Below are 121,896 nucleotides of genomic sequence, written 5' to 3' on the forward strand. Positions count from 1 at the left end.
AGAAACACCAGCAGGGCTGAACAGTTTTCCTGCACTGCAAAGGAGCAGTTCCCAGTTCTGCCGTGAGATGCTACACTGCCCACCTCCAATGGATGCTTTGTCTGCCTGCATTCTGCAGTGACTCCAGCAGCTTCTCACAAAGTACCATGAGACTCCTGCTGCTGCACTTCCACCTCAGTGCTGACTTAGGGGAGAAGGATTCAGCCTTCAACTAAGTGAGAAGAGACTACCAGGCCTTGGCAGAATTCCAAATGGATCCAGGCTACTTTCACAGCACCACAGTACATTAGAGGTTGGAAGGGACCTCCAGAGATCATCGAGTCCAACCCCCCTGCCAAAGGAGGATCAGCCAGGGTAGTCTGCACAGGAATGCATCCAGGTGGGTCTTGAAAGTCTCCAGAGAAGGAGACTCCACCACCTCTTTGGGCAGCCTGCTCAGTGCTCCATCTCCCCTCACTGTAAAGAAGTTTCTCCTCATGTTGAGGTGAAACCTTCTATGTTCAACCTTGAATCTGTTGCTCCTTGTCTTATTATTGTGCACCACCGAAAAGAGCTTGGCTCCCTCCACTTGACACCCACTACTGAGCCACTCTGGGGGTAGGATGTGGGAGCAGATTTTGGGATGTCCTTGAGAAAAAAGTCTGTTCCACATCCTCAGATATTTATAGACATTGATGAGATCCCCTCTCAGCCTTCTCTTCTCAAGACTAAACAGCCCCAGGTCTCAGTGTCTCTTCACAGGGGAGGTACTCAGTTCTCCTAAGTGATCTACTTTAGGAAGGCTTTGTCTGACTGCTTCCATTGTAGTGTTAGCAGAGACTGGGGGCAGATGGTCCAGAAGACAGAAAAGATTTTACTGCAGTGTTATGTGGACATGAACAGGACAGAGTTGATGGCAGCAGCCCTCTCTCCTCTTTTGTTCTCACTGCAGCCTTTTGTAGCGTGGTGTCAGATGCGCTCACCACCTAACTGGGCTGTTTGTACCTGTCAGCTGCTGAATCTGACACACTGATGCAAACTACATCATCCCAGGAAACTGGAAATGGATTTGCAAGTTATTTTTCCCTCTTCTGGGTGTTTATGCCTGTCTCCTTAGGTTTAAAGTGTGTCTCATTTTAATCATAAGGAGCAGAAGTGGGGAATCAGGCAAAGAAGTAGGATGCAGTGTTTTCAGCTCACTGCTCTCCCCACAAATAGGCTATTTGAACAAACCTTGAGAAATACTTCCCATTTCATGCTAGAGGTGTGCTCTTGCAGTCAACTCCCCACACTTTACAAAGAAAAAGTGAGAAACCTCAGGCTACACTGGGAAAATATTCTTGGTGTTTGTAAAAGGAATGAGTCTGAAAATACAGATTGGAGGGGAGAAAAGAAAGTTGAAGAAGCATTGGGAGGCTAGAAAACATTCAAGGGCAAATGGTAGCAAGCCAGGGGAGGTTTAGGCTGGGTGCTAGGAAGAAGTTCATCCCAGAAAGAGCGATTGGCCATTGGAATGTGCTGCCCAGGGAGGTGGTGGAGGCACCATCACTGGAGGTGTTTAGGAAGAGCCTGGATGAGGCACTGGGTGCCATGGTTTAGTTGATCAGATGGTGTTGGGTGAGAGGTTGGACTCGATGATCTTGAAGGTCTTTTCCAACCTGGTTAATTCTATTCTATCCTAAGTTAATTTGCAAAGTGTGAAGGCCCTGCTTGCTGGGATGGTTTTGAAGGAAGCTACCTGCTTACACAAGACCTCAGGTGGTGACTCCCTACTCACACACCCTGCACTCATCTGAATAGCAGACAGCTGAGAAGCCCTACAAAGGAAGGCACAGCCAAGAGCCAGAGACCCTGCAGCACAGGAGTATTTTCCACTAATGATCTAACCTATAAAGCCAGGAGCTGTTCTAGGTGTCTCATCTTAACTGCTGTGCTTTGGAGAACCAGGGGAATTCAGCATACTGCTTTCAGGAAGAGTTTAAATGCTTCAGCCTCTGCATGTGAAGATTATTTATAGAGGTAAGTCCAAGGGATCTGTTTAGTCTGGGAGAAAATGGAAACCAATGAGCCACCAAACAGTGCCTGAGACATGATACCTGGGGAGAACAACTTCAAGGGAGTTAAAATAACAATACCTCAATAAGCAGCTGGGGAAAGGCTCTTTTCCAGGCCCCAAGTAGTTACACAACTGGCTTGCCAAGTCTGAGAGCCCAGAGATCAAAAAGAATCTGAATCTCAAAAGGACTCTTCTGGAACAAGAAAGGAAGGAGTGGGTTGTGAGCTGCCTGGGGATGAGAGAAAGAGCCTGAAAAAGGAAGGGAATGCAGCAGAGCCCAAAGATGGAGATAACTGTGGGCTGGAGCTTACTCCTGCACAGTGCTTATTTCAGCAGCAGATGGAAGTAAATCCTGGTGCACCTGGGCCTATGGAACTAGAAATATCTGACTCCCATAAGGATTTACACTCACACCCAGGCTTTGGGTAGTGTTTTCAGTGGAGAAGGGAGAGGGCAAACTCTAAAGCTGAATTTTGGAGATGAAATTCCCTCATGGTTTGGAATTCAGATTAGCTTACTGATTTATTTTGGGGGGGTACTAATACTTCCACTAACTTGCCAGACTATTTCTGTGTCCACACAGTGGAGAATTTTCTTGTTGGCTTCATTTAAAAGGATCTGTAAAGCACTAATACCTTTGGTCATCAAGTTGCTGCATGTTGGCTGAGCTGCAGTAATTGCTGGAGTTTCTCTCCATTAATGGCTAGTGGAAAAAAAAATCTTTGAGGGTTGCTTAAACCCTAAGTAAAAGAAAACACTGCACTGAAATTGTCTGCAAAGTAATCCTCTTCAGGCTGAACTCTCCTGTGTTTGAGCAGGATTGTGTCCAGAGAAGGGCAACGAGGCTGGGGAGAAGCCTCGAGCATAAGCCCTATGAGGAGAGGCTGAGGGAGCTGGGGTTGCTTAGCCTGGAGAAGAGGAGGCTCAGGGGAGACCTTATTGCTCTCTACAACTACCTGAAGGGAGGTTGTAGCCAGGAGGGGGTTGGTCTCTTCTCCCAGGCAAGCAGCAAGAGAACAAGACACAGTCTCAAGCTGCTCCAGGGGAAGTTTAGATTCGAGGTGAGGAGAAACTTCTTCCCAGAGAGAGTTGTTAGCCATTGGAATGTGCTGCCCAGGGAGGTGGTGGAGTCGCCATCCCTGGAGGTGCTCAAGAGGGGATTGGATGTGGCACTTGGTGCCATGGTTTAGTCATGAGGTCTGTGGTGACAAGTTGGACTTGGTGATCTTTGAGGTCTCTTCCAACCTTGGTGATTCTGTGATATTTCCCTTCCCTTTCCCCATACTCAGCCCTTTGGTAAATGAATTGTGACCTTCCACATGCAGCACTTCTCTGCAGTCAGCATCACATCTCTTAACTCCCCTGGCAGCTGCGTTCAAAAGCATTAAGGTTTTCTACTGACAACAAAAGCTGGTTGAGACAAGAGCATGTAAGCACAAGCATTGCCTGTGTGGGATGAGAGTTTATGTTTGGAATTACTCTTTTATCTCTGAAGCCTTCAAAACCTTAATAAATATTTTGGAAACTGATTCCCTGGCTGGGGTTTGTTTGGGATTTCTTTGAATCCCACCACAACTGCCTCCCACTCCATCCCCCAGCTTTGTCTTGTCTGTTTGCTATGGCTCATCAGTGGAGCTGCAGCCTCCCTGGAGCATGGATTGTCACTTTCTCCGTGCCTCAACGAGCTGGCCACTACATGCAACAAAAATACTCGCTATGAAATAGTAACAACAGCTCATCCAAGTGGAATTTGCTTAACTATGGAGTTATTGCTTCTGGGTTTGGGATTTCTTGTCCAGACAGTCAGGAAAATAGGAAGCTTTGTGAGAAGAAATCCCTCTACATGGTGAAAGCCATAGCTCAGAGATCATTCAGTAGTGTTGGTGCATGTGCAGCTGGAACACAAAGCCCTTGATATGCTTCTGTGGTGTGGCCAAATGATCACCACGTTGGACTGAATATGTGGTGGCTCTTGGAATGAAGGATTGCATTTTTATGGGTGCTTGAAATTCTCCCTGTGGACCTCAACAAGAATTCAGGCTGCTGAGCAGTTGCTAACAGGCCCTCTTGTTTGAGCTGAGTCCATTCCCTCCCTCCTCAACAAAACAAAGGTGTGCCAGTTGTGTTCCAGGCAGCTGTCTGCCCCAGGTTGGGTCAGCGTGGGCTCAGCTGTCCAGCTCCACCACGGATTCATGTTAGCACCAAGGACTGAGCAATGCAGCAGCTCAGTTTTCCTTCCATCTCTGAGCTGGGGTTGCTTAGCCTGGAGAAGAAGAGGCTCAGGGGAGACCTTTTTGCTTTCTACAACTACCTTGAAGGGAGGTTGTAGCCAGGTGGGGGTTGGTCTCTTCTGCCAGGCAACTAGCACCAGAACAAGAGGACACAGTCTCAAGTTGTGCCAGGGGAGGTTTAGGCTGGAGGTTAGGAAGAATTTCTTCACAGAAAGAGAGATTGGCCATTGGGATGTGCTGCCCAGGGAGGTGGTGGAGTCACCATCACTGGAGGTGTTCAAGAGGGGACTGGATGAGGCACTTGGTGCCATAGTTTAGTTGATTAGATGGTGTTGGGTGATAGGTTGGACTTGATGATCTCAAAGGTCTTTTCCAACCTGGTTAATTCTATTCTATTCTATTCTATTCTATTCTATTCTATTCTATTCTATTCTATTCTATTCTATTCTATTCTATTCTATTCTATTCTATTCTATTCTATTCTATTCTATTGAGAAGCAGCTCCATGTTTCCACTGAAGATAAAACTCTGCTGGCTCATACAGAGAAGATCATAAAGTCTATCAGAAAGACTGTGCCAAGAGGGTTTGTATTATCCTTGTTCATCTGCCTCTTCAAAATCGACAGCCACCTAAGCAACTGCCTGCATCTTGGTGAAGGGCCAACTATGTTCTCAGTCCAAGGCAGGGCAAAGGAAGGCTCAGGACTGCTCCCAAGAAGCTGCCAACACAAAGGAGTCCTTGACAGCTTCAGGAAACCCAGGGGAACGCCAGGTCTGAAACTGTCACAGATTTACAACTCCACAGCATCCTCGCTGGAAGAAACCTGTGGGCTTGGAAAAAATGAGTCTTGGAGGGTGACTTAAGGGGAAAAAAATCCATGAATACTTCTGGCTCTGCACAATAGTCTCAGAGGGCTGCCCAGGGAGGTGGTGGACTCACCATCCCTGGAGGTCTTCAAGAAGGGATTGGATATGGCACTTGAGGCCATGGTTTAGTTGTCAGGTGTTGTTAGGTAATAGGTTGGACTTGATGATCTCTGAGGTCTTTTCCAACCTGGTTGATTCTGTGAGAACCTCCTCTGGCACCCTGGCAGGTACAGTCAGTGAGTGGGCAGGACTGTAGAGTCAGTGGTGAATATAGTATTTTAACACTCATATGCCCTGAACTAGGCATAACCTTTCTCATCACTGTCCAAGAAGTCTTCTAGGTCTACGTAAGGAAGCAAAAAGCAATACCACTGCATTCAAGAGGTGTTTGTGTAGGGGTCACAAACATGGGCACATGGACTTCTGCAGCACCAGTAGATGTCAGTCCAGGGGTGTGAGATCTAGCAGCAGCATATCTGGTTTCAGGGAAGTTTCTTGTGCTCCACCAACAACGATCTTCAGGATTTCTGATGCATTTTTTGCTTTTGCTTCATCTACAGCTCCTGACACTTCCCCATGAATCCCTTTGCTATTTCTCTACTCTTACTCAGCATTCCAGGGCCAAGCATTTGGTTTGGTTTTCAAATGTAACAAGCTGTTGGAACTCACCACCAACAAAACCTTTTGGCTTGGGAACAAAAACCAACCAAACAAAAGATGTCAAATAAATACTGAAACGTTTTTAATGATCAAAAGCACTCAAGCATCTCTGATGTTATGGCACTGATGTCAGAGGACACAGTCTCAAGCTGTGCCAGGGGAGGTTTAGGCTGGATGTTAGGAAGAAGTTCTTCCCAGAAAGAGAGATTGGCCATTGGAATGTGCTGCCCAGGGTGGTGGTGGAGTCATCATCCCTGGAGGTGTTTAGGAAGAGACTGGATGGGGTGCTTAGTGCCATGGTTTAGTTGATTAGATGGTGTTGGGTGATAGGTTGGACTCGGTGATCTCAAAGGTCTCTTCCAACCTGGTCTAGTCTGGTCTAGTCTACTTGTATCTGGATAAAGGAGAGGAAGAAGTGCACAGGGGTTAAATATATCTGTGCCCTATTGTAGAATGACATAGAAGGGGGGGAGACAGAGATAAGGGTTAAGTAAATAGCCAAATAGATAAATTAGTGGGGATATGCTTAAATAGGTAGGATGGGTTATCCAGAACTTCCTAACAGCTTGCTGGAGGTATTTAAGACTCTCAATCCACTTGTAAATTTCATTCCCTACTTGACAGCAGGAACAATATATTGCCTGTTACCAGGAGACAGGACGTGAGGAGGGTGGGGAGGGTCTACTTTTATCTTTCTTTCCTAGTTCCTCACTGAGCAGAGCCCCATGGTATGTATGAAACATGATCTATGATTTTACTGCTGGGTGGAGGGAAGGCTGTCCTAGCTCCAATCAAATTGCAAAATGGTAAAAGTATCTTTTTACACAGCTATCTAAAACTACCACCACTCCCTGGTGAATATCAAGGGAAGAATGGATTTGCTCTGTCTGCTGACAGCCGTTCTCAAAGAAGGTGCTCCACAGGGAGAAATCACTTTTGTCCACTTACAGCACTGCGATAAGCTGGCTCTCTGGTTTTCCTCCAGTTCTAATGTGATCCACAGGATAGCAAGGAAACATCTCTTGCCCATGCATTTTGTCCTTCCAAGCAGGACAAGCACGCATTCCAAAGGCAATCTTGTGTCCTGAGTCAGTGAACCACCAACGCACTTTATTCCCTCTTGCACTTCTGTCTGCTGTGGGAAGTGACTTCAGCACCCACTGAGCTTCTGAGGGGATTTTCAGAAGGCATTTCTGCCGGGCAGATGTAATTCTGCTGGACTGAAGGAAATGCTTCTATGCTTGGTGCTGTGCCAAAGTTAAATTCATGCCTGGTAGATGCGTTCCTTATTTTTGCCAGAGGAGACGGCGACACAGCCGCAGCACTGCCTCCGTGCTCCCCGTGTCTGGGGGAGACAGGGTTAGCAAGCTGTTTGTCCCCCAGGAGCACACCAGTGCAAGGATTTCGTTTTGTGGATCCTAACCTCTCTTTCATTACAAGTATGAATTACTGACTAGTCAGAGATCTTTGTACTGGGGTCATATTTACCTATGCATCTTACACCTCTGATTTAACTCGTGCCAATCCTTTGCACTGGGGGGGGTGTTTGCCTCATGAGCTCAGATTTTATCATTCCCATCCAAATGATGGCTTCCCTTCTATGAACTGGGTCTGAGCCTTTCTGGGTGAATTGGGTTTGAGTCTTCCTGCAGATCCAGAGCTAAACTTGTTATTTATTGAGATGGCAGCACATGGTAATGCCTCCTCTTCAGGGAAAGTAGATGCTAATGAGCCTACTGAAAAATCTTTGTTGCTAATAAACTAATCTATATCTTATTTCTGACTTTACAGCAGCCTTTTACTCACAAATAGAATGGACTCAGAATGAAAAAAACTGTGATATTGTCCTGAGCAGAGCACTGCAGTTCACAGACATGCAGTTCCTTCATTGACTTCCAGGTGAGATTGGCAACTTGGTCCCCTCCCCCCCACCTCTGCTGCTTCTGCCTCTGTGATCTCGACTCTCTGTGAGACAAAGGTGGCTTGTATGAGTCAGACTTTCAAATCTTCCTAGCTGCAAGCAATGTTCTTAAGGGAAATGAAGGGTGCAAAAGGTAAGCCTTGATAGCTAGAAAACCTCAGTGCTGCACAGCCCCCAGCCAGATGTACCCTGGGTGCCAACAGGGTGGGAGCAGAGATGGGAAATGATTGAGAGATCTCAGTAGCTCGGTAAGGTTGGGATTGTTGATGCTTAGTTCAGTAACACTATGATTTTTAATGTTCTGCTCAGTTTCAGTGCTTTTTCCCCTTGCCTCATAAAGCACAAGCCTTGTACACCATCTAGAGTTGCCTTCTTGGTTATTTCAGTCATATGCAGCAGCACAATCTCATTGTACCATTCATTAATGCTCATTCTTTACAATGAGAGAGTCTTGCATCTGCATCCTTCTGTAAACCACTCACACTAATGAGCACTTGCTCATCAAGCAAGAAGTGCAGAATGTCATTTAACATGAGCATGAAGCACAGCAGGCACTCTAAGAAGTGCCAGGTGAAATTCTTGCCCTTGCAAACCTTTCTTCAGTGAAAGCAAGCTGGAATGGCAGCGCTTTTCACAGGCTGCTTTGGTCCCTGTTCATTGCTTCCTCTTTCTGTGGAAAGCTTTGCAAGTGACTGAGCACTGTGCTGACAGTAAGGAATGGATGTCACATTATCTGGGGGCAATTTGTTTTCCTCAGAACTCCTGGAGGAGCTGATCCTGCAGACCTACTCGTTCAGACGAGTGCTAGACTCGAAGCCTGGCTCTTCTGGCTGTTAACTCTGTTTCCATGCTGCTGCTGTCCAGAGGTGAGTGTGAAATTCTGGAGAGCCATTCTCCAGCCCATGATGCTGCACCTTGGCAATCCATCCATGAGTTTCATTTTTAAGGGAAACATTTCATGGCATGTGATCCTGTGAGCACTTGCATTAACCTGCTATAAAACTGCTCTAGCAAGTCTTCTTAGCTAGCCCCTTAAAATGACAAACCCAAGACATTGTCCTGGACCTGATTCTTCCTCTTCTGCAGTTAAACTCTGTGTTCAGAGTCAGATCCTTGATTCCAGGGGAGATTCATGTCCAGCTTCCACCCCTCCTGCAAAGTGAAAGCTGAAGCTGGGCATTCATTTACATCTGTATGACATCTGTGTCATTTAAATAACCTCCCGTGACCCTCCTGTGAATGTTGTTGCTCACATAATTGCAGACCAAAATGATCTTGCCCATAAACTGGCTGAATTTGGGTATAAATCCTTCTTGTTGGGTTGCAGGAGCTTGAAATGCAAGTTCCAGGCAGAGGGGATATAATGTGCAGGAAAAAATCGCTCTTGCCAGAGAAAAAGCAAGGAGAAAATAATGATTCACTGAGTTCTATTTAGCTTTGAATTTATAACAAACTGTCTAATCTCAGCTTCTGTAGCTTCTGTTAAAATATTAAATACCATTATATCAGCTACATCCCCTGTGACATTAAAGGAAATGGAAAGCTTAGGCACACATGAATTGCATTCCAAAATGTGGCATATAGATTAATAAGCCTAATTTAAAGAATCTCGGAGCAATTACATTTATGCCTTAATGAGAGCAACCGAAAGCTGTGCTGCACACTGTCAGACAAACAATTCCTCTAGTGGGCCTTGGGCTTTCTGGCACAGGAGCACTTCACCCTCTCAGTCTTGTCAGGCAGGCAGGATGTGGAATCCAGGAGATGGACGCAAAATACAGAAACGAAAGGAATTCCGGGACGCAAGTAGCCAGCATAGGCAGCAAGGCTTTCTCAGGAACAGAATGGACTTTCCCAGGGAAATGCAGTCATTTATTTCTCTTTAAGGAGAAGGCATTGAAAGGCCCAGAGAGGTTTCAAATCCACCACTAGCAGCCTAAGATGATAAATGTTCTTTTAATGATGCCTAGCTGCACTGCTGTTCTAATCACAGCGCACAGGGTTAGAACCGAAACCCTCAACATCTGCAAAGAAACAATTGCCACGAGATGAAAAAAAACAAACCCCCACCCATCCCAAATCAGAGGCAGATGAATAGAGCTGGTTTACTTTAAAAGCATTAACAAACTGTTACAAAACCCAGATTGGTCATAAGCCTTAAAATCGTTTCCATATGCATCTGCCAGGCTCTGTGGTACCTTCCTCATGCCGGCAAACAGACTAATGATTGCCACGGCTGCTCCCCACAGAGGACCGTGACAATTTGTGTGGTGTGCATTAAAAGCTCTTTGTGCTCTGCAGCAGAACCAGGCATCAATTTTGCAGAAGAATTTAGCTGCTCTTTCACAATCTGCTCTGGCAAAAAAAAAAAAAAAAGGAAATTGTGTGGCAGCTTAATATATATTTTAAACAGAGCCTCTTGCTGAGGGCAGGTGAATGATGCAGTGAAGACACTGCATTTGCATTTACTTTGGATTTACTCTGGAAGAAAATGCTCCAGCCACAGCCTCAGGATTTTATTGTCTTGCAGGTCATCATACTGAGAATTTCTGCAAAGCACTTAGCTGTTGCCTTAGGCCTGTCTGAGTGTTTGGGGTTTGGTGGGTGATTTTTTTGTGCAATTAGGCAGCTTGGAGGCACTTGGGGACCACAGGATAAGCAGAGCAGGCAGATGAACTTCTTGAAAAGAACAGGGATTTGATTGTTTGCTCTGCAACCTAATGGCACTAATGCAAAATGTCGATATTGTCAAGGATCCAGTGACATTATCAATGCTAAGCAGAGCTGTTTGCAAACCTAGAGCCCAAATATTCCTTTCTGGAAAAGTGGCCATCAAAATAAAACTGCAGCTTTCCAAGGGAACTCCACCGTCTCAAGGACTGCCACTATCACTCTCAGTCCCCTGGCTTTTAGGAGTAGATGATAAGGCAAAATGCATTTGAGTCCAGAAAGCTGTGATGACTTAGTTCTGTGCCATGAACTGAAAGCCTTTGATGCTGACTGCTGTGATTTATCCTATTTTGTCTTTTACACTAAAGTATTATTAAAATCTATTACTAGAATAGAATAGAATCATAGAATCAGTCAGGGTTGGAAGGGACCTCATCTAGTTCCAACCCCCCTGCCATAGGCAGGGACACCTCACACTAGATCAGGCTGGCCAGAGCCTCATCTCCAGCCTGGGCTTAAACACCTCCAGGGCTGGGGCCTCAACCACCTCCCTGGACAACCCATTCCAGGGCTTCACCACTCTCATGGTGAAGAACTTCCTCCCCACCTCCAGCTTCATTCCATTAGAATAGAATAGAATTAACCAGGTTGGCAGAGACCTTTGAGATCATTGAGTCCAACCTATCACCCAACACCACCTAATCAACTAAACCATGGCAGAGGAAGGATAGTAGATAAAACTAATTCATTTTTTTTTCTACTCTGCTTGAAATGAATGATTTTGATATTACTGAAATAAAATTAGTGAGGAAACAGAGCTTCTACATTGATTCCCAAATGCTTTTCAGCACAAACCCCAAACCCAAACAAACAACAACCCCATGTTCCAAGGGAGCACTTTGTTGAAGCTGCAGATTCTGGCTAAAAAAACCCCAAACCAACAAACCTATTTCATACAAATAATGTCAGCAGCTTCTGTCCTGGGGCTCATTCAGGCAATTTAATGAATACAAAAGCCAGCACTTCCTCCTCTCCTCCATCCCTCATAAGCAAGAAGGACCAGAAATGAATTTATTATCTTTTTTTTTTTTTTTAAGGGAAATTAACTGCAGAAGACACTAGACCTGTAGGATGTGTGGCATCAGGCCAAGTATTTGATGTTAGCTGTTAATTGGAAGGTGAATTTTCCCCCCCTTCTGCAGGCATGTGTGCCTGGAGAGTGGCAAAAGCAGGGCAGGTCTCTGCAGAAGCCCTTTCAAACCATCCTTAGCAATGGGCACACCCTGCTAGCAAGAGATCCTGGTGGAATAGAAGCAGAGTTCATTTATCTTAGACTTTCCCAGCCCCAAGTATTACCAGAAAGCCCAGGTGGCCAGGGAACACATTCCCATGCTCCCCTGCACAAAAAAGATTATGCTGATGAGCTTGCAGTGGATGTCAGACAATCCGAGAGCGAAGCTCCAGCCCCATGTGAGGTGGGGGCGAGGGGAAGCCGTGAATTTGCCCGGTATTATTTCTTCTGCCTGGCAGTGAAGACAGGAATAAATGAGCAGTTACACTGAGGAGTTCTCCTCTGGTTTAATCATGAGACATGCCCTGCAGCATCACACTTTAGAATGTGAAAACTGAATCAGACCATTAAATTGTGGGTACTTAAATCTCCCTTTGACTGTGGCGGAGTTTTGATTCCAAAGACAGAAACCCAGAAGATTTAGAGTTAATCTGTACCTAAAATTGAGGGGGGAGGGAATACAGTGTGAACTGCAGAAAAAGAAAGGAGGTTTTCAGCAATTCTTTTTTTTTGTTTTTCTTCTTCATTGCCATGATTCTGTCGTTAACAACAGCCCAGTGGAGTGGGGTTGGGCAAGTGTGGCTGTAAGTGGCTCAATGTGGCTTTGAATTCAGTCACTCACACGCTGCTAATCACACATCTTATGCCCATTTCTCTGTTGTTTTGAGCAGGAGAAGATGGAAGGATTTGCCTTCTTTGAGAGTATTTTAGCAGCAGGACTAATCTGATTCCATCTGATCTTAATAGGAGTTCACTTTGTCCAGTTCTGGGCCCCTCAATATAAAAAGGACTTCGAGACTCTTGAAGGTGTCCAGAGAAGGGCAACGAGGCTGGGGAAGGGGTCTGGAGCACAGCCCTGGGAGGAGAGGCTGAGGGAGCTGGGGTTGCTTAGCCTGCAGAAGAGGAGGCTCAGGGGAGACCTTATTGCTCTCTACAGCTACCTGAAGGGAGGTTGTAGCCAGGAAGGGGTTGGTCTCTTCTCCCAGGCAACCAGCACCAGAACAAGAGGACACAGTCTCAAGCTGTGCCAGGAGAAGTTTAGACTCGAGGTGAGGAGAAAGTTCTTCCCAGAGAGAGTTGTTAGCCATTGGAATGTGCTGCCCAGGGAAGTGGTGGAGTCCCCATCCCTGGAGGTGTTCAAGAGGGGAATGGATGTGGCACTTGGTGCCATGGTCTAGTAGTCATTAGGTCTCAGAAAGCCCCCTGTGGATGTGAAACTGTCAGGCACAGATGAGTTGAAGGCTGTAAAATACAGTTCAGTCTCTGAACGCTCAGGATACTTTGTGATAGATTTCCCTGCAGTTCTGTCCAGTTCAAAGCACATACTTAAGCATTGCTATTCCACAGCCCTTTTTTTTCTTATAAGCATTCATCTCAGTGTGCCTTGCAGTGCTATTTGCACTGTACCACTATCTGCTACCCCAAAAGATGCAGCTATGGAACAGGCATCTGTCTGCCAGCTCTGTCTCTCCGCTGTTTAGACACTCAGTCTCCTGTTTGAGGGGATCAATACAAGATCCAGCCCAGCTGGACAGAAATTAATTGATGTGACATTTCACAAGTAATTCAGAATAGTGAGCCAATTCTAAGAGGGGTTTTAATTATGCAGATGAAAGCTCCTACTGCATGATTCCCTTCAGCTGCAGTTTGCTGGGAGCTGTGAATACAGCAGAGGGAAGTGTAGCTCAGTCTTTGCCTTGTCTCTCCCCTCTCTTCTCAAGCACTGCAGAGTTAGTGGACGTTGTCAGAAACCAAATGCTTGGCCAGGTGGATTTTCACTCTGGTGAGCTGTTAGATATTGGCAACTAGTTTTCTACATTAGCAATGCACTTTTATATGTTAGCAAGCACAGGAGAAGAATTAGATTCTATTTGCTGTGATCTGGAAGGGTGGAGAAGAAAGACCAATTATCTGTGGCTATCCATCCAGCTATTAAAGTATTCAAGATGGTTCCTTCTTTGTTAATGCAAATGGAAAAAGCATAAAGCATATGGTGAGGGATGCTCCAGCACTTCTAAAGCACACTTTGGCTAAGGCAGAAATGAATTATGCTGCATTCCATAATTCAGGGATTAGGTTTCTGAACATAATTAAGCATGTACTGTCTGGTCTTTGAGACACAGGTGCCTGGGTTCAGTTTGTCTAGTTCAGAAATAAAATCAAGTAGGAAGCTACACCAAAAATATTGTGTGCAGGCTTTTAAATGAAAAGGTCTGCTGAGAATTTGCATAATATCTTACTTGTGAAATGTAAAACCTGTCATAAATCATAATTCAATTTATAAGGCAATCAAATGCTTCTGTTTCTCTTCTCTTTTATGGCTCCTGGAAATCGTTGCCTCGTGTGGCTGGAGAAAGAAGGGGCTAAAGAAAGCAGAGAAGGAGCACAACAGAATGGAGAGCAACTGTCAGGAGCACAACAGAATAAAGGGCAAATACCAGATGACCACTTCACACACAGAATCATCAAGGATGGAAGAGACTTCAAAGATCAACAAGTCCAACCCATCACCACAGACCTCATGACGAGACCATGGCACAAAGTGCCACATCCAGTCCCCCATGGAACACATCCAGGGATGGTGACTCCACCTCCTCCCTGGGCAGCACATTCCAATGGCAAACGACTCTCTCAGTGAAGAACTTTCTCCTCAACTCGAGTCTAAACTTTCCCTGGCACAGCTTGAGACTGTGTCCTCTTGTTCTGGTGCTGGTTGCCTGGGAGAAGAGACCAACCCCCACCTGGCTACAACCTCCCTTCAGGTAGTTGTAGACAGCAAGAAGGTCTCCCCTGAGCCTCCTCTTCTGCAGGCTAAGCAACCCCAGCTCCCTCAGCCTCTCCTCACAGGGCTGTGCTCAAGGCCCCTCCCCAGCCTCGTTGCCCTTCTCTGGACACATTCAAGAGTCTCCATGTCCTTCTTAAATTGAGGGGCCCAGAACTGGACACAGGACTCAAGGTGTGGCCTAACCAGGTTTGGCTTTTTAACAGCTGCTCTGTGCTCCACTGAAATAGCACAGCATGCTTCAGGTCCCTCACCATTTCTTATTTTCCTTAGGACACAGATTGCCCTTCTACATCTCATGTTCCCAGGTGGTTTGGTTGCAATTAATTCTGCTTTTCTGCCATTTTTAGTCTTTTTGCTGCTTATGATCCTCAGTAAATCCCTCTGATGAGATAAGGAAAACTCTGCAAAGAGGATAGGATGCTGTTTGTCAAACTTAGCAAATGCTCTTCCTAAATCCTCATTTCAAACAAGGCAAAAGCCTCCACCAAGTTGGCTGCAGGGTTTTCCTTAAATATATATATTGCTAAAGTAGGCTTTTCAAACTGCCTTGCCATAAATGCAAATGTGTCCTTGGCCTGCTGGTAGCTTTAGTGTAGATGAGAGCCCACCAAACTTCTGTGGATTACAGACAGATCAGTGATAGAAATGCTGTCAAAGTAGAAATCATGAACCAAGGCACAGAATACTTCTGTCAGACCTGTGGACGTCACATTACCTGAATCTGTACATCTTACTGCATTCACAGAGCAGATTGGGCAGCAGAAACCTGGTGGAACAGGGATTTGGGTTCCACCCTGAGCAGTGAGTGGAAAAAAGGCCCTTTCTCCATGCAAAGGTGAGCTCTGGTTTCACTGCTCATTTTTGTGAGGCTGACTCCCTTTCTACTCCAGCTAGTAGGGCAGAAACCACACAGTGGCAAAGCAGTTAAGCCCTCAGTTTGCATAGGTGATGCAATGGGCATGTTTGGGTCTGCCCAATTCAGCTCAGACCCTTCCTTTTGAAGGTGGAAAGGAATATGGATGTTCTGGATTAGCTACTGATTTGGAACTCCATCTCCATGCCTCCAACTCAACACACTCACTTTGTGCTTTAAAGTTACAATATCCAGATTAAAACACACCAGAAAGGCAGCCCTTCAAATGAACGAGCTTTGCTTTTATTCCAAAGTGAGAAACATGGCATTTGGAGAAGAGGAGGCTCAGGGGAGTCCTTATTGCTGTCTTCAACTACCTGAAGGGTGGTTGTAGCCAGGAGGGGCTTAGTCTCTTCTCTCAGGCAACCAGCACCAGAACAAGAGGACACAGTCTCAAGCTGCACCAGGGGAAATTTAGACTCGAGGTGAGGAGAAAGTTCTTCCCAGAGAGAGTTGTTAGCCATTGGAATGTGCTGCCCAGGGAGGTGGTGGAGTCACCATCCCTGGAGCTGTTCAAGAGGGGATTGGTTGCGGCACTCGGAGCCATGGTCTAGTAGTCATGAGGTTTTAGATGACAGGTTGGACTTGATGATCTTTGAGGTCTTTTCCACCCTTGTTGATTCTATGATTCTAAAGGCTTGACTCAGGTAGTTCTGATCTCCACAGCAGTTTGCTGCTTCAGGCCTCAATGCAAGTTTCCTGGAGCCACCTTTTGTTCATGCCGCGGTGTTTTGGTAAGTAGACCAACACTGCTTATAGCTTTTGGGGCTTTATGCAGTTGCTTCACAGAATGGTTTCAGGGATAGAATTGGGTGTGCACTGTGAAAACTGGTCTAGGGGAAGGTGCCCCTGCCCATAGCAGGGGGGTTGGAACTAGGTGATCTTCAAGGTTCCTTCCAAACTAAACCATTCTATGAATCTATGATCTATATTCCTATATATTCCCAGGACAAGGGGCAATGGACACAAACTGGAACACAGGAGGTTCCATGTCAACCTAAGGAAAAAAATCCTCACTTTGAGGGGGGACAGAGCACTGAAACAGGCTGCCCAGAGACATTGTAGGGTCTCTGTCTCTGGGTAGATTCCAAACCCACGTGGATATTGCAGTCCTGGGCAACTTGCTCAGGGTGAGCCTGCTTTAACAGGGGTGTTGGAGTAGATGATCTTTCAGAGGTCCCTTCTGTGGTTCTGCGATGCTCTGTGTGGTCAGTTCTGCCTGAAGTAACCACCAACAGCCTCTCTCAGCTTCATGGTGTCTATTGCTGGCAGTGCTTCTGCCAGTGAGTGATGTCAATATCTCAGAATAAAGGGAAATGTGCTTGGTAAACACTGCAAAGAGAATAAGCGCAGTGTTAAAGCGTTTGCACCAGCCATTCCCCTCTCAAGCCTGAGACTTAAGTTCCATTGTTCAGATTTCATTTGTTACTGCATGCTCCAATTGATACAAGCTCAGGAGAAGCTTGAAATGTCAGAGCTGAAGAGATGAAAGATGCCCTTGTGCTTGGTTCCTAGTCCACACTTTTACTAGCACAGTAAATACTTGTCTGGCCTTGGTTGTATGATCTCTGAGGTCTTTTCCAACCTTGTCGATTCTATGGTTCTATGGGTCTATATTTCTTAAGTCAATGGACTTCTGTCACAGGTATTTCACCTTTAAGAGGGTTTCTCTAATACTCAATGCCATTTTCCCTAAAGGAAAAGCACTGCAGAATTTAACAGCAGTAACTGCAGAGAACATCACAGAAATTACATTTCTATACCTCCAGGACTGAAAAGAGATTAACATAACTTCCACATTCTTACCAAGCTATTTTATTGCGTTTTACAGGAAGAACACCATTTTCTCTTAAATTGTATGGGCTAGTTTAAAGAACAAGGTTGTAATTTCCTTAATAAATGCTTTTAGGACCTTCCTATGATGGTTCATGTTCTAAATTTCCTCATTTTCTCTGTAGCTGATTGAGGCAGGTGTGGTCATCCAGACGTGACGAAACAAATTCAAGAGGGGCAGATCCAGGCACAGGGGTGGGTTAGGGGGTGCTTGAGTGCATTATATAGATCATACTCATTCCGAGCCATCCAAGACCTCTGGATGGATTGGCTGCAATACAGTAACTCAATTACAATGGAAGTACAGATTAAAGAACGTAGCTGAGAGGTCTTATTGAAGCAGGAGGATTTGTTATAGTGTCCTTGGGTTTGATTAAACTGGATTCAGTTGTCTGAGACCTCACTTAGCTTCTTCCTGGCCCCAGAAAAAAAGTTCTATTGCAGAATAGAATAGAATAGAATAGAACCAGTACCAGAACAAGAGGACAGAGTCTCAAGCTGCAGCAGGGGAGGTTTAGGCTGGATGTTAGGAAGAAGTTCTTCACAGAGAGATTGGCCATTGGAATGTGCTTCCCAGGGAGGTGGTGGAGTCACCATCACTGGAGGTGGTCAGGAAGAGAGTTGATGGGGTGCTTAGTGCCATGGTTTAGTTGATTAGATAGTGTTGGACAATAGTGGAGTCACCATCACTGGAGGTGTTTAGGGAGAGAGTTGATGGGGTGCTTGGTGCCATGGTTTAGTTGATTAGATAGTGTTGGATGATAGGTTGGACTCAAAGATCTCTTCCAACCTGGTCTATTCTATTCTATTCTATTCTATTCTATTCTATTCTATTCTATTCTATTCTATTCTATTCTATTCTATTCTATTCTATGCTGTCCCTGCTCTTGTGAGGAGCCCTGGTCCATAGGAATTAGGCCTCCAAGGTACACAGCTTGGCATGAACTCAGAGATAATGAATTCAGTAAACAGGTCGATTTTTGTGTGCTTTACCGTGCATGTGTTCTTCATGTGGCAGTCAAAGTGAAACCCAGAGCGTGCATCTCCACTGCTACTAGGAGATAACTTCCAAAGCAGTGATGGGTTCTCTCTTCAGTTACCAGTGGTACAGATCTCACCACAGATGCAAAAAGGCTCAGAAGGAGTTAGCATGGAATTAGTTTGCTACTGATAAACAGAAGAGTTCTGTTCATGTATGGATTGCCTCAAGGATTCTGAAAGACACTGCTAATACTGCCTATTAAGACAGAGAAGATGGCGAGCAGAGAAAAATCAATCTCAATTCTCAGTCTCCTCAAGAGAACAAAGAATTGCTGTGGAGCTGAACTGAGCAAGTCAACAAAGCTCACATCAGACAAAAAGGGAAGAGAAGATTGATTTGCATAATTATGTCTGAATCACAGTAGATTTGACAGAAAGTGTTCCATTCTAAGCCTCAAGGTCTTATTTAGGTGGAGCACAGTATCAGATCTACTGGCTGGACCGTGCTCTTTCTGGGCTAATCTGATGTCTTGTGGGATATGGCACAAAGGGACAGTGCAGATACTTTCAACACTTTCACTTGCTGACATTCAGTTGGGTTTTGGCTTGTTCCACACATCTGTCAGAAGCTGTGACAGTGCACTGTCAGCTTTCTCGAGGTTTGTGTCTTCTGCTTTCATCATAGGATCACAGAATGGCTCAGGTTGGAAGGGACCTCAGAGATCATCTGCTCCAACCTCCCCACCATGGGCAGGGACACCTCTCAACTAAGACTCAGCTGCTCAAGGCCTCATCCAGCCTGGCTTTCAACACCCCCAGGGAGGAGGCAGCCACAACCTCCCTGGGCAGCCTATTCCAGAGTCTCACCACCCTCCTACTGAAGAACTTCTTCCTCAACTCCTCTGACTCTGCTTCTGCCTCAGCTTCAGACCATTCCCCCTTGTCCTGTCTCTAGACACCCTCATGAAAATTCCCTCTGCAGCCTTCCTGTAGAATCCCTTCAGCTATTGTTAGGCAGCTCTAAGGTCTCCCTGGACTCTTCCCCTGGCTGAACAATCCCAGTTCCCTCAGCCTGTCCTCATAGCTGAGGTGTTTCAGCCCTTGGATCACCTCATATCTAAAACAGAAATTAAATAGGAAATAGATACAGCTTAACCCATGAACACTTGTAAATGCCTTCAGAGGATACTTCAGCTGTTCCTGCTGCTATAAATTATGGTTTTATAAGGTATTTTATTAAGATGATAGTGTTAGAGGTTTGGCCCTTTAACTTTTATGCATGTTTGTAACTCGACAGAGTGGAGGCTCCTGGAAAAGCTTCCATGAGCACTGCTGCTTGTGCAGCCTGAACCCAAGGCTCCATAGGAACCTAAAGGAATTGAGCTGAGCCCTGCTTCCTGCAGCAGGGTGAGCTGCTCTGAATGCTGCACTCCTCATGAAAGGTAAGAATCTATGAACAGTGTGATCAAGGTTTCCTTCAAATCACAACCACGTTTTATGTGAAGGGGGGGGGTGGGGGTGGAGCCTCATTTACATCACTGTTGATATTAACACAGTCTCCTGCTACTAGCAGCATAAATCCCTCCAGAATTAAGATTGCCAGCTGTGTGTCCAAAGCTCCACAGCACCGGGAGGCACCACAGCAGGAAAATGCTTAGAGAAACAGCTCAACATCTGATAGGCAAAAAGCACAATAAATCAGAGATAAAGTAAACTTTCTCCATAAGCAGCAGCATTTTAAATGCTGCTCTGATTAAACTCATCCACAGTAAAAGAGTAAACACAGCCTCCATGCTTTCCCCATCTTTCTGCCAATTTACATCTTAATGGCTAAAACTCTTTCAGGTTACTTATTCAGCAGAGCAAAGGATTGATTTGCAGCTTCTCATTTCGAGTGCTTCCATTAACTTCTGCAGGGCTGTTCAGGGCAACTGAGCACAGCCATGGCAAGACAATTAAAGATTAACAGGCCCTCACAGCATTCCAGGGGTGTGACAAAGCCATCACAAGTTCTCCTTTTTTCCCCAGTATCACACACAGAATACACATGGCTGCTGCAGTTATTAGATTGGAGGCTTTTCACAAATCTTGCAGTTTAATTCTGGGATACTGCAGTGTTTTGGGCTGTTGTTTTTTTTTTCCTTTCCCTTTGAGACCTGAGTTATGGAGATTAGGAGAAAATTCTCTGACTGAACACTCTGAAAATGTATTTTCAGGCCTTGTGTTTGCAATGGAAAGCCTTAAAAAGTGAGCTGAGTTAAAAAGGATCAGCGGCTCGGTGTCACTGCTTACGTTGGATGTGTGTGGTACAGCTCAGCTCTTAGAGGGGATACAATTCTTGCACTCATTCCAGTGCACAGGAGGACCTGCTTCTGAATTCTTGGATTCATTTTCTTTTATTAAAGAACTGCAGGAGTTATTAAACTTTCCTTTGCAATTCCAGGAAATTGGTATTATTAACAAAAGACTAAAATGTCTCTGTGTACCCATTAGAAGAACCGAGTCCTTCACCTGACTGTCAGACACACACTTTGTGTATTTGTGATGTGAAGATGACAGCCTGGCTCCTCTTTTCCCCCAGAAAGCTCTAGGGCTTGCTTTAAACCTGAGCAAACTGAACACCAGCCCCACATCAGCATTGCTTTGATACCAGGGAACCATAGGACCTGTACTCCTGAGCCCTGAGCGGAGAAAGCATTGAAAGTGTTCAGATTCATATGTTTTATCCCACTCCGGTGTCCCAGAGGGCAGCCATCTGTCATCACCTGGGGATGCCAGACAGCAAGAATGGCACCTAAGGGTTCTCCTCCTGCACACTCTCAACAGGACCCTCAGTTGCAGGGGTGGTGGGGAGAGTCCCAACACCACCCTTCAATTTCACGAGTGGCATCTCAGCCGCTCTCCCAGCAGTTTGAGGTGGTGATGGGCTGCACTCCAACCATCTCTGTTTAGCCTGGAGGAGACCCAGAGGAGATCTCATTAATGCTTGTAAATATCTAAAAGGTGAGGGTCAGGAAGATGGAGCCAGACTCTTCTCGGTGGTGTTCAGTGACAGGACAAGGAGCAATGGGAACAAACTGGAGCATGGGAGGTATAAATCTAAGGAAAAAGTTCTCCACTTTTAGGAGGGCAGAGCTGCCTGAGGAGGTTGTGGAGCCTCTGTCTCTGGAGGTATTAAACCCCCACCTGGATGTGCTCCTGGGTGATTTACTCTGGGTGATCCTGCTTTGGCAGGGAGTTGGACTAGATGTGACTTTCAGAGGTTCTTTCCAACCCCTGCCATTCTGTGGTTCCGTGATTCCTCCCCCCCAATTCACGAGCAGCACCCCAACCATATCCTTCCAGTTTTAAGGGCGGCAGGCAGCAATCCAACCACCTCGTCGCCGTTTCGGTGGCAGGCAGCACCCCAACCCTTCTCCCGCACCCCTCTCTCGGGCTTCCCTACGCTCTCCCTCAGGGCAGCGCGCACCCTCTGTGAGCCGGGCGCACTGGGGCCGCCGGTTCGAGTCCCGAGGGGGACGGCTGGTTCGGTACCGGAGCGAAGGGTACGTTCACCCCGGGACTCGCGGAGCCAGACACCGGGGGGTCCCGCCCGAGCGCCGGCGGCCGCGGACCCAGCGCACATGTGCGACCGCCCGGCACATGCTCACTGAGCGCGGCGCATGAGCAGACGCGGCGCGGGGGCCATCGGACATCTTGGGCCGCCCCACACAGAGCGGGGAGCGTAGCCGCCGGGCCCCGGGGCGGGAGCAGCCCGCCGCCCCCCGCACCTGCCCGCCTGCCCGCTCGCCCTGGCGCCGGCTGCCTTCCCTTCCCCCGCCTCCCCCGGGCTGCTGAGAGCATCCCTCCTCCCCTCTCGCATTTGTCTTAATTCTTCTCAGAGACAAGATGGCAACGCCGGCGGCGGTAAACCCTCCCGGTGAGTAGCTGCTGCTGCCGTCGCCCCCTGCGCTGCAGGGAGTCCGTCTCGCCCCACGTGGCGCCGCCGCACAACACGTCCCCCGCACCCCCGCCCAGGCACACACCCGCCGCCGGACACGGCGCGGGCCCCCGCAGCCGCTCAGCCCCGCGGTCCCGGGCTCGTCCCGCGGGTCGGCGGCGGCCGCTGGCTGCGAGCCGGAGCGGGCGCGACGCCGGCGGCGGGGAGAGCCGGGCCGCAGCGGGCGAGGAGCCGCCCGCCTTGGGACTGCGTCGAGCCGGAGAAGCGGGAGCCGCTGGGTTTCTTGGTGCTGCAGGAGTCCGGCTGCCGCATGTGGCTGCGGGGGGCCGCCGCTGGTGTCGGCACCGCAGGAGTGAACAGTTGTGCATAAGCATACGCGGGCAGACGGCTCAGACGAGAGGGGACGTGCTCCCCGGGCGGGAAGGGTGGCCGTGGGTTTCGGCTGCACCGTGCTTTTCCTCCTGTAAATTAACCAGGTTTATTGTCAGGAAGCAAAACCGGCTTGTGAAGCGTTGCTTGGAACCAAAACAAGGGGTCGAAACTGACCAAGGGCAGCGTGTGCAGGGTCTTTGCCCTGTGTTCATTTCCTTGCTGAAGGATGCAATAAATACTTTCTGTTAATGCCGCTTTTATGACGAGAAGAAACTTGGTAACGTTTCCTCTTGGCGTTGCTCCTGAGGGAAGCCATTCCCTCACCTTGTGTTACACGTCTGGGAGATGCAACATGGGTTTTGTTGAGTGTGTGATGGAGTGAGCTGGGTTTGGATGAAACGCCACAGCGTGTTGGCGATGTACTTGGATCCACTTTGTGTTGGATCAACAAGTATCTGACGCCAAAACCAAGTAAGGCAGTGAGTGTTGCACCGGGCTCGTTACTAAAGAACAGAGTTTTTGTCAAAGGTGGGCCCCAGTTTCACTACTTTTAATCCATGATCACGTTCTGTCGCCTTCTGTGGTGTTGAGTTCAGTTCTGACAGCTCAGGACTTGCCTGAATAATGCCAGCTGATGTTTAAAGGTCGTTCTTTAGATTAAATCCTGCTGCAGGTGGTTGTGTAGTTGTCCTAAAGTAAATATTGTGACATAAACAATTAATTTGGTTCAGTAAGTGTCAATAAAATAAGCAGGGCCAGATCTTTGCCAATCAGATTAAGTTTTAATACCAGAATCCTAGGCATTAAATGAAAATAAATATTTAATGGAGGATTATTAAATATTATTTAGCTTCCAGGGTACGATGCCACGCATGATAACAGAGAGTCTCATTGTGTGGTGAGCTGCTTGGCAGCCAAAGCAGGATATGAACAGCCTTCTTTGACTTGGGTTTGCCATTCTCCTGCCTGCTCCTCCAAGCTGTGCACTGGAGGAGCAGCCCCAACCACTTACAGGTCTCTGCTGGAACCTCTGAATTACAGTAGAGCCTGGTGGCCCTTTCGCCCTACCCATTTCCACTCTGTTTTCACCTGCCTGCAGCTGAAGCCGTAAAAAGCTGTGTGGTTGCCCCAGGTGTGGTGTGCATGCACCACGGAGCAGCCTCAGAGTTTGACAGTTGTTCTCCTGCGACCACTTTGTGTGTTCAGAGAGTGCTGTGGGATTATTGGAGAAACAAACGAATAGGAGGGGAACAGAGAGCCATGCGTGTTGGCTGTCTGCGTCTCCATTCAACATCTGACACCGCTCCTGCTGACCTGCAGTGTGGTCCTCAAACTCTCTGAAGAGCAGGCTACTGCTCCACGGGAAAGATGGGGATGTGTCTTGGTTTCCTGAAATGAACCAACATCTACATCTGCAAGGCTGAGGTTGCAGAGCATCGTTTCACTTCTTGTCTAGGCAGTTGGAGCAGACCTGAGCTGAAAGACAAACTTACTGGCTGTTAATGGTCCTCCCACAGTTGCTGTGCGTGAGCGTGGCTGCCAGACAAATGGGAGCTACACATGGGCTTATCAAAATGAGGAGGTTTGGAGGCAGGAGGAGATGAGAAGAGGCTTTGGATCTGTAGTGTAGTGCTGCGTTTGTTCTACCACGGAGAGCAGAAGACAGAGCGGCGTGGAATACCTTGACTTGTGCCTTGGGGCTTTTAAGTCATAATGTGTTGCTTTTATTATTTCTTTTGGATTAACTGCAAAGCAGTGCAGAGAAACAGCTAGCAGCTATGGCAAGAGGATTTTAATGCTGCTGTTTTCTCTTGGGGCCAAATCCTCAGCTGGAGTAATGTGAAAGTAGCTCTGTTAGTACTGGTGAAGCTGTGCTCCGTTACGCCAGTTGGCTTTCTGAGCCACAATGTTAGGGAAGCACAACAGAGAGATTAACTTGTTAAGCATCTTCAGTGATGATTAGGAATTACAATATGATTAAATTTTTATTAAGCAATTGTCTGGGGTTCTAATAACAGTTGATAATTTAGGCAGGACATTAACTTGCAGCTACCACAACACAAATACCTGTGGTTTTAGCCCTACTCCGGATAGCGGGATGGGGATTAGTGGAGACGGAGAAACTGGGGAGTCTTTCAGTGTGGCATCTCCTGCTACAGAACCATGCATTGCTCTACAGCCTCATTGTCTCTTTTGTGTTTGATGCAGAATTATCCATTTCCCCACTGATCTTTTTTTCTTTTAATGGAGAGTTTAAGTTATGAGGGCTCCTGGGAGTAGAAGCAAATTGCAGCCTGTTCTGGCTCCCAGGAGCTGCAGCATCAGGGACTGAACCGTGGTGTGGGTAAGGCCACTTCTGTGGGCTGTGTTGGATCTAAACTGATGGCTCTTTTTGGTGAAGGTGTTCATGCATAGCTGCAGGTAGGCATTGCCCTGACAAAACTGGGGGGCTCTGTGGGATAGTCTCCTTTCTTCCTGCGTGCTTCGCCCAGGGAAGGGGATCTGCTCAGAAGCACTTTGTTCGTTTGGCGTAATCTGGGTGACTAACTGAAGAGTGAAACACAATGCAGGTGTGTGGGAAGCTCATCTGCATTGGCACAAAGCATCAGAGTTAATTTATTTCCTCCTGAAATAAGATTGGCATATTAAATGGGACTTAAGAACAAAAAAGATGAACTTGTGGAGGTGTAACAAGCATTTCATAAATTACTGCTTGCAGTGGAGTAATTGAGTGCCTTGTCTGTTTTAAATGTATGTATTTTTGGAAGGCAAACTTGGCCATAACTGTTGCTACTTCAGGGTCAGATTTTGCTTGCATGCAGTACATGGTGTGCATCTGGTGCTAGCCAAGTTGGGATGAAAACATAAAGCTTCTAATGAATCCAACATGTCCTCTTTTTGAGATAGAATAGAATAGAATTAACCAGGTTGGAAAAGACCTTTGAGATCATCAAGTCCAACCCAACACCTAATCAACTAAACCATGGCCTCATCCAGTCTCTTCCTAAACACCTCCAGTGATGGTGACTCCACCACCTCCCTGGGCAGCACATTCCAATGCTGCTGGTCTTGGGTGGTGAGTTGCAGTCTGGCTCATTCTCATGGCTGGTCCCATGAGCAGGTGATGTGAGATGAACTGGTTGTGTCCATTCAGCTCTTCCTGGTGAGGTATCCCTAGATGGAAGGGCTGTCCCGGGTAGTACCCACAGGCGTGTTGCCACCTGCCACAAACTCATCAGCCAAGCCAGAAGAAAGCATGAGGTTTCAGAGTCTGCCTGGAGTTACACCAGAGGTCAAACCCTTAAGATGCATTTTTGGCTCTGCTTTAAGATTTGGTGAATCCTTACAATTGTACTCTTATATTTAATTGGGGGGGGGGGGGAGGGAGTAGAAAGTAGTAACTGAGTAGTAACTGTTCCTGTAATCACTGAAGCTCCTTTAATGTTTTCTTTTCAAGCAGAGAGCCCAAAGCCCAAATGTCTGGAGAATAACCTATCCCCAGAAGGGCATCTACTGAAGTGTTGAGGCAGAGGGAGGTGGTGAGCCATGAGAGGAAGGAGTTGCTGTGGCTCAAGGCACCGCAGCAGCTGATGGGATGCTTTTAACCTGGGGCTAATCCAAGACATAAAGAAGCCTTGAAGAAAAGTGACTGAATGATCTCACTTTACCTTCAGTTTGTAATGAGTTAACAGCAAATTTTATGTCATAGCCATGAAACTTCCCATGGCAGGGGGGTTGGAGCAGATGATCTCTGAGGTCATAGAATTGTCAGGGTTGGAAGGGACCTCAGGGATCATCTAGTTCCAACCCCCCTGCCATGGGCAGGGACACCTCACACTACAGCAGGTTGCTCACAGCCACATCCAGCCTGGCCTTAAAAACCTGCAGGGATGAGGCTTCCACCACCTCCCTGGGCAACCTGTGCCAGTGTCTCACCACCCTCATGGGGAAGAACTTCCTAACCTTCCAATCTGAGCCATGCTAGGATATGTCTTCCACCACAGAATAGTTATTAAAAAAATACATATTTATTGTAATATATTATTATATTTATTACAAATTTGCAGGTTAGTTCCAAATACATTCCCCCCCCTCCAACAGCATAGTGTTTCCACATGCCTCTTGATAGCAATGCAAACCAATCCAGATACTCCTGATTTCTGTAACACCAGAAGCTATTGCTGTTTCTCCTTTCCACTAAGAAAAAAATTGCTGCAGAGATTAGTTAGCAAAGTGGTTGGGGGGGTGGTAAGTAAAAAAATAGCCTTTTCTAAGAGTCAAAGGAAAATAAGACTGTTGATGTAGTGATTATTGTTATTAAGAGGACAGAAATGGGGCTGTCATTATGAAGATGTATGCAGAGATGATGCTTTAGTGGCTTGTAATGATCAGATATTTGTGTCATTTGGAGTAATTTTGAGGGGGGGGTCTGACAAGTACAACTTGGAGACTGCTTTAATTCAGTGCTACCTGCAGAAAGCACAGTGTTATTGAAATTTACAGTAGAAAAGGGAAGGAGGGAATCTTAAGAGGTGGGAATTGAGCTCCCAGGTCTTGTGGTAGATCTCTGGCAGATTTTTTCCAGTCTATCTATAGCAAAATGCCTTTGGGTGGCCAGCAGTGTTTGGAAGGAGATGAATCATCTCAGGCTGAGCTGTTCTGTCTGGCCAACACTGGAGTGCAGAGATGCTGTCTTGGCTGCAGACGTGTGCAGATACCAACCCAAGCTACACTATTCTTGACTTGATTGTGGGAGTGTGCTCAATATAGGTGCCCTGGGCTGTGTGGGACAGAAATCTGCAAAGATAGAGATGCTCCTTCACCCATTCTGTAAGAGAATTGGTGCAAAAACTTGGATTTGCTGGACGATACAGGCAAGAAAAAAACTGACATTTGAGGAGCCTTGAGTGGGTGTTTGCTGCACAAACAATCGGTGGAGTTTGTTTCCTGCCCACACTATTTCCTTTGTTCAGATGTAAAGCATTTCCTGTCACCCCACCTGGATCAATCATTCTGTCAAATGAAGAAAAAGGGAGATTTTTGTAAGGCTGCATTTGTACATTTTAGCTTCTGGTTATTATCCAGAGAAGATAGATGCAGGCTGCTGGCAAAGGAAAAAGCTTGGGGGGGAGGAAAAAAGACAATTCATCATTTTCCATTGTTTAAAATGAAAGTGCAGATGAACTGATTGAATAAACCCCTGTGGACCAAGCACCCAGGTTTTTGAATGTTTGTTGTCACAGGATGTCAGAGAAGTTGATGGAAATCCAGCCTTCAAAATCACACAGAATCACAGAACTGTCAGGGTTGGAAGGGACCTCAAAGATCATTCAGTTCCAACCCCCCTGCCTTAGGCAGGGACACCTCACACGAGATCAGGTTGCTCAGAGCCACATCCAGCCCGAGGAATGTTTCTGAACTTCCTGCTGCCTCTTGTTTCCTGTGTTGTCTTTTCTGTTTTACCTGGGTTTTTTTATTTCTCTCTTATGTTTTCAGTCCTGCTTTCCCCTTAGTAGAATGGAACAGAATTAGCCAGGTTGGAAAAGGCCTTTGATATCATCGAGTCCAACCTATCACCCAACACCATCTAATCAACTAAACCATGGCACCAAGCACTCCATCCAGTCTCTTCCTAAACACCTCCAGTGATGGTGACTTCACCACCTCCCTGGGCAGCACATTCCAATGGCCAATCTCTCTTTCTGGGAAGAACTTCCTAACATCCAGCCTAAACCTTCTCTGGCACAGCTTGAGACTGTGTCCTCTTGTTCTGGTGCTGGTTGCCTGGCAGAAGAGACCAACCCCCACCTGGCTACAACCTCCCTTCAAATGGTTGTAGAGAGCAAGAAGGTCTCCCCTGAGCCTCCTCTTCTGCAGGCTAAGCAACCCCAGCTCCCTCAGCCTCTCCTCATAGGGCTTGTGTTCCAAACCCCTCCCCAGCTTTGTTGCCCCTCTCTGGACACCTTCCAGCAACTCAACATCTTCCCTAAACTGAGAGGCCCAGAACTGGACACAGGACTCAAGGTGTGTCCTAACCAGTGCTGAGCACAGGGGCAGAACGGCCTCCCTGCTCCTGCTGGCCACACTGTTCCTGATACAGGTCAGGATGCCATTGGCCTTCTTGGCCACCTGGACACACTGTTGGCTCATGTTCAGCCTACTATCGATCAGTACCCCCAGGTCCCTTTCTACCTGTCTCCATCTTCCCTGCAGCTCCCATGTTTCAGCTGTGGTGCTGTGCTGACTTCTCGGTGCCTGTTCAAATGTAAATGAATCCTGGCGATGTACCGGGCTTCTAAATGCAGATTCCATTCTCTAGGTAGCATCTGAAGTCCCCCTTAAAGAAAAGTGGGACTTTTTCCCCCCCCCCTGTTCTAAGTAGCAACTGTGCTGCCTTCCGTGTAAGCCAGTGAGGCATCACCAGCTGGCTGAAGAGCCTCTGTTAGCTTGCATCCACCCCAGATGAATCTGTGTTGCTGTTTTGTTGGAGGCCAGCTCATAACATTCGTTTCAAATGTTTAGGTTTGAGCTGCTGCAGTTTTGCTCATCTAAATGTCAGCTGAATGTGACAAATAGAATCATACAAAATAATTACCATTTTCCCCCCCTCTAATCAAGCAAAAGGGGTGTTGGATTGTTTAATTACTGCCTTTGCCAGCATGCAGATGGGAAGGCTTTTCAGGTAAGTTGCTCAGACGAAGTGCCTGCGATGGATGGTAATTAACAACTGGCTCCTCATTGGTATGTTAATTGCCCTTCCGTTTGTCCCGGTGCTGGTCCTTGTTGAAAGGTTCAGTTGCACCGAGCTGGAGCTTCGCTTCCTGGCAAGCAGAGGCTCTGTCAGAACAGTTTGACTCTCAGATATATGCAAATATTTTATGGGGAGAGGCATGCCAGTAAATCACTGAGCTGCGACGAACAAAAACACTGCAGATTTGTATTCCTCAGAGGGAAAAGGCAAAGCCCTTTCAGTGCAACCTACAGGCCTGGGGTTGAGGAATGGTCTCTGGTGCTTTCCCAGTAACAATCCAGCAAACAATTGCAGGCAAGGAGGTGATTTCAGGGAGCTGTGTCCTGCTGTCTCTGTGGGCACCTGGCTGCTGTTCAGTGCCCTTGCATTGCGTGTGTTTTCAGAACTGGATTGCCTGTAATAGCTGGGTGAAAAAAACAGAGGGATCTGGAAATGCTTTTGAAACTCAGGGTGAAACTGAGTAGGAATGCAGGGAGAACTAAAGTAGCTTCTTATGAATAGATCCTGTCAGTAACCTCAGCTCTTACTTGGCTTGCAGCTCAGTTTTTATGAGAGTGCAGATTGTCTTCTGTTACTTGGATGGTGCTTTAGAATCAGAACCTTTTAGGCTGGAAAAGACTTGATGAGCAAAGCAATCACAAACTGTGTCCCCGGGGCAAGCAGAAAAGGTCCTGGAGCTCTTGTCTCCAGCTACCACCTTGCCACATGAGGCCAGATGTTAACCCTTAGCTGCCAAGTTTGCTCTCTGCAGAATGCATCCCCTGTCTCCAAACTGCAGTAAGCACAACCAGGCTGCAGCTGGTGTTCCCAAGTTGCTCGGTAATGTCCTGAAGAGGGGCAGGCTGGTAGAGCTACATGCCTGACCAGCATGCCAGCATGAGGCTGGTGTTTTCATTTGCTAAGCCCCTGTCATATGGAAAGTGGTTAATGGGTCCCAGTGCACAGTGACCCTCAGACTCTACAATCTCTCTGGGCAGCCTGTTCCAGTGCTTCATCACCCTCACCATGCAGAAGTGTCTTCTTGTGTGGAGGTGGAACCTCCTGTGTTCCAGGTGTACCTGTTGCTCCTTGTCCTGTCACTGGGCACCACCAAAAGGAGCCTGGCACCCTCATCCTGACACCCACCCCTCAGATACTTATTTCAGTCTGGAGAGGAGAAGGCTGCAGAGGGACTTTTCATGAGGGTGTCTAGAGAAAGGACAAGGAGGAATGGTTTGAAGCTGAGGCAGAGCAGGGTTAGACTGGAGCTGAGGAAGAAGTTCTTCAGTAGGAGGGTGGTGAGACTCTGGAATAGGCTGCCCAGGGAGGCTGTGGCTGCCTCCTGCCTGTGGGCGTTGGAGGCCAGGTTGGATTAAGCCTTGAGCAGGTGAGTCTAGTGGAGAGGACCTCCTGGCTGAGGGCTGCTTGGAGGTTACCATCCATGGTGCTGAAAGGGCTGGAGGCTCCACCGCCGCCGTACCACAGCCCAGCTATGCATTAAAGACTGCGGGGGGTCGCGGTGAGCTGCATCTCTGAGCGATGATCGTGAGCAGTTGAAGTGCTGAGGACTTGTTCTTTTCTCCTGCCTCGCTCGTCGTGGCAGTGATCTCCATCAAAGGCGACAGTGAACTGCTGCAATTAAGAATGTGTTAAATGAATGTAAGAGTTTTCTCCGAAGCCCACTTTTTGAAGCCTGAAGGGTCCAAAGTTTTGCAGTTCCTACACAAATCCTTAGGAGAAACAAACAACAAACCACAACTAAACCGAAATGAAACCATATAACATCTTTGCAGATTCTCTGCCACCATCTCTCTGCATTTGTGATTTAAGGTTGTTCCAAGTGAAGTGTTTGTTGCACAGATGAGGCTGAACTGGATTCTTGCTGAGAACAGAATGGCCTGGATCAGCTATGCTACAGGGAATGGCTATCCAGAAACAGCCCAAGAGAGAATCTTCCTCCCTTGTTCTTGATGAGCATTGTGAAGTACTTAGGGGTTTATGAGTTTTGGGGCTTCTTGTAGCTTATTCAGGCTTGAGACTTGGTTCTTGAATGATCACAACTGGTTTGTTTCTTCTGAATGTTTTATGAACTTGCTGTCCTCTGTGATGCCTTCCTGATAGAGAAGGGCAACAAAGCTGGGGAGGGGTTTGGAGCACCACCCCTATGTAGAGAGGCTGAGGAGCTGGGGTTGGTTAGCCTGGAGAAGAGGAGGCTCAGGGGAGACCTTCTTGCTCTCTACAACTACATGAAGGGAGGTTGTAGCCAGGAGGGGGTTGGTCTCTTCTGCCAGACAACCAGCACCAGAACAAGAGGACACAGTCTCAAGCTGTGCCAGGGGAGGTTTAGGCTGGATGTTAGGAAGACGTTCTTCATAGAAAGAGTTATTGGCCATTGGACTGTGCTGCCCAGGGAGGTGGTGGAGTCACCATCCCTGGAGGTGTTTAAGAAGAGACTGGATGGGGCACTTAGTGCCGTGGTTTAGTTGATTAGATGGTGTTGGGTGATAGGGTGGACTTGATGATCTCAAAGGCCTTTTCCAACCTGGTTAATTCTATTCTATTCTAAAAGCAGCTCATGCCAGTGTAGAAAAAGGAAGATCATAGAGGCCATAGCAGCTTTGATACAACAGCTGAGGTTGTGCCTTTCTAGGATGTAGTAGTCTTCTGGTTAAATGTATCTTGATATCCTTTCACTCTTCAAACAAGCTACCATCATGTATTTCCTGCCATTCGAGTCACTAAACTTAACCTTATTTTTTCATAGGCGTTGTCCTTCTGCTTCCCTTTGGTTCTGAACTGAAAATGGGTCTGAGGCTTATGATGGTCTCTAACATTTTAGTGACAGCTATCAGCCTGAATATCTTTTGCCCACCAAAGTTTTCCCTTTTACTTGTGGTTCTCCCTCCAGGTTCTGTGCATGCTTTACAAACGGGGGCCCAGGAAATGTCTTAAGTAATGCTTGAAGTTAGGCAGCTGTAGGATGGCACAGTGAAACAAAACCTGAGTGATGGGATGCAGTAGCTGAATGAGAGGATGGGTGGCTTGACTGGTTGGCATTTTGGTACAGCAGAGTCAGCTGGAGATGTCTGAGTGGGTGGAAAGAACATTAACATGAGCTTCATGCTGAATTGTGTTTTGCTCGAGGAAAACTATTCATTAGTCTCATAGCTGGCACATGCCTTTTCATTCCTTCTCTAAAGTGCTATCTGACTGCTTTGATCAAAAGGTTGATATGACATTAAGGAATTGGTTCTGCCTCATCTACTGATGATGTGCAAAAGCTGTCCTGCCCTTGGCAGAGTTGAAGAGAGACCCAGGCAGCATGCCAGCCCTCGCTGTGCTCTGGGAAGGGCATGCATGTGGTGAACGTTGGGGGTGCGCAGAGTCATGGCTCCATCTCGGAGCGTTAGCTGTGGAAGTTAATAATGTTCCCGAGTTCAGCTCCAGACTTTGCTGTGCCTCCACCTAAACCCCTTCATTGGTATTGGCTTTTCAAGATGGTCATAAGGACAAAAGGTTCTTAAATCATTGCTAAATATAGAATAACTGTGGTCATTCTGAGCAGGAGTTTCAGAGACCAATAAATTCTCAATGCACAGGAAAGTCCTTGGTGTTACAAGCTGCCTGCATCTGTGATTTTATTGCTGGCTGGCTATCTAGTGCTTGAGAACTGACCAGAGAAGGAGGTTGTCTTGCGGTACAGGCACTGGACAAGGCTGGAATTTACTGCAGGCCTCCTCCTCAGCCTCTGACAAGTAACATCCCCATGCCATAGTCAAGTCATCTGGGTCTTGGTTCTCTTTCTCTTCTCTCCAGTTTGCCTGTCCTGTGTGTAAGACTCTGTGTTCAGGGATGCTTTGTTCATCTGTGTCTGTTATAAAATGACTTATTTGTAGGAGAGTCTGCAGTGCCTATCCTGAAGCAAGCACAGAATATTATTTTTCATAGTGATACACTAAGTGACACTGCTCTAATGACAGACTTCTATTGCAACCACATTTATACTGAGCTGCTTCTCTCTTTGAGAGGAAGAGGAGGTAAAAGAGCAGAAGGAGCAGATATTGTTTGTTCCAGGCACATGAATAATGGCTAATTGGTGTTTTCTGCATGCAGTATGAGGTGTGATGTTGGAATAATGTGCTTTTAAGTGTGTTGGCAAAATATACAGAATGTTAGGGGTTGGAAGGGACTTCCAGAGATCATACAGTCTAACCCTGCTGCCAGAGCAGGATGACCCAGGGCAGGTCACACATGAACACATCCAGGAAGGGTTTGAATGTCTTCAGAGAAGGAGACTCCACAACCTCTCTGGGCAGCCTGCTCCAGGGCTCCAGCACCTTCACAGTAAAGAAGTTTCTCCTTAAGTGAAACCTCCTCTGCTCCAGATCACTGAGCAGAGCCTGTCCCCATCCTGCCAACACTGCCCTGCACATCTTTATCAACAGGAATGAGGGCACCCCCTCAGGCTCCTGAGCTCGAAGCTACAGAGCCCCAGCTCCCTCAGCCTGTCCTCAGCAGCTTTCTGGCTCTGTGCTGGACTCTCATGCAGTTTCCTGAGGCCCTTCTTGAGCTGAGGAGCCCAGGAGCACATGAGCATAGCTGGAGTGCTGGACTGCCAACAATCCACCTAGCTTTAAAGTCTTTATGTAGGCTTTCCAACTCACTTCTTGCTATCTTGACTTATGGTTGCTTTTATCACTTCATTTGCCTTAAAGTGTTTGAATTAAGACCGAGAGCAAAATATTCATGCTTCACACACGGGAGAAATGACCAAACTACACGAAATACACAGTTACAGAGAGTGAAAATTAGGTGATAGCTTTCAAGGGTTTGTTGTGTGAAAGAGTTTTAAAGGAGTTTGGGGTGGGGGGGAACGTTTGGTTAGGGTGTTAATTCAACCTGCTCTTCAGATCGAGGGACCAAGCCGTCCCTGGAAGTAAATACATTTCAGAAAGCAAATTGTGATTCTTCCTACTGCTGAAATGTGATGATGAAGTCTTTGCAGTGGATTCTTGGTGAGTGCATTTGGCTGCCATTTAGTTGTTTGCTTTGTTGCACGGAGTCCCTGCGGTAGCTGGAACCCGATGGCTAGGCTTGGCGTTCAGACTCATTTCTCTGTCCTTTGCACTTGTCTGTGCTGCTCTACAGTCAGCAAATATCCAAGCAAAAAAAAAAAACAACAAACCAAACTTAGGCTGGTCAATATTTACAGACAAACACTCAGCTTGTTTTTTTGACAAACATCCAGTTTGTTTGTAGTGAGAATTTGTCAGTATCCTTCGCTGCTTTAGTTCTGGTTTACCCACAGAGCTGTCTGTATACTTTTGGGGGCAAGCTGCTTGTAATGGGCGTTGAATGTGTTTGATATGAATACAGAGACATGGGGGAAAGGATCTTTTGTTGGTTTTTGTTTGCTTAGTAGTTCACTGGTAGGCTGTGCAGTGAGTTACTGTGTTTTGTAGTTGAGGGAAAAACAGGAGGGCATGGCCGGCAGAGCTGGAGACTTCTTCACAGCCTGGCAGAGCTTCCCTGGAAGCATCATTTTCTCCTTCTAAAACTGGTAATTTTAAGAAGTAAGACATTCAATGAGATAAAAGCTGCTGAGGAAGTAAATGAGTGAAGAAGTTAAGCAGAAAAATGTGAGCCAGAAGTTCACAGCATCACAGAATGGCTCAGGTTGGAAGGGACCTCAGAGGTCGTCTGCTCCAACCTCCCCGCCATGGGCAGGGACACCTCTCAGCTAGACTCAGCTGTTCAAGGCCTCATCCAGCCTGGCCTTCAACACTCCCAGGCAGGAGGCATCCACAGCCTCTCTGGGCAGCCTATTCCAGAGTCTCACCACCCTCCTATCAAAGAACTTCTTCCTCAGCTCCAGTTTAACCCTGCTCTCCCTCAGCTTCAGACCATTCCCCCTTGTCCTGTCTCTAGACACTGTCATGAAAATTCCCTCTGCAGCCTTCCTGTAGGATCCCTTCAAGGTGTTGGAAGGCAGCTCTAAGGTGCTGTTGGTGTCTTCTCTTCTCCAGGCTGACCAGCTCCATCTCCCTCAGCCTGTCCTCCCAGCAGAGGTGCTCCAGCCCTTGGATCTTCTTTGTGCCTTCCTGAAGGCTGGACTGGAATGCTTTATAAACTAGGGCTGGAGTTTGGAACGTGAATGGATTGAAGTCACGGATGACACCAGTAGCCTGTTCACTTGCACATCTGAGTCATGGCAAGTTTTTGGTCCTCCTTGCTGCTGTGGAAAGTGAGGAGGTTTGCTGGTGTCTCCCATCTCTAGAGAAAAGGGAAAAAAAAAGGAAGGAAATGTTAATCAGAGAAGCTTCTTTGACTTACTCAGAGTTCAGTAAGGAATAAAATGTGCTGAATATTAAATGTGCAAGGCTTAGGGTGGGTTTCTGAGATGGGGGTAAATGTGGTTTCTTTTTTCTCCCACAATTTTAGGCAAAACCCATCACATCAGAAACTGTGAGGAAGGGGAGAAGCACTGAAGCACACCCTGCTTTTTAGATGCTTTGGGGTGCAGAGCGATAACTCTTTCTAGGATATTCCCCATAAATATGCTTATTCTCATTAATAAATTGGGATGTGGAAACACCTGAAAGGCCAATTAATTATCATAACATCAAATAAGCATCATTTGCTTGTTGATCAAGCAGAACTGAAGTCATTAGTGCTATCAATAAGGTGGTGTTTGATGAAAACACTGGCATTCTGATTACCCAACAGTGCCCAAGGACACTGTAAATACACTGATAATTAAGTGCTGGGTAATGCAGGCTGCTGCCTGAATGAAATGTAGCATTAGGTGTTCAAGGGGAGATTGGACGTGGCACTTGGTGCCATGGTCTAGTCGTGAGGTCTGTTGGGACAGGTTGGACTTGATGATCCTTGGGGTCTCTTCCAACCTTAGTTATACTGTGATACTGTGATAACCATCCCCTTCTGAGGCACCCTCAAGTCTTTGTAATGAAGAAAAAAGGCACCTGAAGGACGTGAGCAAGTCCTTTTCAGTGAGTAAGTTAAATCAGAGTGCCCTGAGTTTTCCATCTTGGTGGCTGCACAGTGCTCTTCTGAGCTTGCCACAGCTGGTGGGGAGTCGGAAGTCTGCCTGTGGGGGGATGCATTGCAAAGGCCTCAGGTCTTTGTCCCTAGCTTTTGTCAATGGCTTGCAGGGCAGCTTGTGAGCCACCACTTCAGGTTGATGTGGTCTGATAGTCAGCACTGCCTCAGAAAAAGCAGGTTCTTGAAGGAGTGTAAAATCGGAGCAAGCATATGATGGTGCTTCCCCCGGGTGCCTTCCCACCCTCTAGCTGTGTGTGACTCATGCTTCATGAGCCAGGCAGGACATTTGTGTTTTGGAGCACTCGGTGGATTTCTTTTCCATGGCCATAGAAACTTCCAGTTTCCCATTGCAGGGAGTCTGGGGCTTTCAGCTGGGATGGGTCAGGAAGGCTTGGCAGAGGCAGTAATGGTGCAGGGAGATAAAAGAAGGTGAAAAAGGGGAAGGTTGTGTGACAGTTTGATAGCTGAAACAGTTTCACGTTGGCCTTGAGTAATGGACAGCCTTGGAGTGCCTTCAAAGAAGGGACAAGTGATGCACTGAGAGAAGGAATAGAGGTTTAGCTGTTCTGTAGTCATGAGGATGGCCAGCAAGGGACATGACATCGAGTAGGGCAGGAAATGAGGAATGGTTGGATGAGAAGGTTTCTCTTTCAATGTAGACAGAAGTCCAAGCTCAGCGGGTCTGAGCAGAGGCAGATGTGGCAGAACTTGGCCGTGGCTGGCAGCACAGTAAATGGGATGGCATGGTGCTGTGGGTTGTTTGTTAGACTTGCACTCAAACAAACTCAGGGTTACCCACTTGGCTGTTTGCTTTTCTACTGAGCAACAAATCTTAACCAAGCTCCTTTCACAGTTGGTGATGGTCTGGGTGGGCAGGGCCACGTGCAGGTGTTTCACCTAAATCAGTATCCCTGTGCCTGCCTTTGGTGTAGCTTTAGCTTATCTTGCAGCTTCCACTTTCCCTCCTGGTGGTGTACTGGGTGAAAGAAAGCGAGCCTTCTCTTTCCAAGAGGGGAGGAAAAGATGTCTTGCATGTGAATGTCTACCTGCATGCCAACCAAAACAAGCTAAATGAAAGAGGCTTGTGAAATGAAGAGTGGCCTGAGCTTGCTCTGTCTCTGAGAAAGCTGAAGGCAAGTCCTGACACTTCATTATTTGTGTGCTGTGTTTGTTTGCCCAGGCTGGGTGTGTGCTTCTGTGAGCCCATGAATGGCCTCGCTTTGGCCACCTCTGCCTAGCAGAGCAGCCCCGGGGAGGGTGTTTGCTGCTTCTGATGCGAAGTGAAAGTGATGGAAAATAATTTTGAATGTTACCTTCTGTCTCTTGCACACAACTTCTAATTCTGCAGTTATTTCTGGCAAGCACAAAATGTCAGAGCAGGAGGGAGGGAGGATCACCATTCATTTCAAATGGAAATGCTGCACATTTGGGGGAGCCTGATGGTTTGGCTGGTTTGGGTTTTGTAATTTGTTTAGTGTTTTTGCTGCAGGTCACTAATATCAGGCAAAATAACATCAATAGAACCAGGGCAAGTTAAGGCTGAAAATGGTCAGTGAAGAATTATGTTGTGTGAAGATGCCTGCAGAGCAGGCAGGGTCACATTCAGGCAGCAGGAATGATCTTGCTGCTCTCGACTCTGGTTTCCCTGTGACCTTTCAAGAAAGCTAAGGACCTGCCTCTCTTTTTTTCAATAGAGATTCCATCAATCCTGAATCAAGCCTTTCAAAGACAGGTTTTTCATCCTCTCTGCAAACTGGCCTCTTGCAGTAGCTGCCCTAGTTCCCAGCCCACCTGGCATGTGTGCTTGCCCACTTGTGGCTATTTATACCTGAGAGACTTGCCGAGTGGTGCGGGCTCAGGTTGTGTTTTCAAGGCAAGGTTAGTCCAGGTCCTTGGCTTTGCTTCTAGCCCACCTTGGGGTGCACTTCCAGGCTTTGTGTGTGAGAAGAGCTTTTCTTCTAGTGCCTCTGTCCATTGTAATTGTGGTGGAGACCTAGGCACTGTTCCTTTTGAGTTTAAACCCCTGCCTCTGCAGGAAGAAAGAGTGATCCAATTTTAGAAGCAGGGCAGACATTTAGCTAAGGGAGAGCAGGGTTAGACTGGAGCTTAGGAAGAAGGTATTCAGTGCAAGGGTGATAGGACTGGAACAGGCTGCCCAGGGAGGTTGTGGCTGGGGGTGTTGAAGGCCAGGTTGGATGAGGCCTTGAGCAGCTGGGACTAGCTGAGAGGTGTCCCTGCCCATGGTGGGGAGGTTGCCTTCCACCCTGAGACAGTCTGTGGTTAGGTTCAAGTGAGCATCTTCAGGTTCATTCTACAGTGCAGATCTGAGCCCTACTTTAATGTATTATTTAATTTTATTCTTTTCCAAAGCTATAGGCATGCTTTCAGCACAAGAGCCATTGAGGCTCCTTTTTCCTTTTCGGGGGGGGGGGGGGGGGGGGGGGATGTTAATCTTTCCTCCTTATTTTGAATTCTATCAGCCTCTTTTTTTTTTTTGGAGGGGGTGGGGATGGTCCTAGTTTGGCAGGGCTTGTCAGCAGTCTGATGTGTTGGCTTATTAGAGGGAGTACAAGAAACAGTTCATCTAAGCTAGAGGCTGAATAGGTTGAGAAGAGATAACAAGGAATTATGAATGAGAAGTGGAAGAATAGCCAGGGAAAAATGCATGGGCATATGTGAGGAGGTGAAGTGATGCTATGCTGTTGGTCAGGAAGGCAAGAGAAATGTAGCAGCAGCTACTCTTCCCCTTCTCTCCAGCCTAACCTCCAGGTAGCGAGGTGTGTGTCTTCTGTCTGTGCTTTTAAGTTAAATTGCGCTCTATGACAACCTCTACAGTAGGTGCAGAGTTGTGACTCCAGGTCTTCTGGATCGTGATAAATACCATTCTGAAGTCATTTAGTGGCATATAGATTGTTGGGCACTCAGGCAGAGAGCATGAATGTTGTCCACATCCTTTTCTTATGGCCTGAAGGCTATGGAAATTGTGGTGCCTCAACCACAGGGTAGATCTGGATGAACTGAATTACCAGACATGACTGGGTTGAGAAAGTCCATTAGCATGAAAACTGGAGATAAAGATAAGAAGCTCTGTTAAAATAGCATTCAAAGCCACTTAGGAGTAATGTAGGAAATGATTTCTGGTGTTACAGATTGGAAGACTTGACACTTCCACAGCTGGGGGTTTGAGTGCCTTGCTTTCTGGATGCTTCAGAGAACCCTGATTTTCAGTGCAAGGATCCATCTCACATTGTCCCTCAAGCTGACCATTAAAGTGAGTTTCCTTGAACTAGGCCAAAAGTCTTTGTCAAGGTCTACTTACAATTCTGTGTCTCCATGCCACCTTCTTATGCACATCTCCATGGTGCTGTTGAAGTGCAGGGTGTGCAGAGGGATACGATTTGTACTTGGATTCCAGCACTCCACAAACAGGTGGTGTGGACACAGCAGTGAAGTGTGGAGGCACCATAGAGGATTGCCCCAGTTTGGCTTCAAAACCTGCTCTCCCAGGCTACTACTGGGAGATTGCCCCAGTTTGGCTTCAAAACCTGCTCTCCCAGGCTACTACTGGGAGATTTCCCCAGTTTGGCTTCAAAACCTGCTCTCCCAGGCTACTACTGGGAGATTGCCCCAGTTTGGCTTCAAAATCTGTTCTCCCAGGCTACTACTGGGAGATTGCCCCAGTTTGGCTTCAAAACCTGCTCTCCCAGGCTACTACTGGGAGATTGCCCCAGTTTGGCTTCAAAATCTGCTCTCCCAGGCTACTACTGGGAGATTGCCCCAGTCTGGCTTCGAAACCTGCTCTCCCAGGCTACTACTGGGAGATTGCCCCAGTCTGGCTTCAAAACCTGCTCTCCCAGGCTACTACTGGGAGATTGCCCCAGTTTGGCTTCAAAATCTGCTCTCCCAGGCTACTACTGGGAGATTGCCCCAGTTTGGCTTCAAAATCTGCTCTCCCAAGCTACTGCTGGGAGATTGCCCCAGTCTGGCTTCGAAACCTGCTCTCCCAGGCTACTACTGGGAGATTGCCCCAGTTTGGCTTCAAAATCTGCTCTCCCAGGCTACTACTGGGAGATTGCCCCAGTTTAGCTTCAAAACCTGCTCTCCCAGGCTACTACTGGGAGATTGCCCCAGTTTGGCTTCAAAATCTGCTCTCCCAAGCTACTACTGGGAGATTGCCCCAGTTTGGCTTCAAAATCTGCTCTCCCAAGCTACTACTGGGAGATTTCCCCAGTCTGGCTTCGAAACCTGCTCTCCCAAGCTACTGCTGGGACATGTGGCAGATATCTCTTAGATCTGTTGCACTGCACAGACTTGGGGCATCTCCTCCAGAGTCACAGCAGAAAGGCAGTGAGCAAGGGAGCTTGGTTTGACCTCTAGACCACCAGTTGGGCCACTCTCTTAAATGGCTGGTCGCTGCCTCTGCTGAAGGGCCGGTCTCTCCCTGGGGGGGGAGCAGCTTCATCGCATCATCTGCCCTCCCTCCTTCATGTATCCTGAGCATAGAGCTGTGATGCAGATGGATGATAAAGCTCTGATTTTAATTTTCAAGAAGGAAGCATTTCTCACTGTATGCCCTGTTTCCCCCCCCTCTAGATTATGGGAAGGCACCTCCTCCCCCCCTTTCCTCCCTTCCCCCCCCACCCCCCAAAAAGAAATACTGAGCATTGTGGTGGTGGGAGTTTTGAATCAGACAGGCTTTATGTAAAAAGCCCCTCCCTACCTCAGGAGCCATTTCCAGAAGCTAAACAGTTAAAGTGGAAAATGTTAGTAATTTTGCTGCAAATAAATTGATCAGTATGCAAGACGCTTGTCACCGGCTGAATCATGGGCCACAGTTAAGGTAAACAGATCTGTGATGACATTTTCTGAGCAGAATACCAATGCTGCTACATTTCTTCCCAGAGGTTTCTGACACTTCTTATATGCAGAGAAAATTTCTCTCCCAAGAAGACCTTGCTCAGAGGCGAGCGAGCAGCAGCTCTGTGAGTGGCTTCCCTAAAGGTGGGATTCGTTACCTTCCGCGATTTATTTGTTAGCTTCGCTCTGGGAAGAGCGTGGAAAGGGATGGGGTTGCTCTGCCTCTGCTCCTGCTTTTTCCTTTGCCTGTCCTCCCTGTGCAGCAGATCTTTCTGGTGTGGAGTCTATTTATATAAAGTATCTAGCAGTGGAATGGAAGCAAACCAGGATGGCTAGCAGGAAGGATGGAGATGTTTTGTGTCGGCTGAGAGTGAGCTCTGGTTTGCGATGTCCGTAGTTAAGGTGTCAAAGCAGTGACCGAATGCACAGCTGCATTTTTAGGGTAGGTGTTTCTGTGAAATATTTCTGGCTACACGATGGTTTTGTGTTTTCATTGGCACAGTCTGAAGGCAAAGATATGATTTGGTTTATTCTTCAGTGCCTGTGTGCTCGGCAGAAAAAAAATCCACTCCGCGACTGACCGCGACCAAAATCTTCTTGCCGAGGCGCTTCTGACTCCCGCCTGACTTTGGGCTATGGAAAAATACAGGTTCCAGGGAAGTTTCTCTTGAAGAACGTTAAAAATCTCTGTGTCTGAGGCTGCTCCTTGGAGAGGGCACGTTTGTAATGCTGTGTGTAGCCTCAGAGCCACATTTACTTGGAGGTGATTGGCACCTCGGCCGCTCCGTGGATTAGCGGTTGGAAATCTGTCGCATTTGTATTGATAAAAGTGGAATCTCGTTCCTTTAATCAGATGCTGGTGTCTGACTTTAATCCCATTTATTACAGTAGGTATTGAAGGATTAAAGAGCCCTGTGGGGAGCATGCTCAGTGGTACCTGACATGAAATAGCAAACCTGGAATTGGGCATTAAAGTTACTGTTGAGGATTCAGAGTCCTCTGAGGTGGGTGGAAGCCTTTCTCCAGTAGGCTTTGGATTTAAACCTAGCCCTGGCTGGTGTGTGTGGGTCAGGGGAGAAGAGCCTGGGGATGCCTGAGGGGCTGAAGGTGGTGGGGTTATTAGGCCCTTTTGTATGGTGGACTTTCAGAGTCTTGTCATGCACAGCATCTGGTTGTGTTTCAGTGCTTCACAGCAAGATGTACAGCTGTGGTTTCTGGAGGGGAGCAGAGCAGGAAATGCCATCCCCGGTGCTGTGTGAGGATACCTGACCCGAGCTGTGCTTCCTAGGCAGGTGTCTCAACAGGTCATGAATTTGTCAGACACAAGGTTTCAGGCAGTGGCTGTGGGGTGGGGCTTTCAAGTTTGGGCTTAGGAGATGTGGCTTAATAATTCTGTGCCTAAAAAGAGAAGCCCAGGCTGGTTCTGGCATGCTGCACTGTCCAGGAGTCCTTGCTGTGGTTGTGGCTCTCGTGCACTCCTGAGGTATCCTTGTGCACCATTCAGCTTCCTTTGTGACGTGCACAGGAGCTGGTTTTTGTGCAGACCTGTACAGCAAAGTCTGAGATGAGCATGGAAGGTATTGGGAATAAATCCCTGTGCTTTATCCCTATGTCTTTCATGTACATTTGAAGATTGTCTTTTATTTCAAAAAGATCCCTGGATATTTTGAGCTTAACCTGCATGCAGCAGTGGAGGGAAGTGCAATATCCGACCTTGGCATGTTCAGCAGGGGAAAGAATTCTGGACAGAAATGGAGGGACTAATTCTGCTGCTTTTCCACGGAGCACTGACAGATTTGCCATGGATTAGTGTGGCTCCTCAGGGATCCTCAAGATGAACATGGGTATCAAGTGGCATGATCAGGCCTGTGCCAGGCATGACAGCAATAAGACAGGAGCTGGTATGTGCCACCTGACTGGAAGAACATCCCCTAAAGCTTGTGAGTGCTGTGTTTATCCTGATATCTGTGTTCCTTGGCAGATCTCTGGGGGACTTGCCAGCTTAGGAATTAAATACTGCAGGTGTTTTTTCAGCAGAAAAGTGATTTCTGTTTGACAGTAAGGAACTTCTTTGAAATCCTTTGTTGTTTCCACCCCCCCCCCCCCCCCCCCGAATGCTGGCTTGGTGGCTCTAGATCATTTTCCTGAGCAGTCAGCCTGCCCTTGTTTTACTTTCTGCACACTGTACCCTTAGGCTTGTGTTTTAATTTGCAGTGAAGTAAGCAGCACTTGCTTTATTTCTGTTGGCAGAAGGAAAGTCTCCTCTCAGAGGGTGCAATCTGGGAAAGGGAACAGCTTGTTTCCTGATGTTCATTGCTGCTGAAACACTTGTGTGAACATCAGTGTTAACATGTGTCTGGACAGGGCTGCAGAGGAGCCTGCAAACTAAGATTGTTGACCCAGCCTGCCTTTTTCTGTCATTATTGATGGATTTATTAAATACATCTAGGACCCACTTGACCCCTCCTCCTGCAGTGCTGGGCTTTCATACCAGTTTATGCCACAGCAGAACAGCTCTGCTGGCTTTGAAAGGGCTGCCCTGACCTTGCTGTAAGGGCACAATTGCAGGCTGCCCTTCTCAGTTTGCTTTTGATTGGGTTTTTGGGTTTTGTTGCTTGGGGCCAGTATCAGATGGACACCACTTCTTTTCTGTTTGGTTTTGGTTTATTTTTTTAATGATAGTAGGCTCCCTGGATTACCTCTACCACAGTGTTCCTGGCTGAAATTCCAGTCTCTGGGTGTCTTTTCCCCCCACACCCCGGCTCTCATTTTCTTCCCGGAGCACACACAGACAGATCACTTCCCAGGTGCCTAGTCAGAGAAGCTGTTGATCCATCAGGTTTTATTCCTGGCTCTGCCTTCCCAGGCTGGCCCTCATTTTTGGAGATGTTTCTGCTTTTCTGCTCAGTCCTTTGTTACCAGCATGGAAGTACCACTGAAGATATGGCTCTGTTAGATGCTTGTGGATGGTAGAGGTGGAGGTAATTTGAGAAGCAGCTCAGATCCACTGCTTCTTCTCCCCAGAAGCTCCTGCAGCAGGGAGCTGCTCTGTTTGTGAGTAGCTTTGACAGCCACAATCTACTGCTTGTATTTCTGCCTGACCATCCAGCTTTGATAAAACATCCAACACCCATTCTAGAGATTCAAGATGCCTACACAGTGACTCCTCAGCTAATAAGCTGAAAGAAAGAGGATCTGTTTGTTGCAGGAGGCTTGCTTTCAGGTCATTTTGGGCACTGGTATAACTGAGCCTGTGGGTTGGGTATTCATAGAATGGTTTGGGTTGTAAGGCACCTTAAAGATCATCCAGTTCCAGCCCCTCTAGCATGGGCAGGGACATCTCTCACTAGACCAGGTTGCTCAAAGCCTCATCCAGCCTGGCTTTAAAAGCTTCAGTGACAACCTGTTCCAGTGTCTCACCACCCTCACAGTAAGATTCATTAACCTTTGGAGTTTGTCATATGTTTTATAAAAAAAACCCAGAGTTTTTCATTACTGCCTGAAACCTGCTAACCACTCTTGCCTCTCAGGTCTTCTTACCTTAAAGGCTGAACTAAGAGCAGAAACCAAAATCATTCTGTCCAGCCACAGCCAGCTAAACTGGACATCAGATCAAAAACTATCTGTCTAGAGCAAGGAACCTACAGAAAGAGGTTTACTCAACCTATTTTGAATGCACCTCTAAGCATGGGATGCAAAGCAGTGCAGGGATGGTGCTCTGTTTCTCATTTAGTGATCTATGAAGTTAACCTTAAATAGCCACCTTTGGTTCCTAGACTTGAGAGCAGATCAGCCCAGCCCTTAGCCTGTTTTTCCATCATCTTTGCTTTAGGTGGAGGAAAAGGAGCCTACAGGAATGTCTTACCAGGATTACAAATGTAGCATTGGTCTTACCCTTAAAAGACTGCTCAGAGTTGATCTGAAATTGTTTTGCAGTCACTGCTTGAAAAACAAATAAATGTGGTGCTCTGTGCTGAGCTGTGCTGCTGAGGGACTGGGCCAGTTTCCAGGGGGATTTATCAGCTTGACCACCTGCTTCAATAAATGAGTGAGCAGAGCATTTCAAAGTGACCTTTGGTTCTGTCTCCGAAATGTGAGCTGGAATGGTCCAGGTGAAGGGCTGGCATTAGACCCTTGAAGGTGCTTGTTCTGGCACTAGTGGTTGAGCAGTTGTTTGGCTGCTCGTGCTTGGTTTGCATGGAAATTAGCCAACAGGCATTAATTCAGGGTTTCCACCTAGCAAGCAGCTTTAGACACAGCAGGGCTTCCGTGTGGTGGTGTAGGCAGAGGTCTCCCTGTTTGTCCTTGCACACTTTGTTGAAAAATCTTGGATTGCTCTGTTGCTTTTCAGTTGAAAAAAGGAGTTAATAAAAGCAAATGTACTAGAAGAAATTAGTGGAGCCAGTGAACAGATAAAATGTTATTGCTTGAAATGCATAATGTTGCATAATGGGTTTATGTAAAGCGTGGCAGAGCTGAAGTGTTCTCCAGACACTGTGAAAAACATGGATTCCTCTTTCCATAATTGAAGTGATTTTTATACTTCTCTGTTGGGGGGGGGGGGGGGGAAGAAATAGCAGGATCTTGTTAACAGATTTGCTTTCCATTAGTAAATATAATTTGTTGGAACTCCACAGGCTCTGCCAAGTCTTTGGGAAAAAAAAAATAGTTGGAAGCAGGATCCATTTTCTGTTGAGATAATTGCATGTTGTGACTGTAGGTTTTACCTCCAGAGTGAGGAAAGCAGATCTGCATTTAAAAAGAAGTTTTAATTGCTTGCATCGTTGACAAGAGTAGCACAGAGGCAGAACATGCTTAATCCATGGGATGGAAGAAGAAGGGATAAAACATCATGTCCCACTTTTCTCTTTTGAAGGGTAATGAGCTGTTTTTAACAGGTTGTAAAAGTCCTTGCCAGCAGCAATCTGAAAACTGTTGCACAAGGTGTGCTCTTGCTGAGCCTCAGATCAAAGTTTTGAGGTTTGGTGATCCCATTAACCTGTGGCTATACCCAGAGGACTGGCAGGGGGATGAATATCAGCCTGGATTTCATGCTGGGTTCTGCTCTGCAAGCCCCCCCACAGAAATAGCAGAGCTCCAAGGCTTCCTTTAAGTTCAGTCTGGCCACAGAATGGTTTGGGTTGGAAGGGACCTCTAAAGGTCATCCAGTCCAAACCCCTGCAGTCAGCAGGGACATCCTTCACTAGAGCAGGTTGCTCAGAGCCTTTTCCAGCTTGACCTTGAATATCTCCAGGGATGGGGTCTCAACTAACTCCCTGAGCAACCAGTTCCAGTGTTCCACCAGCCTTTTGGTGCAGAACTTGTCCCTAATATCCAATCTAAATCTGCTCTGCTCTCATTTCAAACCACTGCCCCTCGCCCTGTTACTGCAGGCCTTTGCAAACAGTCCCTCTGCAGCCTTCTTGTAGCCCCCTTCAGGTACTGGAAGCCACTGTTTGGTCTCCCTGGAGCCTTCTCTTTTCCGGGCTGAACAGCCCCAGCTCCCTCAGCCTGTCCTTGTAGAAGAGATGCTCCAGATCTCTGATCATCCTCATGGCCTCCTCTGGACTTGTTCCATCAGGTCCATGTCCTTCCTGTGTTGAGGGTTCCAGAGCTGGCCACAGCACTGCCGGTGAGGTCTCAGCAGCGCAGAGGGACAGCATCCCCTTTCTCCATCTCTGGCCACGCTGCTTTGGATGCAGTCCAGGCTGCCACTGGCACTCTGGGCTGCAAGTGCCCACTGCTGGCTCATGTCCAGCTTCCCCCCAACCAGAACTCCCAAGTCCTTTTCTGCAGGGCTGCTTTCTGTCACCTCATCCCCCAGCCTGGATTAATGAGTATTGTTCTGACCCGTGTGCAGGACTCTGCACATGGTCTCATTGAACCTCATGAAGTCCTTTGAATGCCATCAGAATAGAAACAATAAGCCCCAGTGTCCCTGCTCTAAACTGTTCACCTCACTGGCCAGCTGGGAAGTTTCTGGATTTTGTTTTTCTTGGTACCATGATCCACAGCTTCATTTGTCTTGGGATGTCGGCTCTGCATTGTGCTGTAGGGCAGTTTAACTGCTGTCAAAGGTTGTTATCCTTCTGACAGTGCCTCTGAGCAGTGAAATTAGAACCATTAGGTGAACTGAGATACAGAAGTACCTAGCTGTGATTCTCCTGAGGCATTGTGATGGCTGTTGACAGAACTGGGCTTCTTGTGGGGGAGCTGGGAGCCTGCTGCTCTTTGGTAGGAGAGCTTTACTTGTCCTCAGAAATAAACCCCGACACATTCTCTGCTTGGTTTGGAAAGGGCCTTCCTCTGCTGTTGGCATCACAGGTTTTTCCTTGAAGGCAATGGATTAAAGGATTTCTTTCCCCCCTTTCCCTAACTCTGCATTACAGAGATGGCATCAGATATTCCTGGCTCGGTGGCCTTGCCGGTGGCACCCATGGCAAGCGGACAAGTGAGAATGGCAGGATCCATGCCTTCCAGAGGAGGAAAGCGCCGCTCTGGGTGAGCCTCTTCTCTTTTTATCAGCTCTGATGCTGGAAATGGTACTGAAAACCTGCAAATGTCCCTGTCTCTGTGCGTGTTTATGATGTAATAGTTGTGTATGTGAACTCCACACTGATGTTCTGGTTTTCTCCTCAGTCTCTCTGCTCTTCCTGCAAGATCAAACTGCTGCTAAGTGTTTTGTTCTTTCTTGTGCTTCAAAAGACTTCCAGGTTTGGCAAAACCATCCAGAAGCAGAGCCTGGATCCCATGGCTGTTGTACATGTAATGAGTGCTTACTGCCTACAGCTGTTTAACCTCAAAAGAATTAGTCATGTGTATAAAGGTAGTGAGCTGTATTCTTGCTTGCACATGCAGGCTTACGCAGCTTCATCTGAAGTTTGGAAGCTCTCAAACAGAGGCTTTTTGTTACAGATGTTTTCCTTGCAGTCCTGGGTACAGCCACAGCACAAGAAGGCACTCTTCAGAGACCATAGTCTCACTGGGAATGCAGCATAGTCTGCCTTTAGGAGGAAGCACTCTGCTCTAGCTTCAGGGCTCTGCTAAAGAGGAGAATCTCTTTTATCCAGCCCCAGAGCTTGGAGTGGCGTAGGGAGAATTTTTCCACGTCAGGTTGCCCTGTGGCAGCTCATACTAACCCTCTGTTAGAAGATGAGTGTAGCAAGAGCTGCAGAAGGGCAGGAAACAACTCTCTAGTATTATCAAGCCCTCCTGTTTTGATCAAAGGTTGATCACAAGCAACAGTCTTTGGGTGATGCTTTGTCAGAGATGTCTGACCCGAGAGTGCCTGCAGAAGAAGCTGATTAATCTTACATTTAGCTCTAAACATGGCAGTGGTGGGGCTTAATGGGATTGAGAGCACGAGCAGATTCTCCACTGAGGAGGCCTTAAGGAGAAAACCTTTCTTGTGAGCGCAGCTGTAGGGATTGGTCACCGAGGTGCGTTACCAGTTTTAGGTGTCTGCTCGAGCAAGAGTGCTGGAGTCTCAATCCTGAAATGAATTAACAAGGGAGAAGGTGGACCTTGCCTTGCACATGGAGGGTTCAGGATGGTCATTCTGATGGATGTTCCTTTGGACAGGACAGTTTGGAGATGTACCTACTGAGCGTGCTTCATGTGCTGAGCTGTGACACTGCTCTGAGAAACTCCTGAGGTGGGACGGGAGGCCTGTGTTTGGCTTTGAAACTGCTCTGTGTCAAAACCTGCACTCAGCAGAGGAAACAAAGTGTTGCTGTCTCTCCAGTGCTGCTCAGCATACAGAAGGGCTTGTGCTCTGGAGCTGCAGGAGCAGTTGATCTCTCTCTCGATTCCAAACCGTGTCAACTGCCAATGCCAGGGTGCCAATTCCTGTTACCAAGGCTTGATGCCGCTGGCACCGAGATCTTCTGATGACATGAAATACTGACTTGATGCGAGTTGAAAGCTGTGCTTTAGCTGTTGCATTTTTAACTGTCATCATCTATTTGTGAGAAAGTGGAGTGGGGGGAGGGTGGGAGGAACCAAAAATCAAATGGTTCTAAATATTTAGGATGCGGATGCAGCGAGTATGGATTTGCTGTTACCCCCAGCTGGTGGTGGTTCATCTGTGCACTGTAAGCTCTGAACTGAGAGCCCTTCTGCAAGCCTCAGCTGAGGGTGCATTTTATGGTTTTTTTTCCCAGGGTGTGTGTATTCAGAGCTGGAAGGAAAGAATGCCTGCTGTGTCTAATTCCTCCTGGCTTCCCTTTGAACAAAGTTGCAGCTCACACTCGGTCCTTTCATTCCCGTCCTGGCGATACATCTTTGTACACCTCAATCCTAGGGCATTTCAGAAATGACTGCTTTGTGTCAAACATAAAGGAGTGGAGCTGGTGAACACAGTCATCTTTTTCCAGCTTCAGTTATCTCTGAAAATTGTTTCTTTTCTCATAATTGCTGAGGCAAGCTGGCAGAATAATTGGTGTGTGGACCTGAATGTAGATCAGCTTCAACTCATTGGCTATCCAGAAGGTGTTTCTGTGGTGCAGGCATTCAGCTTCATTGACAGCTTGGGAATGTGTTTTTCCTTTCCATAAATTATACCCAACATTTATAGGGGGTGTGGGGGGGAAGAGTGATAGGTAAGGAAATGCCCTGCAGTGGTCGGTGACTGCCTTAGATTGATGTCATTGCTGGGGCTTTATTTTAATGGGGGTTTTCTTCTGGCTTTACCATATCAGAGGCTGTGTGGGGCTTTTTCACCTTGCTAGGTTATCTGTAGTTGGGGAGGGAGGGTGGGTTGGTGGGGTTTTGGCTGGCTGGTTTGCAGGTGCATGGGTGTAACTCGGTTCAGCAGATAGTCAGGGCTTTTCTCTGACCCAGACCTGTGAGATACAGGGGGAAGAGACCTCAGCCCAGCAGCCTCCCTTCCCGGCTGTACCCCCTGGAGGCTGTGCTGAACACAAAGATGTGGTACAGACCCCATCTGCCTCCCAGCTGCTCCTGACCATTGCTGCCTGCCCCCTTTCCTGTGCTGTGCAATCGTGGCAAGCCACCTTCTGCCGCTGAGAGTTTCACCTCCGCATTCTGTTGCAATGTTCAAATCCTCTCTTATCCCTCAGCTCGGTTTTTTTACCTTGTGCAGGACCACCTTTGCTGGAAGCCTTTCTTTTAATTTATAGTTTGGTATGCAAAATGTTTCTAACTAAAAGTAAATAATTATAAAAGCTGCTTTGGTCACATTTTTTTTTTAATGGTACCCACACATCTTGGGAGGAAAACAGTTTAGTAAGGACCTCGTGCCTCAGGCCTCTTCCTGACTGACATGAGCAGGGTGTAAGGCAAACAAGATTTATGCTGTCTCTTCAAAAGAGAAGAGCAGAGAGCAGCTCTTTTTGAAAGTCTCCTTCTAATGAGAATTTTAAATGAAGATAAAAGATCCTCTTTCTGAAACTTCTGAGATGATGTCATCTGTTGCCATGGAGGCTGCTTCTGTTTTGTTAATGTGCAGTGTACTCTGTGTAACCAGCAGAGCTGATCTGCCAGGGGGTGAGGAATTTGCTGGAATATTATTTCTCTGTTCTGAAGGAGGTTACAGCGGTGCTGTCCTGCCTCTCACTCCACCTTGGGAGGTTACAGTGGTGCTGTCCTGCCTTTCACTCCACCTTGGGAGGTTACAGTGGTGCTGTCCTGCCTCTCACTCCACCTTGGGAGGTTACAGTGGGGCTGTCCTGCCTCTCACTCCACCTTGGGAGGTTACAGTGGTGCTGTCCTGCCTTTCACTCCACCTTGGGAGGTTACAGCGGGGCTGTCCTGCCCTTCACTCCACCTTGGGAGGTTACAGTGGGGCTGTCCTGCCTTTCACTCCACCTTGGGAGGTTACAGTGGTGCTGTCCTGCCTCTCACTCCACCTTGGGAGGTTACAGTGAGGCTGTCCTGCCTTTCACTCCACCTTGCCAGGTTGCAGTGGGGCTGTCCTGCCTTTCACTCCACCTTGGGAGGTTACAGTGGGGCTGTCCTGCCCTTCACTCCACCTTGCCAGGTTGCAGTGGTGCTGTCCTGCCTCTCACTCCACCTTGTAAACACAACCAGACGTGGTGGTTCTGGCAGGACACTGGAACCAATGACTGTACCTGAGAGGTGGAGGTTTAGTTTAGGGTTTGAAAGGGTTGGGGTTTTTCACTTTTACACAGTAAACATGAAATTAGGAAATGTGTTTATGAGCAAAGATGGGACAGAGAGACATTTGCTGTTGCATTTTGGAAGTGTTGCCACACAGGAAGCTCCTTCTGGTGGCTCCTGTAGAAGTGAACCTTTCCAGCCTTTCTGTGTTTGGAGTGAAGAAAGAGCTTCCTGCTTTTTGTGGCTCGCTGGAGGAGCCTGACTGAAGGGCTGGGCTGTGGCCCAAGGAAGAGCTCATCTCTTCCGCTGACCTGACAAGATGATGTGGAACATAACCCAGGTAAGCCAGGTGCACAGTAGGCCCACAGCTCATTTTAGCACTGCCCACAGGGGTGCCACAGAGTAGCTGCCATCTGCGGAGTGGCTGATGAAGTTGTGTGAAAGGGCTGCTAGTGCAGGGTAAGAGTAAAGAGTAAAGGTACAATCGGTAGTGGTGACATGATTAATCCTCTTGGCAGGGAGGCTGGGGCTTTATTCCACTCTACCTCTAGCATGCTTTCTTTAGACTGGAGCCTGGCCTTTGCTGTGTGTACAGCTTTTGGAACAATGTTTTCTTTAGCCTTGATTTCAGCTCTCTAACATAAGAGTTCCCCCTGGTTTCTGCAGACTTCTCTCAGGACTAAGAGGTGCTGCTTCTGATCATCCCACATGAGCTGCTGGCTGGTTCCTGTGGTTTGTTAATTCTAACTGCAGATTTCTGTGCAGAAGAATGGGGAAATTTAAAAATTATTATTATTATTATTAGTTTTTACTTGATTTTGAAAACCCCTTTGTGTTCTTTCTATTCCTGATGAGCTGCTTTTTGGGGGGGGGTGGGTCTAGAGGATACGAGCATGAATGGAATCCACAGTTGTTAACACCTCCAGGCAAAACGGAAATCAAACAAGGCTGAGAACCCACCGCCTTGAACGTTCATGTCGCCATTGGCAGTGTCCTGATTGCTGATTTGGAACTCTTGCTTTTTGCAGAATGGACTTTGATGATGAAGATGGGGAGGGACCCAGCAAATTTTCAAGGTGAGCATTTACAAAGGGCTGGGCAAATCCCTGGCTTCTTTCAGTGGAGAAAGACGACAGCTGTCTCACTACTGACGTTTTCGAGTCAAGCCGAACGTGACCGAAGAACTTGCCAACAGCTTGACCTAAATTCTAGTTAACTGGTTCTATCAGCTCCCTCCTGGCAGGAGCCTGTCTAATGTAGTTACTGGCTCACAAAGCTGGCAAGTACCTGTGTCATCATCTCGCTGGAGTCCTGTCAGAGGAGAAGATTTGTGATTTGTAGCTTATCATTTCAACTGCTGCAGGTGAACTTTGGGTGGACGCTGCTGAAGTTGTCTTTCTGCCACTGGAAATGAGCTTCATTTTGAATTTATTTCAGATGGTAACTGCTTGTTAAGACAATGGGTCAAGATCCTAGGGGTGTGGATTGTTTTTTCTAAGATGAGAGCTCCTTGTGTGCTGTTAAGGTGTAACTGAGGAGTCAAAATTGCCAAAAGAAATGTTAATTAAAGTGGGATTTCCTAGGCTAGAAATAAAAACAAGCATTACAGCATCACTGCCATATATTTTTTTTTCACTTTTCCTTTTCTCCTGGTCACAATTTGCATTTTCTCATTAGAAGCCAAGCAGCTGCAGGTGAGGGATAGCTATTTTGAGGCCTCCAGATAACTGCTGATTATCCATATTGTGGCTACAGCTCTGTAGCAGCAGCCATGTTCAAACACAGCTGTCACCACAGGGTTTTAACAAGGTCTTCCCTGGTCAGTCTGAAAGATAAAAGTGTGCTGAAGATGTGTCCTGACACCATACCATAGCCTGCTGGGCAGCACCAGCAGCACCCCCGTTCAGCTGATGTGCTTTGCAAGAGGATATTGCTGGCCCTGGTGTTAAACTCCATGACCTGAGGGCTAGTCCCTGGAGCTGATTTGTGATGAATGCAGCCTGCTTTGTGCCTGTGTGAAGGTCAGGGGTTTCAGGCACACTGGTGCATCTGCATTGGTCCATTGGTCTGTCTCCATCCCTGCTTCAGCCTTTCAGAGTCTGATGGTGGGGAGAGTCAGTAGTTCTTTTGAGAGGCATGCTGTGCTTGTGCTCAGCTGGTTTTAGATGTCAGATCAAAATCTGATATTTAAACCTTAAATGCTGTGAAGATCCAGCTTGTTCCGCTTGTAGAGAGTACAGAACAGTGCAGAAAGGCAGGGCCAGGGTCAGACATTCACTTCTAGCTCTGCTCTCCTTTTAGAACTTCTCCCTTCTCCAGACTGTTCCCATGACTGATTCCTAGCTTGTCTCAGTCAAAATTATTTGGTTATCAGAGAACTGTTGTTTAAATGTTGAAGCTAACCCAGCTGGCTTTGACTGAAGTGCCTGAAGAAGCATCAGCTGGGTGACTGGAAGGGAGAAAGCAGTAGCTGAAGGCACTAACACCTTCAGCCCATCCACCCAGAGAAGGATGAGTAGGTGAGCCCCAAGCTAGTGGGAGCACAGGAGGTAGTGGTGTTAGTATGGTACTCCATGTGAGCTAACACAACACACCTTGCTTCTCAGGGGCTTCCAGGCCAGCTCAGGTATCTGCATGGCATTTCACTGTCACATGGAGGCATATGCATGCACTTCTCCCATAACAGCATGTGGCCATTTCTTGTTTGATCTGTCTTTTTGCTTAAAATTTTGGGGGCCCAGTCTGCTCTCTGGGCAGAGTCAAGTAGGATAAAGTGGCATATTCAGTTCTATTTTTGAGGGTGCCTAAGAAGAAAGACATAAAGGCCAAGTCTTGCTTAAGCTTTGCCTGCAGTGTTTGAGTCTCAATGAGGAAGGAAGGAAGGAGACTCCACAACCTCTCTGGGCAGCCTGCTCCAGGGCTCTGTCGCCCTCACCGTACAGAAGTGTCTCCTCATGATGAGGTGGAACCTCCTGTGTTCCAGCTTGTACCCATTGTCCCTTGTCCTGTCCCTGGGCACCACTGAAAAGAGCCTGGCACCTTCATCCTGACACCCACCCCTCAGATATTGATAGACACTGATCAGATCCCCTCTCAGCCTTCTCTTCTCCAGACTACACAGCCTCAGGGCTCTGAGTCTCTCTTCACAGCAGAGATGTCCCAGTTCCCGCTGTCATCATCGTAGCCTCTGCTGGAACTCTCTTAGCAGCTCAGATGATCAGTGTGTTTTTAGGAAAGGGAAAGGAGAAGCAGCAGCATGTCTTTTTGGTTTAGTTAAATGTTCCATTGCTGCCTCTCTCTGGCACAGAGCTTCAGAACCAGTGAAGCTTTAATCCTACAGGGCAAAATTCCCACTGATCTGGATTTCCTCCATGAAGCTGCTGCCAATACACCACAGATACCTGTTTGGGCATCTAACTTCTGCTGTTTGGGTAGGACTGAGGCAGCTGTTTACTTCTAGGGCTTTAAGCCAGTTTTAATTTCATTTCTATTTACCCAGCAGTAAGCTTTTGCCAGGCTTCCCAGCAGACAGTGCAGTGTCTGTACCTCCCAGAGCTGTTCTCTGGAGGCCTCCTTGCATAATGCCCTGCACTCCATGCCTGTCCCTGCCCTCCTGTCTTATCTGCAGACCATCAGTGCCCTCTGCTGAGTGGAGAGCGTTGTGGTTGCAGCCTGGAAAAGATCCAGCTCCTCCAATGAATATTTCATGGGCTGGGTGGTGTTTCTGTAGCGGTGCTGGTTGTTCAGTTTCCCAGGCAGTGAGTGTGTCCCCGAGTGTCTGCAGAAACCCTCTGAAATGTGGCTCCAGCCTGTTCAGATACACAAACGAAGCTTTTGGATGGGCATGGCTTGCAGCTGTCATCAGGATCTACCTTTGCTTTGCTTTGCTGTTCTCATGCCCTCATTCCTCTTGCTGTTATTTGTAACAGTTGGCAGTTGTGAAGCTCTCTGCTTTCTGCTGTGTGTGGGCTCTCCCCCGCCCCGCGGAACCCTCGTGGATTTATTTGCTGTCTTTTGTTCCTAGGTATGATGGTGATCAAATCTCTGGTGATAAGGAAAAGTTTGCAAGGTAGGCGTGTTCTCTAGAGCTCTGCTGCTGAGACAAAAGAGAGGGATGGTCGTGGCCACAAACACCAGCACCTGAACCTTAGCTTAGAGAGCTGGCTGGTTTGTTTCTAGGTGGAATGATGGTCACAGTACTGCTGACACGGAGAGGATGGCCAGGTAGGAAAAAGGAGAAGCAAATGTGGTTTGACCTGGGTTTTGTCTTCTGTGATGCCATTCTGGCAGATCAGAAGTCGGGAGGCTGATCCAAAAAAAATGGTTGAAATCCAAAATACTGCCCCTTGATCTGAGTGTGTTTGGATCAGCTCCCACAGTCTCCCCAAATTTAATGTCCCTCCAAGCTTTCCATATCAAAAAGTTAGGAATTACAGGCTTAGGACATGATTCTGTGTACATGGTGATGAATCCTGGGGGGCGTCCTGGGCAGACACCTCTGGAGGAGGAGCACATCGAGGGTTTAAACTTGAGCTAGCTTCAGGAAAATGTCAAGACTTTGGTTGCTTCAGCATGTCCATGGCCAGCTGATCACTGCTGAAAAGTTACAGTGTGGTAGTCAGAATGAAATGGACAGGATCCTGGATCTTCTTCTCTTTCTTCTCAGGAAGCTTTGCACTCTCTGTTGTTTACTCTTTATAATTGTTGCTTTCAGTTTTCTTCTGGAGTTTTAAAATCCTTGAGTTGCAGACAGTGTCCTGTGTTTAGAACTCAAGTGTATGGGATAGCTGTGTTCTTTGTTTCTCCCTTGATCACCAGAACTCAGAGCAAGCTTTCATCATGTAGAAGTGCATTCTTCTTCCCCCTGTCCATGTCTGCCTGTGTGTGCTGCTATGTATAGATGTGCTGTGGTGTCCACATGCACTGTCACACCAGCTGCCCGGCTCCTGTGTGTGTGCACAGCCCAGCTGCCACAGGCAGACCACACAGAGGCTGCTTGGCTGCTGTGTGAAATGGAAGCTTCACTGGTATACTGTAACACATAGCTGAGGAGATGGTGACCTTAACCAAGGGACTGACTGATTCACTGGGTGACCATGGGGCACTCATGCAGCCACCCCTAGCTGGATTTTGAGCCTGTCAGGTAGGAAACACAGGGGTCAGCAGCAATAAGAGCTCAGCATGTAGCCCTGACAAGTGGTGTTTGTGGGGCCTGTGCCTCTCACATGTAACACATCTGTGTGCAGGGGCAGGATGCATACTGGAAAGCAGGGCAAGCCCAGGCTTTCCTCTGTTGCAGGGGGCTGCATATTACCACTTGGATTCTTTCTTGCCTTTTGAGTAGAGGCTCCATTATTGAAAGCAGCCAAAAAGTGTGCCCAGCCTAGTGCCCTGCCTAGTTTCTGCTTTCCTGATCAGTCTTCGTACCAGCCAGCTCCCATGCATGTTGCAGTTGCTTTTAATGTTGTGTTGTCATACCAGTCAGTGCTGGGGAACTCTCCAAGGGATCACTTTTCACATCTTGTTGGATCAGCCAGCGATCCCACAAGGCAGTGCCATGCACAGCTCACTGAAATCAGTGGAAGATGCTGCTCTGACATCTGAAGCATCACCTACCTGTCGTGTACTGGTATTTAGCTGCCACCTGACAGGTACAGTATGGGAAATAGAAGTGTTGGCTAGGTGCTGCAGTGGGCTAGGTCCATTTGGACCACTGCAGATGTATATATTGGTGTTATTCGTTAATGCATGGCAAAACTGAACTCCCAGGTCTCCAGTTCTGAGAGATTTTTGGTGGCTGTGTGTTTTGAGGCTCCTCAGACTTGCCACCTCAGTCATGTGTTGGCTATAAAGCATGAGGAGGTTAGAGCTCAGTCCAAGGTGGGGCAGCATCAAGCACTGTCAGTGTTATTTCCCTGCTGTGCTGGATTGTTCTGAAACACAAATCCTGACCTGTCTGACAAGCTGGATGTTTATTTGCTGTCTTTTGTACTACTTTTATTTATTTACTGGTTGTTTGGGGTTTTTTGTATGTACTGTCACGCCGTATCTGGTCTCAGTCTTGCAGGCTGACCCTGCTGGCATGTAGTGGCTCCCTCCAGGGATGCAGGATGTTCCACACAGCATCACAGGACTGGAGATCAGTGTTACTGAGTAGGGTTTTTTGTAAGTCAGTGCTGACACTTAGTGCAGCCCTGGCCCAGGTGTCAGCCCTGGGGCAAGGACTCAAACCTGAAATGCGTCACACCAAATGTGAGCATCTGGTGAACTGCAGCTGTCAGTTCCTCGCATCCTTCTACTTCATTTTGCATCCTTAAACCGAAGGAGGCTAAGCTGGCTGAGAGATAAAGGCCACAAGGCTGTAGGTAGAGATGTGAGTTCTTTGCACAGCTGTGGGCAAATGACATTTATCCTTCTGTGGCCTGGCTTTCCTGCCTTACGAACCGAGGGACAGTGGCACTGAGCTTCACGAAGAACTCGGCTCTCCAGGGCCGAAAAGCAGCCAAGCGAGCGCAGAGCGTTAGGGATTCGTTGCCCTGGGGCTGGAATCCTTCCACTGATTTCTCTCTGCTTCTTCTCTGTCGATCTGGTGTTTCTTGCACCTGCTCAGGGAGAACCACAGTGAGATTGAGCGGCGCCGGCGGAACAAGATGACGCAGTACATCACCGAGCTGTCCGACATGGTGCCCACCTGCAGCGCCCTGGCCCGCAAGCCGGACAAGCTGACCATCCTGCGCATGGCTGTCTCACACATGAAGTCCATGAGGGGCACCGGCAACAAATCCACTGATGGAGCCTACAAGCCTTCCTTTCTCACAGAACAGGTGGGGTTGGGGCTTTGGTTTGGGTATTTTTTTACAGAGCTCTGCCCAATGGGGTTGTGGAGTCTCCCTCGCTGGAGGTATTCAAGACCCGCCTGAATGAGTTCCTGCGTGACCTGGTGTAGGTGCTGCTCTGGCAGGGAGGGGTTAGAATGGAATGGGAATAGGAATGGAATGGGAATAGAACTAACCAGGTTGGAAAAGACCTTCAAGATCATCGAGTCCAACCTATCACCCAACACCATCTAATCAACTAAACCATGGCACCAGGTGCCCCATTCAGGCTCTTCCTAAATACCTCCAGTGATGGTGACTCCACCACCTACCTGGGCAGCACATCCCAATGGTCAATCTCTGTCTGGGAGGAACTTCTTCCTAAAATTCAGCCTAATCCACCACTGCTGTGGCTTGAGACAGTGTCCTCTTGTTCTGGTGCTGGTTGCCTGGGAGAAGAGACCAACCCCCACCTGGCTACAACCTCCCTTCAGGTAGTTGTAGAGAGCAATAAGGTCTCCCCTGAGCTTCCTCTTCTGCAGGCTAAGCAACCCCAGCTCCCTCAGCCTCTCCTCATAGGGCTGTGCTCCAAACCCCTCACAAACTAGACTAGATGATCTCTTGAGGTCCCTTCCAGCCCCTGACATTCTGTGGTTCTGTTTCTCTGTGGGTTTTCAGTTGGACTTGATGATCTTGGAGGTCTCTTCCAACCTGGTTGATGCTGTGATGATTCTGTAAAAGATGTGAGGGAATGCTGAGAGGAGCAGGAACTCTCAGCTTGATCCCTTGCTGTTGTGGAGTAGCTGTGGTAGAAGCCATGCATCCGAAGCGTGAATGCAGACAGTTCATTTTGTGACTCTTTGAACCTGATCTTAACCATTAGACAAATCTTCTCTGAAGAGCAAAATGGGTGTTGCAATCTATGAGGGCTGTCTGAAAAGCATGCTCATCACTGCTGCCTCTCATCACTGCAAAGGAATTCTCACCTCTAGAACTGGGTTCTTCCCATCCTAATAAAGATTCTCTAAAATAGGTGAAAATTAACCTGGAGAGACCTGCCTCTCCCTCCTGGGATTAGAGGAAGGTTAAAAACATTGTTTAGCCCTAATGTCTAAGTTCACAGCAGCTGAACTGGGCAGGGATGAATCCCATCTGCACTGGCTGAGGTACTCCCACGGTTAGGTTTTGGATGGAAGAAGGAAGATGCACCCAGTGCTTGAAGCAGGCCTGTGTCTAACTGAGGGCCCTGGAAATGCCTTCCACCTTCGTTGTTTTTGAAGTCCTGTGGGTGTAGTGTGCATGCTTGTGGTCTGCATGATTTAAGCACTTGCAGATGGAAGTGATGGCCAGAGGCAGTACTTGTTAGAAACAGCAGCTTCTGCTGACCTCTCTGTTCACATCTCCACTTACTCTGTTTTCCTTCCAGTGTGTTTCTGGAAGGACTGTGGCATGCAGCTAGTTGGCTCGTCACATCTCGTGTCAACATGGGGGTGCCAGGCTCTTTTCAGTGGTGCCCAGTGATAGGGCAAGGAACAGCAGGCACAAGCTGGAACACAGGAGGTTCCACCTCAACATGAGAAGACATGAGTCCATTTGAGAGGCATCCCTGCCCCACGGTGGGCAGGTTGGAGGAGATGATCTCTGAGATCCCTTCCAACCTAAGCTAGTCTATGATTCCAGTCCCCAGATGGGGGTGGAGGGTCTCAGTGCTGCATATTAAAGGCAGATGTGTGGATGTCTCAGGATGGTGAGCAAGGCAAAGAGAGGAGTAAGAAAGGCCAAAGACAGGGGTATTCCAGACCCTTTGGATCTCTGAGGCTTCATAGCCACAGGCTGGAAAAAGAAAGCAAGAAGTGATGCATCCTCCTTGTACAGTGACCTGAGCCTCCAGATGGCGGGGGGGAGGGATATGGACATTCCTGTCCTTGTTCCCATTACACTTTCTGTTCTTTATCCAGTGACTGTTTCATCTGGAAACAGCTCATTGCAGGGGGGTGAGAGCAAAACAAAGCCCAGAAGAACTTGTTGGTTTCTTTCCAATTAAATTATTCAGGACATTTAATTAAGAGACAAGTTTGCTGTCTGAGTTTTGGCTGTTCATTTCCTCTGTTTGTGCTCTGAAATAACTTTGTGTTTTTAATGTTAGATGCTTATCACACAATATGCTGTGAGTTTGGGTTAGTTAATTTTCCTGAAGTGCATGGAGATTACCAGATGAAAAGCAGGAAAGGAAAACAAAGTGCTGTTTGTTATTAAGATCAATGATTTATGGCTTGCTGCAAGTTTGGTTGTGTCATTACATCCATACTGCAGTGAACATCCCCTGCCTGGGCTGTGGTGGTGCATCCACACCAGTGTGAACATCTCTGCCTGGGCTGTGGTGGTGTGTCCACACCAGTGTGAACATCTCTGCCTGGGCTGTGGTGGTGTGTCCACACCAGTGTGAACATCCCTGCCTGGGCTGTGGTGGTGCATCCACACCAGTGTGAACATCACCTGCCTGGGCTGTGGTGGTGCATCCACACCAGTGTGAACATCACCTGCCTGGGCTGTGGTGGTGCATCCACACCAGTGTGAACATCACCTGCCTGGGCTGTGGTGGTGCATCCACACCAGTGTGAACATCACCTGCCTGGACTGTGGTGGTGTGTCCACACTGAACATCCCTGCCTGGGCTGTGAGCAGCTACACAGATCACAAGCAAACACCATTTTTTTGGCAGTGACAGAGGTGCTATTTAATTCCCTGCCCTTGCTGACATTCTGCTAAACCCCTTTCTTTGGCAGGAGCTGAAACACCTGATCCTGGAGGCTGCGGACGGGTTCCTGTTCGTGGTGGCGGCCGAGACGGGCAGGGTGATCTACGTGTCGGACTCGGTGACTCCGGTGCTGAACCAGCCGCAGTCGGAGTGGTTTGGCAGCACCCTGTACGAGCAGGTTCACCCTGACGACGTGGAGAAGCTGAGGGAGCAGCTCTGCACCTCTGAGAACTCCATGACAGGTCAGATGCGTCTGCTGTCTGCTTCTTGTGTCTGCCAGATCCCTGCAGGCTTCTCCTGACGTTCAGAACGCCTGCTTTAAAAGCCTGGAGGCAGGGAAGTTCGGCAGGGCTCAACTGCATTTCCTTGCATTATTTCCTTTTGCTTCCTATTTGTTTGACTTCAGCTCAACCACCCTCCAGGTAGTTGTGTACTGCAACTTCTGGCCTGGGTAGGTTTGGAATCTGGATTGTTTTCTGGCTTGGTCTGGAAACCTGCAGTGTGTTTTCCTTTCCTCTTCAATGAACTTGTGACTTCTTTACAGCTCTGTGTTTCTTTCGGGCAGTGTTTATTTTGAAGGCAGAAGTCATGCTTTAGACTTTTCCATCTTCAGAAAAGTTCCTTGTGGTTTGCTAACAGGAATCCTGGGGGGGAAAAAATCCAGCCTTTGGCAGCTGAAAATCAGTGGATTTGAAATGGGAAGCTTTCTCCTGCAGCACTGGTGTTGGTTAGGTGCAAGCTGGCTACCTATTGTTTTGCACATGAAACTGAACCATCCTCCTCTGATGTTTACAGATACCTGTACTCAAGACAGCCCATAGGAAACTGCCCTTGTCTTGAACAGCACCCCTGGGTGTTAGAGATGCAAGAATTAGCTAAATCCTGGCTTAACTCAAACTTGGAAAGGAGGGAGGTGTTCAAGAGGGGATTGGATGTGGCACTTGGTGCCATGGTCTAGTCATGAGGTCGGTGGTGACAGGTTGGACTCGATGATCCTTGAGGTCTCGTCCAACCTTGGTGATACTGTGAGCTCAGCTTCTTACTCTTCCACATATTATGTTTATAGTTAAAGGGAGGGAAAAAAACAAGCTAGGGGAAAATATTTCAACCCTCTGATCAGTGCAGCAGCCACAACAGTTCTCCTTGCTTCAGCCATTCACAGTTCTGACCTGGTGTGCTGGAGGTTTTGGTGTGTTTCATAACTCAGAGGACAGCGAACCAGTTCTGAGTGAACCTGCATACTGTTTACAGCTCCCATGCCCAAACAGTGCCAAATTCTTGATTTCCTGTGGCTTGGATGTGATGTGGTTTTGGCAGAGCTCTCATCTATTCAAACTGGAAACTCGGAGCAAAATTCTGTGGTGAAAATCCAGATGGATGGAAACCAAGTGAACCGTGAGGGGAACCTAGCGGAGCAAAACAGCTGAGTTTCATACCACGGGGCTTGCAGCAAGGCACAGCCTCTGGTTTTGTTCTGTAGCCTGTCAGACATTGCCAGGTAGGGCCCACCTTCCTCCAGGCCAGCAGTTACTGCAGAGCCCCAGTGAACCCTCATGTTTTGGCTTCCAGGTGTGCTCAGCTATGGGGCCTGACCTGCTCAAACAAGAGCAGAGCAAGGCAAATGCAGAGCACTTCTGAAAACCCAGCTTGGGTTTTTTTCCACCATTAACTGTGTGCCTTTCTGTTCCACTGAGTTCATCTGTAGCCACTGGAAGGAGAAGTTCAAATAATAGCATTTATAGGGCTACAGCTTTTCCTTGCCTGAGTCTTTTGGAGTTGTCAGATTGACACGGCAGTCCTGTAAGCCTGCTGTGCACAGACAGCTGGACATTGGCCCAGCATGATGGAAACACCACCCTCTTTAGAGCCAGGGCAGCCTGCTCAGCTGCACTCCTTAAGGTGCAGAGGCTGGATGTGCAAAGATGGCTTATTAGGGACTGGAGAATGTGCATAGCTAGAGCTGTTGCAGCAGTGAGAACACTGGGTAATTCCTGACTGCATGGGGCACAGTGCTCATGTTTTCTTGTACCAAAGTTTTTGCTGGTTGCATGGGCAGTGCAGTGTTCTGGCCAGGTGAACATGTCACAAGCCATAAACACAATCATAGAATCCTAGAATGGCTCAGGTTGGAAGGGACCTCAGAGATCATCTGCTCCAACCTCCCCACCATGGGCAGGGACACCTCTCAACTAGACTCAGCTGCCCAAGGCCTTATTCAACCTGCTCAAGGCCTTCAACACCCCCAGGCACGAGGCAGCTGCAACCTCCCTGGGCAGCCTATTCCAGAGTCTCACCACCCTCCTACTGAAGAACTTCTTCAGCTCCAGTCTAACCCTGCTCTGCCTCAGCTTCAAACCATTCCCCCTTGTCCTGTCTCTAGGCACCCTCATGAAAAATCCCTCTGCAGCCTTCCTGTAGGATCCCTTCAGCTATTGGAAGGCAGCTCTAAGGTGCTCTTGGAGTCTTCTCTTCTCCAGGCTGACCAACCCCAGCTCCCTCAGCCTGTCCTCATAGCAGAGGTGTTCCAGCCCTTGGATCATCTTTGTGGCCTCCTCTGGATTTGTGCCACCAGCTCTGTGTCCTCCTTGTGCTGGGGGCACCAGAACTAGAGGCAGGATTGGAAGTGGGGTATCTCAATCATGAGTCTGTTTCTGACTTCAGGCATAGGAATATAGCTGAGTGTTTGTCATCCCTCATAAGGGCGTCAAAAAGCAGGTTTTTAAGGTGCAGTCCTGCTCTTTGAGTAGGTTTGTGTTAAAGATATTTTTGCTGAAGTATAACTATACTTAGTACAGCAGTAGTTTTCTCAGTCAGTGGAGCTTGTAGACAAACAGAAAGCTCTGGATTTGTTGGCTTTCCAGTGTTATGTTTCATGGAGAGCAAAGGCAATGCAGATCTTGAAAGAGATGCAAGCCACAAGCCAGCATTTGGTGCTTTTCTTGCTCAGAGTGAAGTTCAGGGCAGGTAGCAGGAAAATCCTCATCTTCTTGTTGAGCACAGGATCTGCTTGAGGGGAAAAACTGACTTGCAGTGAAAGTGTAATGGTGTGCTATGATTTTTAATTTTGCACTCTTCCTCATTTTCTCAACCCTGTAACCTTCTCCTCCAGCCCTTGAGCTGGGGAAGCAATGACAGTGTCCTGACAAAGGAGGGGTTTCACTTGCCTTGCATCAGATCAGAGCAATGTCCTTTAGTTGTATTTGTTTGCCCTCTTAGAAGCACCAGTCATTCGTACTGCATTGCTGAGGTTTCCCCAGCACCTCTTGGTAATCCTGCCACCCAGAGAAGCTGCTCCAGACCCTGGGGACTTGGGAGGCTGCCACTGGCAAGGGGTAGCAACAGAGAGCAAGCTGGTGGAGAAAGCAGGCTCCCGCTCGCACTTCTGCCCTGGGAATAAGCCTGGGACCGGGGCTGTGGTTGTGTGAGTGGCTTTTTGGCAGTCTCTCTGGCTTATGCAATCCTCACCTCATCTCACCCTCTCCTCCTTAGGCATTTTTGTGGTACTACCATGAGTCACATCAAGGGGACCCAGCTGAAAGCTAAGCTAAGCAGAAAATCCCTTGGTTTGCTGGAGACAGCTCTTTGGGCCACCTTATTGGAGGGTTGTTTCAACTCTTGTGTTAACACCAAGGAGAAGCAGGGAGTGAATAAATAAGGGTAAGGAGAGGACAGGGCTGCAGGAGCAGTGAAAGCATCTTGCCAAATTCAAGTGGCTGCTTAGCTATGGCCTAACCCATACAGTGTGTTTGGGGAGTTATTTGCTTGCTCTATTTTTAACTGTCAGGATATGAAGAAGGATGGGTTGTTTCTATTCCATTTTATATCCCTGGGGATTTTATTCCCTGGAAAGGGAACAATTGTCTGCTTTCTTGTACAGTAATTGCTAACACATTGTAGCAACAGGAAGGCTGAGCTGTGAAGTATATGTTTGGTGTGAAATGCTCTAGAAAAGACAGCAGCTGAAACTTGATGATAGCAACAAATAGTGCTCCCAAGAAATATTTACGTGTGTTATGGGCAGGATTAATCAGAGTGGGGCAGATATTCAGGGTAATGATTTATTTTCCCTCTTTTGTTCATGGAAATCTGCAGATGGGAAAACAAATCATTTCCAGTATGGATGAAGATTAGATCCCACAGTAGGAACCATTAGCAAAGATCTCTCAGCCCTTGGGATGAAGCAGTGAAACTTGGTGAATGTTGGGTTCAGAGCTGCAGTTGTGAAGGGCTGACTAACACACGGCTGGGTGGAATCCTGCTGTGAGCAAGAGCCTCTGAACAGCTGCAGACAGCAAATCTCTGATGGCACAGAGAACAAACAGAGCTTAGACTTCAGTGCACTGGAAACCAGCTTTAGAAGTCTACCTCTGCTAGACTTACTCGAAACAGGATGGAGCAAGTACCGTAGTAGACTCTGCTGCCATTAAAATACAGCATTCCAGAGCACTTTGCCAGGCTGATTCCTGCCAGTCTAATCCTCCATAAGCACTTCATGAAAGAGCAGAATGAAGACTAGAGGTACCTTTTATGGCTGCCTGGAAATAGTCCAAGTGATTCCATGATGTGTCTGAGATTAGGCTTGTCAGGGCTGTGAGGTGCCTGTTCCTGCAGCCAGCATCTCTAGTGGTGCAAATGGGAAACACCCAAGTGTGTTGTATTCAGTTCTGAGCTCCACGCAGCACAGCAGAGAGTAATCCAGCTGAAATAGCTTCCCTCTGCCTCTCTCGCTACAGCTGAGGCGAGGCAGGGAGAAGCCTGTGTAAACCCATCCATGGCACAAAGCCTCCCTAGGATGTTTAGGATCAAGAGGAGTCCTTGCAGACTGCTTTAGCTGAGTAGTTATGGAGAGCTGAAACTGTGGATCTGTGACTGCAAGAAAAATGACGAGAAGCAGAACCTCTGCAGCTTTCAATTTCAAGTGATTTTTAAAGTGACTGAGTCAATTTACTTGCTAGCTGAAAAAGATTAATTGAGGTTACTCCTGGACAGAACTTGTGTGCCAGGTTTATTCTTGGCATGCTCTTTTATTGCCATATTTTGTAAGTACAGATAAAAACAAGACCTTGATGGTGGAAATGGTGGCTGACCACCAGCAGCAAGTTGAGCTGCTAGGTACCTTTTTAGCAGGAAAGAGCATTGTGTGACAGTCCACTGTGCTTCATTGGTGGAAACACCACTTCATGTTACACAGAGATTTAGGTTGAGGAACCTGTCTCCCAGAGCCTTCAGGTAATACATTGTCTTGCAGTGGTGGTTGCAGCATAGGCAGTTTTCTGTCCAACTGCAAAGCTTTCTGTTACCAGACACAGCCACAGAACCCAGGTGCTGTAGATAAAGGTGGGGAAAACAGTGTTAAACTCACAAGAGGGCTCTGGGAAGGGAAGGGAAGGGAAGGGAAGCTTTGCACAGCACAGCAGTGGACAGCTGGGAGGTGCTCAGCAAATGGTGAATAGCCAGGTGAAGGAGAGGATTAGGAGGAACTTCTCCTGCCCTGATTTTCAGGAAAGGATCTGCTGTAGAGAGATTTCACTCTCTGAGCTGTCTTGCACTCCTCTGCTGATTTTTCAACTCTGATTTTTGCATGGTATTTCTTAGAGGAGAGGGAGTTCTTCTCTTACACACAGCCAGCCCCTGAATACAACTGTGCTTTTATTCATGGTTGCTGTTTTGAACTCTGACTTGAATGACTGATCCAGGAGAGATTCTAACTGATAAGGAGAAGAACTGAATGGTGGTGAACTTTGTGGAGTTAGGGTTATCAGTTGGACTTGATCCTGAAGGTCTTTTCCAGCCTGAATGTTTCTGTGATTCTGTGAGGCTCCTGTTTGGCCAAGTATGCAAAATTCTCTGAAGAAATGCAAAGAGTAACTTGAGGCATGAGCAGAAACTCAGTCCTGGCAAGTATAATTCTGATAGGCCTTAAATATCATCATTAGTGACAGTGAAACTTCTGTCTAATGGAAAGCATTCTGCACTGGGTTAGCACATCACAGAGCTTGTCCTTGTGCTCTCACAGATGGGCTCAGCCTATTTATTCTGCAAAAAAAAAATCCACTTTAGGTGTTGGTGTCCAAAACTGCATAACCGAGATGCATGGATGCTTTTCTTCCCAGAGCTGTTCACACTCCATGGAAATGAAAAAAAAAAACCCCAATCTCCTTTTGTTCAGAGGAGGGTGTCCTTGCTCAGCCAGCCCACAAAATGAGGAGCTGGAGTAAAGCTCCTCTGGGACTGTGTTCTGCAGCTTGTGGTTCTGAGGAGCTGCTGGGTGAGGGGTTTGTGCAGGGGAAAGGTGCTGTGCGTGTAAAGGGCTGGCTCAGCTGACAGCTCTTGATTTCTTTATTTTTGCTGCTGTCTGTGAACTCATTTGAGTACATGGAGCCTAAAGAACCAGCTGTTTCTGAAACGTGCCCAGCCCAACAGCTTAAGGAAGTCAGAGTACAGAGAATTAAAACCAGATCTCAGTATTTTGGATCTTAACATCTTAGCAGAGGGTGATTGACCAAGTAAGACTGCGAGCCCCTGGCCAGGTAGGGAATGAGCGCTGTACTTTTTTGTTTGTAGAGAGTTAATAGCTGCTTGTGCTTTTTATCTCGGGGTGAAACAGTGGGTCGTCACCAGCTGTTAGCACTGATGTCCATGAAACAAAGCTACCTGCAGGGTGAAGTCAGGCAGACATTCAGTAAACAGCACAGAGCAAAGCAGGCAGGATGGGAAGGAAAGTTTCCATGCACATGATGTGAGATGTCCTGAAAGCTTTTACTTCTCTGCAGGACTGTCTGAAACTTGACTCTAAGTATTTTGTGGGATTTTACACCCACCCACACACCCTTCTCTTTATTCCTTAGAAGGGTGGAGGCTGGAGGCAGCTTTGCCAGGATTCTGGCACCTGCAATGGCAAGGAGCAGAGACAGTTTTTACAGCAGAAGCTTCAGCACTGAGGTTGTCCCCTCTTTTTCAGGACATGGATTCATGAAACATGCTGCCATGTATAGAGTCTGTAGGAGTGGTGAACATAGCAGTTCAGGTTTCAGGCTGCTTTCACTGTAGAAAAAGCCAGTTTTGGCAAGGCAGCTTTTCCTGTTTTAAGTGTGAAATCTTGGAAGAGATTTTGGCTTGTTGCTGACAGCCACACAATCCCCATCTGATACCTAGGTTTGCAGCACTTTTGTGGTCCCACCAGCATTGCAGAGAGTAAGGAAGATGCTTCAGATGTAAAACTTTCCATGCACATCAGCTTGCTGCTGTGCCATTGTTCCAGAGGAAAAAAAAACCTGCCCACATTTTGTTCTCAGAGCAGGAAGGTCACAGTTCCCACCTCCGAACTTGGGGATTGCCAAGCATAGGAGTTTGTGGGGTTTCAGCTTTAGTCTGTTCAGATGGTGGGCTTTGTACATGCTGGGTGGAGGAAATGAATGTTCTGCTTCCCCAATCCCCTTTCTGTTTGCAAGCAAGTTAATTAGTGCAGTAGATGCTTAGGAATAGGGGACAAGGAAGCTGTGGCCTGTATGGCATCTACATCTTGGCTGTCCCACTAGGGTGTGCTTGGAAGTGATGCCCAAAGCCTCTGTGTGTCTTCAGCTTCTCTTCTGCCATTATTTGGTTTGATCAAGCACAGTTTGCCCACTCCATGTGACCAAAGAGCAAAGCTCAGTGGGTGAGGGAGAGCCGTCAGAGTTGTGAATGTGCTGGGCTCCCCAGGAGGAATTCAAGGGATGTTTTGAATATCCTCTGCATTAAATTACACATCTGTCACCCAGTGCTTCCTTTGCAAGTGAGCTGCCCTGCTTTGCAGTTGGGGTGAATGAAACAACTCCTTCATTCAGCTGTGGCTTGTGTGACCACGACTGTGGTACCCGTGATCTTGCAGGGTGTAACACAGAAGGTGGAATTTGACTTCTTGTGTTATGTGAGAAGGGGACTTCAAGGTCCACTGCTGCCCTTTGGCACACTTGACAATACCAGAGAAGTAAGAACTCCCCCAGTCTGCCCTCAGAAGCTAGGTACTTCAGCTGACCATATTTTTAATATGTGGTACATTTAATCTCTCAAACTTGTTCCAAGAGAACTCTGTTTTGCTTTGGTCTCTAGGGCTGTTTCCTGGGGGGGGGGGGAGGGGGGAACCCCTCCCAGATGTCAGGAGAAGCCAGCTATGTATGAAACAGTTCATAAAGAACTCCTACACAAACAGTGCCCCAGTGGTCTCCCTGCTGCTGAGACACTCCATTTGGGTGGAGAGTACTGGAAGGAAAAGCTGGTGATGATAAGCTGCCTTTTTTCAAGTGACTTTTGGAACCACAACGATGGTTTGAAGAGCTCAGTGCATGTTTTTACCAAAATAAGGAAGCAACTTTGGTGTAGCACTCATGCAGAGCTACAGGCTGGGGTCAGAGTGGCTGGAGAGCTGCCAAACAGAGAGGGACCTGGGGGTGCTGATTGACCGCCGCCTAAACATGAGCCAGCAGTGTGCCCAGGTGGCCAAGAAGGCCAATGGCATCCTGGCCTGCATTAGGAATACTGTGGCCAGCAGGAGCAGGGAAGTCATTGTGCCCCTGTACTCTGCATTGGTTAGGCCACACCTTGAGTCCTGTGTCCAGTTCTGGGCCCCTCAGTTTAAGAAGGACATTGAGACACTTGAAGGTGTCCAGAGAAGGGCAGCAAGGCTGGGGAGAGGCCTTGAGCACAAGTGATACGAGGAGAGGCTGAGGGAGCTGGGGTTGTTTAGCCTGGAGAAGAGGAGGCTCAGGGAAGACCTTGCTGTCTACAACTACCTGAAGGGAGGTTGTAGCCAGGGAGGGGTTGGTCTCTTCTCTCTAGCAACCAGCACCAGAACAAGAGGACACAGTCTCAAGCTGCGCCAGGGGAAGTTTAGGCTGGAGGTGAGGAGAAAGTTCTTCCTAGAGAGAGTCGTTCGTCATTGGGATGTGCTGCCCAGGGAGGTGGTGGAGTCACCATCCCTGGAGGTGTTCAAAAGGGGATTGGATGTGGCACTTGGTGCCATGGTCTAGTCATGAGACCTGTCTGTGGTGACAGGTTGGACTCAATGATCTTTGAGGTCTCTTCCAACCTTGGTGATACTGTGATACTACACCTGATCAGCATTAGGGAATGCTTTCAGGGTGAATGTTCAGCTGTTTGGGCATGCATGTGTGGGTGGGCTTTGTGGTTGTTGTTTCTCTTCAGTCTTCACCTTGAATTTCTCACTTGGAAGCTGCCATGTGCTTCTCTCTGTTATCACAGATGTTTGACTGGATCATTTTCAGGTGCTGGCTTTCAAGGGTTTGTTAAAATGTTCAATATTTATTCAACCTGCTCTGTTTTGTTAAACAGGATGAAATATATGGAGTTAGTGATCTATTCCCCCACCCCCCCTTAAGAAATGCTGGTGTTTCACAGGTACCTGACCAGCTTCTGTGGTTAACACTGTCCGTGAAGTGGTCTGGGCATGCCCCTTGCAGCCATTTGGCACTGGCCCTGCTTGCAGCCCTCTGCAAATCTCAGGTGCTTCACTGCTTCCATAGATGCTGGGAGGGTATAACATTAGCCTTAACTCCTACTTTTCCTTCAGCCTAATTTCAAAGTTGTGTTGTCCCAGTGAAGTTAACAGAACACACTAAAATACTCTATGACCATGTGATGAGTTGCAGCAACAGACAAGGGAGGCAGAGGGAGGAAGGGAATAATCAGCTTATTCTGTGTTGCTGTCACTTCTTTTTCTCTTCATTGAAGTTCTGTGACAGCACAGGCAGGACTTTGGTGTCTTAGGTCCTTCCCTGGCCTTCTGCCAGCTTGCTGAGCACCCTCTGGCTCCTCAGTGATAGTCTGCAGAGAGCTGCATGATGGGGAAAGCCCCCCACATGGCAGCACATGAGTGGAGTGGTAGCGTGGCCCCCTGGCAGCATGCAGCACTTTGATCCCTTCTGTTGCAGTGCCTTAGATCTGGGCTTAAGTCATCAAACATTCTTGTTTCTGTTTTCATAGTATGTGGACTTCTGCATCTAATTTGTCTTGAGTCTTCAAAAAGAGAATTGAAGCCCATAATGATGTTTGGTCCCACATCTCTTATTTTAACTGAACTAAAGGAGCAGCCTATAAAACAGCCACACAGCACCCCTGAGCCTTTTGTTCTCTTCCCTTCCTCATGTGTTTAATTCTGTCCCCAACAAACCATCTCACAAAGTCATCTTGCAGTCATTTATTTCATCTAATGGACTGTTCCATGGTGTGTCCACCAGCTCACATGGAACAAACCACAGCCCAATTCAGAGCCAGGTGACACTAGTGTTTGCTGATAAAGTATCTACCCCAGGTATTGGAGTTTGACAGTGAAGTCATACAGAATGCCAGGAGCTGAAGGCCTTTCAGCAGAGGGTTTTTAGCAAAGCTTCCTGCTGAGTGTTGAAGTGAAACAGGTTGATGATTTAGAAGCTACTTGCAACCTCTTTGTATTGGTTTAGTAGGCAGCTGTGGAAAAGCATAAATTGCACATTGCAAAATTATTTTGGCTAGCTGGCCTGTTGTGGGAATTTCTGCTGATGGGGCTTTGGAGTAACTCTTTCTGGGGTTTTCCATCCTTTCTAGTTACAAAAACTCTTTTGAGGAGGCCTTTGCATCTCAGATCATTGGCAGGCTGCAGTGTGATCATTTTCTCCAACTCAGGCTTTCCTTCAAATATACCTGATAATTTTAACAGCAGTGCTACTCCAGCTGCCCAGCTCACTGAAACCTGAACTTGGTGATGTTTGTTTATTTAGTGTCTGAGCTGGAAATAGGATAGGGTAGAATAGGGTAGAATAGAATAGGGTAGAATAGAATAGGGTAGAATAGAATAGAATAGAATAGAATAGAATAGGGTTGGAAAAGACCTTGAAGATCATCAAGTCCAGCCATTCTCTTAACTGCCCAGGCTGGTGCTAAACCATCTCCCTTAGCATTTTATCTCTGCAGCTTTGAAACACTTCCAGGGATAGGGATTCAGCCACTTCCCTGGGTAGCCTGGGCCAATCTTTGAGAAACCTTTCAATGAAGAATTTTCTTCTTATGTCCAACTTTAAACCTCCCCTGCTGCAACTTGAGGCCATTTCATCTTGTCCTGTCCCTTGGGAAAAAGAGACCAACCCCCACCTGGTTCTAACCTCCTTTCAAGGAGCAGCCACACACATGCCTAAAGCTGAAGCAACAGAGCCAAGCTCCCTTTGAATTTAAGTAGATTTAAGACAGACTGAAGTAGCCATAAGCAGAAGACCCTCACCTGTGGAGATCTGAATGTGACTGTCACAGCTTGCACAGACTTACAGCAAGGTGAAGCTGCTGATGCCAGAGATTGAATGGACAGTGCAAGGACAAAAGAAAAGAGAGGGAATTGGAGATGGAGACAGATGCTGTCATCCTTGTGTCAAGGGAGAGCTTACACCTCTGCATGGGCTTCTAGCAACTATTTTATTTAGTGTGCTGGACTTTTCCTGTGCATAAGATAACCATTGTTGGAGCTCAGAATGCATTTAGTCCCGAAGATGCTTTTGCTTCTTGTTGTTTTAGAACTTCGCTTCCCCACATGTGCTTTGAATTACTCGCGTGGGGTTTTGTGTCCATTTTTTCCAGGTCCATCAGCAGAGAGACTTGCATGTGATCTGTAACACTATCCCTTCAGATAGTCCCTTAAAATGAACTCCAAAAGCGAGGCTCAATAAGCCCACGCTGTTTCCTTTGTAATTGAATTCAAATGAGGCATATTTGCCCGGCGCTGCGGAGAACTGCATGATGCAGGCTGGTTAGTCAAACACGAAGTCAGGCACAGCAGAGACTTTTTGGCCTCTTGAGCTTTTATAGGAACAAGTTGTTTTAAGCAAACAGCTGTGTAATGGTGAGGGCTTTCTTGTTTTTCAATAGGAGGAGGGGTGAGAAAGCTTTTGAATTCTCCCTTTATGGGTCAGTGTCTGCAGTTGGTAGGAAGGGGACAGACAGATATTTAAAAATAGCCACATTTCAGATGCATTCCTTCTTTTTCATGGGGTGGGTTTTGGTTTTTTTGCTGTGCTGTTGCTTGGATCAACTTTTCATTCTATTGTAAGGATGTCATAACTTGACTCGAAGGCTCATACTACGCCTTTTGCAATTAGATGATGTAAACCTTAACATATTCAGAGAGGTTCAAATAGCCCCCCAGAGGAGAGTGAGCTTTGATGGTTTATATTTGTGAGTGGAACGTTCGCCCTCCTTACAGGGTAGGTAGTTTAGGAATTCTGTTTTTTCCCATGAGTGTGGAGGGAAAAATGAGCCCTGGAGAGCATGGCCTGGTTCTAAGGAGCATCCTGACAGTGGAGGATTGGATTCAAGTGGCGTTTCTCTTCCCTGTAGGCTAATTTGTTTCTAGTTCTCTAATCAAGAAGTTGTCACTGGATATAAAGAATGGTAAATCAGTCACCCAGCAGTTAGGTTTCTTTTGAAGCATAATCCTGTTAATTTCTTATTTCATAGAATCCTAGAATGGCTCAGGTTGGAAGAGACCTCAGAGATCATCTGCTCCTACCTCCCCACCCATGGGCAGGGACACCTCTCAACTAGATTCAGCTACTCAAGGCCTCATCCAGCCTGGCCTTCAACACCCCCAGGCAGGAGGCAGCCACAGCTTCCCTGGGCAGCCTGTTCCAGAGTCTCACCACCCTCATACTGAAGAACTTCTTCCTCAGCTCCAGTCTAACCCTGCTCTCCCTCAGCTTCATACCCTTCCCCCTTGTCCTGTCTCTGGACACCCTCATGAAAAGTCTCTTTGCAGCCTTCCTGTAGAACTTCTTTAGGTATTAGAAGGCAGCACTAAGATGCTGCTGGTGTCTTCTCTTCTGCAGGCTGACCAACCCCAGCTCCCTCAGCCTGTCCTCACAACAGAGGTGTTCCAGCCCTTGGATCATCTTTGTGACCTTCTCTGGACTCACTCCCACAGCTGGTCATGCCCCCTAAGCAGATTGTTGTCATGAGATTCTGATGGACTTTCTGAGAATCACTTGGATTGAATTACCGAGACTGTTTGTCTACAGCTGCAGTGTGTTGAGAACTCATCTTGTTTATATGGGCTTGGACCCTGTTCCTAGCTGTACCTCTGCTGCTGGCTGCCAGCAGGCAGGACAAATCATTCCTTTGGCCTTCAGCATCCTCATCTTTAAAGCAGAACTAGAGGTGTGGGCCTCCTCAGAAAGTTGCTTTAATCTCTGTCAATAAGGGCATGCTTGGAGCCAGTTGTATTTTGAGTAGGGATGTATTTGTTGCTCAGTGTACTAAGAGTGCTTTGGGATGTAGTGGTGGGGTGTGCAGTGGGGCAAGGGTTTGGTGCTGCTGCCTGCTGCTCACTACAGGAAGCAGAAGGGAGCAGCTGGTGAGAGCAAAGCAGTCTCAGAATGGTTGGGTGCTGGCATTGCCAGCTTTGGAGCAAGAGTTGCTGTGTCTCATCCCTGCCATCCCACAGCTTCTTGGTTGCTCTGTGTGCAGGGTAGGGACAGCTGGGGAGTCTTGTGTGGTCCCTGATTTTGTTCTGGCTGCCTGAGACTGACTGATTTCACAGTTGTGCTGTATTCTCAAGGGATGTTAGTGTCCCTGTGGCTTTGTTCTTCAGGAGAAGTTGGGCCAGAGCATAAAATCCTATATGGCAGAGGACAGCCATGTAAATGTTGGCTTGCTCTGTAGCCTCGTGGTCTGCCGTGGACAGGCCCCGTCCTCTGTACAGTCAGGGCAGCTGGGAAGCAAGGTTGGGAAGTGTGCATGGGGAGACCTTGTTCCAACCCACAGGACTACCTCCCTCGCAGGTCTGCCGACCTGCTGCATGAAAGACTTGATAGGATTGGCATTTTCATATCAGGAAGGATTTAGATTGCATCAGCAATCTCCACATGATCAGGAACCTGTCTCCCCCTGCCCTCCCCAGCATGTCCTGAGCTTCCCATAAGCCAGGCACTGAAGTTGTGGTTGTGGTCCATAAGGGTAAGGGACGACACCTTCCAGGCAGAACCCCGGGGCTCCTGCACCCACAGGGGAGGCCATCTGGAGAACAGACCCTTCCCCTGTGTGAATTCAGACTGTCTGGACCCTGCTAACAATGCAGCCACGACACTTCCTTTTGCACAGATCCCAAGCCTGAAAGGGAGAAGCCTGCTGCTGCCCCGAGCCCATCTGCTCCGCATCAGCCAGAGGCCTGGCAGCCGGCCCGGATGGCGCTGCCGCGTCGCAGGCGCCTGGGGAGTGCCACTGCCTGCACGCTGGGCTTGTTTGTGAGCCGAGGGGGGGGTGCCGAGTGAGTTAAGCATCACGAGTTGTTAGCAAATCTCTTCTGTAAAAACAACCTCATCAGGCTCCTCCTTTCTGGAGCTGTGCATTCTTCATGGCCTCTCGGTGGGTTTGAAAAGTTAGCAGCCAAGCCTGGAGGAGATACCTTGCTGCTGGCATGGCGGAGACCTGGGCTTCCAGGGCAGGGGCTGTGTGCTCTCAGTGTGTAGGTGATGGATGCATCTGTGCCTCTATGTCAGTAATAAACCCCAGAATGCTGAAGGAAGAGCTGTGTGACCAGGATTGATTTATTTCTAATGTGTGTATTGTTTCATTTTTACATTGAGAGCCGCTTCTGGTTTCTGTAAACACGAGTTCCTGGAAGGAGAGCCTTCAAATGTTGTGTTTGCATTTCAGTTCTGTTCCTTAATGTGTTCTTAGATCATCTGTCTTTTATTTTTCACATTGGGATCCACGGGGTGGATGTGTATTTATTAAACTTAATAGAGCTTAAAGCTCTTGCTGAGCTGCATTACACATGAGATGCAATTGTATCCCTTACAATTACAAGGATACAGACTTAAAAGGGGGTTTTATTTTTCTTTTAATTGCTAAATTAATGCAGAATAATTACTTTGGCATGCACCTATCACAAGTAATGTAATACAAATTGATCAAATGTGGGCTGCTTAATCTTCTTACTGAAGACATTTTGTTTCTGTATTCATAGTGCATCCATTGTTGTCTGTAGGAGCTGCACCAGCTGAGTACCTCAGTTGGTGTAAAGCTGGATGCTCAGCTGCAGCTGCTGCATTTGTGCAAACTGATGAATGAAAACTTAAGAGCTCCACTTTGTTTCGTGGAGCTTCATTGTTTATTCCTAACAGTAGCTTATACCTGGACAAACCCTTGTGGAGTCAGTGTCCAGCCGCCATTGCTGTGTTCATGCACATCTCTCATGTCCTCAGGCTGGCTTTTGACGCCTGGCTCATGAGTGATAAAGACTTCTCTGTGCTGCCCCTGCAGATGGTAAGAAATTGATTTGCAGTGTTGCACTTCTGTGTGATCAGCTGGCAGCTCATAGTTCTAGTTGAGAGCGTTCATCTTTAAGCTGATGCCTGCCACTGCCTTCTGAACGTGCTGTGTACTAACAGAGAACATCACCACAGAAGCAGTGTGTTCTCTGACCCTCCAGTTGGAGGGTCAACTTGCATTTGAGGCTGTGTCCGTAAGCATCAGTACCTTGACAATCCCTCTGGTTTAATTTTTAATGATTTCCTCTTGTTTTCCTGCATCCCTGTCTTGCCTTTTCCATTTCAACAGTAAGATAAAGCTGGGCTTAGTTTTCATAAGGATTTTTGGGTGCCGTAGGCCTGTGTCCTGTTTGTCTTCCCCGAGGTGCCTGTGGAGTATTTTTGATGAGCACAAAGTTGCCTTTTGTTGTCTTGTCCAAACCAAACTTAGTTTGTGGTTTAGTTTGTTTTGCCTGGAAAGAAATAGGTGGACAATCCGGTGGCTGAGAGGGATTATGAAATACATAACTTGTTCTTTGTAAGACAAGACGCTATCAGCTTCCAGCATGAAGCTTGCTGGGTTGCTGAAGATACTGAGGGCAAGGTGAGACTCCATATATTAATTCAGAATGTTTCCTTATCAGGCTGAAGATTCTGTGCCAGACAGCAGTCCAGCTACTGATAAAGTTAGAGGGAGATGGAAAATTGTGTCACAGACTTTGCCCGCAGTGGTTCTGTGCGCTTGAGGCCAGAACGGATTTCTTCGGGGGGTTGTAAACAGATAGCCTTTTGGTTCAGCAGAGGGATATTGCCATGCTGCAAACTGGCTGTAAATACCAGGTGATTGTTTTTACAGCCTGATGTTTCAATCTGCACTGCATTATTTCTTTTTTTGCAGAGGAATGCCCTCATGTAGCAACCCTTCTTTCTAATTCCACGTTGCAGGATGCCTAGGAACTGGAAGTCCAGCAGAGAAGACATTTGTGGTGGAATTAGGTGTTGAACTTCTGGAGGTTCAAATCAACCCCTCCAAAAATAAATTAATTAAAAAAGCCCCAAAAAGTAACAAAGAACAGACTGTGTTTGACTACCAGGCTCTAAACCTCAGCAAGCAGTGCTTGAAGATGTAGGAGCAAATTTTCTAACAGGCTGCTGCTATTGTGTAAAGATGGATTTGAGCCAAACTCACAGATTTGAAACCCCATGAGCTTCAGTAGGCCCAGGCCAGTCCTTGGCCACTGCAAGCACAGAAAAGGCATTTGAACAGTCCCAGTAGCAACTGGAGATGCAGAAGGGGAAGGTTCATGCATAGGCTGTTCACCATGTGCACACACAGGATCGTGTTGGTGCCAGTGGTTTGTCCCGTTGGTCACTCTGAGTAGGATTTTAGGGCATCTTTGAGAACACTGCAGCATAATAGGAAAGGAATGTTTCTGGAATGTGTCCTCACTGCTTGAATTGCTTACTAGCTGATATTTTTAGTGGGAAAAGCTTCTTATGGCTTCTCTCATTTTACCCAAGTAATGAAACTCTTGCACATTGTGCTCACCTCTGCGGTCCACCTGCTCAGGGGACAGCTCTTCCAGGTTTAAGCAGTACTGAGTGGGGACTGTGGTGGGTAGATTTCAGCAAATGATCCATGATACCCAGACCAGCTGGAGAGGTTCATGTGCTGGGTTTGATGAGCATTGTGCTTGGTTCTTTTCTTTCTCATTTGCAGCAGAGTAAACTCTGGTTTCAGAGCAGTGCAGCTGCTGTAAATGCTCATAAACCAGCAGTGCCAGGCAGCAGTGCTGTGGTGGAGGCACGCATCCTGCTCTTGCTAGGCTGAGAGCTGGGTCTGGAGCTAGGGAGGGGAGAAATTAAACAGCAAAATGAACACTGTGCAATAACCAGTTGGTGGAGGAGCTCCCAAGGGGTACAGCTGGTGGTTGTTAAAACTGCTCTTCTGAGGAAACTTAGAGGAAGGAATGAAAAAATGCACATGTGCACTCTTCAGTTAGCAGAAGCTGTCAGGTCATCCTGGAATACTTCTGATATACAGGAACATAATTGCCAGCTTTTACATCAAATATACTCTGTGTGTGTTTCCTTTGGAGAACTCTGAACGCACACTGATCACCAAGTGTAAAACATGCAGGAACAGAAGGAGATGTGAATGTTGGTTCCGAGACAGAGCTAGCATCAGAGCATGCCCCGGCTCCTTGAACTGAGCTGTCTGCATGACAGTTGCGGTTTCTGCCACTTTGCTTGACTGCAATGTGGGGCCTGCCAAGGTCCCTCACATGAGAGCTGCAGCCAGCTGTAGGTGATACTAAAGCAAGGAGAAGATGATTTTGCATTTGCATGTTGGCAGAAGTGGAGCAGGTTGGGTCCATCCCCTTCTCAGAGTCAGATGTGGAGTGGCAAGGTGCCTGGGGAAAAACAGCTCTGGGTTTTGTCTTGAGACCAGGTAACATTTGTGCTGTGACAGCTTGTCCCCACAATGAGAAGTCACAACAGGTTCTGAAGTGCAGCTCCAGCTTGTCCTGACTTCACCATTTTCCATCTCTCTGTGCTCATTTAGATTTACCTGGTAAAAATATAATGCTGTAAGTCTAGGTCTAGAAATTAAGATGATGTTGTTATTGCTTTCAGGAAGTTAGCACAAAACTAAAAGGAGATGGCATTGTGTCCAGGCTGCAATCCTTAGGCAGGAGAGCTCTCCAAATGGAGCTGCACTGGTGTCTCTGTGAGCCTGTGGGCAGACCCTTGGGACCATTGCCTCCTCCAAAGCTCAAAGTTGGTACTTACCTGTGCTGGCTTGGCCACTTTGGTTGCATACAGATCTCCAAGTGGGCTGTTTCCCAGTTCCCCCTCCCAGACACACTCTCCACACCTGGCAGCACCAATACTATGAACTGGAAAGCTTCGAGATCGGAGCCCTGCTGTGCTGTGCCTCAGGAGATCCCTCTTATCCCGGGGAGGGCACCGAGAGGCTGCTTTGAGACCAACTGAAAGCTTTGTCCTTAGTCTATTCAATTGTGATTTTTTCCCCACTTTGTAATGTAATTTGACCATAAACTTCTGCAAAAATGAGGCCCAAACTGCTGGCTCTTTATCAAAGCCTGCAGGACGTTGCTAGAGCTCTCCAAGGTTAACGCACGCTCAAGGAAGCTGTTGGAAGAAGCTGCGGAGAGAGCTTTGTTGTAATCTCTGTGTAGCAAAAGTTCCTCTGACTCAGACCTCCACGTTCCCCCCCTGCAGTGATTTTGTAAGGCAGGGCAATATTTAGACCAGGGTTTGTTATCTGGTACATATTTCTGTGACACAGCCAAATAAAAAAGCTAAATTTAAAATCAATGACTTTTGTTGTTGGGAGCTCAGGGCTTGCCAAAGGAACATGTGTCAGCGATTCTGGGCTCAGCTGCCACCTACTTGTGAAGTATTCTTGTTTTTTATAGCTGAGGATAAAAACTGAGACATTGCTATTAGCTCTTTTTTAGTTGCATTTACTGTCACTGGGCTTTGATGATCAGTGGCACTTCAAGAATTTGCATCTGAATGGGGAAAAAGTGCACAGAAAGTCTTCTTTTGTTTGTGTGACAAAGTTGTTGTGTCCAGAGAGGGAAAAATGTTTTTAATGGTTTGATTTGGCTTCTGCACCGTGGGGTCCTGCACACAGACTCTGTCTGTATTGGCTTCATTGTCTATTGCCTCGGTGTAGGAGTCAGTTTGCTTCCAGCCTAATGGTATTTTATGTCTCTAAGTTGCTTGGCTAATTGAAGGGATGGGCAAATGGACTGTGGCTTTCAGTGCAGAAAAGGAGACAGATGGACAGACAGGCTCCCTGGTGCAGGGAAGGGAGGTCTCTGAACATCAGATCCTGCCTGCATCACAGGGTCAGGGTAACTGAGCTAGGAAATCTGGTGCTGTCATTTTCCCCCCTCACACCTGAGTCATGCCCCTGGGCTAACATACAGCCCAGTGCTGGGAATGGAAGCATCTTCAGGAACTGCTCCCAGGCTTGCTGACTTCTGAGGTGTACCTTGGAGATAAATCAAGTGACACAGGCTGACCTCCTGTCAGCAAGGATGGCTTTCCTCTAGAAGTCCTTTTCTTGAGTATACCTTAAGGATAAAATGCCACTACCTAGTTCCTTATGTAACATACTACTCTTTAAATTGCTCCTCAGTGATTTTATTCCCACTCCTGGATGGAGGTAAGCTAAAATAATTAATGCTTGGCAGCAGCATTATTTCAGAACTTAATTTTTGGACAGAGACTTTTGAGGAAATGTGTTGAAGCAGAGTCAGAGCACTGTACACTTGGGTGCTTGTGTCATGGTAAAGGCTTAGGCTTGGCTGGTTTTAGTTATGGGAAGATCCTGTACCTGCCTCAAACTGCAGGCTCCTCATGGCCATGTGGCATCAGCACTGGTGGCTGTCATTTAATTGTCTGGCAGCTGTTCCACTGCATTTCTCTTGCCCACTGTCACTGCTGTGGCTCTATCCAGCCCTGAAGCATTATGGATCTGGGCCAGTGAGTCATTTCCAGTCTGTGTTACTGGTGTGCAAGGTTTTATAGTCATCTGTTAGCAACTGAGCTGAGCCAATGCAAAAGTCTACTCTTTTAGTTCTTCGGTGATAAACAGTACCCTGTGCCCTGCCATCACTGATCCCAGCCTGTGGTCATCACTGCCTTCTGTTTTGTCTCAGAAGAGACAAAATCTGTTACTGCCCTGCTACTTACTGGGATTTTTTTAGTGAAGTTTCCCCCCAGGTTACTGTAGGAGCATCAGCTTAGCACTCTCTCCATCTTGTCCTCTCTTGAGGTGACTTGGCTGCTGGCATCCCTTTCCAGTGCTGTGTCAGTGGGTCATGTTCTGAAGTTTGCAGTCAGCTTATGCTGATCAGCAGGGTCCAGCCATGGGCTGTGTATAGAGTCCTGTTGTGGTGGGTCAGATCATCTCACTGCTCTGGCTGAAAATTAGCTTTAAAAATATGCTGAGATACCAGTTTTTATCAACTCTGAAAGGGCTCCAGCACAGGTGCTGCAGTGACACAGCCCATGTCTCGTAATCAAGGAGAAAACCTTGGTGTTATCAATTCCTCATCACTGCTGCAGCCCAGGACATGCAAGGTGGTGTTCTGGTGAGAGTGTTCTGGATAGAGATGAGAGCACAGGGGAAGGGGAGAAGCTGTCAGGAGATGGTTCATGTTCCTTTATCCACAGTTCTGGTAGAGTGCAGTGAGCAGGTCCAGGCAAAAAGCTACATTTGCTGTCATTGTCTTCTCTGCCTCCAGACATTTGACCCTGCCTTGGAAGCTGGTCTTGGGCCAACTGAGAAAAGAGCTCTCAGTGCTGTGACTCAGAGTCAGCTTTGCTGCAGTCATTGGTTAAGCCAGCAGAGAACTGGTGTGGGACCAGGATCAAGAGAGTTTTGTTTGTATTTCCCCCCTTAAATGGTCTAATGGCATTTAGCTACGAACTTATTGTCCAGCAAGTGAATTAAATGCCTGCACTGAACATCAGTTGCTCTTCCTGGCTTTTCTAGGACGAATCCTGGATTTGAAGACTGGAACAGTAAAGAAAGAGGGGCAGCAGTCCTCCATGAGGATGTGCATGGGATCAAGGCGCTCTTTCATCTGCAGGATGAGGTATGCATTCACCTGGCACTCCTGTGGTGCTTCCAGTACGTTCTCAGACGAGATTGCAGACGGTTTTGTTGTGCAAATTTGACCTTGCTTACAAAATCAGTGAACAAATAAACAAAATGCAGCTGTAATGATGCCCTCCCATGAAGCATTTCCAGAATACTTGCTTTTGGAGCTGAAGGGAAACTGCAGCCTCTCCTCTGCTGTGTTCAGTGACAAAGCAGCCCCTCATTTGTGTGCTGCAGTTGGTTTTTGTCAGTGTGGGGTGCAGAATTCTTTCCCCAGAGAACTTCATGACAGCTTCACCCCTGGAATGTAAAGCCCATTGTCTCTTCAGTCAAGTTACTCAGATTGGTACTTAGGGAACAAAGCTTTCACAAATGTAATGAAAGTCCAACTTTGTGTATTTTTTCAGCAAACCAATAATACTAAAAGAATCTTGAAGACAAACAGGAATTCGGCTGTAAACCTGCCAGCTATGTAGGAATTAACCTAAGCCTGGTATGAATTAACCAGATGTCAGCTGCTTGATGCTAGATAAATGAGTAATTGTTAGAGGGGTTTTATTTTGCAATTTTCCAACTTCTGCATTGCTTGGGCTGCTTTAAAGAGCTCTGCCTGCTCAGTGCTTCTGCCTGGGGCTTGTGGGCACTTCTCTTGTCCTGCTAACAGGCTGAAATGCCTGTTGCTCTTGCAGTTTTCTCGCTGTGGTTACTGGGGAAAGTACATCATTGCATCTGCAGCCTATACCCAACAGAAGTGTTGAAAGCAGATAATGCAAAACTTGTTAGGGAGTGAAAGACACATCAGAGGAAATGGCACATTTCAGCAGAACTTGGGTTATGTGGGTGGATTTCCTTCCAGTCCTGGGAGGAAACGTGAGTGTGTGGCTCTGGGGTGCCTTTGTAAGGGGTTTCTGTCATCTTCCTGCAGGGTTAGGCTTCGAAGCTAATGTTCCTTTAGCCTCCTTAACTGGGGGAACGAAATACAGACACTTGGAGCATGGCTTTCACCTCCTGCAAGCTGCACACAGTTGGTCATGTGAGGAGGACTTCCTTGTGCAGAGACAACCAGGCCCAGTGTCCTGTTTACAGTTGCTCCTCAGCTTTGCAGACAACATCTCCCACTGCAGTTATTTCCTAGCACCCTGGTTCTGTGAACTCCAGTGCATGAAAGTAATTGTGTGCATGCCATAGCCCCATTGTTTTTGTAGTTTCTAAATCTTACTTCAATTGTTCATTCCTCCTCCTTGGCAGACACTGGGATTGGGAAAAAAAAAAAAAATGGGAGAATAATAATTAGGGAAAAAAACCTTGTGGGAAGAATGAGCCTCAAATAATGTGAACTTTCCTTGTGATCACTTCTTTCATTGTTGTTGTTCCTTCTGGTGTTTTGTTTCCATCAGAAATGAACTGGGTTTACCCTTCAGACTGTTTGCTTAGCTTCAGAAGGATGGTAAAAAATACAGAGTTAGGCGTGGTTAGAAAGACAACGAAATATACACCACCAAGTGTGAAACAGACGCTCAGCAGTGTAAACAGTCTGTTTGGCAGCCATGGGGTTAATACCTGCTAACGGTGGTGCATGGCCGGCAGTGTGCCCAGGCGGCCAAGAGGGCCAGTGGCATCCTGGCCTGTATCAGGAGCAGTGTGGCCAGCAGGAGCAGGGAGGTCATTCTCCCCCTGTACACCGCACTGGTCAGGCCACACCTTGAGTCCTGTGTCCAGCTCTAGGATCCTCAGTTTAGGAAAGAGGTTGAGTTGCTGGAAGGTGTCCAGAGAAGGGCAATGAGGCTGAGGAGGGGTTTGGAACACAAGCCCTATGAGGAGAGGCTGAGGGAGCTGGGGTTGCTTAGCCTGGAGAAGAGGAGGCTCAGGGGAGACCTTACTCCTCTCTACAAGTACCTGAAGGGAGGTTGTAACCAGGTGGGGGTTGGTCTCTTCTCTCAGGCACCCAGCACCAGAACAAGAGGACACAGTCTCAAGCTGCACCAGGGGAGGTTTAGGCTGGATGTTGGGAAGAAATCTTCACAGAATGTGCTGCCCGGGGGGGTGGTGGAGTCACCATCCCTGGAGGTGTTTAGGAGGGGACTGGATGGGGTGCTTGGTGCCATGGTTTAGTTGATTAGATGGTGTTGGGTGATAGGTTGGACTCGATGATCTCGAAGGTCTCTTCAACCTGGTCTGGTCTATTCTATTGTATTCTATCCAAGGAAGCTGCTGGAACACTGAGATTGTTTTCTGTGGGGATTTGGGGGGCCTGACTTACATTGTTCTCTAGTTTTCACCCTTGTTTTGTAGCATTTTTAAGGGTATCTGTTCTTTAGCCACCCTTGGAATGCCTATTTCAAATAGTCTTTAGGCTTGTGGGGGCAGGAGGGAATCTTCTTCTTGTCTTTCCTGGTTTTCTGTGTAAACTAACAAAAATCTTTGCAAGGTACCCAAAAGCTGAGTCTGAGGAAGGTGGAAGTCTAAGAAAACAGGAATCTGTGATTTGCTGTCAAAAATAAATGTCCATCATTGCCTGCTTAATAAATTGCCTTTCATCTTGGGTGTTTGTATTAATTATTTCAACTATTGTTTTACTTTTAGATGTGGAAATGCTCCTCTGGATCATTTACCTCTGAACAGGATAACCACCATGAGAAAAAGATACAGGTACTCTTGGTTAATTTACTGCAACAGTGAGCTGCCAGAAACATCCTTATTTTCTGCTGTGTTACTGCTCAGTCAAGGAGTGCTACCTGAACAAGCATCTGCATTAGCACACAGTCTAAAAGAGCACTCCCAAGAAGTGAGTTATGGAAAACAAGGAAGGCTTGAACAGCTTTTTTAGTGGGGCTGATGTTGTACAGAGCTCTCAGTTGACATCTGGTGATTCTGACCTCCAAGTATCAGTAAATCATTAGTAGGCATTTGAAAACATAAAGCTGTTCTGCCTGTCAGTCAATGTGACCTGTCTGTGTCTCCCTTCAGGAATGGCCTGGGCCCTGTGAAAGAAGGTGAAGCCCAGTATGCTGTTGTCCACTGCACTGGCTACATCAAGGCTTGGCCACCAGCAGGTGTGTATCTGTCTCAGGGAACTGCCTGCAAGGCAGCTGAAAATCTGGCTTGGGATCTCTTTGCTGGTACAAAAGCAGGCTGGCTTTCAGGGGGATAACCTGTTCAGTCTCAGCTTGAGAAGCTCTCCATAGCAAGAAATCAGCTCACTCCTCTTTTTCCACGTGAAACCCTTCTCAGCTGCGTTGGCACAGAGAGATGTAGAAAGTGTCAGTGATCTGGAATTGCAGCACCTGGCACCAAAAGGTTTCAATTGGATAAACTGACATAAAAGTGGCCTGGTTTTAGGAAGGTAAACACAAAGCATTTGTACTTGCACCAAACACCAGCCCCAGCTTTTATACTTGAGTAGTACCATGTCAGGAGGCGTCAGCTCAGCTCTGATACAGAGGTCTTGCACGGTGCTGGTGTTGGTGGAGGGGTTGGTGGTGAGGTCCTGTTTTGTGGCTGTTTTTCTGGGAAGCAAGTTTTGGCACGCTCCTTCCAACAACAGAGCAAAACATTTACCTACTGTAAGTCAGTATTGCACATGGGATTATTTACCTTTTGAAAAACTCCAAGAGCAGACAGTGGAGCTCATCCAGACGTCGTCATGAACTGGGTTGGTTGACCTTGGCACTCGCAGCAGCTGAAGAGGCTGTTTGCAATGTGACAGCGCCTGCTGGCGTGCATCAGACCATGAGCTGTCCTGCCCTTTTGTGGTTGCATCCCACAAGCATAAATCACATTTGTCCAGGGATTCTGAATGCTGAGAGATGGTTTGCAGCAAGTCTGGGCAGTGGTGTGCAGGCAGCAGCACACGGATCTGAGCTTCTCGTTGGCTTCCCTGCTGTTTGGGAAGAAGGGGAAGAGCTCCTCTCCTGTTGCTCACAGGGTTTAATGTACTTGAGTGTGCTGCAGGACTCCAAATGTTGCCATTTCATTTTGTCTGGAAAGAGGGAGAGCACAGTGTGTGTGAATTGCTCATGAAAATGATGTTGTTTTTCCCCTTGTTTTCTTTCACAAAGATCAACTTTTCTGTGGGCAACTCCAAACATAATTGAACTCAGCCTTCACATACAGGTTGTACCTTTAAGAAGGTGTAGGTGAAATGAGATTTCTTTCAGCTGCTTACTTAGCTTGAATGAAAAGCTTGCTCCAAGTTCTGGGATATTTGAAGAGGTCTAAGCCCTCCAGGTGTGCATTGCCAGTGCACAGCTGCAAACACATGAACTCATGTCAGTGCTGTCAGCAGTGAATGGCTTCCAGCCACTGCTTCTGCAGGGAAGCAGGCACTGCAGTGCAGGAACATGGGACCAACAGGATCTTCTGGGTCTTTGAGTACTCTGTCACCAAGTTCCACTTTATGTCAGTGAGATGTTTTCCTTATTTCCAGCTCTTCCCAAACCTCTCAGCTCTCCCACCTTTAACCACATTTCTAACTTCCAGTCCTCATTAGGTTGTGGGAATTTCTGCCAGTGTATTCCTGGACTGTCTTTCACTGAAGATCAAATATGACTTTTCCTGCCTTGTCTCCATTCTCACAGTGCATTCTCTTCTTCACCCCTGTGCCTTTTCTCTGTGCTTGTTTGTGTTTTCCCTTAACTTGTCAAAATGTGGGTCACTGGCACTATACCCTCTTGGTCCAGAAGAGACTGGAGTGATGTATAATGAAAATATGTTGCCAGTCAAGACAGGAAATGATGCAGCATTCTTCTCTTTTGTGTACTGCATCCTGCTGGCATCCTAAAGCACCTGAGAGAGACACACTAGGCTGCCTTTTTCTCAGTTGCCAGCTCAAGATCTTCCAGTTCATAGCAAAAAATAGCTCGAAATTGTGTGATCCTTCAATTAGTAATGTGAAGTTTCATCTCATTTCTGTTGCTGCAGTTTATGACTGTTACTAGTCCCCAAGTGCATGCTTATGCATTTAGTAATGTTGAATTGCATCCCATTTCTATTACTGCTCTCCTCAGAATCACATGGTGCTCCTCAGTGCTCCTGCTCAGGGTTAGTGCCTCCAAAGTGCAGCACAGTCCTGAGAGGTGTTTCTCATTTTGACAGCCTTAGGTGGAATTTCAGTGGTCTACTTTCTTACCCAGTTATTACTCACAACAGTCATGCCTTGGTGCCTGTTTCAAGGCAGCTCATCCTGACTGGAGGCCTCCTTCATGAGCGTTGATTTGCCCTCCTAGTCTTCCCCACTTTGTGTTGGTGGTTGTCATGGATCCATTACCTTCTGGAGTTGAATGGGAATATCCATGAGCTGAGCTGGCTCCCAATGTATTTGGGTAACTAAGTGGCCACATCACTGCATTTGTTCTCCTTTCCAATGGTAATTCACCCATAACCTGCAAAGCAAGTGCAGCAGTAATTGAATTTGCTAAGGCTTTTCTACCCTGTAATAAAATTACTTCTGTTCAGAGCAGCTAGAGCAGCAAGCCCCAGGCCTTTGCATCATCTCTGGATTCTTGGGAATAAATGGGCTTGTGCTAAATTGCAGCTGATGAAAAATTCAGCCATGGGAGGCATCATTTTGATTTATTTTTCAGCTGCCAACAGGACTTTCCAGCCTAAACTCCTCATCCTCTCCTTTCAGAGCATGCCATGTGGCACGTGCATTGTACAGCTGATACACAGCACATGAAACATCCTCCCACAAATGAAATACCTAGGAGTTACAAATGCACTTCATCTGTGCTTAATATGTTCAGCACCTGGTGTTTTCTCCTTCTGGGCTGTGTTGCATTGTCTGTGGCCAATGTGTGGGTTGGTTTTTTGGTTGTTTTTTTTTAGTCTCACACTGAGTATAAATCAGATTTGATACAGAAATAGCAAGTCAGGAGCTGCTCTGGGAGCATTATTAGTGTGATAGACTATCAGGTTTGACAGGGTTGCTGCTGTGAGCAGCCTAGGCTGAATCTCTTCAGCGATTCAGATGCTTGGAGCAGGTGAAAACAGATGACAGCTGGCAGCAGTATGGTGGCAAATTCAAGGACTAGAGATTTCTTTCACAGACACAGAGTGGAAGGCAAATTCTGATGTGGCTTAGGTCCGTGGTCAGTATGAAATCCCTTTGCCACATCTAGTCTGATTTTGTTTTCTCCTTATCCTTACTGGAGCAGGACGGCTCTCTGCTTGGCAGACTGCCCTTTTTGACTGAGAAATGAGAGAGGAGGTGCAGGAGGCATCACACCTCATCCTCCACACAGAGCTGAGCTTGGAGCCTGCAGGGCCTGCAGGCTGCACCTGCCTCTGCTGTATTTCTGAACAAAGGAGGTCCGGAGGAGCTGCAGCCTGAGCTCTCTCTGTGTTGTCTGGAAGAAGGAGCTATTTAGCTGCTCCCTCAAGGCTGTGTGTTTGTCTCTGAATCAGGGGGACACAGACAGAAGGCTGAGCCACTCTGAGAAGTGCATCCATTCAGGCTGGGGTTGTTAATGGTCCTTTCACTTTTGTCCATTGTGCCTGCAAGACAAGGGTGAAACTAAGCTCAAGTGCCAAACCCAGCATGTGATACCTCCATAAGGTAGATGCTGGGCTCAAGTAACTGGGGTAAACTTTGTGCAGAAGTCACAGGGCAAAGGCATGCAGCACTCCAGATCTGTGCTCCAGTGACTGACACTGCTCATTCTTATGTGGAGGGTGTGCTGGGCTGGGTAAGCACAGGGCAGTGCTGCTTTGAGGTAAAGACCCCTTGTTTGAACCTGACTGAGCACCAGTTCGAGCCTTTGCCCCACTTGCTGCTGAAGCAGCTCATGATCCTCAGCCTAGATGGTGGTCCATGTTCAAAAGAGCTCCATCAGAGCATCACAGAATTGTTTTGGTTGGAGAAGCCCTTGAAGCTCATCCAGTCCAACCATTCTCTAACTCTCCCAAGGCTGGTGCTAAACCATGTCCCTCAGCACCACATCTCTGCCTCTTTGAAGCACTCCCAGACACGGGGATTCAAGCACCTCTCCGGGCAGCCTGCTCCAATCTTTTGAGAACCCTTTCAGTGAAGGATTTTTTCCTAATGTCCAACCTGACCCTCCCCTGGTGCAACTTGAGGCCATTTCCTCTCATCCTATCACTTCTCATCATCATTCACTTTTCAACATCAGCAAGCATTTGCTTTTCTTCCTGTTTGGTTTTGGGGGGGGGAGGTTGGGTTTTGGTTTTGGTTTGGTTTGGTTGTGTGGTTTTTTTTCCCCCTCTGAACATCTCATTCCTGGAAAAATATGAATCTAATGTGGCCCATATGATATTTCCCTAATATTTTAGGGGTTTGGGGTTTTTTTTTTTGGCATGCCTGTTTGGTGAAGAGAGGAGATAACAGTTTGTCAGGAGGTTGCTAGCTTTCTGTAAATCAAAGCCAGGACCTGCAGAAGACACACAGCGAGCAGGAGGCTTAGGCAGATCCTAAATTTGCAAACTTCCAAGTAAAAGGTCCCAGAATAAGGTGAAATTCAAATAATGTTGCAAACACTTCCCCCCACCCCCTCCCACCCACCCCCTCCAACCCCCTTTAGCTTTGTTATCTTAAAACAGAAACATTTCAGCCTTCCGAGTCAGACTTACGGTAACATCTTAACCACAGCATGCCAAAGCTGTTAGGTTGCTCTAAGCTTTGGGCCAGGATCTGGACCTTAGTGCAGAGCTCTGCCTTCTGCCAATACAAAACAAAACAGTTGCCTGAATATTCTTTGCAGTGCTGTCATTTATTTAGGCCTTTTAAAAAAGAGTAAATAATTAATTAACCAACCCCACTTACATTTTGGGTTTTGTTGGGGTTTTTCCTGAGCTCTTCCCTTGGTATGCTGTAAACATCCCCAGCTTTGTCTTGTGAAAGCCTTTTTCTATTGTTGTGGGGGGGTGGGGGGGAGAAGCTAAAGGGGCACAGCCCAGTTTGGTGCACAGGGGTGTCAGGAGTGGCTCTGATGGAGACAGGCGTCGCCAAGGGATTACTGGGGACCACTGGACACCTCAAATGCATCCTTCTGAAGGCTCAGAACAAAAATGATTTCTGGAGTGCAGAGAAGTCAAACCACAAATCCATTAACACTGTTGTGTTGTCTTGCAGAAAATATGGGGCAGCAGGATAGAGAAATAAGGCAGAAAATGAAGCTGTTCTGTTGTTAGAGCCAAGGGGAAGCTCACTGGAAAAACTAAGAAGTTCCTTATGTCCACAGCAGAACATGCCATTGCCCTGTGGGAAACTGTGTGCTGGCATAAAGGACACTTGGAAATGAAATTCAACCTCTAAGAGCACAGCATTCTGTTTGTGGTGCTCAGTTGCAGGCTCAGCTTTGCAAAGTGTTGATAGTGACCTGAACAAGCAGAGCAGAGTATTTGTTTTTCTAGAGGAGCACGTATTTGGTGTTGGGAAGCAAAGCTTTTCTCAGGGTCACACAGAAAGAATGTGGAGAGCTGATGTGTGTTTTGTTGATGCCTCCTAAAGATCAATTTCATAGAATCATAAAATCCTGGAATGGCTCAGGTTGGAAAGCATCTCAGAGATCATCTGCTCCTACCTCCCCGTAATGGACAGGGACACCTCTCAACTAGACTCAGCTGCTCAAGGCCTCATCCAACCTGGCCTTCAACACCCCCAGGCAGGAGGCAGCTGCAACCTCCCTGGGCAGCCTATTCCAGAGTCTCACCACCCTCCTACTGAAGAACTTCTTCCTCAGCTCCAGTCTAACCCTGCTCTGCCTCAGCTTCAAACCATTCCCCCTTGTCCTGTCTCTGGACACCCTCATGGAGAAGTCCCTCTGCAGCCTTCCTGTAGGATCCCTTCAAGTACTGGAAGGCAGCTCTAAGGGCCTACTGGAATCTTATCTTCTTGTGGCTGACCAACCCCAGCTCCCTCAGCCTGTCCTCACAGCAGAGGTGCTCCAGCCCTTGGATCATCTTTGTGGCCTCCCCTGGACTCCCTCCACCAGCTCTGTGTCCTCCTCATGCCGGGGACACCAGAACCGAGTTTGTTTTGTTTGGGTATTTTTTTCTGCAACGTTTTTTGGAGGTGCTGGTGGTTCTTGGTGATGTTAAGGAGCACTATTAAGAGCTGGACAGATCAGCACTAAGTGCAGCACACATCTTTAATTACCTGTCCCTTTTGGAGTGTGTTCACTAGGCAATGTGCTAAAGCAAAGGCAGATCACTGTACAAATGCCTCTCGGATAGAAGCTTACCCACAGCTGAAGCTCTGTAACTCTTAGCAGGAGAGTGAAGCAAGCAATTTCCCACTGTGGAATGCTGTCAGGAACAGCAGCTACACTGCAGAGGAGCAGACAATCAGCTTGGCATATTTTTACTGTAGGCACTTTTAGGGGGGAGGGTTAGCAATTCACTGTGTCATGTATTGATTAGTTCCAGGCAGGCTGCTTTTTATTCATGGAATGTCTTGGGGGATAACCCAACCAATACATTTTCCAGTGTGTTATACAGACCAAATGTCATCCATCTTGCAAGGGAGAGGGAAAAAAAAAAAGGTGAAAATTAGAACAACAGCCTCCCCTGCCAAGAGTGACATCAGAAATGGTGTTTCTTAGCTAGGTTTATTTTTGGAGCTTGTTTATGGTGCTTTGAGTTTATTTGGGCAGTAGCAAGCATAGCCCAAGTTCCTAAAAAGGAAAAGTGTTATTGGAGGCTGCTGAAAAAAAAGATGCTGTGAAGTGGCAGCCACCCAGCTGAGGATCTTTGCTGCCCTTTGCAGTGTGCTGTGCCACTCAAGAAGCAATAGGGAAAGCCAAGGGAGTCAGGGGGAAATGCTTTAAATCTGCCCTTCTGAAATGGAAAGCTCCCCTGCAAAGGAATCTCTTGGTTAAGGTTATCCAACTAGAATGCCTGAAATTATTGCCTTATAACAGCTGCTCTGCTCTGGTGGCCTAGTTCTCAGAATTAGCAAGCATCCATCCACCAAGCACCCAGCACACTGAAGTTCACGCTGCACCTCACGTGCCCACTTGGCAGAAGGGACAAGAGTGCTCCTCCTTGAGGAAGTTCTTGAGACTCCCTGATAAAATCCTCATTATCTGTCAGTGAATCTGCAAGTGAAGCTGGGCCCCCAAAATTGTGAATTCCATTGCAAACAAAGTTTGACTAGATGGTACAGAATTACACCTGTAGTTTTCTTTCCTGCTTTATACATTTTATTTTATCTTATAGCTCAGTGTGATCTGCAAAGCACCTGTAGAGTGCTCTTTACAAACTGATTGTCAGATAAGAGTCAATTATTTGGATGTAGCTGCCTCCAGGGACTGCTTCAGCTCATTCAGCAGCATCTGTAGCCCTTTCTCAGAGGCATCACGTAAGGAGGTTGTGAGCTGTCATCCTCTGCATGCTCCAGGGATCAACTTACACTGGGGATCAGAAACTGTGAGGATCAAGTGGCTGTTGCTCCATAACTGGTAGCTGCTTTGCAATTAAATTCCTTAACGCTTTAAAGTGCCTCTTCAATGATTCACTGCCTGTTTTGACTGAATTCCTTGCAAGGCCTTGTGAAAGAGTTTACCAATCACTTAAAATGAGGCAGCAGGCTCACTCGTGGAGGATGTTTTTCCAGGCGCTTCAGAGGAAGTTGATATCTCCAAACTGGAGTTGGGAAATAGGCTGAGCTAAGGCCTAGCCAACTGTCAAGTAAACAGAGCTCCTCTGAGCGTTCCTCTTTGTGACAGGCTGAGCTGGAAACCAGCACACATGTGTGTTTGGAAATGGTCCCTGTGTTTGGAGGAGTTACTCCTCTTACACAACTGGACCAAGCCAGGCATCTGCGTTCCTTCAGCCCTTTAACGCAGAGACCCAGATTTGGGCCATTCTAGGACGAAGTAGAACCAGCTGTTGAGTCTGAGCCTGAAGTTTGTGGAAGATCTAGGCTAGGCCTTGTTTGTAAGACTCATTCTAGGGTATTACTCACAAAAGGAACTGAACATGACCTGCATTCACTAAACAGTTGAAGCGACCACATGCTGCATGTTGTGGGGAAATGGTATTGTCCATTTCAGTGCATCATGGAATTCTTCTATCTGCTTTGCCTTTGCTGCCATGGGTGCTGTGTATGCATTGTGGGGTGTGTGGGATGAAGAACTGAGAGAGGTCATCTGGTCTGAGTCCAGAGATTATGCATTAATGAGGCAGTGAGGTTATTTTGTACGGTCTAGAGCATCTAGCATAGTGCAGAACCAGCAGCAGCTCTACCCGCCCCAATTTACTGATTGTAACAGTGTTTGTTATTGTTTGCTTTAGGAATGACTATTCCAGAAGAAGATGCTGATGTGGGCCAAGGTAGTAAATACTGCCTCGTGGCAATAGGAAGGCTTCAGGTAATGCCAGTCTTTCTGTGTACAAACTGCTTCTGAGAGCATAATTGGTGTGGTTTAGCTGTGAAGGGTTTGCTCCAAGCTCTGCGACTAGACCACGGCTTCTAACGTGCCTACAAAACACGAAGCATCTTGATGTTGCTGTGCAGCCAGTGCCTTACAGAATCATGGAATGGTTTGGGTTACAAGGGACCTGAAAGATCATCTAGTTCCAGCCCCTCTGCCACGGGCAGGACTGGTTCAGAAGATGTCAGCAGAGCAAAATGAAGACGTGATTTGGTGCAGATGTGTACCTGACCCAGCAATAACAGCCAAGGTGCTCCTGGAGCACAAGCATGAACAGACCTGCTGTTCTCTAGGTGCATAGGGCTGGGATATTCCAGATGGTGAGCAGTGTGGGAGTGCAGATGCTGCAGATGGTAGGTTCCAGTAGCTACCTAAGGCACTGCCTCCTGGTCTTTCCTTCATTCTGTCTGTCTGCAGCTAATCAGCTACTGAAGAAGCTGTGATTGCTGGAGTTGTTCTGAGAACGGTGAAGATAAGGCAGTCAAGAGGCACCTCCCAAACAATAGCTTTATTCTCAGTGCATTACTGTAGTGTGCATTCAGATGTGATTTCAGCTGAGGCAACGAGGAGAATAAAATTTGAGTGCTTTTTTTGTCCAGACAGTCACAGCTGGTGTTTTACATCTTCCTTTGCCCTCTCCTGAGGAAAGCTGTGAGCAGGAGCTAGAGCAGCGAGCAGTCTCCTGCTCTGCAGCAGGGAGGCTAAGACTGATCTTCCCAGTCTGGGAATTCTGCCATGGGCGAACATGTTTGAGCCTCCTGCATGATCTCCTGTTGGCCTGCACTCATTGCCATCTGCTAGTCTGGCATCGCTCCTTCTGACAAGGTGGAAGGACCCTTTGGCACCTGTCCTCTCATGAAACCCTTCTTGCTGAGGTGAACAGCCTGCACATGACTGCAAGTGTTGGCACTTCTGCAAAGTGTCTCCACTGAGATGGCAGAGCTGCAGAAGCATTGCAGGATGGCTTTGAGCTTCATCATGTTTTTGTCATGAAGGGTTACATATTCCACTGATGGAGAGAGGGATGTTAGGGGGCTCGTGTGTACAGCTGCCAAAGAAAGATGCTTTCTGAGAGAACCACATCAGCAACATGCAGTGTCGGAACCTCTTGGTAGGTTAGAAGAGCCAGCAGAGTGCATGAGGGAGAGCAAGCAGAGGCTCTGGGATGGGTTCAATCCCAAAGGAGTCAAGGTGCCTGCATTCAAAACTCCGTCCTGTAATGGCAAGTTGAGACCTTGCATGCAGTTAACTGACTGCTCTGCTGCAGGACAGCAAAGAAGGAGATTTTTCTCTTTTTGCCATGGGGCCTTGTTAACAGAGGTAGCTCTGGAGCTTGTAGCCCCAGCAGGAATGAGTGGATGCACAGGTTTCAGGCAGGGAGCTGGAAATGCATCATTCTGTCTGGTGAGATCTGAGGAGCGTTACAGGAGGACAGTGCTTTTTCTATGATGAGCAGCCACTTGCTGGCCTAACAGCACCTGCTTCAGCTTCTGGAGAGTTTTGTTCAGGTTCTCTGGGTGTTTCAGGTGAGCTTCATCTCACCTGAGAGCTCAGTGTTTAATCTGAGCTGGTGCTGTTGGATATGTCTACAGATGAGGGGCCCTGTTGCAGAGATTGACCTTCCTACCCTAAAATGGGTGGACTGAATTGTCCTCTGCGAGTCTCTCCTTGGTTGACAAAGGTAGGAGCCAAGATGCCTAAATTTAATGTGGTGCTACAAAGTGAGGTGAATCCAGCTGTACTTCCATTCTTACTGTATCCCTCCTTCTTGGGAGCTTCTGGTGTATTTGTTTTGCTGCTGTGCTGTTAAGCCTAGGTAGGTGCCGTGGGGTGAGATGCAAAGTAGACTAAAGGCTGCTCTGTGTCATTTCTTTGTGCTGTTGTTTTATTTATTGCTTCCTACAGTAGTTAGCACTCTGCCAGCAGAATTTTGTCCTTCAGCTCTGTAACCAAGTTTGCCTTAAGGTGACTGTTTTGTGGACTGAATGTTGTGGGCTCTGTTGGTTGTAGGTAACCAGCTCTCCAGTGTGCATGGATATGAATGGCATGTCAGTCCCCACCGAGTTCCTGTCCAGGCACAACTCTGATGGAGTCATCACCTTTGTTGACCCAAGGTGCATCAGTGTCATTGGCTATCAGCCCCAGGTCAGTGAGCTGCTGAAGGACATGCTGCTTGTGCATTGAAAACTAAAGCAGCAGAACATGGGATGTTTGTGGCTCACCCCTCGTACGGCAGGCGCCGAACGCCGCTGGTTTTCCTGAGCTGTCCGCTCCTCTGTCAAATGTCCAGCTGTCCCCTTTGCTGCCCCTTGGTACCTTTTACATCTAAACCAGTCCTAACAGAAAGGTGCCTTAGACCTTGAACAGCTTTGCAGTGAGGACATTTTCCATGACAGGAAGTTAGCAGTGCTTGGAGAGAGTTTTATTCCCCCTGCTAATCTGTTGAGCAATACCCAAACAGCATTTACAGAACACAGAATTAACCAGGTTGGGAAAGACCTTCGAGGTCATCAAGTCCAACCTATCACCCAACACCATCTAATCAACTAAACCATGGCACCAAGTGCCTCATCCAGTCACTTCCAGTGATGGTGACTCCTCCACCTCCCTGGGCAGCACATCCCAATGGCCAGTCACTCTTGGAATGGGCAACTTGTAGCATCCATTTGCCTTTAGACTTACATCTGCTCCTCTGAGTAGGAGACTAGTCACAGAGCTGAGTAGAATGATGAAAGAACTCCTGACCACCACAGCTGTCCCTCAGATAACTCTCAACAGCTGCACTTTAGAAGAAATAATTACTGCTCATTTGTTTCTCCCATTAATTGTTATTTTTGGTAGCTTTGTAATAACTGTCCTTACAAAACTAAGTGCCATAAAATGAGCTGTGGTAGAGGCTCTCAATCTGTTCCAAAGGCCATTTCACAGGTAGTAAACAAGTCACTTAAAATGTGGTTTTTAAATGGATATCTGTGCAATGGAACAAATACAGGTCTCTTCCAACCTGGTTTATTCTATTCTACTCTATTCCTTTCCACTCTACTCTATTCCTCTCTATTCTACTCTATTCCTCTCTATTCTACTCTATTCCTCTCTATTCTACTCTATTCCTCTCTATTCTACTCTATTCCTCTCTATTCTACTCTATTCCTCTCTATTCTACTCTACACTACTCTACATATAATGTGGGATAGGATGCCTGCAAATCATTTTGATTCCTCTCCCCACTTCACTGAGCAGTCCCATTAAGGTTGGTAGCCTTGCCCCTGCACTTGCAGATCTGCATGTGGATTTGGGTTGTGGTCTGAGCTTTTTATACAGCTTTGGTTGTTGCTGGTTTTGTTTCTTTTTCCTAGGATCTTCTGGGGAAGGATATTTTAGAATTCTGCCATCCTGAAGATCAAAGCCATCTGAGGGAGAGTTTCCAACAGGTGCTGTTTTCTGCTCCTTTTGTTCTGCCAATTATTTGCTATTTTGTTTGGAGAAGTAGCTTGTTGGTTGGTTTTTTTATTCATTTCAAGGTATTTTTTTCTGTTTTGCAGAAGGAGTAGCAAGAAATGAAACAATTTGTTGATCATTTGCTGCATAAGTGGTAGTTTAAACTGCAGCACCTCTTTTCAGGTTTTCAGAAAGAAGTCACCCAGTGAGACATTGCTGTTTTCCTTTCACAAAACATGAAATGAGTGTTCCCTGCTCAGGCAGAGATGGTTTGGAGATGCCTGTGTAGATCCCACTGTGTGTTCAGTGGTAACCAGAAGGCTTTACCTTCCAAGATGGGCTGTTGAATTGAAGGTGGTTCCACCCCTGTGATGCTGGATTCTTTATGGCCTAAGTTCTCTGCTAGCATAAGTGACATACTTCATATTTTAATGGAGTTGCACCACTTTACATCCACAGAGAATGTGGCCCTTCTGCCTCTTAGGAATAGAAATGCATGCAGAGGTAACAAGCAATACAACACATGGAAGGAGTTACTGCTCTGGAGTTGCTTTTACAGTGGGCCACATTCACATCAGCTCTATCAAAGGCTTTTGCTCCATGGTGCAGCATTTCGTTCCAGACTGATCTGGGACATACAGTAGGAATGCTTTCCCCAGGCCTTCTGCTTGCCCTGGTCTGTTCAGCACCTTCCCTGCTGCACTGCAGTGTGTTTAGCTGACCACTGAGGTCCAGATGATAAAAGTGGTTCCAGATTTTCTGCCAGCAGCCTGTAGTTCAAAGAAGCTATGTTGATCCATCTTGTGTTGGATGCTGAGATGCATTTTCAGCTGTGAAACATGGATGTGAAGTGAGTTTATAATCATCTCTACATCAAACTATTTATTCAAGCATGGCATGCAAAAACTGAGCTTGAAAAGCCTCTCTGGGGAGGACAAGTAAGTGCTGTTCTGTGTCCATAGGACAGCTTGTGAAACTGAGCTCATGGTCTCCACAGAAGTGTGTAAGATGGTGTAAAGTATCTCTGCTCTTCAACTGTTTCTGAACACCCCCTTCCTTCAAGTGGAGAGAATCAGCTCCCTGCTGAGCTACCAGAAAAGACTCTTGAGCAGTCTGTATCCACGTCATGGCCCTTGAACAGACTGAGTTGGAACAGAAGCTGCAGACCTTATAAATTCAAATGTTGGTTCACAGGCAGGAGCTTGTGAGAGTTAGATGCTAGAAGCAGGTCACCACATCAAATCATCTCTGCCCCACCTTAGGGCAAGGTGTGATGCTGCAGCTGAACCTACCTGAACCTAGCCATCACCAGCAGTCTGATCCTATTCCATCTTCTCTCCTCCCTCAGCCTCCTCCTCACCCTCCTTGCTGTCCTGATGCTATGACAGCTGGACTTGCTGGGTAGGCTGGCTGAGGGACTAATAACTGCTTCATGGGACTAGCTTTCAGCTGGTTCAGCTCCCTGAAGCTGTGCCTGAAAAGCGGCAAGAGCACATCTGCTGCTTTTCACTAGTGCCCAAATGACTGACTTCACAAATTCATCCAAAACACACTGACAGAGAGCTGCTGGATAACAACACATCAAATATCCACCTCTGAAGTGATTGCCTGGGGCTCAGAAGAGCTGACTGACATCCAAGTTAATGACTTAGTCCTGACCGTGTTCACTGAGGGGGAGATTAGGCTGTGGGAGGCTGCTGGGGTATCCCTGAACTGGAGAACTTGCTCACTGCTAGGCAAGTGCACAAATGATTTGCTGGATCAGGGACCTACAAGATTTGCTTCAGGTCATGCAAAAAGACAGCAGGGGTGATGCAGAAGGTGCCTGTTCACTCTGCCTGTGCCCAGTCTAGGAGCACAGGGTGCTGTTTCTGTAGCAGGCAGTTCCTTCTGGGTGCCTTTTTGCTGAGCACAGTAGCAGTGGTGCTGGGGCTGTTGTTTCAATCCTCACAAAAAGAAGAAAGAATGAAAAAAAGGCCAAGTAAATAGTTAAGCTCTGCACCAGGTGGTTTTTATTAATACCAAAGAATGTAAGAAAGTAAAGGTTAAACATCAGCTTGCACATTTTTTTGTGTGCTGCCTTGTTTGTGTGCACTGCTTTAAGACAGTTCAGGATTTTCCCACCAGCCATCTTGGTGTCTCGTATTACTGCAGCATTGGTGTTTGCTTAATTCAGGCTTCAGGACAACAGATCACTGCAGTTTGTTTTGTTATTGTTGGGTTGGCCTTAGACTTTATTTTTTTTCCATTAAAAAAAAAAAAAAAGGTAACTGATTTCCAATAAACTCTCCTTTCTCTCTTTTCTCCTAAAGCCCTCTGAAAAGTTGACATTTCTAATGTGCTGACAGCATCAGAATTGGGTTGGTGCATGAGGGAGGAGGGAGGGTTCTGCAGGTTTTGGTCAGTTGCCAGTATCCATCTCAAAAGCTTTTACTTCCTTAGGAAGATAAATTCGTTCATCAGGGTGGGAAAATCAGGCCAGCATAAGATAGTCTGAAGGCCAAGATCAACAACTAGAGTTCAGTATCAAAGGCCCCAGAATAGAGCTGTTTGATATCCAGTGGGATGCTGTGCAGATTGGACACTTCCACACAAGCGCTGTGTTTTGTACCCTGGGTGTGGTAGCAGAAAACTGCTGATTAAAGAGCAGCACTCCCTGAACTCAAAACTACAAAGGCAATTAAAAAAAACACACCCCAAGTTACTTAGCTCAGTTTGATTTTGAGCTTTCCTGGGCATTGCTAAAGCTTTTCAAGTCTCCTGTTCACATTCATTCTGTTTAATCCTGGGTCCAGCTGATCGATTGGAAAAGCAGACCTTTGGGGGAAAAAAAAAAACCCTGGACTGGAGCATTTTTCCTAATCCAATTGCTTGTCAATGAAGACAGGGGATAAATATTGGATTTTTCTACCTTCACAGAATACAGATAGCTAATAAAAAGTTAATTCCAGTGGATAAGGATCAAGAACCCACAATGAGATGTGGCATTTATTTGCAGTAGACCTTCCCTTTCCTTCCCTGAGGCACCCCTGAGATAGCTTGGTGGAAAAGCAATAAAAAATAAACATAGATAGGCCAGTGCCAGCTGAATGACCTGGAACCCTCTGAGTTTTCTTTTGGCTTAGCCCAAGATTGGGAGATAACACAGGAAGTGCAGCTGCAGTTCCAGGGCGCAAGTGTTGCTTCGGGGTGATTCTTTAGATGGCTCTTTCTTGCTCCTCACTTGCTGCCCCCCTATTGACTTCAACACAGCCTGAGTTACCAGAGGTAGAATTTGAACTGAGTGCTGCCAGACATCTGAATTCTTATTCCTAAGCAAAGGGCTGTCCAAGCAAAAAGTCTGCTCTCTGTTTTCATGAATGCTCTGAAAAGGGACAGTGACTTCTTGGCTGCTCTGAAAGCCAGAGGCTTTTCTTATTTAGCACCTTGCCATCATGCAAGTGTTTGGGGACAGGACTCAAAGCAACTGTGTATAGCTTCCAAAAAATGTCATCTTTCTGAAGGGTTCTCCTAAGTTCTGATGCTGCTGTGATTTTGGTGTGGCACATACATGGATTGTGTAGCCAGGTATCCAGGCAGAAAAGCTGGGAGTCTCGAGATGTGGATTCTTTCCTTGTGGGCTCTTGTTTCAGCTGCAGGGTTTGCTATGGTTTGCATAGAGACATCTAAAAGAGCCTCAGTTTGGCTGCTGTCAGTCTCTTGACCTTCCCTGCTGGGATAACAGCACAACCTATTGTATCTCCTGTGTCTGTGCTGCTGTTATGTACAGGCTGGGGAATGGCATTTTACACAACAAAATGTGAAGGCTGAATCCTGAAGGCAATAACTGCGACCATGGAGCAGATACTGCTTACTCAAACTGAGACTCTGCCTGCTGTGTCCATAGCTTTCTGTAATTCAGGTTCCAAAGGCACCAGTTCCTCTCCATTTGCACAGCAAGCAGCAGTCTCCTTAACCTGTGGCACTGGTTTTGCAGGTTGTGAAGCTGAAGGGCCAGGTGCTGTCTGTAATGTACCGCTTTCGCACCAAGAACCGGGAGTGGATGCTCATCAGGACCAGCAGCTTCACCTTCCAGAACCCTTACTCTGATGAGATTGAGTACATCATCTGCACCAACACTAATGTCAAGTATGTGCCTTTCCTTGTGCTCTCCTGGGTGGTTTTGAAAGAATTTGAGCCTTGCTTTTTGCTGTGAAGCACATTCAGAATCTCTGGGCAGCCTGTTTGGAGCTGTGTTTGTTCCCCTGCAGCAGTGCAGCCTGTCACAGGGATTTTCTGCCTCATGGGCTCCCAGTGTAGCTGTTTGTCTGTCTCATTACCCTGTGCTGTTTCCAGGGCCTGGCTGCACTGGGGGAAACGTCACTTATCTGTGATGTCATTAGACAAGCCCATTGATCTCAGTCCAGGCTGCCTTCAACTAGCACAGAGCTTCCAGCAGCAGGCCAGCTGTCCTGATACTGGAGGAAGGTTAGCCTAATTCCTAAGCCAAAGAGAAAATTGAGTGTTCATGTTCATTGTGATCATACCATTCCCTAATCCTGGGAGTCTTCTTGAGCTGTGTCTACTCTTCTGGCCTGTGAAAGCTCACTAGTTACTTCCCACTGAGTGGGAAGAGTTCCTGCTACTCACTTAAGATCTGTTTGATTATCCCCAAGTGTGGGGACAGATCCAGCCCCTTTTTTAAGGGGGGAAATAAATCATCCTGTCTTTGAATTAGTATTTTCTAAATCCTGTCATTGGACCTCCTAGGAGGAGGTCATCCTGGGAGTGGAGTGGAGTTTGTCACAGTGTGAGCAAGCAGAGAGGCTTTTGGAGCCTGCTGAGTTCTGAGCCAGTAGCTGCAGAAGCTAATCTGACCCCAGTAAAGGCATTGCTTTTTACTCTCTGTGTATGTGTTAAGAATATTTCTTCTTTCCAATATAAACTTAAATCTATTTCTAAACCAAAATCAGCTTCTGGTCTGCCCAGAGATTTTATTATTGTTTTTTGCCAAGTTTCTAGCTCAGAGGAAATGATTGGGTTTAAGATCTCAACCTGTTAGGCTGTGTAATGGAAATGCTGAACAAGCAGTCTGCTAGTGGAGATGCATGCTGAGCGCTTCACTTGCAAAACCAAACCCCTGGGGCTCTGGCATTTGAACTTGCAAAGCTGGTAAGTGCCTCTGGGTGTTCTCTTGCTTGCTTTTGTGGGCATGATACATAGCTGGACTGGAAGGGCTCGCTTCACTCACTTGAAACCCAGCATCACAATCATGTTTCTGGTTTTTCTGCATACCCAGAAAAGTCAGACTTAAACAGCTGAACAGCTAAGCTCCCTGCAAAACAAGCAAATGTGCCTTGAAAGCAGACAGCTGAACATCTCCCTGTCTGCACTCTGCATCAAAACAGATATTTGTACATTTCTGCTGCCCCATACTGCTTTTCCAAATAATTTCTATATGCAGAACCAGGCCTGCAAAATAAAAAGCTGCTTAGGAAATCAGTCCCAGGCTGGCTTTATTGTGCTTTGTTCCCAAGAGCCCACAGATCAAAAAGTGGGGCTGCAGACTGGTGTTGACACTGGAAGTGATTTTCTCCAAGCCTTCACTCTAGTGTTCAGCTTGGCATGCAGCAGTACAGTGCTGAATAGGACTGTGCCAGTTTCTGGCTCTTGTAGCTCTCCTGCTAGGTTTGAATAACAACCCAGCAATGTTGACCTAATATGGCAGCTGCCTGCTGCTCCTTTGACAGAGGATGTTCCCTCTCTCCTATCATGGAGAGAATGTTCTGCTCTTGTGGCAAGATGCAACCCATTATATGTCTGCTTCTGAACAGCAGAAGGAATACGTTATTCAAACTGTTCTCTGTTCTCTCCCACTTCTCACATTTGCAAAGGGGACTACTGTAATGTGCTGCTGTTCCTCTCTGCTTCTGGGTTTGGTTTGGGGTTTTTGGTTTGCACCTTTAGGGTCATGTTTTGATTTCTGCTTCCCTAGGTGCCTCGTGGAGGTGTACATCGCGGTAACTGTTGTTTTCCACCTCCTCAGTCAGGTCCTGCTGGGGCTGGATGTTCAGCACTGACCCCAGTGTCTGTGGCCTTCTTGACGTGTTGATGGATGCTCTCAGCTGCTCTGGCTCCAGCAAAGTGCAAGCCAAGCACTTGTGCTGTGTGGTTGTAGGCAGCTCTGCTCTGTCTGTGGCCACGATAACCTAGCCAGGTCCGGAAAATACAGCTCTGAGGCGGCTAAAAAGTCAGCACGGAGTTGTAAAGATAATGGAGCCCAAAGCTGCAGGTTTCAATCAGTTTTTAACTGTGGGTGGTTTAAAGGCACATTCTGTAGGTCTGTGTCCAGCAGTGGCTCCCTGGGCTTGCATTGGTCAGTGAACAGAGGTCCTCCCAGAGGACTGCAGAGGGCACTGCTGGCTCCAGTTCGGGAGGGACTGGGTATTTCTGTGGTGTTGGATTGGTTTGGAGGGGTTTCTTTCTTTCTCTTTCTTTTCCCTTTCTTTCTTTTCCCTTTCTTTCTTTTCCCTTTCTTTCTTTTCCCTTTCTTTCTTTTCCCCTTTCTTTCTTTCCCCTTTCTTTCTTTCCCCTTTCTTTCTTTCCCCTTTCTTTCTTTTCCCCTTTCTTTCTTTTCCCCTTTCTTTCTTTTCCCCTTTCTTTCTTTTCCCCTTTCTTTCTTTTCCCCTTTCTTTCTTTTCCCCTTTCTTTCTTTTCCCCTTTCTTTCTTTTCCCCTTTCTTTCTTTTCCCCTTTCTTTCTTTTCCCCTTTCTTTCTTTTCCCCTTTCTTTCTTTTCCCCTTTCTTTCTTTTCCCCTTTCTTTCTTTTCCCCTTTCTTTCTTTTCCCCTTTCTTTCTTTTCCCCTTTCTTTCTTTTCCCCTTTCTTTCTTTTCCCCTTTCTTTCTTTTCCCCTTTCTTTCTTTTCCCCTTTCTTTCTTTTTCCCCTTTCTTCTTTTTCCCCTTTCTTTCTTTTCCCCTTTCTTCTCTTTTCCCCTTTCTTTCTTTTCCCCTTTCTTTCTTTTCCCCTTTCTTTCTTTTCCCCTTTCTTTCTTTTCCCCTTTCTTTCTTTTCCCCTTTCTTTCTTTTCCCCTTTCTTTCTTTTCCCCTTTCTTTCTTTTCCCCTTTCTTTCTTTTCCCCTTTCTTTCTTTTCCCCTTTCTTTCTTTTCCCCTTTCTTTCTTTTCCCCTTTCTTTCTTTTCCCCTTTCTTTCTTTTCCCCTTTCTTTCTTTTCCCCTTTCTTTCTTTTCCCCTTTCTTTCTTTTCCCCTTTCTTTCTTTTCCCCTTTCTTTCTTTTCCCCTTTCTTTCTTTTCCCCTTTCTTTCTTTTCCCCTTTCTTTCTTTTCCCCTTTCTTTCTTTTCCCCTTTCTTTCTTTTCCCCTTTCTTTCTTTTCCCCTTTCTTTCTTTTCCCCTTTCTTTCTTTCTTTTCCCAAGCTACTCCTCTGGAGCTTCAAACAGCCAGCTTTCCAAGCTTGCTTTTGGTGCAGAAGGACAATGAATAGTTAGGTTCAAATGTCCACTTTGTTCATTGCAGAAAGAGAAAAGAAAACTTCTCTCCCTTTCACTTGGGGGTAGGCATCCAAGAGAAACTTCCTGGAGAAATGAAGCATTTAAGGTTTAGCATTTGTGCTGGGTTTGGCCAAAAAAGAAGAGTTTCCCCACTTGACAAAATCTTCCTGTGTGGCTGGGTCTGTTGGGTTTCCAAAAAGAAATGATTCTTGCAGCCAGTGTTTGTTTAGCATACACCTAGAGCAGCCTTGGAATGAAATCATCTGTCATGGTGCTAGAGAAAAACCTTTGCCTGCATAGAAGGAAGATGCTTCCCTGACCTGGAGGGGAATGTTGGTATTCCACTTTTGTGAGCCCCCATGTCCTGTGCTGCACCTTGTGCATCTGTGAATCCTGACTCTCAGCATTCCAGTCTGGGAGCGAGCTGGCAGAGGCTGCTGCTGGAGGCAGGCTGCTGGGTGAACCAGCCCCTGCCTGTGGGAGAGTTGCTTTCTGCTGGGGATTCTCATGGGCCCAAATACTAAAGGAGATCATCAGTTCTGATAACATTCCAGCCCCTGGTGGTGCCGCTAAAGACTTAGCCTACAGATGGCAAGAGGATCATGAGAAACGATCTGATCCCTCAAGGCCAGTGTGTGACAGACATCCTCACAGGGCTGACTTGGAAATTGTAGGATAAAAGAGGGAGATTTGGACAGTTTGTGCAAGAGAGTTTTACAAGAGAAGCCCCAAGGCTTTTGTTACTCCCTTTTGTCCAAAGCAGGCACAGGAAGTGTGCATGCCTGTCTCACATAAAAATAGCTGGGTAGGGATGCAGTAGTCTTGTTTCTCTCCCACCACAGAGACTGCATTTTAAAGTTCAAGTCCTGGTTTTGGTTACTTTGATGCCTGGAAAGGGAAGGGGTGAGTTCAGTGTTCATAGAGAGCAATGAATTCAGCTGAAATCCTCTCTGGGGCCAAAGGAACTTTCACAGAGCCTTCCCTTTCCCCCAGAAGGCATTTACTGAAGTAAATTTGAACTGTCAAACCCTTCAGATTGATGGGGGTTCCATGAGCTCCTGCAGGACAGGCAGTGCTCAGGTGACCCAGACAATACCTTACTCCTAGGCTGGGTATCCTGGAGAGCCAGGAAGGTTCTTTTTCATTTACTCCTTGAAGCTGTGAAACTGAAATCAAAACCAAGGAAGGCTTTGGGTTTGGTTTCAAAATCAGAAAGCAGGTTGAGTTTTGCCTGAACTGGTAATGAGCTCTGGTTTTGTTGCACCTGTACAAAAATAATAGAATAGAATTGAATTGAATTGAATTGACCAGGTTGGAAAAGGCCTTTGAGATCATCAAATCCACCCTATCATCCAACACCATCTAATTGGCTAAACCAAGCACCCCATCCAGTCTCTTCCTAAACACCTCCAGTGATGATGACTCCACCACCTCCCTGGGCAGCACATTCCAATGGCCAATCTCTCTTTCTGGGAAGACCTTCCTAACATCCAGCCTAAACCTCCCCTGGCACAGCTTGAGACTGTGTCCTCTTGTTCTGGTGATGCTTGCCTGGGAGAAGAGACCAGCCCCCACCTGGCTACAACCTCCCTTCAGGGAGTTGGAGAGAGCAAGGTCTCCCCTGAGCCTTCTCTTCTCCAAGCTAAGCAACCCCAGCTCCCTCAGCCTCTCCTCACAGGGCTGTGCTCCAAACCCCTCCCCAGCTTTGTTGCCCCTCTCTGGACACCTTCCAGCATCTCAACATCTTTCCTAAACTGAGGGGCCCAGAACTGGACACAGGACTCAAGACGTGGCCTGACCAGTGCTGATTACAGGGCAGAATGACCTCCATGCTCCTGCTGGCCACACTGTTGCTGATACAGGCCAGGATGCTACTGGCCTTCATGGCCACCTGGGCACACTGCAGGCTCATGTTCAGCCTACTATCAACCAGTACCCCCAGGTCCCTTTCTGCCTGGCCGCTCTCCAGCCACGCTGACCCCAGCCTCTAGCACTGCCTGGGGTTGTTGTGGCCAATGTGTAGCACCCAGCACTTAGATGGTGACTGCAGAGCCCTGCATGTGTTGAGTGTTCAGTCAGGAAGGCTGAGCAGATGGCAAGGGCCGTGTGTGACAGCAGCCCTAAGCTCTCCGTGGCTGGCTGGCTGGCCCAGGAACTGCTGCATCGCTTCTTTCAGGTTTCAAGCATCATTTGAACTGTTTACACAGAGGCAGCAAACAACAGCAGAAGAATTTAACTTGGCTTTACATTGCAGTGTTAATTAAGTGCAGAATAGCTTATGCAGAGCTCAGTGAAGATAGGAACTGGGTTTGGGAGGCTGCTCCCAAAGTTCAGTGCTGCGAACACAACATGGGAAGGATCTTGTGCTGCAGCTTCGTGAGAACTGGAGATGAAAGATAGAGGAGGGTGAAGGAGCACTAAGCTAGAAGTGCCTGGAAAACAAACACCTAGTGAGTGTGCTGTTTTGTTTGGCTCAGCTGTGTGTGTGGCTGCACCAAGAAAACATGCTTTGTACAGGGCAGCAGAGACCTAATGTGCTGTTTATTGACACACACACCCAGGCTTTGGAGGAAAAACAAATGGAAGGTGTGATGAGCTTCACCTTAACAACAGGAGTGAGGGGTGGGTGCTGCCCACAGGGTGGTATTGAGGAGAACTTCCCCACAGATTGGCCAGAATTAAACTAAATGAAATGACCTCCTATAGTTCTGGTGGAGAAGTATGCATTTGATGTTTGTGAACAAAAACCTTCTTTGCGTTCCAGAGGTAATTTTTAGCAATTTTCTGTTGGCTACAGTAACATGGAAAATCCCTGGCATTCCAGTGACCTGCAGCACTGGCTTCTTTGCATGTTGCTAATAGCACTGAAGTGACTCTGTGTGTCCTGTGTTCTCACACTGTAAGGCTAGCAGAAAGCTTTCTGGCCATCCACTCTGAACTTCTGTTTGTTGCAGGTTACAGATTTTTGTCCAGTTTGCCCAGGAGCCTAGGAACTGGTGTGTGAGCAATGTGTCTCCTGGAAAAGCATCTTAGCCTGGAGAAGAGGAGGCTCAGGGGAGACCTTATTGCTGTCTACAACTACCTGAAGGGAGGTTGTAGCCAGGTGGGGGTTGGTCTCTTCTCCCAGGCACCCAGCACCAGAGTAAGAGGACACAGTCTCAAGCTGTGCCAGGGGAGGTTTAGGCTGGATGTTAGGAACAAGTTCTTCCCAGCAAGAGAGATTGGCCATTGGAATGTGCTGCCCAGGGAGATGCTGGAGTCACCATCACTGGAGGTGCTTAGGAAGAGACTGGATGAGGCACTTGGTGCCATGGTTTAGTTGATTAGATGGTGTTGGGTGATAGGTTGGACTCAATGATCTCAAAGGTCTTTTCCAACCTGGTCTATTCTATTCTATTCTATTCTATTCTATTCTATTCTATTCTATCCTATCCTATCCTATCCTATCCTATCCTATCCTATCCTATCTTCTATCCTTCTTGGTTGCATGGTTTAGTTGGTTGGGTGGTGTTGCATGATAGGTTGGACATGATGATCTTGAAGGTCTCTTCCAACCTGGTTTGGTCTATTCTATTCTGCTCTATCCTATCCCTATTCCTATTCTATTCTGTCAAGGGATGGAAGTCTCTTACTGACCTCAGGAGCTTGTTTGAGCGGTCCCTCACATTGCCATTAGCCTGTGCCCGACATTTGCCATTTGACTTTGTGAAGTAGTCTCTCAGTCTCCTGACCTCTGCTGTTACAGCAGAGCTCTTTGTGTGCCCTATTATATTGCTGTGGTGCAAGATTTCCCAGTGAAGAGGCTTTGCAAACCCAGGGATGTGCCAGGGAAGGGTTTACCCAGGCCTCTGAGAGACGTTGCACCGGCCTCAAACAGGAGGCTGTGGCTGTGCCTTTTTGTGTCTTAACTGGTAACTAAGTCATTTTGTCTCCTTTGCAGACAACTTCAGCAGCAGCAAGCAGAACTTGAAGTACATCAAAGAGATGGGCTGTCATCCTATGACTTATCTCAGGTGACATTTCTCAAGTTGTTCTTTTTGTGCCTCTGATCTTCTCAACTGTAAAGCAGTGGCACATCTCAGCAAAATTAAAAAGACATTGGGACTGTCCCTGAATTCCTCTTCATAAAAACATGATGGAGGGAATTCCCTTCCTCTGTGTATCTCAACAGGTGCCTGTTCCAAGCATACCAGCCAGTGTTCACGAGGGTGGAAAATCTGTGGAAAAGCCTGATGCCATCTTCTCCCAGGAGAGAGATCCTAGATTTGCTGAGATGTTTGCTGGAATCACTGCTTGTAAGTGAATGCCTCTGCTGTTGAATTTTTAACGCTACCTGAAGTCTGGTTATGTGATGTGGAGCACAGCTTCAAGAGAATGAAGAGAAACTACAGCATGGCAGAGAGATTCCTGAGCAGGACTCTTCCTGGAATTTGCCTGTGCCTGGTATTTCTCTTAAAGATGAGGAGTAAATTCAAAGGGGAAGGACAATTTCTGTGCCACCAGAGCTACCTAGGTTTGGTTTCTCTTTTAATTTCAGAGGGGCACCTTAAGCAGTGTTTGGACATGCTAAACACACTGGGCAGGACTTGCCATTTCTGAGCACATATTTTCTGTCTTAGGCAGCAGCTGTGAGTTCATCTCTCTAAATAACCATGGCTTACCAAATTTACCCTGTTTCTTAAGATCAGCCTGCAGATTGTTATCAAGCCATCAGCTTTTGCACTGATGCTTTCAGAGGCAAGTGCTGCTTTGAGGTGCAATAATGTACTGGCCTTCTGGTCAGCTGAGGCCAACTGTTACCAGTTGGTGAGTCCTTGCTCTTTTCCCCACAGCATTTGAACTTGTTGGCAAGCTCTCTGGAAGAGTGATGGTAGCCTCAGAAATAGAATGTCCTTCTGTATTTTGTCAAAATGACTCTGAGGACAGAGTCCTTACTACTGATTGCCCTCACTAAAGGATTTCCCATTCCTCTTCTGTGAGGTAGCAGCCAACTTGTCAGCTGAGCAGACAGCCCAGACTCAGATGAGCCCCAGCCTATGCTGCCTGCTGCTCTAACAGACAGAAGTCCCTGAAAGGACTGGCAGCTGAAGAGGAGGCATTTGAAGTGTATCTGTAGGAAAGCAGGCTCATGAATTGCACAGCTCATGGAAGAAGTTGTTAATTGTTTATTGTCCTGAGCTGTCCTCACTGCAGAGGAGGAGTTCTTACACTCCTTTTAACCAAGTCGACGTGCAAGGGTCACACAGCGCAAGGAGGAAACAACCCACAGGCTTTAGCTCCTGGGGTGCTGGGAGGTGACCTCACTGCATTGGTTTCTTATGTCTGGCTTGGCCTTTTCAACTGGAGAAAGCTCTGTAACTGCAGGATAGACTTGATCTTCTGTCCCCTATTGCTATGACTTCTCTGTCCTTCTTGTCCATCCTTGTCTGTCTACTCTTAACAGTGAAGTCAACAACTGAGGCCATAAAAGGGGTCAGTTGGAAGGTAGGAAGACTCCAGCCCTAAACACCACAATATGTTTTTCCAAGCAAGAACATCTTGTTTTGGGGCTGATTTATTGGCTCTTTTTCAGGGAGCTCTCAACTGTTTGTGGGGAGGGCTTGGGGTTAAGGGTCTAGCATGCCGTGGGCTAGCTGGGAGGTTATGTTCTTGGAGATGCCATTTCTCTTTTCATTCTTATCAATGTACAGGCTATGCTTTTTTTGGGCCATTCCCCCTGTCTGAATTTCTCCTGGGAGCTGTGATCAAGGTCTCTGAATGATAAAAAGAGCTAGTTCACAGTTAGAGATGAGAGAAGCTGTCCAAAACCAATATTGACAGACCTGCGTGCTGCCTGCAAGCCATTTGCATTATGTGGGTCCCCGGCCTCGTTCTCTGCTGTGCTCTGTACAAACACAGCTCTCATAGAGGGAGGTTGTTGCCACAATTGCATGCAGTGACCACACATCATTAGGAAACAAAGGTGGGGAAAGAAAGCCACTGATTCATGCAAGTACCTTGAAGCATGAGATGATGTGCTTACAGAGATCTTCATTCTGTAGGCAGAAGCAGAGGTCCTGCCTGGAGAAGGGCAGATCACTGACCAGGACAGTGATGGGGTGCAGAGACAAACAGCTCTAAAGGTGCAGGCAAAACACACACAAAATAAAAGGCTTTCAGTCCTGTACCAGAGGTGAGAGCAGAGAGTTGTGTGTGCAGTCCTGAGTGGGAGCACAGCAGGAAGAAAGATGTGTGTCAGATTCAGAGGGTGAAGAGCATTCCGTCTGACTCAGCAAAGGGATTTGAAAGCTGGTTTAGCTGTTTGAGATTAGTTTAGCTGTTCCCTTTGCCTTGGCCTCACCCCCCCTGGTAACTGCCATGGCAACTCTGCTGCACTTGAGGAATTCCAGTTCATTTAGGGTACTCTCAATTTGGCTGGTGAGTTGTTCTCAAATATCTAAAGTACCCACAAGGGTTTGGCTCAGTCTCTTCTAGCCCTGAGAGTTTGGTATCCCTGCAGAGGGTGGCCTTAGGAAATGGGACCTCTCATTGCTGCACAAAATGGCACACTCATCTGTTCTCCTTAGAGGTAGCCCAACCCATTCTCAGTTCTTCCTACTACACAACCTTCTTGAGACCTTGTCCTCATTTCTCCTTGTTCCTTTAATAGGAGAGCATAGGTTTGCAGCCCATAGTGTCTGTGTTGGGCAGCATGTAGCCAGTGAGGGATTTCCACAGATTTCTACACTGCAGAGGAAAAGCAGTGACAGCTTGCAGGAGTGCCATGCACACTGCTCCTCCAAGGCTCATGTGAGCTATTTTGGGGTGACTTTGGGGGCTTTTTGTGAAGGTGAGCTTAGGTTCTTGTGGGAACATAAAGCGAGAGCTTAGATAACAGGGAAGGGCTGCTGTGTGTTGGAGATCTTTGGTGAGCCACACTCACAGGGGCTCCAAAAGCTGGGGAAAACTAAAACCCACTTCTGTTCCTTGTGAACTGAGTTGGCCTTTTGCCCAGAAGAGCACCTTGTGAAATGAGTGGGAATCTGAAAGGAGCAGAGGGGAAAATGAAGAGGCAGGCCTGACATCTAGGTCTGGCAGAGGTGCAGAGAAACAGATGACTGCAAAGCCATCAGCAAGCTGTGCAGTGCTTTGTGCTTGGAGCAGGTAATAAGGGAAGATGAGGGAAGCACATGATGGTGGAGCAAGCCTTTAAACTATTGGAAGAAAAGCAGTAGTAGTGAGGCTTCCCTGGGCTGTGCAATGATCCAGTGCCAGAAAATCAAACTAAGGCACCAAATGGCACTGTTCAACCAATCTGGTTTCATTCAATTAGAGGCTGATCTCCAGTTGCCACAGTAAGAGTGGACTATAAAAGTTAATGGCATCTCCATGTGTGTGGTGTTCACTACACTAATCTGTCTTACACCCCACTGGGATGTTTGCTCCCTTAAGCCACATACAGGACAGCAAAATCCGTAGGAGACCAGTGCTTTGTCTTGCTGAGGCACTCAGAAGCAAAGTGAGATTGAGATGCAGGAAGGGGCTGAAGAATCACTCAGGTGTGCAGGGGGTCACCTGGATCTGCAGTCATGCCACCAGGCTGCCTGGGAGGGTCAAGCACTACTCTCTGGTTGTCCTGGGGGGAAGCAGGTGGTCAGCTGGTTAGGATGGGACTCTTGCACACCATTCCTAGGGATGTTTAGCCCAGCAGTATGTAGGCTTCCAGCTGCTCCCTCAGTGCAAAGAGACTAAAATAACAGCAGCAGAGCATCTTCTGGAGCCAGAAGCATAGCCTGCCTGAGGCCATCCCCAGGAAGGCCGCAGAGGAGCACCTGCATCAGACCATCTTCAAGCCGGGGTGGTTTGTGTGATGTTCCTCCATTCTCCCAGGCAGGCTCTCCCCTCTTTCTTCCAGAAAACCTTTGTTCCTCTTTCCAGTCCATAGCAGGATCTTGTGCAATCCTTGCCTCAGCTAGAGCCAGTCTGTGTCTCCCATTCTCCCTGCTGCCTGCCTGATCAGGAGTGGGCACAGAGGAGGTCTGGGCTGTGTGGCTGGGGGACATGTGCCAGTGCTCTGTTCCATGCAAACAACAGCATTTGTGAGGTGCAGCCTGGGAAGAGGGTATGAAGTAGATACAAACCAGCTGTGCCTCTGGTTTCACCCTGGGTTGACACACAGCCCTCCTGTGTCATTCTCAGTGTGTTCCACAGGGCTGCTTCATACAGCTTGGAGAAGCCCCTGCTGTGTGTGCACCTTGAATAACTCTGCCTTCCTTTTCTCATCCCCTAAACTTTACTTTCCCTGTGATTTATTTTTCTTTTGCAGCAGATAAAAAAATGATGGCCTCAGCATCCACAGCAGGAAACCAGCAGCTCTACTCACAGGGAAGCCCCTTTCAGCCAGGGCATTCAGGAAAGACCTTCAGGTACGGTAGTCCAGATCCTGGATTTAACAGCTTCTGTCCAACAGTGGGAGACCTTTCCCCTTTGACTGGTGGAATCAGGACTGACCTAAGATGCAAGGGCTTTCTTTGCATGACTGAGCTTTGCTTTGTGCACACCCCTACATGATGCCTTACAGCTGAGATGATTTGGATATCTCTGTTAAAAGTAGTGGCTGGTAAGTAGCTACTTGTTGCTGTGATGATGTAATTGGAAAGAAACTAAGCAGCAGCAACAGATTGTGAAGGGAAATAAATCTGAGAGGTGCTGGGGCAAGCCCAGAAATCTGAGGAACATTCAACCAAGCTAGGAAGCTGCAAAGGTTTGTTTTGCTCTTACACTGTCAGTACTTCTTCAGGCTGCCTTGAAGGGCATTGGTGTGGACACCTTGTTATAGGGAACAGAGGGATGCTTCTCCATAGTCCCTGGTGTGGGCTGACACCTGGGCATGGAAAGTTCAAGGCAGCTCCCACATGTGCATAGGATGGTGATCTGGCATCTTCTGAGGCATTTCAGTTATTCCCAGGTGTGGTGTTGCCTGCCTGCTGGCAGTAGAGAAGTTGAAGTTTGCCTTCATTTCCATTCACTTCCTGAGAGCAGGCAATGGAGGCTCTGTTGGCCTTGGTGCCTTTTATATCACTGTTCTGGGATTGTCATACTGGAGTTTTTCATCTGGTGTAGACAAACCAAGGTTGTGAAAGTGAAGGAGCAGCCCTTCAGGGGCTGGCAGTTCCAAGAACTGGAAAACATCTGCAGAAGATAGTTTTATTTGAAACCAATGTATTCTTAGAGTTGTTCTTGCTAATAATCTCAGTAAGAAGCAATAAAACCCCTCTGTGTGTTTTGTCAAATTAAAGCCAAGAATGACTTGAGGGAGGATATGACTGTAAATGAAAATGTCTTTTAATTGGGTCTTGGCTCTTGCTGAATAGTTGACTTGCCACCTTGGGCTTGGGGGGTGTGTTTTGGTTGTTTCTTTTGTTAAGTCTTGATGTTTAACTGCAGCTTTTTTCCTTACTGCTGCATCAAGCAATTACACATCTCCAGCATTGCCACCCTCAATGACCTGTCCTCCCTGAGTGCTCTCCAGGCTGGTCCATTCAGTCCCTGCACCTGGGCAGCCTTTAGGCACTGTTTTACAGACCCCTGGTTTCAAAGGACATGTTCTGGATGCAGTCCAAGCCCCTTCAACGATGGGATTTGCCAGCCCAGCTGGGAAGGTGTTAGCAGTAGGGCCAGCTGCTGTGTGCTTCTGAGTTCAGCCACACTGAGATGGACTTTCTGGTCCACATAGCCCTCTTGGAGACTCTCTGGTAGTGAAAAAGAAAAAGGAAATTTGGAGAGCAAAAAAAAAAGGGGAGGAGGGGAGAGCAAAGAAATTGTACAAAGACTTTCCAAACACACACTTTGCTTTTAGGCAGCTTAACAGAGAATAACAGCTCCTATATTCAGATGCCTGCCATGTTTTGTTACCACTCTGGGAGGGATTTTTCCTGTTCTCAGAGGATTCAGAGCCTTGCACCCTTTCTGCTCAGCCTTGTTTACTGCTTTTCCCAATCTGCTCTCTCCTTTCTCTGTAGAATGATTGTGCAGATAGACAATGGTGAAGGGGACTGGAGAGAGGAGCAGGCTGTTGCAGTGGATGCACAAAGGCATTTTCAGATGTTGAGTCCTCATTGATACTCATTTCTATGGCATGTGAAATAAGAAATATGTGGGTTTATATATATAAAGCTCATTCCCAGTGTGTGGTCATAGATTTCCTTGTTCAAGACTTGCATGAGAACCAAGTGGTAAAGTAGAGCAGTCCCTCGTAAGAATTTACTTCCCATTACAGATTTCTGGGAACTTGCTCTGTAATGAAGTTCAGTTAGAAGAAAACAGCTAACTTACAAACAAATTCCTTTGGAAACAGTTTGCTGCTTGCTGTAACTCCAAAGCTGTTACAGGAGTTTGACTTTTTGTCTTGATTGTCCCTGTGTGTAACTGCATGCTCCTGTTAAGCAGTTGGTGAGGATAGGAATTAAAAGCTCCACAATTTAATCTGGCAGCAACACACACACTTCTTCATTTCCCAGGCAAGAAACTAATTAAGTACTTACTAGTAGCATCTTTTCATGTATCTTAATTTAGGGTGGCATTTATGCAAATGCTTAAATACTTCTGACTTTAAGCACAAATTTGAAGTGAAGTAGCTGCTTGGATACTCTCTGCAGGCAAGGGGTTTTAAATGCATTAAATAATAGACTAGTGGGGAGCTCAGTGTTCATGCACCACATGTTAGCCTGAACTGATTCCTGCAAGCCCTTTCAAAGAGACTGGAGAAACCTAACTCGCAGTCATTTTGCCTCTGTCGGAGCTGACATTTTAGCCTGCCAGTGTGGTTCCCGGTTTTGGGGTGCTTTGGAGTAATTTGTTCTCAAGACAGACTGAGCAGTTAGCTTCCATGTGGGATGCTGTTTGTGCATGGAGAGTGTATCCTGCAGCTGAGGCACCCTTTCTGTCCCCCTAGCTCCTCTGTGGTGCACGTGCCCGGCGTGAACGACATCCAGTCCTCTTCGTCCACAGGCCAGAACCTGACACAGATCTCTCGCCAGCTGAACCAGGGCCAGGTGGCCTGGACCGGCAATCGCCCGCCGTTCCCAGGACAGGTACTGATCAAAGGTGGTTTACTGCCATGCCCACTAAAGATTTGCAGTCTCTCTGCTTGGGGTAGCAAACCCCATTTCTGTTCACTGTACTTGGTCATTAGCCTTTGTGGTCAGAGAGGAGTAGTCCCCCTCCTTGGCAGGTGGCAATGACTTAGCTGCCCTGTGCGTGCCTGCATTTAGTTTGTGACAGTGTTCATGAGAGTGGCAGTGGCCATGCTGCCATAAAGTCCAGTGGAAGGTCTCAGGCACTGAATGGAAGTGCTGTGATGCTTTAGTGGTAAGCCTGCCAAGACCTTGCACCCAGCACTGTTACCCACAGTCAGCAGCAGTTATCAGACAAGGGTGCAAACAAACCTAGGCATGGATTCAGAGCAGAGGCTGCTCAGCTCACTGCCCCTCCATTGGTGCTGCTCACACTTTGCTCTGTGCACATCCTTCCAGGAGATGCCCTGCACTCAACAGTGTTAGCCCAGAAATTACCTCTGGTTCTGTAACAAGAAAAGAAAACTGGTCTGAAACTCTGTTAAAGACAAAGAATATGAAATGCTCGTGTTGGTGCTGTCATTCGTGGGGCTGTTAACCACTCCTGGCTTTCCTTTGTTAGGTAGAAAGAATGACACCAAATAATTCTTCAGTCACTGAATTATTTCCCTGTTACTGTTTCCAGCCCTCAGTGTGCCCTGGTTACTCTGTCACACCTGTTCAATGAAATCCAGTTGTAACACTGACTGTTAACAGTACAGGGTGTGCTAGAGATGACTGAAAAATGCTCCCTCCTCTTGCTGTGCAATTCTGTCCAAGTCAGCAGAGTGCAGGCAAATTGGAATTCACTCACCCATCGTAAATGAAGTAAAACAGAGCCTTGCAGGAGCTGACACACCATGCTCTCACTGGCATTATGGAAGCCTTCAGAAATTTAGCTTGGAACTGAGCTGAAGACTTCACAGCATCTTCAGCATGTTATGTGCCTGTTGGGATCTGTTTTCCTCCCCCAGTTCCCCTCCATTTGTCCAAGGGAACAGTTTCACTTGAGTGCATTGATTGCCAATAGCAGTGCACATGGTTAGAAGGATCCAGAGATGTAATCACCTTTAATTTCTATTTGTGGAACTGGTTGGGCAGGGAGTTTTTCTTGGAACTGCTGGAAATGGTTCATAAGCAGATTCTGTCTGCAGCATTCTACATGGCTGTAGCACAGGACTTTGGATGAGCCACTTCAGCTCCCTTGGCCTCACTGTAGGTATTGTCCATGTCTCAAAGCAGTCTGCAGTGTTTATTCATCTCTGTCACAATCTTGGAGAATCATTGATGAAGCCACTATGTAGATGAAAATACCAGGAAGGTGGTTTTAATGCCCTTGAATCAACTCAGCAGCCCAGTTAAAGCAAAGTTGGACTTTTTCTTCCCTGTTCCCAGGACTGGTGACTCACACTCCCTCCCAAGCCTTTCACAGGGCAAAGGAACTTTGCTGTCTGTGCCTTCTTAGGCAATAAAAGAAAGCAGCTTACTAGCTTTGAAACGTTTTTGGCCCTTCAGCCCCAGGCACTGGAAACTCTGGTCATCTGGGGATTGCATGTGTTCTACCAGACAGCTTACTCTGGCACCGCCAAAGCAAAGCACCTGCCAAAGGGAGGCAAATGCGTTATACCTGCTCAGGGTGTAACAAGAGGGGAAGGAAATGCTGTTTCCCAGATAGCTCTGATATTGAGTACTTGTGAGTTAATCAGCAGGAGAGCCCTAGCTGCGTTTGCCAGGAGTGCAGCGTGGCTGGGGCAGGAGCGCCGTGCCGAGGCACCGCCGCACCGCTTGCTCGGCCTTTGCCCGAACGAAACAGTGCCTCACTGAGAGACTGGAGGTGGACAGCCTTTTGGTTTCGTCCTTCATTGGCTTTTCCCAACCCCTTCAGTAGGAAACAACATCCTTACAGATGGGAATAGAGAAGCTTGGGGAGAAATTATGACTGTGCTTATCCCAAGAAAGGTTGGACCAGACGATCCTTGGAGGTCCCTTCCAACCTGTGTTCGAGGATTCTAAACACAAGGGCTGCTGTGCTGCTCAACAGTAAAACTTCTTTTACCCCTTGTTCCTCAGCAAATTCCATCGCAGTCTGGCAAGGCTCAGTCATCTCCCTTCGGGATTGGGACAAGTCACAGCTACCCGGCCGACCCGTCGTCCTACAGCCCCCTGTCCAGCCCAGCCACCTCCTCCCCCAGCGGCAATGCCTACTCCAGCCTGGCGACGCGCAGCGCCGGCTTCGGTAAGCTCTGGCTGCTGCCGCGCAGCCCCCTGCACGTCAGCGTCTCTGGTGGTGGCCTCAGCACAAAGCCTCCAGCCTGTTCTTTTCGTGGGTTGATGGGGAAGCCCAGGAGGTAAAAGAACTTTGCTTTGCCCTCTTGAGCACAGAGGACAGAGGAGACCTTATTGTGGCCCTTCCAGGATCTTAAGGGGGCCTACAAGAAAGCTGAGGAGGGGCTTTTGGGACTTTTTAGGGTGTCAGGTAATGATAGGACTAGGGGGAATGGAGCAAAAATAGAAATGGGTAGATTCAGATTGGATGTTAGGGAGAAATTCTTCCCCATGAGGGTGGTGAGAGACTGGCACAGGTTGCCCAGGGGTGTGGTGGAAGCCTCATGCCTGGAGGTTTTTAAAGCCAGGCTGGATGTGGCTGTGAGCACCCTGCTGTAGTGTGAGGTGTCCCTGCCCATGGCAGGGGGGTTGGAACCAAATGATCCTTGAGGTCCCTTCCAACCCTAATGATTCTCTGATTCTGTGAGAGAAACATGTTACCTCCATGGTGCACCTCCTCCACATAGGCCAGGCTTCAGAAAATTGAGCTGTTTCATGGCAGGAGAGCACATTATGTGTTGGCAAATGATGTCATGAAAGATTCCAAGTTGCTTACATCACTGGCACACATCCTCTCAATTTGTGGTCAGCAGGTTCAAGCAGGTTTTACTTCTCAGGAGAACACTTAAATGGCACAAATCCACATTCTTTTCATTTTTGAACTTTCCTGCCTGCATGGTGATGTCCTCCTGCCCAGAGATGGCTTGTTGGACTCTGGCTAGACAGGATGGTTTTGTGCCTTTGCTGCTACTAACCTCATCAGAGTAGGTGCCGTATCTTGCAGTTGTTTTCTTCTCCTATTACATCCTGATTCAGTGGCTTTCAGACCATGACTTAAATGGGTGACCCCTTAGCAACTTTCTGCATTCCAACAGCAAAATAATATTCAAGGGTAAAACCAAATATGGATTCCTCAGTGATAAGCACCCATGGGGTCCATGAAAAATGCTGCTGGCTCATAACAAGGTGCAATTCTAAGCAGCATAGGTAGCAGAGTTGTTTTTCTCTTGTTCCCTGAGAACAGACTTGATGCAGAGCTGCTGCAGCTCAGCCTCGCTGAGCTCAGACCTGTGCCGTGTTGCTTGGGAAAAGGCAGCTCTTCCCACAGAGCTGATCCATGCCTCCATTTCCACCAGGCTTTGTACAGTTGTTTATGAGACAGCTTTGCATTTCAGGCCTAAGCTACTTGGCAAGAACTCTCTCACCTAATGAGAAACATTTCCTGACCTACATCAGTTTGGATGCTATTAATAACACAGCCTTCACAGGGACAAACCTCTTGAACCTCCGGCTGGCAGCAACCACTCTGCTGAGAAGCAGCAGCATTTGCCTCACTGAGTTAATTTCAGTGTGTTGTTCTGAGGGGGAAAAAAAGAGTAATTGATAAACACAAGAATCACAAACAACCCCACAACCAACCCCAAAACCCAGCAAAACCTTTGCAGCATTCTCTTGAGGGGTAACTTCCCTGAGTTTTCTGGCCCGCAAATGGCTGCAGGGTTTCTGAGTCAGCTGAGTTACTGGTGGCTGTAATGTCAGTGAGGAAGAAGCTGTGATCATCTACTTCAGATGTGACAGAAGCACGTCACCACAGCCTGCTCCTTCCCCTGTGGAATGCCCAATGGATCTGTTTTGCATGGTTCACTGGTAGCCAAAAGGATTGGATTAAGCAAATGTCTGTATTTTCTGAAGCCATCACTGAGAGTAGTGGCTGATTTGCCATCACTGAGTCTTGGTTATCAGAAACCTTAACACACATGTGGAAACTTGGCACCCTTGGCATAGGGCACTGATAACTGGAGAGTACCAGATCTACCCAGCTTGATTCTCTACAGTGAGGGAGAAATAGGCAAAAATGGTAAGAGTGGTTGTGTAGGGGCAAAAAGAGGGGAGGAGAAACAAAGAGGAGAAAATGTTTGGAGGAAAAGCATAACCCTGGTGGCAAGCTTTCTAAAATGCTAATTCTTAAAAGGAGATGCTGGAAATAACTGGAAGAAAATGGTCCCAGAACTGTGTACCCTGGGGGCTAGTCTATAGAAATGTCAGGCTGAATGGAGTCAGTCTGAGTGTGATCTGTGGCTGCACTCAGGTAAAGTGTCTGTGTGATAAGTGACCAAATTAACCTGGGCACTGTGGGGTTTTCTGGTAGACTAGTTAGAAGAAATCCATCTCCCTGCAATCATCATTTTAAGTGTGTTTACCATCAAACTGTGCTGTTTACATTACTCTATGTGAAGTTTCAATGGCCCCAGACTTTTAAGAAGCCATCACCCTAATGCCAGGACAATAATTTGCTGTAAGCCACATGTTAAATAAATCATTTTGCAGCTGGAATAAGGGAGGGCAAGATGGCTCAGCAGACAACACTCTGCATTTGGTAGAGCAGTGGCTGCATCTAGCACAGCAAGGCTGTAGTCTGTTGATCTTACTGGTTTTACATCTGCTTTATGTGCTTCTTCCACCAGCAGGTAACTGTGCAGCCAGTGCTCTGCAGGGCTTAATCTTTCAAAGAGAAAGAGCCTTCAGATGGTGCAGTTTTCAAGTCAAATGTCAAATATTCCCTATTAGGGGCTAAAAAGTGGTGGGAGAATGCTTGAAAATTGTCTCCCAGTGCCTGGTTTATGGTGTGCCTTTGGCTGTTAGCCATTCATCTGCCGTGTCTGTGCAGCTGTAGCAATGAGCTTTGCTCTGGGCTTGGCCCCCACCCTGCAGTTGGGGCTGAAACTGCCTTCAGCTTCCAGCCTGCAGGGGCAGGGCATGCAGGGTGTCACTTGGGGGCTCTTTGCTAAGATCCGTTTGCAAGCACAGGCACTGATGGGTGAAGCCTCAGAAGCAGACAGGCTTTGTGAAGGAGCTGCTCTCTGACTTGTGCCCTTTCTCCCCCCGGCCAGCTGAAGGTGGCCAGAGCAGCAGCCAGTTCCAGGGGAGGCCTTCGGAAGTGTGGTCGCAGTGGCAGAGCCAGCACCACAACCAGCAGAGCGGCGAGCAGCACTCGCACCCACAGCCCAGCCAGACCGAGGTCTTCCAGGTGAGGAGGGCTCAGCCAGCCCAGAGGGCAGCCCTTGGGCAGCTGCTCCCTGAGCTGAGGAGCCACAGCTCTCAGTGCCCGGGGTGCCGGCACTGCTATGGGTTTGCACTGCTGTGGGCTGGCATTAACTACAGTGGAGATGGTTTTGTTGCCTGCACCTTGCACTTAAGCCTTCTGTCTTTTCCACCTTATTTGTCTAAGCTTTGGCCTCCCCTGGGTCGCCCCTGCAGGGTGAGCAGGCAGCAGTTTGTGGCTGGGTGCCGTGGCAGCGGGTTTCACTGTGGTCTCTCCTTGCCCCGCAGGACATGCTGCCGATGCCGGGGGATCCGACGCAGGGCACCGGCAATTACAACATCGAAGACTTTGCTGACCTGGGCATGTTTCCACCGTTTTCTGAGTAGCTTGCCGAGCAGAGATGGAAGTTCTCCTCCACGGCCATTTCGGTGTCAGTTTGGCTCTGCTGTTCCCCGTGTTGCGTCCCTGTAGAAGCTCCTAAAGCCGAGGACACGTCTGTGATGCTCGATAGCGGCGTAGGCCTTGCTCTCTCCTCCTCGGGGGTGCCTCAGTGCTGACAGAGGAGCTCCAGCGCTGCTTAGTGGTCCTTGACAGCTCCATCTTGATTTGTGTTCTCTTTTGATTTTATTGGCATCTACCTCAGAGATGAAAAACTTTGCCTGACTTAAAACAAAACACAAACCCAACAAAAGGAAAAAAAAAAAAGGAAAGAAAGAAAATTTTCTATCTCTGAGTCTTAACTATTTGAATGTGACCAATAGCTGCTGTTCCTTGAAGGGTCGTTCTGCAATAGCTGAAGAGGTAACACAGACTAACAGAGAGGTGGGTAGGGTCTTGCTACAGTGCCTACCACTCCCATTTCGATGCCTTGCTGTAAGCTTGAGTTTTCTGGGAGCAGACAGAACCTTCTGTTTTTCCTTTGCTTCTTGGTAGCTTGGTTTTTCCTTAGGTCACTTTCAATGTGAGATTAAGCTACACGACGTAGGCCTCTCTCGCCAGCAGCTGCAGCTCTGCCTTTTCTCGGTGGCCCTTGCCTGTGTGTACATTTGGGTGCTTTCTGTATATCTCGTGCTGTAGGAGGTGCTTCCCGTACTGGTTTTCTTTTGCCTTTAGGAAGGGTCCTGCTCTGGAGTGTCCTGAGGAGGCTGCCGACGCTCGCGGGGGGTTTGGGTGTGGTGGGAGTCTCCATCGCTTCACCTAGGTGTTCTTACTTCGAATTCAGGTGGTTCTCTGTTCAGAACAAACGTTTGCCTACATAAGCTATTAGTCTGGTTTTGCACTGAATTGAGGCCTATAATTTTATACATTTCTCTCTGGCTGCTTTAATTTCTGCTGGTCTTGCTTCCCCCAAAACTACTGCCCGGTGACAAACGACTGTAAACACATCCAGGCTGCATTTTCTATATC

The 121,896-nt window shown here is 47.4% G+C and overlaps 1 protein-coding gene across 5 annotated transcripts; it reads left to right on the forward strand.

Annotated features, from left to right (window-relative positions):
* The first annotated feature begins 21,956 nt into the window (after positions 1–21,956).
* Positions 21,957–121,162, forward strand: ARNT2 (aryl hydrocarbon receptor nuclear translocator 2). Of its 5 annotated transcripts, none has more exons than XM_054168968.1 (20): positions 21,957–22,106; positions 47,538–47,649; positions 52,257–52,304; positions 55,253–55,297; positions 57,839–58,052; positions 60,830–61,043; positions 81,604–81,706; positions 84,295–84,360; positions 84,679–84,764; positions 92,965–93,041; positions 95,115–95,249; positions 96,461–96,535; positions 100,519–100,670; positions 107,969–108,041; positions 108,200–108,323; positions 112,334–112,433; positions 114,962–115,100; positions 117,192–117,357; positions 120,338–120,474; positions 120,777–121,162. In XM_054168968.1, exons 1-20 carry the CDS (start codon positions 22,076–22,078, stop codon positions 120,873–120,875), a joined length of 2,196 nt encoding a protein of 731 aa, XP_054024943.1. In that variant the 5' UTR covers positions 21,957–22,075; the 3' UTR covers positions 120,876–121,162. The 5 variants fall into 5 exon arrangements, with proteins under 5 accessions (XP_054024943.1, XP_054024944.1, XP_054024941.1 ...); XM_054168969.1 differs by lacking the exon at positions 21,957–22,106 and adding an exon at positions 41,012–41,131; XM_054168966.1 differs by lacking the exon at positions 21,957–22,106 and adding an exon at positions 41,141–41,292.
* Positions 121,163–121,896: the final 734 nt, after the last annotated feature.

Source organism: Dryobates pubescens, chromosome 17 (assembly GCF_014839835.1).
Source record: "Dryobates pubescens isolate bDryPub1 chromosome 17, bDryPub1.pri, whole genome shotgun sequence".
Taxonomy (NCBI): domain Eukaryota; kingdom Metazoa; phylum Chordata; class Aves; order Piciformes; family Picidae; genus Dryobates; species Dryobates pubescens.

Coding starts and splice junctions, on each gene's coding strand:
- ARNT2 (XM_054168966.1), top strand. CDS start 41,172: ATGCTGCTACATTTCTTCCCAGAGGTTTCTGACACTTCTTATATGCAG. Junction 41,293..47,537: donor TGTGAGTGGCTTCCCTAAAG/GTGGGATTCGTT, acceptor TCTGCATTACAG/AGATGGCATCAGATATTCCT. Junction 52,305..55,252: donor GGACCCAGCAAATTTTCAAG/GTGAGCATTTAC, acceptor TTTTGTTCCTAG/GTATGATGGTGATCAAATCT.